This window comes from Talpa occidentalis, unplaced genomic scaffold (assembly GCF_014898055.3).
Source record: "Talpa occidentalis isolate TD23 unplaced genomic scaffold, MPIMG_talOcc4v2.1 talOcc4.5, whole genome shotgun sequence".
Taxonomy (NCBI): Eukaryota; Metazoa; Chordata; class Mammalia; order Eulipotyphla; family Talpidae; genus Talpa; species Talpa occidentalis.
The window spans coordinates 66,550,489-66,694,667 of record NW_023604861.1 but is presented as its reverse complement, the minus strand read 5'-3'; the positions used below and the strand labels follow the sequence as shown (position 1 = coordinate 66,694,667).

Below are 144,179 nucleotides of genomic sequence, written 5' to 3'. Positions count from 1 at the left end.
ATCAGAGAAGAAATTAAAAAATACTTTGAGTTGAATGACAAAGAGGACACCACTTTCCAGAATGTATGGGTTGCAGCAAAAGCAGTAATCAGAGGAATATATATAGCAATATAGGTTCACATCAAAAAACAAGAAAGAACTCAAAGAAACAACCTAATCTCACATCTCAAAGAGCTAGAAAAAGAACAACAAAAAAACCCTAAATCCAGTAGAAGAAAGGAAATAGAAATCAAAGCAGAAATAAACAAAATGGAAATTAATAAAACAATCCCAAAGATCAATGAAACCAAAAGTTGGTTCTTTGAAAAAACAACAACAACAAAAAAAACAGACTCACAAAGAAAAAACAGGAGAAAGCATATATAAATAGGATTATAAATGAAAGAGGAGAAATCAAAATAGACTCAGTAGAAATTAAAAGAATAATCAGAGATGACTATGAACACTTATATGCAAATAAATTCAACAACTTAGAAGAGATGGACAAATTCTTAGAAGGATATAATCATCCAAAACTGGACAAAGAAGAAATAGAACTGAACAGACCAATTACAAGCAGTGAAATTGAAGCAGTAATCAAAGCACTCCCCAAAAACAAAAATCTAGGTCCATATGACTTCACAAATGAATTCTACCAAACATTCAGCTGTGTATTAGTGCCTATCCAATAAAAACTTTTTCAAAAAATTGAAAAAGAAAGAATGCTAACAAAAACGTTCTACACTAATTCCAAAACCAAAGACAACACAAAAAAGAAAATTACAGGCCAATCTCCCTAATGAATACTGATGCAAAAATCCTCAACAAAATCCTTGCCAATAGAATCCAACAATGCATCAAAAGGATAATACACCACAATCAAGTGGGATTCATTCCAGGGGCACAAGGATGGTTCAACATACGAAAATTCATCAGTGTAATCCAACACATCAACAAAAAGAAAAATAAAAACCATATGTTCATATCAATAGATGCTGAGAAAGCATTCGACAAAGTCCAACATCCATTTGAAATTCTCAGGATAAAAGGAACATACCTAACATGATAAAAGCCATATATGACAAACCCACTGCCACTATTATTCTCAATGGTGAAAAGCTAAAGTCTTTCCTTTAAGATCAGGAACAAGACAAAGATGTCCTCTCTCACCACTGCTCTTCAGTACAATACTGGAAGTCCTAGCCAGGGCAATAAGACAAGAGAAAGACATACAAGGAATACAAATAGGGAAAGAAGTAAAACTATCACTATTTGCAGATGATATGATAATATACATAGAGAAACCCAAAAACTCCGCAGAAAAACTACTCAACCAGTTCAGGAAAGTAGCAGTATATAAAATCAATACAAAAAAATCAGTAGCTTTCCTATACACAATCAATAATAAGAAGAAATACAAAAAAATCCTTTTTATAATTGAAACAAAAAAAACAAATACTTGGGAATAAAAAAAGGTGAAAGACTTAGACAAAGAAAATTATAAACAAATGCTGATGAAATTCATATGGAATCACAAAAAACCACTAATAGCCAAAGCCCTACTGATGAAAACAAAGAAGAAAGGAGGTATCACATTTCCAAACTTCAAGCTATATTACAAAGCCATAATAATTAAAACAGTTTGGTATTGGAACAAAAACAGACACACACACCAATGGAACCGAATGGAGAACCAAGAAATAAAACCACACTTACATGGACAAGTGATCTTTGACAAAGGAGCAATGAACATACAATGGAACACAGACAGGTTGTTCAATAAATGGTACTGGGAAAAGTGGACCTCCATAAATAAAAGAATGAAACTAGACCACTACACAATGCACGAAAACAACTCAAAATGGATAATAGATCTGAACATAACACCTGAAACCATAAAATGTATTGAAGAAAATATAGGTAGAACATGACAAGACATACATCTCCAAAACATCTTTAAAGATTCATCCTCCAAAGCAAAGAAAAGGAAGGAAAAGACAAACTGCTGGGATTACATCAAACTAAAAAGCAAAAGAAAAATTAAACAAAACAAAGAGACACCCTACTTATTTGGAGAAAATTTTGCACTCCATATAACTAATAAGGGACTGATCACAAAGATATACAAAGAATTCAAACGACTCAACAAAAACAAAGTAAATAATCCAGTCAAAAAAATGGGCTGAAGAACTTAAGAGACACTTCTCCAAAGAGGAAATTGAAATAGCCAACAGGCATATGAAAAACATGTACAACATCCCTCATAATCAGGGAAATGCAAATTAAAACCACAATGAGATCACTTTACACCAGTAAGAATGACACATATTAAAAAAACAAAACTATCAGCAAAAGTTGAGGAGGATGTGGTGAAAAAGGAATGCTCCTACATTGATGGTGGGAATGCAAACTGGTCTAATCACTTTGAAAAGCTGAGATTCCTCAGACTACTAAAAATGGAGCTACTATATGACTCAACAATTCCACAATTCTCTAGTAGAGATATACCCAAAGGACACAAAAACACTAATTCAAAAGAATACCTGTACCCCTAGGTTTATTGCAGCACAATATATAATAGGTAAGACCCAAATGCCCAAAAATAGATGGATCAAGAAGATGTGGTATATTTACACAATGGAATACTATTCAGCAATCCAAAAAGGTGAACTAATGTCATTTGCAGCAATATGGATGGAGCTATAAGGGATTATGCTCAGCGAAATAAGTCAGAAAGAGGCAAATAAGTGAACCAAACAAAGCATTAGGGAAAATAATAATAATAATAATAATAACAAAATAAAACAAAAATAAATAGACAACTATAAATCAGAGCATTCAGGGGAGGGAGAGGGATCAAAACAAGGGGAGGAAGAGCACAGAGGACTATGGTGACGGTACACGGGTGAACTGGTGGTGGAAATTCTATGGGGCTACACTTGCAAAAAGAAAGCCAACATTGTAAAAAAATGAAAAATGATGTAATATATATATAAATAAAATTTTAAAAAGCTTTCAGAGTGATTTTTCTGAAAGTACTGTTTCTCTAGAAAACGTGTAGTAACTGAAAGTTCATTGCTTAATTGAAAGTCTTACTGGTCAGTGACTTTTCTCCAGAAAGTAACATGGTCACTTCTGTGTTCTAATATTCTAAAACACTTGTGCTTCAAAAGCTTATAAATAGTGCAATTATGAAAAAGTTCTGGTTCATTCACATTACATGTATGAACTCTGAAAGTTCAATGCTTAGTTGAAAGACTTGTCTATGACTTATATCCAGAAAGTAAGCAACAGAGCAGATATCTCACTTCTGTGTTTTACGACTCTCGTTTGTAGAAAAAAAAAGAACAAAAACTGTGCTCCAAATCTTGCAAACAATGCTTTTGTGTGAAAGTACTGTGTCTGCATGAAAACATGCACTAGGCATGAAAGTTCAATGTTTAGCTGAGAGTGTTACTTGTCAGTGACTTTTCTGCAGAAAGTAAGTAACATAGTCAGCTATCTCAGTCCTGTGTTTTAACATTCTCTTGTTTTTAGAAAAAAACACTTGTACTCCAAAAGCTAACAAAAGTGCTTTTTGCACAAGTGCGTATTCATTCCCATTATATATTCTAAAACTGAATGTTCAATGTTTATTTGAAAGACTTAATTAATTTTGATTTTTCTCCAGCAATTAAATAACATAGTCAGATATCACACCTCTGTATTTTTCCATTCTTGCGTTTTCAGAGAAATCACTCGTGCTCCAAATGCTTGAAACTAGTCCTTTTGTGCAAAATTGCTCCTTTTTTCCCTCAAACTTGTACTAACACTGGAAGTTCAACGTTTAGTTGAAAGACTTTTTTGTGACTTTTCTGCAGGAAGTAACATATTCAGATATCTCACTACAGTTGTTTAACATTGTTTTTAGAAAAAACACTTTTCTCAAATTGCTTGCAATGTGTGCTTTTGTAAGTCTAGTGTTTCTCTCTGAAAACATGTACTAACTCTGAAGTTCATCATTTAGTTGAAAGACTCGCATGATCAGTGACTTTCTCCAGAAACTAACATAGTCAGTTATCTCACTTTGAGTGTTAACATTGTCATGTTTTTATTTTTTTTTAAAGATTTATTTATTTATGCAGGAACTGGAGTACAGGCCAGACGTGCAGGAGGATTCACCAGAGACAGAGCAGGGAGCAGAACAGGCAGATGCACTGAAAGCACTGCTGAGGGGAGCAGCGGGTGAGACAGAAGAGGTCTGCCTTGCCATGTGGTTATCTCCCTGAATAGAACCCAAGCTGCAGAGGCTGCAGACAACTTCGCAGTGCCGCGCTCAACCGCCTGCAACACCAGGGAAGCCCAATATTGCCGTGTTTTTAGAAAATACACTTGTTCTCACAATGCTTGTAATGAGTACTTTTGTGTGAAATTTCTTTCTCCGAAAACATGTACTAACTCTAAACTTTCAGGTTTTTTAATTGACTTACTAGTCTGTTCCTTTTCTCCAGGACCTTGGTAACATAGTAAGATAGCTCACTTCTGTGTTTTAATATTCTCTTTTTATCAGACTAAACACTGTTCTCCATATTTTGGCTGAGCTCGCTTTTGTATGAAAGTGATGTTTCATTTCAAAACATTTACTTACTCTGAACATTCCAAGTTTATTTGAAACAGTTACTCTTCGTTGACTTTTCTCCAGAAAGTAAATAACATACTCAGATATCCCACTTCAGTGTTTTAACTTTATGTTGTTTTCAGGAAAAATCCTTCTATGATGTTTTTTCAATAGTGTTTTTGTGCAAAAGTGCTTTTTCTCTATGAAAACATTACCTACCGATGAAAATCCAATTTTTTTTAATGACTTGGTTTCATTGATATTTTGGCTTGCCTTTTGTTTACTATTTCATATAGTCTGCTCTAATGTTTATTTCTTTCCTTATATTGGTTTCCTGGATGCATTTGTTGCTCTTTTTCTAGTTTTTTTTTTCTTTAATGCAGTTATATCATCAAATTTTGATTTCTTTTAACGTGTGCCTGTATTTCCATAAACTTCATAATTAGACAATTTTTAAAACATCCCATAGTGTCTGGTGTCTTCTCTCTCCATTTTCATTAGTCTCTAGATTTTTTATCTCTTCTTTGAATTGTGTATTGACATGAGTTATTCATAAGCATTTTATTTAGAATCCCAGTCTCCAGATATTTTGGTTCACTCCCAAATTCTTTTTATTGTTAACTTCTAGCTTTATATCATTGTGGTTTTTAAAGATGCTTGATGTAATTTTTATTTTTGTATGTATTCTGAGACTTGTTTTATATCCTACCATATATTCTATGCTTGAAAATGTTCCATGTGCACTGGAGAAGTAATATATTCATTGATTTTAGAATGGAAAACGATGTAAATGTATAGTAAGTTTACCTGATCTATACTTCATTAAGGACTTTGTTTCTTTGTTAATTTTCTATCTAGATGACCTACATTTTTGTGTCAGAGTTGTGTTGAAGACTCAGACAAAGATTATATTTTTGTTGCTATGTTTTCTAAGGTCTTTTAATAGTTGCTTTATAACTAGGTGCTCTTCTATTTGGAGCATGAATGTTTATAAGAGTTGTTTCTTCTTGGTTAATTGTTCCCTTGATCATTATATAGTGTCCATATTTATCCCTGATTATCCTTTCTGGTGGAAAATCTGCCTTATCAGATATGAGAATAGCAGTTCATGATTTATTCTTTGAGTTTATTAGCATTTATAACCTCATTCCAGATTACTATTTGTGGCCCAGTATGTGGTCTGTCCTCGAGCATCATGCATGTGCACTTGAGAACAATTGGGTGTTTGAGTTTGGGGGCGGGGGAGTTCAGTATTCTATAGATGTCTGTTTGGCCCATGTGGTCTAGATCTTTATTTAGGGTTATTGTGTTTTTGTTTGTTGTGGGTCTCATTGACCTGTCCCTTAGTGAGAGTGGGGTGTTGAAGTCTCCTACTACATAAATATTTTTCCTAATGTCAACGATGACAATAATTGTCTAATGTATTTTGCTGCTCCCTCATTTGGTAAGTATATATTGTTGAGTGTTATGTCTTCCTGGTTCACTGTCCCCTTGTTCCCATTTTTAGCTTAAAGTCCAATGTGAGTATTTCTGCCCCTGCCTTCTTGGGTGTGTAGGGGGCATTTGCTTGTAGAATAGTTTTCCAGCCCTTTATTTTCAATCTATATCTTTAGCAGTTAGGTATGTTTCCTGGAGACAGCAGAAGTTTAGATTCTGTTTTCTAATCTAGCATGCTATTCATCGTTGTGTAGTTTTATTCAGTAACTTGTTCAGTTCTTCCTGTTCATTCTTCTGTTGGTTTAGATTTTAAAGCTTCTTTGGAGAAGGGGTTGAGAAGTAGCAAATTTCTGAAGATTATGTTTATCTGAGATGGATCTTATTTTTTCCTTGTAGAGAAAGGAAAACTGTGCAAGATAAAGTATCCTTGACAGGTATTTTTTATCTTGGAGTTTTTTGAATATATTACTCCATTCTCTCCTTGCCTAAGGTCCAGCCTGTTATTTATAGTTTGTTTTACCTTTTTGTATTTGTTCTAAAATTTATTTATTTTCTTACATCATTGCTCATTTTTGTACAGTAATTGGTTTCTCCCCTCAAGTGTAATCCTGTAGTGTTACCACTGCAATATCACCATGAACCATCCCCAAGGTCCCTTGTGTTCTTCCCTTCCCTGTTTTGACCCTCTACTTTCTCCCTCCCTTTCTGTATATGTAGTTTTTAGTGACTTCTTAAAATATTCATTTTTTTAATTTTTTTCCAGAAAACCTCATTTTTTTCATCTTTTTTTGTAAGCAAAACTAAGACATCTGCTTTTCTCTCTCATTTTGCACCCAAAATCTGAAAATTTTTATTGAGTACTCTTATTTTTCATGACATGTTTATTTGAATAAATTCTATAAGACTTTCTTTTCACTATAGTAGAGTTTTAGAAATATGATTGTATTACCTAAGATGGATGGAATGTTATATTTGAGGCCAGACTGCTTCCAGAAATTCACAGTCCTCAGTAACTTCAAAGAAAAGACAACCCGAATATCTTGCCTTCAGGATTCCAGGTCTATGAGGCAGAACCAGAAACTCAGGATATTTGGGAACATTGATGAAAGGAACTACACAAATATAAGGGTATCACACACAATGTTTAATGGTGAATTTGGGCATGACCCTGAGTATTGAGAGGCTGTTAAAAATTAAACCTGATATTCCTCATGAAAAGTAACAAGAGGGAAGATTTTTAAACTTATATAATTATATTTTGTTCTTATTGTGCTTATAAAAAAATTTCCATGTTCATTGAAAAAACAATTTGAAATTAGCTTTATTCTAATTATTTTTTATATTTTTAAATTAAATTTATTTTCTTAAATCTTTGTTAATTTTTGTATAGTATTTTATTTCTTCCCTCAAATGTAGTCTCCATAGTTCTCCCACCACCATAAAACACATGATCCATCACCATAGTACCTTGTGCTCATCTCCCCTTGATTTGACTCTTCTAGCTCCCCTATCCCTGCTCTAATGACTTCAATCTATGGTCAGCTTGCAAGTTTTGTCTTTTACATGACCCTTGTTTGGTTTCTCTATATTCTCTCTCTCTCTCTCTCTCTCTCTCTCTCTCGCTCTCTCTCTCTCTCTATATATATATATTCTCTCTATATATACTCTATATATATATATTCTCTTTCTCTCTCTCTCTCTCCATATATATATATATATATATATATATATATATAGGGGTTCCAGTTTTCCCTAATATGTGTATATATATAAGTGAAACCATCTGATATTTATCATATTTCTTCTGACTTATTTCACTTAGCTTAATCCTTTCCATCTTCACCTATGTTGTCCAAATAGCATTAGCTTATCTTTTTTGATGACTGAGTAGTATTCCATTGTGTTTTGGAAAGTTCTATACGTTTTGGAAAGTTATGTCCTTTTTGTCATTTTGCTTTCAATTTATGTTTATCCCTGGAATTTAGGCATGTTTCCAGAAGGTAGCAGAATTTTGGATTCTGTTTTCTAATACAATATGCTCTTCTGTGTCTTTTGATTGGTGAGTCTATTCTTGGCTGACATTTTCTGTCCTGGAGTTTTTTAAATATGTCATTCAAATCTCTTCTTGCCTGTAGTGTTTCTTCAGTAAAGTCTGATGTCCACCTTATTTATTTTCCATTATAGAATATCTGTTTCTTCCAACTCATCAGTTTCATTATTCTTTCTTTGTCTTGGATGCTTGGAAGTTTTACTACTATATATCTTGCTGTAGTTTTCCTTTCATTATGATAGTTTGTTGTCCTTTTAGTTTCTAGTATGTCTATATTTATTCTGCAAGGTTGAGATCTTTCTCTCCAATTATTTCCTTGAATAGTTTTTCAGCTCTCTTGCTCTTTTCCTTTGGGATGATGGTGTCAGATAATTCTAAAAGTGTTTCTCCTTTATATTTTTTTTTTTACCTCTTTCCTTTTCTTTCTTTGTTCTTTTCACACTTGAATCTTCAAGGGTATTGATTTATTTTCCCATATCATCATTCTATTTTCATAGATATTTAGCTTTTAGACTCAGCACCCCTCCCAGCCATCAGAACGGGCCTGTGAGAACATCTTTGTGTTTCCTTGATTTGTTTTCCTAAGTTTGGTCAAGTTCTTTGACTTTCTTAAATATGGCAATTTTGAATTCTTCATCTGACAGAAGAATTCTTTTTCTGTGGTGTATTAAAGTCTTTCTTGGCCATTTGCAGTTTTCCTTCTCCTTATTATTTATTTGTTTGCATTGCTGTAATTAGGGCTTTTGCCGTGTGTGAGTTCTTCCCCCTTACCCCCAATGTTCTGGATTTTACTTGATGTGGGGCACAATTTTGGGAGGCCTTGTAGGATCCGGGGTGGTGCTGGACCCTCCCTCAATGCTATCACAGGTCTGTTCTGGTGGCTGGGAGGGATGGGGGGTGCTGAGTCTAAAGGCTAAATTGGGATGGGGGGTGCTGAGTCAACACCCTGGTGGTGCAGGGGGTTGAGCTCAGTGCTGTGAAGCCCTCCGCAGCCTCTGCTGTGCAGGTTTGATTCCTGGCCGGCCAGGGAGACAATGACATGGCGGGCAGACCTCTCCTGTCTTGCCTGCTGCTCCAGGTCTGTCTGCCTGTTCAGCTCCCCATTCATTCTCCAGTGAATCCTCTCACCTTCCCGCACCTTTGGCCTGTACCCCAGTTCTTATATAAATAAATAAATCTTTAAAGAAAATAATAAAAGCTAAATTGTTGGGACCGCACCTCTCCCAGGAGCAGTGGTTCTGGGCCTGTTTCTGGCTGCCTGGATGACAGGGTTTGCTGAAGATTCCTGGGAGTACATGAGGCTCCACAATGTAGGGTATGAATGACACTGAGAAGCCCAGGCTGAGGCATGGTCTGCTGGGCGTCTCTGGCAAGTTGAGTAGGATGCACATTTCAATGCGTCTCACTGTCTGCAGTGAATACCTAGGTAAGTCAAGGTCACAGCTTGGGCCTCTTCTTCTGAGAACCTGGCAGCCAGTGCTGGGGTCCTGGATGCTTGCCTATGAGTAACTGAGGTACCCGATGTACAGCACAGCCTTGCTAAGCCCAGACTGGGGTATGGTCTGCTGGGAGGCATTGGCAGGCTGAGTGTTATGTTCTTCCCTGTGTGACGGGGTACAAGGTGAATAGCTAGGTCCCTCAAGTTTGCAGCTCTGGCCTCCACCTACTCACAAGGCTAGTGATGTGTTGGCTAGTGGTGTGGTTGAGGATAATAACCTGGAGGTAACTGATTTTACTGATTATTATCAGGTAACTGATAATAACCTGGAGGGTTCCTGATTTTACTATAATTATTTAGTTGAACTTGGATGAGGATGTAGAACAAAACATGTTTCAGTAATATATTCCTATGGGTATCGCATGCTAGTTTTTTTACATTATATTGAGAGTTTTTTACATTTGAATTGTACTGGGATCCAGTTTTTCCTAATATCTAGCTTTGGCTTTCCAAGCCATTCTTTCTAGTTTTTCTGCCAAACTTTTTGACTGGGATTGATTGAAAACTTAAATAGTATCTTTCTAAAATGAGTGCTGAAAACAAAGACTTTCATTGATTTCAGAGAGAACACCAAGATAGCTATAACTAAATGTGTTTGTTGCTGTTTTATGAAATACTTGATGACGTCAAAATGGAAACAGAAAGAAAACTGCCCTCACCAATCTAAATATAATTCAACCCTGACATTAGAAATCTACACTGGTTTTCACACAGGATTCCCAAATGAACTTTGTAGTTTGCTTTAATTTTTAATTTTTGTTTTTCTATTGTTTCTTCTTATCAGTGTTGCATCTACCTGTGGACTAAGTCAGGTATTGGACACAGCTGTTTCATTGGCCTGAATTATTCTCAAAACTAAAGGAGTGAAAACTGTGTCTACATCTCAGACTATTTATCAATATTTCACATTTTACAGGATATGAAGGTTCAGTTTCACTCATTCTCTCATGTCAGTTCTCTCAGACGAAAACAGATTTAGGAGGCTTCAGTGGATTTTGCAGGTCTTTAATGTTGAAATGGGCCTATTATACACAAGCAGACAGGCTTGTGTATTGGGGTGAACCAAATATTAATCATAATGGGAAAATATTAATCATATTCACTCTTATTCTTGGAATAGACATACTACTGTATTGTTGCTTCTTTTTTTTTTTGGTCACTGTAAGCTATGCAGACCTGATCTCAGCACTTAGTTTTCGGGTCTCCAATCTAAGTGGCATGACACAGCCCCCTCAAACACCACTTACATGGGAACAAAAAACAAGTTTTTCTTTAAGTGAGCATTTTGCCCCTTTCAACAGAAATTAGTTTAAGAAGATGACAACCACATCCCTTTCATCCATAGTACAAGAATAAAAATTCTTTTTAAAGAAAAGAGGGTACTTTGTGGTTGAGCTTGAGCTATTGAACATGATATGACCCCTTCCTTTGTTTTAGCCTAATAGTTTACTTTTATGCACTGTATCACATTCATCAAGGCAATGGTAATTAATTGCTTAATGCTTAATTAGATATTTTTTCCTCCTGAGTATATTTATAGCATCAATGTTTGGTGAACACTGATGGACCATTTCAAATTGATACTGCAGACAAGAGTAAGTATTCCAGATAGTTCATCAAGAATCCTGTGACAGACTGCCTCTAGAATGACCCATGTGCTCCTAGACCCGAGAATGAAGAAACCTTCCCCACACATGACACATCCTTGAATTCTTCCTTTTCTATGTAATCTTCCTTCACTCACTATTTAGAGAGACAGGTTTTTTAGATTACTGTTTTATCCTTACATGGAACCATTTGATAATAAAAAAAACTTTTGTTAATCAATCTTATGATTTAGACTTTCTGAGCTGTGAAAGAGTAGGACTCAATTAAATACCACCTCTTCACAACCACACTGATTTCCTGTATTTAGAGATAGATAATTGGACAAAATATCATTCTTGGATCTTCTGTCTCTTAGCATGCCAACTTAGACACATTCTGTGGAAGCATGGATAACAAGCAAGAATAAAGACAATCTATGGCCCTTCAGAAACCTGAGGCTCTCCATTTCCTCCTGCTTTCTTCTCCCAACTTTGAGGAAAATCTTGGTCAACTAAGGTCTTTGTGTTCCTCCAGAACACTCCTGTAGATTCCTCACATACCTCACTGTATGGAAAATGAGTTAATATCAGGCTTCTTTTTGCCCTCCACACAACAAACAGCCCATACCTTGAAATGCTGTTTCCCACCATTCAGACATCTAGCAAACAACAGCTAAGTCTTGCATTTGCAACAATGTGTTGGTTGTGTGGTAATACGCACTTAACTGTAAAGGGAGCTAGGCAGTGGAGTTGTTCTTCTGTGTCTCTCAGTGTTGCAGTCTCTTTTGCTCTGCCTGCCTGCTTGTGTATTATAGGTCCATTTCAGCATTAAAGACCTGAAAAATCCACTGAAGTCTCCTAAATTTCTTTTCATCTGAGAAAACTGACAATGAACTTACTTGGTTTGGGATGGTTGACAACACTCATTCACCTGGATTAGTTGCTGAATCTTACCTGTCAAAGCACTGGGCCTCTGTGTTAGTCTTATTAAATTTCTGCACTGAGGAAATGTCACATACCCAAATGGTATATATTTTGGAACAACTGGTGTCAACCTAAATATTTAGAAGGCAATTAAAAGACATGGTGTTTTTATTTGGAATCAAAGAATTGCAATTCAGGGTACATAGTTACAGGAAGAAAACCTAAAAAGTGACCCTCAGGGGAAGAAAGTCAAGGGTTTTCATGGGAAGAAAAGAAGAAAAATAGTTGATTTTCTAGGAAGGATGAAAAAAAAAACTTGAGTGATTTTACTCCTTCAGCTAAAAGTCCATAATCATTAGTTCTCATGATAGAAATAACTTCTCAAATATTGTTTGACGGTTTCTTAAACGATTGTTTTGGCCAGTCTGAAGGTCTTTCATCCAGTCCAATGACAGGTAATACAATTTCTATGTAGTGGGTCCCCAGCTCCATTTTTTAAATGACTTTACAAATGTAAGCTTTTAACACTGGGACGAAGAATACATGCACTCACTAAGGCCCACTGCATCCTTGCATGCTATTCTCTGAGGAGATGGTATTCAGCATGATATTGGGTACGGTCAGGGGAAACCCAGGACCCCCAAACCTGCCCACTCTAAATAGGTTCTGCCATCTACCACAAAACCTTTAATGGAAAGGTCTTGTGCAACAAAGAAAAGACAATGAAATAGTTTCCAAATCAAGCACCAAAAGTTACACATCCACTGGTGGCTAAATGGCCAGCCAAACAAGTTTGGCCCAAGCAGGGCCAGTGAGGTTCAAAAGCCTGCCACAAGTCTGGGGCACCTCATGGTGGGGACCCAAAGAAAAGGAGCAAAAGGGAACAAGCATGCATGGGACAGAATGAACAAAATCGAAATCAAAATAAAAGCTTCCATTGTTAATTTCCCTATGGATGTCTTGCCCACATCTGTTTCAACCAGTCCAAGATCAAGAAAAAAGTGTAGTTTCTTCACATGTCTCTCTGTTTCATGTGCCTCATCTAGGCCTCCTTCTTGCTCCGCATCTTTCTTCCTCCCCCAGCCTCCCCTCCAGCTTCTCTTCTAGCTTTCCTCTCTCTGCTCAGCTCCACCCTTCCTCAGGTCAGGCAGAGAATCTGGAACCTCCCCTTTCCCTGAGGACCATCCTATTATATATTCAGGAAGGACTGCCTATTTATATTTACCTTCTGCAAATGTTATAAGATCTTTCCACTCAAAAGTAAACAGATGACAGTTGGTATTGGCCAAGGAAATGCAGAGGAAAGTGTCTTTTAAGTCTATAACAGTAAACAACATCACCTAGGATTTGCCCAAGTATAGGAGTTAGGAATCATTGGCTATATGGGGATAACAGCTTCATTTACATCTTTTAAACCTTGAACAAACCAGCAGTCATCACTTGGTTGCAGCATCAGGAAAATGAGAGTGTTACAAGGCGAATTATAAGGGACAAGGAGTCCATTACTAAGTAGCCAGTTTAAGTACCAGCCTTATCTCACAGGGCTTCTATGGGTAGGGAGTACTATCTCCAACAGGGATAAATACCAGGGTTCTTTAATTTGACTGCAACAGGAGTGATGATTTAGCTCTTCCCAGAGAATCAGTGACCCAAACTTTAGGGCTTACTTAAGATATTGGCCAAGATTTTAAAATCACCTTTCCAGGCATAATTACAAATGTTCACCTGACCCAACAGTCAGTTGTTTGTGCCACCAAGTAACTCATGTCCTAAATCTAGAGGGTACATCTTCCCCTAACAAAGGAGTGGGACATTTCAGGGCACATAAAAATGAGTGAAAAAAAAATGTATCCTCATATCCCACAAGGCAAATGTTGAGTAAACCTCCTTACTGCAGATTGTCCATTTACCCCATATAGTTCACTTAGTGCAAGTCAATAGTCCAAAATGTTAAAGTTAAGTATTTTACAGAGACTACACCCAAGAGGATAAAGCATGCATTGTACCAAAAAAGGAAGAATTATGTAAAATATATAAATAAATTTTATATTTTTTAAATAAATAAATTTTAAAATAAATAAATAAATAACCTGAGTAATTGGCTCTGAATCTAAAGGAAAGTAAAAAAAAAAAAAAAAAATCCACCATTTTAAGAGTTACATGAGATTTTTAGCTAGAGGTGGTGGTTCTGGGAGTCTCTGTCAGGTGAGGGGATCCTCAACTGGTGCCACAGCTGAGGTGGGTTTGGGATTTCTTCCCATTCCCCTTGGGGCATTTCTCTTTCTAATGCCCTTCCTTCTTACACTGATTTTGTCCAAGAGGATTTTGCTCTGTTGACAGCCTTCGGTCTCCAAATGAGCCACATGGAAGTGAGTTTTAAGCCCATGTCTCTTTGTGACCAGTGGCTATGGTAGTCAGGGAAGCCTTTTTGTTAATTGCCTCTAATAATTCATCTTCACTTGGTTGTTAATACTTAAAAAGTTTCACTGACCAGAACTGAAGGCACTGTCTGGGGACCTGAGGTTTGCTGCGTATTTCTGGAGCTGCCTGAGTAATAAAATACATTGCTAGCAAGGCTTGTCCTTCATAGAGGCCAGATGTATGTTAGTAAATTTTTCAGAATGCTTTTGTCACTCTTCTAAGAAATATGGCAAGATTTTTATCCCTTAACTGAGTCACTTTCCTAACCCTACCATGGTTGACTGGATTGTGTTGGCACTTTCCCATCCTTAATATTGGGCAATTAAAGAAATTCTCAATCTTTCCATTGTGGAGCTAGTTGGTATAATTTCAGAGGAAATCTGTCTGGGGCAGCCTGAGAACCAACTTGAAAGACTGGTTCCCCTGGATTCATGTGGCCACCATCATAGGCTATTCCTTTGCCTTTGAAATAATTTGTGCTCTTTTTTTCTTTTTTCGTCAGTAGTGCAGCAGTGCATTAAGCAATATCTGGGCATCTCCCAGGTCAAACTGACAGCTATCTTTATGTAGTGGCAGGATGGCCACTGAGCAGGTTTTCTGATCCAGCAGACAGGGTAAAGGAGGAGTCTGGAGCCCTTAGTGGCTTTCTCAGGATTTTATTGAGCTTTACATGCATCGCAGCAACCAGGTACATGGCAGGCAGGAGTGCCAGGGGGCCAGGTAGCAGGCAGGCCTCCATGCCCCCAGCAAGTCTTTACTCTGGGCTCCCCTTGCTTCTTTTCTCCCCTTTTCTCTCCTGCCTCTCTGCTTCTGCTTCTCTCCTGCCTCTCTTGGTGACTATCTCAAAACTCCTCCCATGACCCACAGAATTAATAAGACAGTTTGCAACAATATAGCAACTGTGGGTGCCCCATCAGGCAGGGCAATCCTAATGGTGGAGGGCAGAAAAGACTGAAAAACCATTTACCCTACAATCTACCCCTTCAGGGTTTTCTCCCCTACAATATATATACAAGTATATACAACTTTCCCTTAAAAAACACAGGAGCCATGGCCCACAAAAGAAAATACAACTGAATAATGAAACAATACACCAGAACATAAATAATTCCAGGCAGGGCACCAACCTAGTGGCAAAGACAATTATTGGCACCAGCAGATGATCCGCCAAATCTGCTGTCAAAGGCACTGCTCATTCAAGGAAGGGGAACCACTCAGGTATCTGCCGTCACACACCAGGAACCATCAGGCTTCCTGGCCTTCTCTGGCTGTAGTCTTGGCCACAAGCCACACACCGCATCCACCCGCAGGATGCACTCACTCTTGGATTGGCGATTCTGTACTTTGGGGGTAACCGCCCAATCCTCAGGGTTTTGCGTCTACGGTCACTCTAGCACTCGGCTTTTATAGCCACCAATGCAACATGCAGACCCCTGCTCTCAGGCCAACCCAATGCACAAGCACATGGGTCGGGGATCCATGGTTACAAGCTCCACATGTGGCCTCTCTTGGGTCCCCTCTTTGGCTGTAGGCTCCACCACCAGCCACATTCCTCACTGTCTCCCAAGAACGGGTTCCTCAACAACTCACCCTCCCTCACTCAACTGTGAGCACGGCATCACCCACAGGTGATTTTAAGAGACTTGCTGGCCTTCCTTAGCATATTTAGGCTGCTTAACAGCCACTCAGGGCTTCACAATCTCAGCACCAGGTTTTTTGCCTTTCTAAGTTGGCATTTTTCCTCTGCCTAGCTGCTGGGCAGTACACAGGCTGCTTTTGGCCACTGTGACCCACTGGCCACCCCTAGATTCCCATCTCCTAGGGTTTACAAACAATACCATCCTCCCCCAGGGTCCCAAAACATTACCCTGCCAAAGTTCCTCCACCTTCTGGTGGGATTATAAGTCCAAATCCATTAGTGTTTTCCTGCATTAGCACTGGGTGAGCTCCAAATCGTGGTTCTTTCTTCCCTGACGATTCTGCTGCCTCAGAAGTCCTGGGCTGGTCCTCTCGGGCCTTCTCCTACTCCTCCAGGCAAAGTCTCGTCCCGCAGCTCCTGGACCTTGTCCACCTCTTGTGCTCCTATAGCGTCCTTAGCTCTTTACACAGCTCCTAGACTCTGGTCACCACCTCTACTGCCATGGCATGTCCAGCGCTGTCACAGGCAAACACAGTCTGCTACTCCTGTCCCTCCTGAGGTTATTGGAGGATTATCCTGCCGAATATGCCAATTGTAGTGGCAGGATGGCCATTGAGCAGGTTTTCTGATCCAGCAGACGGGTAAAAGAGGAGTCTGGAGTCCTTGGTGGCTTTCTCAGGCTTTTATTGAGCTTTACATGCATCGCAGCAACCAGGTACATGGCAGGTAGGAGTGCCCCTGGCAAGTCTTCACTCTGGGCTCCCCTTGCCTCTTTTCTACCCTTCTCTCTCCTACTTCTCTGCTTCTGCTTCTCTCCTGCTTCTCTTGGTGACTATCTCAAAACTCCGTCTATGACCCACAGAAGTAAATAATACAGTTTGCAACAATATAACAACTGCAGGTACCCCATCAGGCAGGGCAATCCTAATGGTGGGAGTGCAGAAAAGTCTGAAAAAACATTTACCCTACACCTTAGTTTGATAAATTCCCGTCTAAACCTCCCTGGACTTGTGGTAGAGTTGCTCAACCTTTCTTTATACTGAGCCAGATCACTCACAATAAAAGGGACATGGACTTGGGTAATGCTGCCCTGTCCATCTGATACCTCACACAAAGAGTAAAATCCCATTGGCTTAATTTTAACCGCAAAACAAAGAGACTGATAAGAAAAGGACAGCTTTGGGTTTGCAAAACAAAGAGACTGATAAGAAAAGGACAGCTTTGGGTTTGCTTGAAGCTGGTTCTGAGATTGCTGCAGTAACTACCACAGGCTCCGGATAAGGCAGGGTTGTGGCTGCAGGGTGCTGATGCCCAGGGAGGAACCTCGAGGCAGTGGTCTTGGTGATGACAAAAATGTTGTGGGGAGATCAGGGTAAGGCCAGAGGCACAGGTGTGAAAAAATTCACCAGAGACAGAGACATAATGGAGAACAGAACTGGTAGATTTATTGAAATGCACTGCTAAGAAAAGCAGCGGGTGAGGTAAAGAAGTCTGCGCCCTAAAGGCGATTTGAGGTTCTCTTTTATACTTTGTTTTTGTGGGCTTTCAAACAGGGCACCAGTTTAAACCAGTTAGCTGCTGAGATGTCTGGTCTCAGTATTGGCCTTTGACACAGAAACATGTTTTGGCCTCTGCTTCTGCATTGCTGGAGCTGGGCCAGTTTTATGGCCTTGTCCCTAAGGCAGCCTTATCCATTCCCTTATCGATTCCAGTTTCCCAAACCTGCCTGCCGGTCAGGAGTGAGGGTTTAATTTTTAAGCTTATTCAATTGTACCCCAACAAAAGACATGGCAGGTCTTTATAAATCTGGGTCAAGTTTCAATTTTATAAATTCCTGCATATAAGGGATCCCTAAATATTTATGATTTGGATTTTTTTTAAAGATTTATTTATTTATGCATACAAGAGGTGGGGTACAGGCCAGAGGTGGTGGGGGGTGAGAGCATTCACCAGAGACAGAGTGGAGAACAGAACAGGCGGATTGACCGAAGTACACTGCTGAGGGGAGCAGCGGGTGAGACAGAAGAGGGAAAAGAGAGAGAGAAGACAATAAGAGGACTTTAAAATCTCTGTCCCTCTCTTTCATTTGTCAAAACACTAGGTAGTACAAAAGTCAAGCATATGTCTTTTGTCTTTTGAAGAGGAGATAGGGAGGATACACCAAGAATATTCCAAAGAAGTTTAATAGGAATGATCGTATAGTAGATACCAGTAAACACAGACTCAATCTGTCTCAGGCTCATGCAGAGAGGGGAGTAAACAAGAGAGAATTGAGATGCAGTCAGCCCAGTTGATATGTGGCTCATATTTAATTGTCTCCATGAGATACCTCAAAATAAACACATGCACACATATGTGTTTGCTCCCTTTTGGACTTGGACAATCCTCCAGGAGTACTCTCCCAAAGGGCTAGTGATTGTGTGGTTATTTTACAGGAAGTTCAAACCTAATGACACACTTGTTGGTACCAATTTTATTATAACTGAAATAGATGGATTGGAGAGAGAGCGAGAGAGAAATTTCAGCAACACTTTTACTTATTCTCTTTTTGGTGATGGGATGTTCTGTTCTGGCCTTTGATACTGGGATCCTCTAGCACTTCTACCTGCCTTGAGACCCCTCTTCAGGCACCTCTCACACGTGTTGGGTGCCAGAAATGTTACTGCTCCTCACTCAAGAAAGAAATGACATCTCTAATGATGGCAGTTGATTTTTGAAGTTGATTTTGAAGTCCCAGCTCCAGGGAGACCTCAAGGGTGAGTGTCCCTGTAAGGAACAACATCTCCCTTATATAGGCTGCTACATGTAGGGGGAAAGGGAAATTGTTTTGAAGCAGTTCTACACAGCCAAAGTAGGAGAACATGCTCCTTCTCACATCACATGTTCAGAAATGGAAGGCAGATCCTATCCAGAGACAGAGATCTCAACTATTCTGTCTTGGACTTGATTATTCTGTGCCTTTTACTCAGACTATGAAGAGGGAAAGTTTGAGATACAAAACCTCTCAGGGCAAAAGTCCTAGTATGAAGATCTCAACATACTGAAAATAGCAATAGATGTTATGGTTAGAGTAACAAAAACACTGAGGCTTCCCCTGACTGTCCCTGATTTCCCAGTCTTGGTTGGGGCAGCTGGTTACACATCCCCCATAGACTTGTGCATTCCCTGTTTGCCTGCTTGCTTCTTTGATTTTTTAATTTTCTGTTTGATTCTAAATGAAAATTAGACTTCCCTGGAGCTGGACTGCACCTTTGTGGTTTAGTGCCTCTAGGCTTCTCATTGTTCTGCACACAGATTCTGAGTAATTCTTTTTCATCCCTCTGCCACATATAATTGATATAATTGTTATAACGAGACAATTATAATGAAGACAAGGTGATAATGAAGGAGGATAATGAAAACAAATTCAGGCTTCTTATCAAGAAGTGTGTGCCATCAACTAGGTCTAACTGATTTGTCTGTGAGCTAGCAAGTGCTCAACTTTGTCATCACTGGATATTGATGTAAATAATGATAAGTAATGATTTTCTGCTAATTATTAAGCAATCATTTATATGTGTTCTCGTGTTTCCAAGACCTCATGCAAAGGAAAAGAAGGAAGCACATCCAAAATGCTCAGCATCACTTATTATAAGGGAAATACAAATCAAAACCACAATGAAATATCACCTCACCTTTGTGAGAATAACCTATATCAAAAAGTCTTGGAAAAATAAATGTTGGCGAGGCTATGAAGAAAAAGGAATACTCAGGCACCATTGATAGAAATTTAATTTAGTGTATCCTCTATGAATAACAGAAAAAATACCTAAAGTTGAAATGCCATATGGTCCACCAATACCACCTCTAGGAATTTACCCATGTTATGAAAACACTAATATGAAAGCATTTTTTTCACACCTAAGTTCATAACAACATTGTTTCCCAATAGCCAAGATATGAAATCAACCCAAATTGTTAAAGACATATGACTGGAATAAGAAATTGTGGAATAGGGGCCCTTCCTGGTGCCACGGGGTTAAAGACACAGCACTGTCAAGCTATTGCCAGCCACTGCCACATGAGTTCAATCCCCAGCTAGGGAGCTAACCCACATGGCTCAGCAGACCTCTCCTGTCTCACACGCTGCTCCCCTCAGCAGTATATTTCAGAAGATCTGCGTGTTCTGCTCCCCACTCTGTCTCTGGTGCATCCTCTCACCCCCCCCAAATCTCTGGCCTACACCCAGTTATTGTATGCATAAATAAATAAATCTTTAAAAAGAAAGAAATTGTGGAATATAGACTCAGTGAACTATTATTCAACTACTTAAAAAATAATTTAGTGCCCTTGGCACCAAATGGAAAAATCTTAAAGTGATTATGCTAATTGAAGTCAGAAAGTAAAAGATAATTATGAGTTGTAACAAATGGTTTCACTCATTTGTGGAATATCAATAACCAAAAAAAAAAAAAAAAAACCCTGACAAAATACAACAAAAATCTGACTCTACGAAAATAATGGTTACTAGAGGGCATGGGGGAAGCAAAAGGGCTAAGGTGAAAAAATGTGATAGGGTATTGGCACTGGAGACTGAATAAAGCAGGTACACTTACGGCAGTGTGAAATTGTACTCTCAAAATATAATTACATAAAAAATTGGTAAATCAATACATTTTGAGAATAAAACAAAATAAAACAACAAATGCTTGCTGAAAAGAACAGTAACTCAAGTTAAAGCTATTAATAAATGGCACTGGTGTAGAACAAGTATTTCTTAATCATTAATTTTGACTGTTCAATAAATATTCAAAAATGTTTATTTTTAAATAATGAGACTGTTGTAAATAAGTTAGTAGCTTCTAGGATTGCTATGTGGTCATGATATCACAGTAAGATACTGTCCAATCCAAAATATTTACTTTTTATGTCAGTACTAGTATTTATTAAGCATCTGCACTTACTGTTTTCATATGCATACTGTTCGAGCAAACAGAAGCAGATTATTGACCTCAGGGAGTTCACATTCTAGCAAAGTACACAGAGACTGAAACATTCTTACAGATAATGTTTGACATAATTTTGGGTTTACACCTTAGTTTGAGGCACAGGGAAGGATTCCTTGAAGAAATTGAAGCACAGATCTCCCCCAAGTTATCCAGAACAGGCTTCCCAAAGATGTTCAGAACATGCCTTCCCAAGACATCTCACTTTAGCCTACTACTAATTATTAGCTTATTGCAAACTAAGGTCAATGAAGACTCATGAAAAACTTTTACCTCTCTTTTAACTATGTAGAAGAAGGATAATTGAGAGTCTTACCCAGAATTAGGGTTTTTAACCAAAAATAAACTTTCTGTTGAAGAAATCTATCTCTATCAGGGAAAACATGAAATCACTGAGCATCTAGTCTTCATCATATGAATCACATTCTCCCTTTTCTCTCCTTGAAGCCCCATACTTTGACCTCATTCCATAAGTCAGAATATAGACTCTTATTTCCCCCCAGTAACATCAGAATACTTTTTTTTTAAGATTTATTTATTTATTTATTTATATAAGCACTGGGTACAGTCAGAAGTGCGGGAGGGTGAGAGAATTCACCAGAGCCAGAGTGGGGAACAGAACAGACAGACCGACGGAACACACTGCTGAGGGAAGCAGCGGGCGCGGCAGGAGAAATCTGCGCTCCATGTGGGACCCTCCCCTGCAGCCGGGGATCGAACCGGCACTGCCAAGGCTGCCGGCAGCTTCGCAGCCCAGCGCTCAACCGCTGCACCACCAGGGGAGGCCCCAGAATACTTTCATTCTGTCAATTCTCCATATGTATATAATTAAGTTCATCTTTTTCTCCTGCTAATCTGTCATATTGCTCCATTACTTAATCTGCCCAAGCACTCAGAGGAGTAAAGATAAATTTTCCCTGTTCTACAACAGTTTGGTGATCATACTGCCTGCTCCTGGACAACTGCCACAGAGATATCATGAAACTTCTGACGACAGCTGGCAAAATGTAGTAATTCCTACACTATCCTGAATATATCTATTTTCAAAATTACTATTAGTAAGCGAAAACAGTAGTAGAACTGGTTCTTTGAGCAAAGTGACACTAGTTTTGGTCATTTTAGTTTGAATACTTTGTTATAGAATATTTTTGTTCTGTAGGTTTCGGTTTTTGTTGTCTATGTCTTTTGTGTAATTTGTATGTTTTTGAACTGAGGGTTTCATGACCTCCTTATAGTTCTTTTATTTTTAGAAGAGTGCTCTGGTCATGAACTTTCCTGGATTTTGTGATGGTTATGGAATTAGGTCACCACAAAGTATCTTGACTCACCTCAGGGAATTTCTTAATAAGATTTACAAAAGTCAGACTGAAAACAAAAATTTAAAACTACTTATAAATAACCCTTCTTTAAAAAGAAAACACCAAAGATACATTAAAATTAAAGGGGCCATGGGGCCTCCCCGGTGGCGCAGCGGTTGAGCGCTGGGTTGCGAAGCTGCCCGCGGCCTCTGCGGCTCCGGCTCGATCCCCGGCTGCTCCCCAGCCACCGAAGGAGGCCCGCTGCTCCCCTCAGCAGTGTACCTCGGTCCTTCTGCCTGCTCTGCTCCCCGCTCTGGCTCTGGTGAATTCTCTCACCCTCCCGCACTTCTGACTGTACCCAGTGCTTGTATAAATAAATAAATAAAAATTTAAAAAAAAAAGAGTTTAAAAAAAAAAATTAAAGGGGCCACAATGGTGCTTTTTTGAACTCCAAACTTGAAACCTGAGAACATGGAAAATTATGCAAATTGAAAGGGAAATTTATTACTTTTATTTTTTTAAATGAATTACCATTGTTTTATATCCTTGTTAATATTTTGAAAATACAGGCTCTCTTCCTTCGGGTGTGGTCATCACAACTTTCCCATAGAAAAGCACACAAGTCCTCCACCATAGCCCCATGTGCTCTACCTATCACTCCCTATTTCCTTCATCCTCCCACACCCTTATCAGATGTTTTGGATCTCTGTACAGCTTTCAATGGTTGGTTTTAAAGTTTATCTTTGTGTGACCCTTTGTTTTCTCTATATTCCACCTACACATGACACCAACCAACATTTATCTTTCTCCTTCTGACTGATTTCAGTTAGCATAAGCTAAGTGTCACCATGAATGGCATGAGTTTATCTTCTTTGATTATTGAGTAGTATTCCACTGTGTATATATACCATGTTTTTAATGCACACATATATTTTGGGGTATTGAGGTTGCTTCCATATCTTGGCTATTGTAAATATTGCTGCACTAAACTAAGAGTGTGGTTTTTTTCCAGTTAGTGTTTTTGTGTTCCTAGGAAAAAATTCTAGATCAAATGTATGATCCATTGTCAGTCATTTAAGGAACCTCCACACTGCTTTCCATAGGAGCTGGACTGGTCTACATCCCCCGCCACAGCCCCGTTGTGAAAGATGATTCCTCACTACACTTCATGTCTGGCTTTTTAAATATGGGCCATTTTCACTGGTATGAGGTTATATCGCATTGTTGTTTTGACTTGCATTTCCCTGATAAATTATGATGAACATTTTTTCATGTTCCTGTTTATTATCTGCCCATTTAGATATTCTGGCCATTTTTATTTTTTTATTTATTTATTTATTTTTTTTAAATTCTGCACATTTTCAATTGGGTTGTTTGTTCTTTATTTGTTGTTAAGTTGTGTGAGTTCTTTGTTTGAGCAGATATTTGATATCAGCTCCTTGTCAAATGTATGGATTGCAAATATTTTCTCCCATTTAGTGGGGTGGCTCTTCATTTTGGTTACTTTCTCTTTTGCTATAAGGAGCTTATCAGTTTGATTTATTCATTTTTGCTAGTCGGTTATTTTCTCCTTTGTTTTCGTTCCTGCTGGGTATGTATCCACAAAGATATTTCTGAAGTTTATTTTTTTAAAGATTTATTTATTTATGCATACAAGAACTGGGGTACAGGCCAGAGGTGAGGGGGTGAGAAGATTCACCAGAGACAGAGTGGGGAACGGAACAGGCAGATGTACTGAAATATACTGCTCAGGGGAGCAGTGGGCGAGTCAGGAGAGGTCTGCTCTGCCTTGTGGATATCTCCCCGGCTGGAGATCAAACTCATGCTGCGGCAGCTGTGGATAGCTTCATAGGTTGTGTCTTAACCTCTTGCACCACCAGGGAGGCCCTATTTCTGAAGCTTATTCATGAATTGTTTTGCCTATATATTCTTCTATGTATTATATGTTTCAGGTATTATATCCATATATTTTATCTATTTTGAGTTGATGTTCCTGTATGATGGGAGATGATAGTATAATTTTATTCTTTTGCATGTGGCCGTTGAATTTTCCCAACACCATTTAATAGTCTCTCCTTGTCCTAGTGTATATTCTTTGCTCCTTTGTCATAGATTATTTGTTCATATACGTGTGGTTATATTTCTGGGCTCAATTCTATTCCATTAGTCTGTGTGTCTGTTTTTGTTCTAGTACCATGCTTTTTAACTTATTTGTTTGGAAGATTTATTTTTTATTTATGCATACAAGAAGTGAGATATAGGCCTAAGGTGTGTGTGGGGGGTGGGGGGGCAGTGAGAGGATTCACCAGAGATGGAGTGGGGAGCAGAACAGGAAGATCTACTGAAATACACTGCTGAAGGGAGCAGCAGGCAAGAAAAAAGAGGTCTGCTGATCCATGTGGCTTAGCTCCCTGGCCAGGGACTGAACCCATGCAGCAGTGGCTGGTGATAGTGCTGAGACTTAACCCCCTGCACCCCAGGGAGTCCCAGCTCTTTTAATTATTATGGCTGTGTGTTCTAGTTTTAAGTCTGGGAGAGTAATATCACCACTTTTCTCCTTTTTGGTGAGGAGAACTTTGACTATTTGGGCTCAGTTGTGGCTCCATATGAATTTCAGCAGTATTTGTTCCATTTCTTTGAGTGTCATTGAGATTTTTATTGGAATTGCATTGAATCTGTAAATTGCTTTGTGAAGGATGGCCAATTTGATGATGAAATTCTGTCTTTTACAAGATCTTAATTGAAAGACTGCTTTTTTCACCATTGAGAATGTAGTTTGTATTATGTTAAGAATCATTCCATGTATCACCAAGTTTTCAAGAATTTTCATCATAATTCATTGCTGAATCTTAACAAATGCTTTCTCTGCATCTACTGAATGATCAGGGGATTTTTTTTTCCCCATCCTTTTTGTTGATGTGGTGAATTATATTGATTTTAAGATACTGAGCCATTCATGTGTTTCTGGTATAAATCCCATTTTATTATTTCTGGTATAAATCCCATGGTATATCATGGTATAATCTTTTTGGTGTATTGTTGGATTTGGCTTAAGATTTTATTGAGGGGGCCTCCCTGGTGGCGCAGGCGGTTGAGCGCAGTGCTGTGAAGCTGTCGGCAGCCTCTGCAGTGCTGGTTTGATACCTGCTAGCCTCAGAGCAACCCACAAGGTGAGCCGACCTCTCCTGTCTTGCCCGCTGCTCCCCTCAGCAGTGTATTTCGTCAGTCTGCCTGTTCTGTTCCCTGCTCTGTCTCTGGTGAATTCTCTCACCCTCCTGCACATCTGGCCTGTATTCTGGCTCTTGTATAAATAAAATAAATATTAAAAAAATAAAAAAAGATTTTATTGAGGATTTTTCTTCCATGTTTATTAAAGAGATTGGTCTGTAGTTTTCTTTCTTTGTGTTGTCTTTGTTTGGTTTTGGTTTTATAATGTTGGCCTTATCAAATTGTGTTTAGAAGATTTCCTCTTTTTTCAAGTTTTTAAAAGAATACAAGCAGGATAGACATTAGTTCAACTTTGAAAGTTTGGTAGAACTCATTTGTGAACCCATCTTGTCCTGGACTTTCATTTTTTGGGAGTTTCATTACTGTTTCAATTTCCTTGTTTGTGATTGGTTTGTTCATGTTTTCTTTTTCTTCTTTATTCAATCTTGGGCTTATTGGATAATTCTAAAAATCTTTCTATCTAGTATAGGTTGTTAATTTGTCTGCATATAAATGTTCAGAATAATCTCTTATTATGCTTTGAATTTCTGCAGTGTCTGTTGTTACTTGTCCTCTTTCATTTTTGATTTATTTGAGCTTTTCCCTCTTTTTTCTTAATGAGCCTAACCAAAGGTTTGCCTATTTTGTTTATTTTTTAAAAAAACTAGCTTTTGGCTTCATTGATCTTTTGAACAGCCTTTTTCATTTCTACTTCATTGTTCTGTGCTCTAATTTTTCTTTCCTTTTACTGTCTTTTGATTTTTTTTCTTTTTTTTTTTTCATTTCCTTGAGGTGAGAGGCAAGGTAGCTTAGGCTCTTTCGAGTTTCTTAATATGCACCTATTTTGCTATATAGAATTGATCTTGCTGCTTTACATATGCCCAGAAATATTTTTCCTTATTATCATTTGTCAAGGTATTTTTTTTTTATTTTTTCTTTGATTTCCTCATTAACCCATAGGTTGTTTGTCATGTATTGTTGTCTGCATGTATTTGAGTATTTCGTTTTTTTTATATTGTGCCTGATTTGTAGCTCAGTACCTTTATTGTCAGAGAGATACTTTGTATGATTTCAATCTTCCTGATTTTGTTGATGCTTGCCTTGTGACCCAATCACAGGGTCAAACCTGGAAAATGATGTTTGTGAGAGAAATGTTATTTGGGTTTTTGGTGAGTACAGTGCCCTGTAAATGTACGCTAGATAGAACTAATTGTCTAGTTCTTTGCTTAAGGCAATGTAGTGCCAGGATAGGCACAGGGCAGATTACCTATGATCCCGCAGACAGGTAAAGGAGAGTCTTGGAGCCCTCAGTGGCTTTCTCAGGCTTTTATTGAGTTTTGTGTGTATTGCAGCAACCAGGTACATGGCAGGCAGGGGTACCTGGGGGCCAGGGGGCCGGCAGGCCTCCAAGGCCCCAGCAAGTCTTCACTCTGGGCTTCTCTGGTTTCTTCAGCCCCTTCACTCTCCTGCCTCTCTCCTGCTGCTTCTTTTCTTGATTCTGCTTCTGCTGGTGACTTACTCAATACTCCTCCCATGGCCCACAGAAGTAAACAAGTCACTTAGCAACAATGTAACAACTGTAGGTACTGTATCAGGCAGGGCAATCCTAATGGTGGGAGGGCAGAAACGCCTGAAAAACCATTTACCCTACAGGCAAATAAATAAAAGTTCTAAAAAATCTAAAATGTCCTGGGATGATATTATTACTTACCATTCTAGTTATTATTTTAAAGAATTTCATGCCACAAAATTATAGATATTTCTTTATTGATTACATTATAATCAGGTCTTAATTATGTTCATTTGACAAGTTTTTGTCACTTAGAGAAATTATTTAGTTTGATGATTTTACAATGTATTTGATGTTCAAGAAGATTCACAGAATAGATTTTCACAAATACTCTAGACTACAGTTTTGTAATAAAACTAAATTGCATAATAAATTCCAACACTTGTGGAAAAACTGGATTTATAAATCTGCTACCAAAGATTATGAATTAATTATATAGGACTGAATGAATTATTCAGGGTAAATATAATTTTGTGAATTTTTGTTTGGAGCATTATAATTTTGTAATTTTTTTTTCTTTTCCCAGTCTTACTAATATTTTTTTTTTCTTTTTTTAAATCTAGTGTGCCCTGCAACCTCTTGGTAAATTACATCTTTGTGAACAGAATTGAAACATTTACTTTTCTGCCTACCTATTCTCTCCTGAATTAAAAACTTCCAGTAAAATTTTCATGAGAATGTATTTATTGTGTAAATTCAAGAAGATATTTTTCCTCTATCCTAGGACACTATTAGAAGCACAGTTATATTAATGATTGAGTAGAATATCATATTTGAGAATGTGCATAGACTCAGGTATGATCAGACTGCTTTATGGAACTAAGGTTAACTTTATAGAGCTAATGAATAAAAAGTTAGGTTGATTCCTTGCTTACAAGGTTATAGAGAGTCTAACCAAGTAAATAAAAAATGTTACCTGTAGCAGGCTCAATAATCCCAAGATGTTTTAGGGACCTTGAGAAGAGATGAATTAACCAATCTACAGGTATCACAAATTCTCACAGACTATGGCATGGCTTTGGAGCCTTGAGAAGCTATTGAAAGCTTGGGATACCTTATGAAAAGTTTCAAAAAGTAGGTTTAAAAGAGTCTACATGATTAATAACTATTGGTCCTATACTTATGTGAATAACAAACCAAAATTATTGAAACTAGTCTCAATTTACAAGAAAATTAATTTTGCTGTTCTTGATAGAAATGTGGGTATAGAGGGAAATAATTGTCTCAATAATATACTTTTGTGAATATTAGGCTTTTGTCCTTTTAATCATCTTTGAGGGTTTTTGTGTTTCAACCTATAAACTAGATCTGGCCCTGAATTCTTCTATTCTTCAATATCTGGCTATTATATGCCAAACTAATAATTTCAGTTTTTCTTCCATCCTTCTGAGTTGGAATCATCGAGAACAAGTACAACCCACTTGTGAAGCAATGCAAACTAGAGTTGATAAGTTGATGTAAACTTCAGAGAAATTACTAGACATGTATGAACAATCTCCATTCCTGTTGCTCTGTGGGCCAATCATAGAATCATAAGAGACATTCAAAATGCAACCTGGGAAAATGTCACATTGCCACACCCTGTCTTCAATCCATCAAAGGTGCTTCAATCTGACATCTGGACATCTCCAGTGACTTCCCTCAAAACTCAGCAACTGGGATTGTAGTTGCTACTCTTAATTAGGGGCTTTCTGGTGGTGCAAAGGTTTAAGACACAGCGCTATGAAGATATCCACAGCAACTGTAATACTAGTTTGAACCCTGGCCAGGCAGGTGACCCACATGGCTCAGCAGATCGCTCCTGTCTCGCCCGCTGCTCCCCTCAGCAGCGTATTTCAGTCAATCTGCCTGTTCTGTTCCCCACTCTGTCTCTGGTGAATCCTCTCACCCCTTCCCCCCACACCTCTAGCTTATATCCCTGCTCTTGTATACATAAATAAATAAATCTTTGGAAAAAAAATGCCTCTTATTTAAATATCTGACTGCTTGCACCATAGGCCTAAGTCCAATTAAACAGATATGTCTTGTTTAATTAAACAATCGATTCTCAGGAAAGAGACTTGTACAATGAGATGGAGCAACCCACTTACCCAAACTCTGAAATGTAAAACTTCCATGGAAGATTCAGAGGAGGATGCTAAAGTATGGGCTTCCCTCCAGATGTCAAGGACAGGTCCTTCCAAGGTGTATCATTTTGGCATCTGGACTATTTTGAGCTCAGGTCAGTTGAGATCTGCAGGCTCATCAGAAATTTTACCAGCCCCTTAACTACCAAGAATGAAAACCATCTGTCCTATCCAGCATTAAGGTTCTGCCACAAATAAGCTTTCTGTTAGAGAAACTTACCCATGTGGCAAGGTAAAAATCTAATTTCAAAGAATCTGGCATTCGCACCATGAGTTACCATGTCTTGTACTCCTCTTCTGTCCTTTCAGCCCCAGGCCCCTATCCCTTTCTATAGCCCAGAATGTTTACCCTCATTGTTGTGCTATGACCTTGGAATCCTATTTCTATGTAGATTCCCCATACATATGTTATTCAATTTGTTTTTTTCCCTTGTGCTAAACTTTCTGATGTTAATCTAATTTCTTGACCAGACCAATTAGGACCCAGGATGTAGAGGAAATTTTCCTTTCTACATAAATTTTCCTTTCTATATTTTCTCTTCTACATAAACAGATGCAATAAGTAGAATTTGTTTGTATCATGTTTCCACCAGATCAATTGTAAGCATAGTTTTTTAAAGAAAATATGTTCAACATTAAAGGATTATTGTTATTTTAATATGATAATAATATGATCATTATTGGAGGGAAGCAAAAATAATTTTCCTCATCCTTCTGGATTCTTGGCTGATATATCCCTGTTCTTAATAGGATAAAAATAAACAAATGCTTAATAACATGCATATCTCCTTTATACATAGGCAAGTTCCAGGAAAACTGAGTAACTCCTTGAAGTATCTCAGTCCATCTCCTTACTTAACATTTTCAGTTGAAGACAGAACATATGGGGAGAAAGGAGAAAACTGGTAATGGAACATTATCAGGAAAGACAGTAAACAAGGGTAAGCTTGTTTTCAGATTTAAGGTGATGCCTTCTCCCTTGATAAGAGATAAAAAAGATATAGCTATTCCCCTGTTTCTGGTGAGAGATATCTTTATTAATGGAGATTTCCCATATCAATGTAAATAAAATGCCTCTCACAAATGGGTAACTCCTGCTGTGAAATGGTGGCAATGCGAAATGTAGCAAACCATGCAAGGCCTAAGCTTGAGCCATCTTAGGAGGACAATTTAGGAGTGTGGGAAAATTCCAGTCCAAAACAAAAGAGGCCAGGTTTCCATTAGAAAAATAAAATGTATGTACCCTTTGTACCTGGAACATGAGATGTAGTAAAATGTTCCACTGCTTGTAACTGCCTGTTTCTGCTTCTGCTTCTGCTTGCTCTGGCACTTGCAAACTCCCGGGTGCGGTTTTCAGCTTTAAAAACTCTTATCATAACTTTATCATTTCAAGAATGTTATATGAATGGAATCACAGAGTGTGTAACCTTTTGAGTTTACTATTTTTTACCCAACATAATGTCCTTGAGAGCATCCAAGTGGTTATTGTGTCAATAGATCCTTCCTTTTTATTGCTGAGTAGTATTCCATGGCATGGGTAGACCACAGTTTGCTTAACCATTCTTTTATTATGGAACATTTTCATTATTTCCAGTTTGGAATTATTACCCCCGCCCAAAAGAAGCTTCTATGAACATTTATGTTCCAAGAGGACTTTTCATTTCTCTAGAAAAATATCCCAGATTGCAGTTGCTGGACCGTATGGCAAATATATGCTTAATAGTTAAGAAACTACCACTTATCCAGAGTGGTACCATTTTACATTCTTACCAACAATGTATGAATGATCCAGTTTTTCACAGCTTTTCCAGCATCTGTTGTTGTCACTATTTTTATTTTAACTATTCTGACAGTTATGAAGATGGAAAACTCTGCGGTGGCTGTCTGGGCTTAGGGATAGTGGGGGGTTGGGGAGGGGTGTAACTGTAAAGAGTTAGCAGGAAGGAAATCTTTGTGCTGGTGAAATGGTTGAGTCCTGATTACAGTGGTGGTTCTACAGATACAGCAATACATGTGTGATAAGATGACCTGAAGCTATAAATGCACATTGAACCAATGTCAAGGCCTGGTTTTGATGTTATGCTATAATGAAGTAAGATGTTGCCATTGGGGGAAGAGCAATGAAGGGTACAAGGGGTGTCTCAGCACTCTCTTTGCAATATCCTATGAATTTATAATTATTTTATAATTAAATAAAAATCTATTTAAAAAACCCTTATCACCCCCTGCTTCCTGAGGGACAGTCGCCGGCCTGCTAATAAGAGCTTTTTCTAAATCTGATTCAGACTCGCTCTGTGTCTAGGGAGTGTCTAAAACACTGCTCAGTCTGCAGAGCCTTTCTTTTGTCAGCTATTTTTTAAGATAATCAGCCTAAAATAGTCTTTATGCCAAACAGACATTTGGGGTTGGCAAATAAAAAATTTTAAGCAGAAAAACAAATAAGAAGGAGGGAAGGAAACCTTTACAATGTGGTGATAAATTTGGGGTATATTTTAGGGCACTAGCGAACTATTTTCTGGTGTTATTGGGAGAGGGAAAACTGAAAGTGTCATAGGGGATTGATGAGCAAATATATTATTGAGCAAATGAATATAATAAAGATTCCAGCAGAACTTCCAGCCCAGTTGCAATGAACATTCCAATGCAGGTGTAATCAACAAGATTGCTTACTTACAGCTCCTTCCCTTTCAAGATTCATGGCCAGGGCCGCAGCACCCTTATCTACAAGGTCGGGCAGCCAGCCAAGCTGGTCTCTCTATCCAAGGCCATGCCCGAATGCCTGCATCTTTCCACCCTTGCCTTGCCCACCCTTGTCTGGGGACTTTGCTGCAAATGGTTGTACCTGCTGAAAAATGATGTTATCAATGTAACAGATATGGGACAGTTGTGTATAAAAGGAATCCTTGGTCTTTACAGGGCTACCCAGGTCTGGAACCTCATACATGAGTAATAAACCTTCTCCTGACCTCACCATTCCTGAAGTACCGCTGTTCTTCCTCTGCCTGGGTAAAAGGCTAGAGTTTATTTCTACAGCACTGTAACAGATCAAAGCAGTGCACAGGTGGAGGAAAGGTCACTGTGGGTTTTCGGCACACACACAATTGTAAGACCCCTCAGGTTTGGGAAACAACAATGGGGTTTATTTATTTTGTTTATTTATTTATTTTAAAGATTTATTTATTTATGCATATGGGGTATAAGCCAGAGGTGCAGAGGGGTGAGAGGATTCACCAGAGAGAGTGGGGAACAGAACAGGCAGAAACACCAAAACACACTGCTGAGGGGAGCAGCAGGCGAGTCAGTAGAGGTCTGCTGCATCATGTGGGTCACCTCCCTGGCCAGGGATCAAACTTGTGTGGCAGTGGCTGGCGACAGACAGCTTGACAGCGCTTAACCCTTGGGGTTAAGGAGCCACCGGGGAGGCCCAAATGGGGTTTATTTAACAACAGGGGGAAACAGAGTTCTTAGGGGCACAAGTGGCTGGCTATTTCACCCCAGATAGCGTCCACAGTGTCCAGAAGTCCCAAACAAAATGGTGCTTATCCAAGATAATGTTATCCTCTCAATGAGGGTCTGGAACTCGAGGCAAGCCAAGCCACAATGTGACTCACCACTATTGGATATGCTCAGAAGCAAGTTGCTGAGATGATGCCACAGCAGCACAGCAACAGTCTGAAGGTCGGGATAGACAGCACTGGACGCTGGGCCAGAAAGCAACAGAGGCAGCAGCATTGGGAAGTGGTGCTGGAAGGTCAGAAATGGTTAACAGCTCTCATCAGTGACCTGGACACAGAGTGTTCCCTTGTTCCTTTGGAGGTTGGCTGCTGTATGCTCTTTTCTCCTGAGGCCAGTAACACAGAGCCCTAAGCTGGCTTCTGCCCTGGCTTACATCCTTTCTCGGAGTACCCCACCCTACTTGCCTTATTGGATCATTTTCAATTCTAAGTGATTGATTGAATCATTTCTATTACAAGTCAATCCAATTAACATTTTCCCCTTCTTCTATGATCCAGGCACAAAATATAAAAAGTAAAACTTCTTTCCCCGCAGCTCACATTGTGGCAGTGGGGGAAAACGGGGGGCATAGTTTAAAGCCAATTATGATTCCTAGCTTTTCAGCTCTGAGTGACTTGAAATATTGCCAGGAACTTATTCTTAATAAAAAAAACTAGGGAGGTATAAAACTAGGAGAGACAATGCCAGAAGTTCTGTTTTGCCCATGATGGTTTGAAATGATTATTAAAATGGCCATTAAAAATGGCCAACCCGACCAGTCCCTCTGCCCACCTGTGACTATGCAGGTGCTTCCTTTCACCAACTCTCTCTCTCTGCAGGGCAGCAGCCTCCTGCCTGCCCGTGCCCTGCACCTGCTGGGGCTTCTCCTCATTGACCCCCTCAGCGGAGGCCGCTCTCCTTAAGGCTACCCGCCTGAGGCATGCAGACCTCTCTCAGCAAACCTGCCCCTTCTGGGGCATCTCTTCCTGCTCGCTGGTGTCTATGCAAGCGTCTTTTACTCTTCCATCCCTGTCCCTAATAAACCTGCTCTTTATTTATTTTTATTTTTTATGATAAACAAAACCAATAGCATTTTTTTATATTTTTTTAAATTTAAATTTTATTTTTATATTCCCCATACAATTACAACCCCTTATTTTTACCCCAATCCCTCCTTTCCCCACCCCCACCCCCCATAGAGTGTCTCTTGTTCATAGTTGTTTGTTGATTTTGATATTTTCTTTCTTAAACCTGCTTTTTAAATATAAAAAATATATATGGCCAATCCACAGATGGCCATCAAACCCTGGAGCTCAGAGGAGATGCTAGAGCTGAAGTTATACATTTAGGAGTCAGCAGTAAGTGTATGATAATTAATACCAAGGGATCAAATTAGGTCACTAGGGGAGATCATGTGGTTAAAGAAAGGTAATTTATGTTATTTTCTAGAATTTGAATCATCTGAAAAAAATTTCAAAGGCATAACAAAACAGGCATTTTCAGAAGTGCACAACAATGTACTCTTAGAAATGAAAGGTCTCACAAGCATAAATACCAGGGGTGGGGGGTAGTGATGATTAAAATATCTTAGACTAAACCTGACTATGGAAGTTTCAAAAAAGATTATCATTTGGAGGTGTGGGGCAGACACAATCTGACCCCAAAGTCACAATTTCCACAATAATTCCATCAATGAACATTATAAAAGAACATCTTTTGCCCTGGCAAAACACAGTTCCTGTTCTTGCCTGCCCGTGTCTATGAAGGCATCTCTCTTTCCTTATTCTCCTTTGCTCAATAAGCTTGGGAACACCTGCTGAATTCTTTCTCAGAGGGACCCAAGAACTACACACTGAACCCCATCACCTGAAACCCAACATACAAGACCAGAAGGACTCCCAAATAGGCAAATTAGCACATTCTAAAAGGATCCAGCCATCCATGCACAAAAAGGCAAAGCAGACTCTTTTATGAAAGATCTTTAATAGGATTATTAACTTAAGGGAAAAAAGAAAAGTTTCCCAATAAAACACCCAAATTACCCATTATTTATAGTAATTGCCCAAATACGATCAGCTCAAAGGAGGGGAACTGAGGCCCAAAACTTTCCACAAGTCTTGGGCACTTTCTGGTAGGGCAAGAAGGGGCACAGGGGGCCAGGTAAATCTGAGACAAAAGGAGAGATGCAAAAACAGGTCAGGATAACAGCTGCCATTGCCAACCTCCCAAAATCTCTCACCCACATGTCTCTTTCAAGTGTTTTCACTATCACTCTTTTTTTTTTTTAAGGATTTATTTATTTTATTTATACAAGCACTGGGTACAGTCAGAAGTGCAGGAGGGTGAGAGAATTCACCAGAGCCAGAGTGGGGAACAGAACAGGCAGACTGACGAAATACACTGCTGAGGGGAGCAGCGGGCACAGCAGGAGAGGTCTGCGCGCCATGTGGGACCCTCGCTGGCGGCCGGGGCACTGCAGAGCCTTCAGGCAGCTTCATAACCCAGCACTCAACCGCTGCGCCACCAGGGGAGGCCTCACATATCTTTCTTCCACATGTTCCTCTCATATCTTCTTCCCAGAAGTAGCAGAGTACAAGTGAGCTGCAGAAAATGAAAGTCTGGACCTGCCTGTCTTCTAAGTTATATGATCCATTCAGTTCTGCCCCTCATTTCCAGTAGCCCCCAGTTTAGGTAGTCTGCATGGCACACTAGGATTTGTAATCCATGGTGGATACATGTAAGTATGGGCAGGGAAAATGGTGCCCATTCAGTATTCATAATGCTCCTCCTCCTTTTATGAAGCCACCTCTGTAGTATAATTTCTTTCCAATTAAAGGAGCTGTGCTTTGTCTCAGGTATCTCTTTCCACTCAAGGGTGAGAGAGAACAATGTAAATATGGAGTCACAGCAATGCTTCTTAGACAGGGATATAAGCCTATGGCCAGGATGACATTTTCCAGAGAAGTGTAATTATCATCTAAACCTGGATCTTGGAGAATGATCTGCTTCTCAGCTGGTTGTCAATATTTGACTTCCAGATCATAAGACTCCATTCATTGCCAAGTACCAAGGCTTATTATTCAAAACAAATAGAAAAGGAAATAAACAGAAACCACTCTGGTCAAACTGTTTACTTTTAGGGACTTTGCCCTCATTGGTTTGTTTTGTTTGTTCACATTCCTAGGAATAGCAATTCAGTGATGAATCTGAGGAGTTTTGCTTGCCATCCAAACTGTGTGGTCCTGAATGACATTGCTACAATTCATAAGCCATTGGGATTCTACTGCAAGGTTATTTTTCAGTCTATTTCAAAAGTCTCCCACGTACATTATTTTTTCTAATACAAGCTTTCATAGACCCATCAGACTTAATTCTTTGAATATTGTCTTTGAAACTTTATTTCCAGCAGAGTGCAGGGTTAGAGGAATTTAGAGATAGATTGAAGGAAACAGGAAGGGTGGAAGTCACATTGCAAATCTTCACAAATTTACTAAGTAATTTCAGCTATTTCTATCACATTTACATTTTACAAACACGAGTGTTTTCTTTAATCTGGAATTTTATTAAGAATTTTAAAATTGTTTGCGTTTAGGAAGACTACTGATTGTTGTATATTGATTTTTTGTCCTGCTACTTTACTAAACTGGTTTATTATTTTAATTAGCTTTTCTGTGGAGATTTTAGGGTTCTCTATGCATGTTATCATATCATCTCAAAAGAGTGATAGTTTTACTCCTTCTTTCCCTATTTGGAGTCGTTGTATGTCTTTCTCTTGTCTTATTGCTCTGACTAGGATTTCCAGTATTACATTGAAAAGCAGGTGGCAAGAGTGGACATCTTTGTCTTGTTCCTGATCTTAAAGAAAAGACTTTTACCTTTTCACCATTGAGAATAATATTAGCTGTGGGTTTGTTGTATATGGCTTTTTTTTTTCATTAAGGTATGTTCCTTCTATCCCAAGATTTTCAAGGGCCTTCATAATCAACAGATGTTGAATTACGTCAAATGCTTTCTCTGCATCTATTGATATGATCATATGGTTTTTATTAAGAAAACCATCCCATTTACAATTGAAATTAAAAAAAAAAAACAAATACCTGGGAATAAACCTAACAAACCTGTACAAAAAAAAATTATAAAACATTGTTAAAAGAAATAGAAGAAGACAAAAAGAAATAGAAAGATGCCCCTTGCTCATGGTTTGGAAGAATTAACATTAAAATGTTCATCCTACCAAAAGCAATTTACAGATTCAACACAATTCCAATAAAAAACTCAATGACATTCTTCAAAGAAATAAAACACATATTGATAAAGTTCATAAGGAGCTGTTGCAGGGCAGGGAGAGGGGTGCCATAGAAGTCTCAACCTGCCTGCTCTAAATAGGGTCTGCAATCTGCCTCATCAACAAAAAACCTGACATTGTTTTTTCTAATATTTTCTTTTATTTTATATATTTTTACATCATTTTTTCATTTTTTCACAATGTATGCATTTTCATCTTGCTTATATTCCCCATACAATTCCCTATCCACCCCATTTTACTCTAGTCCCTCCTTCCCTGGCTTCCACCAGCCCATGGTTTGTGTCTGGCTTATAGTTGATTATTGATTTTGATTTTTGCTTTCTTATAATTAGTCTTTTTCCTGGTCCCTTATTTAGATTTTCTAAATTCCTGCTATGAGTGACACCATTTTTATTTTTCTTTCTAGGTTATTTTGCTGACCATGATCCCTTTCAGCTCCATCCATGTTGCTGCAAATTGCATGAGTTTATCTTTTTGATGGCTGAGTAATATTCCATTGTGCATATTGTACCACATCTTCTTCATCCAGCCATCTGTTTTGGGGCATTGGGTTGTTTCCATAGCTTACCTATTATAAATAGTGCTGCTATAAACATAGGGGTGCAGGTGCCCTTTTGAATTAATGTTTCTGTGTCCTTTGGGTAAATACCTAGGAGTGGAATTGCTGGATCATATGGAAGATCCATCTTTAGCAGGTTGAGTAATCTCCACACAGATTTCCATAGTGGTTGGATCAGTTTGCACTCCCACCAGCAGTGCAGGAGAGTTCCTTTTTCTCCACATCATTGCCAACATTTGTAGTAGCTATTTTTTTTTTTTAATATATGCCATTCTCATTGTTGTAAGATGATATGTCTTGTAGTTTTGATTTACATTTCCCTGATTACAAGTGATGTTAAACATTTTTTCATATGTGTGTTGGCCATTTGCATTTCCTCTTTGGAGAAGTAGAAGTTCCTTTTTAGCTCTTCTGCCCATTTTTTGGCTGGATTATTTACTTTGTTTTGTTGAGTCTCATCAGCTCTTTGTAGATTTTTGTGATCAGTCCTTTATCATTAGTGTTTTGTGCAAAAATTTTCTACTAGTCGGTGGGGTGTCTCTTAGTTTTGGTTATTGTCCTTTTGCTGTACAGAAGCTCTTTAATTTGATGTACTCCAGGTGTTTATCTTTGCCTTCATTATCATTGCTTTGGGTGATGAGTCTTTAAAGATGTTGCTGAGGTGTTTGTCATGTAGTGTTTTGCCTATATTTCCTTCTATATATTTTATGGTTTCAGGTCTTAGATATAGTTCTTTAATCCATTTTGAATTGGTTTTGTGCATGGTGTGAGGTAGTAGTCAAGCTTCATTCTTTTGCATGTAGCAACCCAGTTTTTCCAGCACCATTTGTTGAGCAAACTTTCTTTGCTCCATTGCATATTCTGTGGTCCTTTGTCAAGGATTAGTTGACCATAAATCTGTGGGTTTATTTCTGGATTTTCTATTCGGTTCCATTGGCCTTTGTGTCTGTTCTTATTCCAATACTGTGCAGTTGATTATTATGGCTTTGTAGTGTAGTTTGAAATCTTGGAGTGTGACCCCTCCATTCCCTTCTTTTTTTTTTTTTTTAAGATTTCTCCATTTATTTATAAAAGCACTGGGTACAGTCAGAAGTGCAGGAGGGTGAGAGAATTCACCAGAGCCAGAGTGGAAAACAGAACAGGCAGACTGACGAAATACACTGCTGAGGGGAGCAGAGGGCACAGCAGGAGAGGTCTGCGTGCCATGTGGGACCCTCGCTGGTGGCCCAGGATGGAACCCGTGCTACAGAGGCTGCGGGCAGCTTTGCAGCCCAGAGCTTAACCACTGCACCACCAGGGGAGGCCCCCTTCTTTTTTTTTTCAAGAGAGCTTTGGATATTCAGTTTTTGGTGGCTCCATATGAATTTCATCAATATTTGTTCTATTTCTTTGAAGAATGTCATTGAAATTTTTATTGGAATAGCATTGAATCTGTAAATTGCTTTTGGTAGGATGGCCATTTAGATAATGTTAACTCTTCCAATCCATGAGCAAGGGATGTCTTTCCATTTCTTTGTGTCTTCTATTTCTTTTAAGAGTGGTTTATAGTTGTCTTTGTATAGGTCCTTTAACTCTTTTGTTAGGTTTATCACATGTATTTGATTTTTTTTTGTTTCAATTATAAAAGGGATGGTTTTCTTGATTTCTTCTTCAGATTTATTGTTTGTGTATAGGAAGGATACTGATTTTTACGTGTTGATTTTGTATCCTGCCACTTTACTAAACTGATTGATTAGTTTAATTAGTTTTTCTGTGGAGATTTTTGGGTTCTCTATGTATTTTATCATATCATCTGTGAATAGTGATAGTTTTACTTCTTCCTTGCCTATTTGGATTCCTTGTATGTCTTTTTCTTGTCTTATTGCTCTGGCTAGGTCTTCCATTATTATATTGAAAAGCAGTGGTGAGAGCAGACATCCTTGTCTTGTTCCAGATCTTAATGGAAATGCTTTCAGCTTTTCACCATTGAGAATGATATTGGCTATGGGCTTGTCATGTTTGGCCTTTATGATGTTGAGGTATGTTCCTTGTATCCCAAGAATTTCAAGGGCCTTTATCATAAATGGGTGTTGCACTTTGTCGAAAGCTTTCTCAGCATCTATTGATATTATCATATGGTTTTTATATTTCTTTTTGTTGATGTGTTGGATTACATTGACTGATTTTCACAGTTGAGCCATCCTTGTGTCCCTGGAATAAATCCTACTTGGTCATGGTGAATTATCTTATGGATACATTGTTGAATTCTGATAGCTAAAATTCTATGGAGGATTTTTGAATTTGCATTTTATCTCTCCTTGATACCAACACAGTATGAAAAATAGTGGTAGCAATTTTTTACTACTCATGTCAGAGTCTGTTTTTGCATAGCTTAGAAAATTTTTTCTGCTTAAACTAGAATATTGGAAACGTTTCATTGTGTGGCTTTGATTGAAATTCTTCCAGGAAGTTGAATTTGAGCTGAACCAAGAAGAGCAGTACTTGTTATTTTGTTTGTAGAGTTCCAGAGACTTCCAAAGGAGATGAGGAAGCTTGCCTCCATTGGCAGGACTAGACAACCCAGAAAAAATGAGTTCTGGTAACCTCCAGAAGAGGAAACCCCAGGTGGAGTCTGGTGAGACCAACTTTGTTCCTGAAGCCTATATGGACTAGATGTCAAGAGTTCACTCTGATCCTATATGGGGACCAACAAAGCCAACTAAAATTGCTGTTTGGTTATTCTGTCCTGGATTTTAAGCAAAAATAGGTGAAAACAGTTTAAAAGTAGATTTGGGTTGTAAATTTTGCTGTACTGTTGGGTAAAGTTGGGATCGAGGTGGAAAAAATTGTTTTAGATAAATTAAACCAGTTTTTAAGATTTTTTTTCTTCCTGTGATTTTGAAATACTAGCTGTTTTGTTTGGTCTAATACCTCCAGATGTTTCTTTTTTTCTTTTGGCATACACTGATGGACTATTTTCCAATTAATGGAGGACCATTATACTGGACATTCATGGACAATGCTGGTGACTGATTTTTGCTTCTTTTGCATACACTAAAAAACCTAAAACAGGCTGTCTCCTAAGACTGCTCTCTGAGATCTGTGCCACTATACATATGGTTGTATAAAAAATAAAAGGGAGGACTGTAACAGGGTGGTGTCCAGGAATAGGGGAGGTTCCAGGTTCCCTGCCCCACCCAAGGGAGGGTGGACCTGAGCAGGGAGGAGAGGAAGCAGGAGAGGAGACTGGAGGAGGAAGGAGGATGGAAAGCAATGAGACCTGAAGGGAGGCACATGGAGCAGAGACATGTGAAGAAGCTGCACTTGCTTCTGGGTCCTAAACTGGTTGAAACATGTGGGTGAGAGGCCTGTGGGAAGATTAACAATGACAGCTTTTATCTGTGAAGGGCAGGGAGAGGAGCACCCCAGAACCCCCAAACCTGCCTGCGCTAAATAGGTTCCGCCATCAGCTGCATCAAGACAAAACACACAAGACCTATAATGGAAAGGAAATTTAATACAGTTAGTGTGCAATACAGAAAAGCCAAAGAATATAGTTTGTAAATCAGGCACCCAAAGTTACCCATCCCATCCCCTTGTGGGTAAAAGCCCACAAGGGCTGGCCCAAACAAGGCCTGAATTGGCCCAAATAAGGATTGGCCCAAATAAGGCCTGAATGCCTGCCACTGGTCTAAAGCTCCCTCTGATGCAGACCCATAGAAAAGGGTCAGAAGGCCTCCCCAGTGGTGCAGCGCTTGAGTGGTGGGCTGCGAAGCTGCCCGCAGCCTCTGCAGCGCCGGTTCAATACTGGGCCTCTGGCGAGGGTCCCACATGGAGCGCAGACCTCTCCTGCCGCACACGCTGCTCCCCTCAGCAATGTACTTTTCAGTCTGCCTGTTCTGCTCCTTGCTCTGGCTCTGGTGAATTCTCTCACCCTCCTGAGTTTCTGACTGTACCCAGTGCTTGCATAAATAAATAAATGAATCTTAAAAAAAAAGAAAAAGAAAAAAAGAAAAGGGTCAGAAACAGCCAGACAAGTTTGGGAAGAAAAGAGCAAAATCAAAATCAAGATAAAAGCTGCCATTGTTAACCTACCCATGAGTCTCTCACCTATGTCTGGTCCAGGACCAAGAAGCAAGTGCAGCTTCTTCACGTGTCTCCCTGCTCCATGTGGCTCCTCCAGGTCTCCTTGCCTTCCATACTGCTTTCTTCCTTCTCCAGTCTCCTCTCCAGTTTCTTCTCCTCCAGGCTCAGCTCCCCCCTACCTTGGGTGGGGCAGGGAACCTGAATCCTCCCCTTTTCCTGGGCACCACCCTCTAACAGTCAGAGACAATCTGTGTGAGAAAACAAGAACAAGGTAAAAAAAAATCTTTATCTTAAAGGATATAATTTTCAGGAAGATACACGTATCTGGTCAAAATATCCCATTTGTAGTTGCAGTTTGGGGACTTAGAATAATGGTGCAGAGGGCCTCCCCGTTGGGGCAGCAGATTAAGCACTGTGAAGCTGTCCACAGCCTCTGCAGAGCAGGTGAAATTCCCTGTCCCACATGTCGTGGCAGACCTCTCCTGTCTTGCCCGCTGCTCCCCTTGCAGTGTATTTCGGTCCATCTGTCTGTTCTGTTCCCTTCTCTGTCTCTGGTGCCTTCTTTCCTGTACTCCAGTTCTTATATAAAAATAAAAAATATGGGCCTCCCCGGTGGCGCAGTGGTTGAGCGCTGGGTTGCGAAGCTGCCCGCGGCCTCTATGGCGCTGATTCGATCCCCGGCTGCTCCCCAGCCACCGGAGGAGGGTCCCACATGGTGTGCAGACCTCTCCTGCCGCCCGCTGCTCCCCTCAGCAGTGTACTTCGGTCCTTCTGCCTGCTCTGCTCCCCGCTCTGGCTCCGGTGAATTCTCTCGCCCTCCCGCGCTTCTGACTGTACCCAGTGCATGTATAAACCAAACAAACAAACAAATAATAAATAAATAAATAAATAAGACATGCCTCTAGAAAATTAAAAAAAAATAAAAAATAAATAAAAAATAAAAATAAAAAATAAAATAAATTAAAAAAATAATGATGGATAAAACTGTATGGCATCTTCACAACCAATATTGATTTGCTTGTTTTTACAGGCTGAAAAACCTCTATATTCTGTGCCCAAGGACAAAACAATTCTTAAGACCCAAAATTCTTTGGCAACAATTCCTATTTTCTGCCTTATTATCTACTTCTTGGCAGTATAAAATTTTTGTTCTGGTCAATTGGATTATTCTTTGTTTCACAGCATGAGAGGCAGATTCTAGACTCTGAGAGCATCCATTATTATGTCCTGCTATAGGAATCAATTATCGTGCCAAATAAGTTTTCTAATTCTGTCTCCTCCAGTGCTTCCCATTTTTTTATATTCTTTCTTCTCTGAATATCAATACCGCATTAGTTTTGTATCTCATCTCTGACAATATGAGTTACCTATCTGTGTATGTACTACTTTCCTCCCTACGTAGGTTATAAATCCCAGAAACTAAAAACCTTGTCTTGTACTTTTGGTAGCCACAGAAAAAATAGCACAATGGTCTATATTAAGTGTCACAGTATCATTACTATCAATAAATTCACAAAGTAAGCCCCACACTCCTCACCCAGCAAGTGAGTTTGGGAGGATTGAAAGAATAAATGGACTGCCATGGGAACTCATCCAAATTATGCTGATAATCTGGATCACTAGTCACGGCACCCCCAAGACTAGTAATCCTAGCCAAGCACCGATGCCTGGAAAAAGAGAGCCTCTCTCTGCACAGCAGACCTCTCCTGTCTTGCCTGCTGCTTTTCTTAGCAGTGTATGGGCTTCCGTGTCAATAAGGCCAGTAAATGATTTACCCGAAATAGACACAGTTAAAGAAGGTCAGTTATTTGTAATAGCAGTTGCCCAAAATGCTTGATTTCCAGAGCTGCCGAACCCCCGAGGGTCTCTTTGCTGAGACTGTGAGGTTGAGGCCCAGTAAGGTAGAAATAACAACTGTGCAATGCGAGTATGAGGAGAGATAACGACATATTTATGGGCCATAAGCATAACCTTAATTTCCCCTGTGTAATCTGAGTCCACCACGCCTGGGAGGACGAATATGCCGTCTATAGTGAGGTACGAACGCCCTAGGATTAGACCAAGATAACCTTGAGGGAGTGGCCCAAAAACTCCAGTGTTACCAAGGCGTACTTCACCGGAGACATTAAGAATTAATTCCTGAGTAAGAGACAAATCCAATCCTGCACTGCCTTTAAAGGCTGCCTTTAGATTGAAAATTGTTTGGTGGGGTCTCCCTCCTGAGGCTGGGGGTTTGGAATGTTGTTTTGAGGCCACCTTGTTAGTGACACCCCAGGAGCTTCCATTTGTGACATCCATACAGGAAGCTGGTTGGGGATTCGCGCTGGGGTCTGGTAACTGCCCTGATTTGTTTGAGGGGCTGTTGTTTGTAAAGCAGAAGCCAAGACCAGCGCCTTATGGTTTTCTGTCCCAATATCCTGGCAAGCCCGCAGCATATCTGCGAGAGTATGAGGCTTGCCCACTATGGAAGCCAGCACAATTTTACAGTCAGCATGAGCATTTTCATAAGCCAATTGTAATGTTAAAACCTGTCTAGCTTCTGCATTATCAACTTGGCGAGTTATTGCCCTCTGGAGACAGTCTATGAATTGTACATACAATTCACAGGCTTCTTGCCGCAGAGAGGCAAAGGAACAACCCGAAGCAGTATCATCAGGAATTCGAGCCCAGGCCCGAACAACTGCATCCCATATTTGGGTATATGCCCTCTCTTCTAAATGTAATTGCTCTTGTACAGTGGGGTACGTGCCCTCACCTATAAGCACGTCTAATGAGATAGGAATATTTTTTGTCGCATTATGGTGTGCCTGTATTTTTAAGTAATCTCTAAATTCTTGGTGCCACAAGGCATATTGTGGTGCACTGAGAACTGTTTTTACCAACAGTTTCCAGTCCCACGGTGTCATCTGATAACTGCCACCTATTCCTTCAATGATTCCTCTCATAATGGAACATGAGATTCCGTTTTCACGGATGCTAGACCTTAATTCCTTAAAAATAGAAAAGGGGATATTATCATGAGTTACACGACCCCTTTTTGCAATAACAGGAAATGCAAGAAGTCCCTCTTGTTTATAGCCTTCTTTAAGCATTTTTTCAACTATGGTTAGCTGACAAGGATCTTGAGACATTGGCAGATTAGAATGAGTGGTAAGAGACTGAAATGCTCTAAGAATTTCTTGAAATTTATTAGAGAGTTCAGGAGGATGTGGTAGCATCCTCCACTCGATTAAAAAATTCCCCAGCACTAGCCTTCGAAGAGGCCTTGTGATCAGGGTCAGACTCAAAAGAGTCCAGTAAAGTTTCTTCAACATCCTCATGTGAAGGGGGAACACTAAGTTGTTCTTTATAATCGTTCTGAGGGGAGGTAAGATTGTTACCCATGTTTTTAAGAAAGAAAAAAAAGATTTAACTGAAAAGCCCACAGAAGAAAGTTAACGTCACAGACTCAGTGTCTGTGGACCTATTATTAGGTTGATTATCATCACAGAGGCTGGATCTGTAGGCCTATCACCAGGCTGATTTGGAAGAAAAAGAAGATAGGAAAGACATGACTGAAACAGACTCTTGGTCTGTGAAGCCTTTTTGCCAGGCTTGAGAGGACGTCCAATTCCCTTCTCTAGCTTGAGAAGCGTGGTGCAGAGTCCCTGTTCGGGCACCACTTGTTGCGTTGGACAACACCACACTGACAAATGGGAGTCGTGGAGAAGGCTGCACAATGCAGGATGCTGCTGAAGAGCAAGATCCTGGCCCTTTTATTTATACAGGTAATTGATTGTAAGGAGATTAAAGAAAGGGGAAGGGTGTAGAAGATTAGGGATTGTGAGTCTGCCCTCCAGGCACTTTTAATCTACTTGATGATACACCCTAATCCGCAGCCATGGTTCTAATCTTATCAACAAGGTGCTCCACTGATCAGCTTCTGGGGTCCCTTGTCATACATCGGTCCTTGCCCCCCCCCCAGGCATTCCCGGTCATATCTCATGATGTGTAAGTTGGGAGTATGTGTTATGCATCGTTCCTCAGCCCCCTGGGTGTTCCGGACATACCTCCTGATGCACATGTTATGCATCAGTCCTCAGCCCCCCGGGCATTCTGGACATACCTTGTGATGCATAACCTTCCCAGTGTGATCCAGCTTTGTGCTCTTGTTTGATTTGAAGGGCTTAAGGGTTGGGCTCCTGTTCCTAACTGGCCAGACCACTTTGACCTTGTTTAGGTGACAAAATGGCGGCCGAATAGGCTGCCTAGGAGTAGCAGACCCACAGCGTAGTCCTCGTTGGGTGGCTATCCTGGCTGGCAATGGTGTTCAGTGTTTTCTACTGTCTAGGGCCTCTGGCCTAGCAGGGATGTCCCTGCTTCTTTGAGAACAGTTCATTGTGTGTACTTTCTTTAGTTGCTACAGAAAACATGAGGCATTCTATCTCAGCTCCACAGGACTTACCCTCAGGCTATATTCTTAAAAAGTGTAGCAAATTTAATTTCCAGACCCTAGTCTTTCTTTGGAATACTTTTTGGCCCCAGTATAAAATAGAGGACCAAGAAATTTGATTTATAAATGGTGCTGTCAATTCTGATATGGTAATTCTTTCACCACAGCCAAGGCAAAAGATGGAAATACTGGACACTAAAGTAAGGAGCACCAATGCAACCAGCTAATTTGGGGGCTTCCTTTTGTTCTCAGCAAACAGCTGCCTGGACCTTTGCGCCAGTATTGCGATCATTATGAAGGGGTAGAGGGGGTGGAGGCAGGACTGGACTCTTATTTTGTCCACCTTGAGATGATGTTATAGTCTGTTTTATGGGTAGGAAACTCTTTTTCCTCATGTCTTCCTCTGAGGTTAAAACTGTTAAATTAAATTTAATTTACTAAGTGAGCTACAGAGGAGCCAATTATAAATAATGCCTATAAAAATTCATATATGAAAACCCCACATTTTGAGATCATGAACTAGAATTTTTGTAAAGAAGGACTAGTTCTGTTGTAGAGCAACCCCAATACAAAATGGGGTGCCTGACTGTGGGTCCTCACCCGCGCGCTTAAAAGGACTTATCAATGCTCTACTGCAGGCACACGTGAAAGGTTAATAAAAGGTTTATTTACAAGGGAAGGGGAAATGAGGAAATGTACAGCTCAGGGAGAAAAGTGCGAGACAAAGTTTTAAATGAGTCCCACCTGATTCGCCGATCAGGAATCCCAAAATGGCACTCTGAGAGCTGGCCGCGAGCCAGGAGCCATGAAGCCAGGAGGGGAGCGATAGTGAGCCCCCCAAGGCCCACGTGTTTGGTTTTTATATCCAACCTGGCTGTCCAAGTTCACCCTCAGGTCCCAGCCACCCTCCCTTTGGTGATGACGGGATTTGTCTTTCCCAATGTCTTGATGGCTTTAGTCTGGAGTGGGGGTGGGGTCCACAAAGCCTGTATGGGATTAGTTCAGGACATCATTTTCCCCTAACAGTTCCAAATTTAATGGTGTAGTTTGAAGTATGCATGCATTTAAAGTTATAGCGTTGGGCCTCCCTGGTGGCATAAGTGATTAAGATGAAGCTACCTGCAGCCACTGCAGCATGAGTTTGATCCCCTGCCAGGGGTCTGACACACATGGTGCAGCAGACCTCTCCTGTCTCGCCCCCTGCTCCTCTCAGCAGTGTATTTCAGTCAACCTGCCTGGGCTGTTCCCCACTCTATCGCTGGTGAATCCTCTCACCCTCCTGCACATCTGGCCTGTACCCTGGTTCTTGTTTGTATAAATAAACAAATCTTAAAAAAATTAAAACTATAGTGTTAGCTGTTAATAATTTTATTATATGTTTAAATGTATTTAAGTAAAAATTAGCTCATGGTATCTGGCAAGAAAGAGAAATTGACCTGGTCAATGAAGATAGACTTACTTAACTTTTTGATGTTTATACCTAAACTACTCTTGATTAAATTCTTTTCCAGTAAGTCTAATCCACTTATCTCTTTTCCTTGGAGGGGATGTACTCTTGTTACCTGAGTAAAACCCTAACTCTTTATCCTATGTAAGGAATTAATTCAAGAGGGTATCTAAAACCAATTATTCATTTGTACTGGGCCTGTGACTTTTCCTATTTTTATTAGTCTGTTAAATGCTTATTCACCATCCAGAAGAATCCCAAGGGGAATGGAACAAATGCCCTTACACCTCTGTAATTAATTTGGAATTCCAAATTAAGAGAAACTAAAGCTACAATGTAAATAACAAAGTGAATAGGTTCTTTTTAGTGTCAAGAAACTGGGTATCTTTGGAATGAAATAGTATAAGAAATGGGAAAGCAAAAGAAAGTGTTGATGATCTGAGAGAAGAATCTCAGGAAAAGAAATTTTATGTGGGGCCTCCCTGGTGGCGCAAGGGGTTAAGACACAACCTATGAAGCTATCTGCAGCTACAGCAGCACAGCACGAGTTTGATCCCCAGCCACGGGGCTACCACATGGCGCAGCAGTCCTCTCCTGACTTGCCTGCTGCTCCCCTCAGCAGTGTATTTCAGTCATTCCACCTGTTCTGCTCCCCATTCTGTCTCTGGTGAATCCTCTCACCCCCACACCTCTGGCCTATACCCCAGTTCTATTAGGCCTAATTTGTTTATTTACTCATAAAAATCTTTGTCATGCTGGGTTGTTAAGTATTTCATAAAAAAAAAAAAATCTGTTAATCCTATGAGACCTTCCCTGATACCAAAACTCTAAATTATTCTAAATTAGTGAATCTTTGTCTTGGAAGGACTCCTAAGGTACCTGTTAAAATATTTTTCCTTATAGAAAATAAATTGGGCAAATTTTGGTATATTCAAAATTTTATGAGAAGCAAGCATTATGCATATGAAAACTGGGGTACAGGTCAGAGGTGTGGGGGGGTGATAGGATTCACCAGAGACAGAGTGGGGAGCAGAACAGGCAGATTGACTGAAACACACTGCTGAGGGAAGCAGCGGGCGAGTCAGGAGGTTTGCTGCGCCATGTCAGTAGCTCCCTGGCAGGGGATCGAACTCGTGCTGCAGTGGCTACGGATAGCTTCATAGGTTGCGTCTTAACCCCTCATGCCACCAGAGAGGCCTCTAAACAAATAAATCTTTAAAAAAGAATTTTATATGGCCCAATGACTTACTATCAGAGTATTTTATTTTTAAAAAAGATTTATTTATGTATACAAGAACTGGAGTGTAAGCCAGAGGTGTGTGGGGGTGGAGAGAAGATTCACCAAAGAGAGTGGGGAGCAGAACATGCAGATCTACTGAAATACACTGCTGAGGGAAGCAGCAGGTGCGACAGGAGAGTTATGCTGAGCCATGTGGGTAGCTCCCTTGCCAGCAGGGGGATTGAACTCATGCTCCAGTGGCTGGTGGTAGCTTGATAGCATTGTCTTTAATCCCTGTGCCATCAGGGAGGCCCTATCAGAGGTTTTTAATTGAACTTTAACATCCATAGTGTACTTGTGTGAAAACAAGCTTTGGTTTTTCATCTGCAGAAAGGACTGCAGCATTCTAAAAATATACTAGCTTGATAGAAAAGACTATTTAGGTAATCTGATTATCCTGGTCATCTTTTACCCTCAAGATTGGCTACCTGAGAGAAATCTAACCTTGTCGGTAATTCTAAGCCCTGTCAAAGAAGTAGATGTACTCAAAAAATCTTGGTCACACTGGGTTATTATTTCATAAAAAAAATCTATTAATCTTATGAGAACTTCCCTAATACCAAAACTCTAAATTATTCTAAATTAGTGAATCTTTGTCTTGGCAGGACTCCTAAGACACCTGATAATTTTTTTTTTCCTTATAGAAAATAAATTGAGCAAATTTTGGTATATTCAAAATTTTATGAGAAGCTAGTGTTCCAAAATACAAGACTTCTTAAAATCTAATATATTCTGATAGGCAATTCCCAATACTAACCTTCCATGGGGATATCTACTCTTGAGCTCCTCATAGACTCAGAGACCATATAATTACCTGCCTTCTTCAGAGCATGCCAAAGGCCACTTTTAAACCAATCAATTATGACAACCTAAGGAAAGTGTCTCAGGAGGAGCTCAATGAAAATCCTGCATTGTTCCAGGTTAGACTTGCTGAGGCCATGAGAAAGTACACTAATCTGGATCCAGAGACTATAGAAAACAGGCCATCCTAGCAGTTGATTTCATTAGCCCCTCTTGCCCTGACATCAGGCACAAGCTCCAAAGGCTGGATCAATAACCTGAGGTCCCTTTCTCACACTTTGGACATAGCCCTCAAAGTCTACAACAAGAGGGAAGAGACCAGTCAGGCCCAACGAGAAAAGAGGGAAAAGATAATAATTTACAGCAGCTGCCATTTCTAGCACCTTGCCACTTTAGGCTCACAGGAGGCATCATTTGCCCCCGTGGCATTTGGGACCTCAGCCTCCAAAAGGGCACTAGCCTGTTTCCTCTGTTAACACGTGGGACACCTCAGCTGTGAGTGTCTGAAGAGAGCACCCCCAGGGCAATGACCTTTGTGTTAACACGCAGGGCATTGGAGGACGAACTTGCGGGAAGGACTCTCTTGCTCTTTAGAGGGAGGGGACCAACCTGAACTACAGGTTGGGAAGACAAGATGACCATTAGCTGCTTCTGACTATGGTCATTGACTATGAAGAACCCAGAGTAGAGAGGCAACTTCTTTTTCTGAAAGGGCTCAGAGGTAAGAGACTCCCCTATTTATAATCTTTATGGATGCTCTTTGCCAGAATTCACCCCTGAGTGTCTCTGGGCTTAAGTTCCCTTGGCTTACAACAACACAATTTCCCTTGGCTTAACTGTTAAGTCTTTCCATGAGTACACAGATGCTAATAGTCTCAGATCAGATACTTCTCTCCCCATCTCTCTCCATCCTAAGATTTCTCCAAGAGACTGGGTCCTCCTTAAAACATTGCCTCAGGAGAAGAAGCCCCTCCAACTTATCTGAACGGGTCCTTGTCAGGTCCTCCTGACATCACCCACTGCTGTCAAATTATAGGGACATGGTCCATGGACACATCTCTCCCAAATCAAGCTGACTTCTATTGAAAAGTCTCCTGATGACCACCCCCAGCATGCATCTGCAAACCCTTCACTTTTGCTTCAGTAGATAACCAGTTAAGTAAAATACACATGCATCAAAATCCACCTCAGGCATCATAAAACTCCACAGCCATTATGGGACCTTATCCTGAGGCATGCCTACAACTCCCAGCTCCACTTTGCATCAGTTCTAACTTTAATCTCTCAAGACACCACTCTGTGGGCTCAGTGAGCCTCCCAAATTGTAATTTCACTCTCCACCTATCTAATTAATCAACCTTCACCACAGGAGACTCTCCAGAAGGCATCGAGTGCCTCTCTGTACTTCCCCATTTTATGGGAGCCTTACTCCCATACTTAGGGAAATTCTGCTCTGGTCACTCTACCCCATCCTGCAACCACTTTTTGATTCTAGCTGACACGAACAGGGTTTCTACAAACTGCATCCTAATATCCAACACCACTCAAGTCAATTCTTTATTGGCTTAGACCAAAGCACTGCCATTTGGGAATTCAGCTCCTCTAGCACCTGAGTCCAGGCAGTTCTAACAACATTCTTGGAAATTCCTGGACCACGCCCACCAGCTACATAATCAGACCAGTAGCAGCAGGAATTCCTGGAAGGACATTTGATCTTAGCTCTCCTGGTTGCTTCCCTTCCTGGCCTCCCTAATTTCCATTCTTCTATTTTCACCCCACCTTCAACATTCCATTGCTCATGAATTCAAACCCTACCCCTACAAATTGTGCTCACTCACAGCTATCAACCAATTTCCCCTGCAGATGATATTCCCCTCACTCCCCTTGACCAGGCAGGCCAAACTTTTTGCCCTGGTAATCTACCTAACAGTGTCATGTTAGCTTACTCTTCTTTCCTGATGCTTGGGCTTTGAAAAATTCTTGACCTACTTTTTGGTTTCTTGTTTTTAAGCCATCAACCTAAAGCTTGAGTCACAGGGTATCTTAAGCCCACAGGCACAAATAGCTACAAGACTCAAGAACCTGGTCTCTTGAACAACCCATTTTGGACAACCAGCACCACCTGTGTAGTCTCTCAGGACAACATGTAAAACCTAAAACTAACTCTGGCCTAGATGCCCAAGCACAACCGTTGCATTCCCCTTTGCACCATGTTCTGGAGATCTCAATAAACTAGGAGGGCTATGCCCCAAAACTTAGCTTGAAGCAGCTACAGAAGTTAGACCTTCACCCCATTTCCAAGGATTTGTCATTGTCCTCTCAGGAGAGGCCGAAATTACCTGTGATATCATTACTAGATTTAAAAACTAAGACCCCCTTCCTTGCCCAAGAAGCAAGTTTGGGAGGTTTGAATCAATTAAAGCAGTGGATGGGACTTCCATGGAAACTGGGCCAATAAGATGATGATCTGTTAAGCTGATCCTGATCATTAGTTAGGACACGCTCAAGACTAGTCATCCTAGCCAATTAATGATGCCTGGAGTATAAATAGAGCCTGGGGACCCTCATGATGCACAGCAGACCTCTCCTGTCTCATCCACTGCTTCCCTTAACAGTATATTTTTATAAATCCACATTTTATGTTCTCTACTCTACCTCAAGTGAATTCTTTCACCACTGTGCCTACACGCCAATTCTTTCCCACAACAATTCTGGAAACTTGGGTGGTTTTAGTGGGAATGACAACTTTGATCATGGAGGTGGTTGAGGTGGCTTTGGTGGCAGCTGTGGTGGTGGTAAATATGATGGCAGTGGGGATGGCTGTCATGGATTTGGTAATAATAGAAGCAACTTTGGAGGTGGTGAAAGCTACAATAATTTAAGCAATTTACAATAATCAGTCTTCAAATTTTGGACCCATGAAAGGAGGAAACTTTGGAGGTAGCAGCAAAGTCCCCATGGTGGTAAAGGACAATATTTTGCCAAACCATGAAACCAGTGAGCCTGTGGTGGTTCCACCAGTGCCAGTGGTTTACAGCACCAGTAATTAACTGGCAGGAAACAAAGCTCAGCAGGAGAAGGATGCCAGAGAAATGACTGGGAAGCTACAAGTTACAACAGATTTATGAACTCAGCCAAGCACAGAGGTGGCAGTAAAGAAGACATGTTTGCTGCTATAAAGAAGACATGTTTTAGACAGTACTCATTGTGTATGGAAAAAAAAAATTCTTGAAGACTGACTGTATTTGTGACTAACTGTATAACAGGTTATTTTAGTTTCTGTTCTATAGAAAGTGTAAAGCATTCCAAAAAAGTGTTCTACTGTAGATTTTTTTTTTTTTGCTAAATGTTGATTGCTAAATGTAATAGTGTGATCATGATGCTGAATAAATGTGTCTTAAAATCTCATGTGCCTGCCTCAACTGAATTCAGCTTGAAATAATTCACATGTCTAAGTGCCATGTCTTAGGAAGGCCTGTTCTGAACATCATGTGGTCATATTTGGGAGTGTAGTGGCAGGACAGGGACAGAGCAGGTTTCTATGTTCCGAGCAGACCTGGTAAAGGAGGTGTCCTGGAGCCCTCGGTGGGTTAACAGGCTTTTATTGAGCGTCACATATAGTGGCAAACAGGTACATGGCAGGCAGGGGGGCCTACCGGCCTCCAAGACCCCAGTAAGTCTTCACTCCGGGCTTCTCTGGCTTCTTTCTCCTTTTGTCTCTCCTGCCTCTCTTCTGCTTCTCTCTTGCTTCTACTTCTCTTGGTGACTATCTCAATATGCGCCCCCATGACCCACAGAAGTAAACAAGATAGTTTTCAACAATGTAACAACTGCAGATGCCCCATCAGGCAGAGCAATCCTAATAGTGGGAGGGCAGAAAAGCCTGAAAAGCCATTTACCCTATAGGGAGTAACAAGAAATATATTTTTTAATGGCTATGTAACAAGGTGGTCCCCAGGAAAAGGGGAGGTTCCAGGTTCCCTGCCCCACCCAAAGGAGGGTGGAGCTGAGCAGGGAAGAGAAGAAGCTAGACAGTAGACTGGAGAAGAAGGGAAGAAGGATGGAGAACCAGGAGATGTGGAGGAGGCATGTGGAACAGAGAGACGTGTGAAAACACTGCACTTGTTTCTTGATCTTGGACTCATTGAAACAGATATGGGTGAGAGACCCATGGGGAAATTAACAATGGCAGTCTTTATCTTGATTTTGAGTTTGCTTTTCCCTTCCCAGACTTGTCTTGCTGTTTCTGACCCTTTCCTATCGGTCCCCATCAGAAGGTGCTGTAGAAGCCTGCTGTGGCAGGCTTCCGAGCCTCAGTGGTGGCCCTGTGTAGTGCCAGGAAGGCACAGAGCTGGTTATGATCTGAGAAGACAGGTAAAGGAGAGTCCTGGAGCACCTCGGTGGCTTTTTCAGGCTTTTATTGTGCTTTCACATGTGCAGCAACCAGGTAGATAGCAGGCAGGGATGCCGGGGGGGCCAGGAGACTGGTAGGCCTCCTAGTCCCAGGTGAATCTTCACTCTTTCTAGGCTCTCCTACAAGTTTCCCTTGGCCAATATAAATACTGCAGCCATAGCCCACAAAATTAAACAAGACAACTGAATATAACAATGTAACAAAATCCAGGTGCCAGCCATCAGGCCTGCTTCAGAACCACAGGGATCCATTATCAATCCTAATGGTGGGAAGGTATAAAAGCCTGACAATAATTTAACCTACACCTTGGTTTGGGCCAACTGTGTTAGGCTGGGCATTTACCAATGAGAGGATGAGTAACTTTGGTGCTTGATTTGGAAACTTTTTTCTTCCTCTTTTCTTTGTTGCACACTAATTGTATTAAAGTTCTTCCCATAAAGGTCTTACATGTTTTGTCTTGATGCAGCAGATGGCAGAACCTATTTATAGCAGGCAGTTTTGGGGGTTCTGTGATACCCTTTTCCCTGTCTGGTAACAGATAGTGGTTATTTCTACTTGTAACAGAAATCAGGATTAAGTGATTTACTGAAGTCTCTTAGGCTTCTTGAGCATCTTTTTGGAAAGACAGGCTGTAGGCCCCTCTGGATGCCACTGCAAAGGAGGGTCTCTGGTGCTACCACCTTTGTCATTACTTGGAAGACGGAAAATGAAGATGCCACTTTCCAGATTTACCAGACTCAACATATGCAGCCTGTTGCCCAAAAATAAATAAATATGGTGGTCCCCACATATCATAAATTATTATAAATAATTATCATAAATAATTATGTTCATTAGAATGTTCACAGCAACACTGTTGACTGTAGTCCCAAATGTTTCCATCACCAACAGGAGATATGTTGTGTTATAGTCACACAACTCTACAGTAATGACAATGAACAAGCTCCCTTCACTTACAAGCAACACTATAGATAAAGCTTACAAATATTGCTGAGCAAAAAAAGCCAGATAGGAGGAGTTCAGGTACTATGTGGCTACAAAGAAAATCATCCTGTTCTCCCCTGGGTTCTTCTCATCTGGATGAATAATAAAAATATTATTAGGTGGGTTAATAAAGGGAAAAAATCAACTTAATATCATATAAGAGAGACCCAGTGAGATTAAGTAGTTCACTCATGTGGCATCAGACACCACCTTAAATAACTTTAGCTAAGACAAACTTCAGGGGCTGGAGAAAGGGCAAAGTCAGTGTAAGGAAAATGAGTTAAAACCAGGCTACATTTTTATTTCCACACCATAAAAAGCCCATTCCTTTAAATGCTATGCTTTCTACCACTTGGACATCTAGCAAACAACAGATGGACATTTACAACAGTGTATCAGCTGTGTGGCTGTGGGCACTTAACAGTGTAAAGGGGCTAGCTAGGCAGGGAAGTTGCTGTTCTCAGTGTTGCCTCTCAGTGTTGGAGTCTCTCTCCGCCGGAGTGTATGCCATCCTGTTTCAGCATGAAAGGCCTGCAAAATCCACCTAAGGCTTCAAATTCTCTTTTCATTTGTGAGAACTGACGATGAATCTGTCCGGCCTGGGATGGTTGCACAATAGTCAATTATGAGCGGTTACCAGGGAAGACACAGTAAACCAAGATATAACTGTTGTGCAGATTTAAATCAGCCTTCTCCATTGAAAAGAGATTGGTCTTGGGCTTCCCCGGTGGCGCAGCGGTTGAGCGCTGGGTTGCGAGGCTGCCCGCGGCCTCTGCTGCGACGGTTCGATCCCCGGCTGCTCCCCGGCCACCGGAGGAGGGTCCCACATGGCGTGCAGACCTCTCCTGCGGCCCCCCTGCTCCCCTCAGCAGTGTACTTCGGTCCTTCTGCCTGCTCTGCTCCCTGCTCTGGCTCTGGTGAATTCTCTCACCCTCCCGTGCTTCTGACTGTACCCAGTGCTTGTATAAACGAACAAACAAACAAACAAACAAATAAATAAATAAAAAACATGCCTCTATTTAAAAAAAAAAAAAAAGAGATTGGTCTTCCTGTACAATGAGGGAGGGAGACTCCCTGACAGAATATTTTCTTAATTTTTTTAAAGATTTATTTTTATTTATTTATGCATGAAAGAGCTGGGTTGCAGGCCAGAGTGCAGGGGGTGAGTGGATTCACCAGAGAAAGAGTGGGGAGCAGAACAGGCGGATCCACTGAAATACACCGTTGAGGGGATCACCAGGCAAGACAGAAGAGGTCTGCTGCGCCATGTGGGTTAGCTCCCTCCCTGGCCGGGGATTGAACTCATGCTGCAGTGGCTGGTGATAACTTGATAGTGCTGACACTTAACCCCTTGCACTACCAGGGAGGCCCCCCCGAATATTTTCACATGTAAATGTCTCTTTCAAAAGGGTCAAATGAAATCTTAGTAACACATAGTTCTGCCCTTCTATACAAGGTCAGAACAGCCTGGTCAATTCATTATCTCACCTAAAATAATGTAGCATACCAGACCCTACAAGGCACCTTTCAAATAAAACAAAAGCAGGATGCTTGATTGTCCTGGGCCAAAGGGTATGCATCACAAGGTATGACTGGGTACTCCCAGGGGGCTGTTGACTGATGTATGTATGACCTTACATACCAGAGACTGGTCAGTGGAATGCCTTGTTGATAAGACTGGAACCATGGGTGGGGGGGTCTAGGCAATGGTTTCCAATACAATACAGACTCACGGCCCCCTGAAGCCCTAGAGGAGATAAGCACCTTTTCAGTTTTCACCCACCCTTTTATTTGATCTACCCCATGTTATTGATGGTGTATGGTTATTCTATCAATAAAAAGGCAGGATCTTGCTCTTTCGGCAGCATCCTGCATTGTACAGCCTGCTCCATGACTCCAGTTTGTCAGTGTGGTATTGTTAATGCAACAATGAACCTACCAATAGTTTGTACTGGGGGTAGCTGTGTAAATTTTGAGGTGGCAGAAAGTAGACCTGGGAGATCATGAAAGATGTTCATTGCAGGTGCTCATTTGAAATTCTCGGGAAAGGGTCAGGTAGACTGGCAGTGGATATGGGGAAATGGCTCCTGAGGGAAACTTTCCAGGGAACCCAAATTGTAACAAGGCCGACTCTCTGAAGTCCTACACTGAAGGTGTCTTTTAGAATTAGAATCTAACTCTAGTCCCCACCCCCCCTTTCTTTGTTACCTCAATTAGGTATAATTTAGTAAAAACTGAATAAATTATTTTAAATTAAGGATTGAGGTCAGTCTGAATGAAAGAAAAGTCAAATGTCCAAGCATATAGAAGAAACCATTACTTGTAGTTATGCTGGGGAATAAGTAGGGAGGGAAATTAGTGTTAGCGGGCAGACTGAGGAGCACCGGGGACCTCACAAACCTTGCATGTTCTGCCATCTGCTGCATAAAGACAAAACATACTCTTGGTGTGTAAGACATCCATAGAAAAGAACTTTAATAGCATTAGTGTGCAATAGAGAGAAGAAAGGATAATAGTTTCCAGTAAGACACCCAAAGTGGGCCTCCTTGGTGGTGCTAGGGGTTAAGTCTCAGCACTATGAAGCTATCAGCAGCCACTGCAGCACCAGTTTGATCCCTAGCCAGACAGCTACCCACATGGCACAGAAGAGCTCTCCTGACTCACCCTCTTCTCTCCTCAGCAGTGTATTTGAGTCAATCCGCCTGCTTTTTTCCCCACTCTGTCTCTGGTGAATCCTCTCACACTCCAGCACCTCTGGCCTGTACCCCAGTTCTTGTATGCATAAATAAATCTTTAAAAGATTAAAAAACAAACAAACAAAAAACCCATTTACACAGCTACCCCCAGTACAAACTATTGGCAGGTTCATTGTTGCAAACTAAAAATTAAAAAAAAAAAAAACAACACCCAAAGTTACCCATCCCCTCGTGGGTAAATGCCCAGCCAAACAAGGTTGATCCAAAGTAGGGCCACTGAAGCCCAAAAGCCTGCCATAAGCCTAAGGCACCTTCTGGTGGAGACCCATAGGAAAAGGCCAGAAGAAGCCAGGCCAGTCTGGAAGGAGAGATGCAAAATCAAAATACAAGTCCAGATAAAGGCTGCCATTTTCAGCCTCCCCATACGTCTTTAACCCATATCTCCTCGTGTTTCCTTCCATGTCCCCCAAGTCCCTGGTGCAAGTCCAAGGATGAGAAGCAAATGCACCATCCTCTTCACATGTCTCATTGATCCACGTGCCTCTTCCACGCCTTCTCTCCAAGTCTTTTCTAGCTTCCCCTCATTGCCTATTTCCACCCTTTTCAGATGGGGCCAGGAAAATGGAACACAGTATTTTTAGATTACAATTGATACCAAATGCTGGCCTCAGTTTCCTTCAGCCAATAAAAGAAAACAGAGTTTGAGAAGAAGGAAAGCAGTTTAATTTATCGACAAACTGAGAAGGGCCACAGACTCGAGTCAGAAAGACCACTTTCCTGCCCTTTGGCAGAGTGCAGGGTTATTTATACAAATAAATAAACAAAAGGGAGATGGGCAAGGGTGGCCATGTCCTTTTGATGCAGGCATAGGGAGATTTCAAGTGGGCACCATCTTGCTTTGTTAATACCTGGTGTGTAACTTCCTTAGAAGTTTGACTTCCTCATTATCCTCTTAGGAATATCCTTTCTTTTCCTTACAATGCAAGAAGACAAACTTGTTAAATGCAGCAGATAGGAATGCTTATCTGACCGGGCAGAAAGAAAGACCTGTTCTGTTTCAGTATCACTTTTACGTTACTAGATTTTACTTTTTACCCCATGTGCATCTATACTGTCATTTGTTTAAGTCCATAAGCATACATTACATTTTTAATATGAAAAAAGTTAATAAGGCAAGGCATTTTTATTCATTTGAAATACATTTGTAGTTTCCTAGGTATCAAAGTTTTAACTCATTCTAAGAGCAATTTGCAAACAATGAGCAAATATCAAAGGACATTCTGTCCTTAAATACAATCAAATAGAAACAGTAGCAAAGCAACAGTCAGCGCCTGCCTTTTCCAAATGAGTTATCAAAATTCCGTTTTAATAGATCACACATTTATGATAAGGAAAATGGATGCTGTGCTGCTTTTCTTTCAAGTTGACCTTTATTTAATCTTATAATTATGTGAAAGCCTCTTTAGGCTTTCCAGGGAAGCTTAAGTACTCAGAGTAGGTAGGTACAGGTGGGGGAGTGGGAAAATGAAACTAAAAGGAAATACACATTTTAACCACTCCACCATTCTAAGCTAAGAAAATATTCTTTTCCAACCCAAATGAATTTTATCCTAGGTGGGGCCAAAAAAGAAACAAGGGAGTTCTAACCTAAAAATCCAGTTTTTTCCTGTGCAGCAATGATATTGGGATGTTGACGTGAGTATCTGTTTTAGTCATTAATGCTTGTCTGTCTCAGAAAGGGAATTATGAATTTTCTACATCACTAGGTTATAGCTCAGTAAAATGGCACTTACTACCATGGTGCTTACTACAAATCCTAAAGCCAAACTGAGCCAAAGACTAGAGTTTTCTGTCAGCTATCTCTGCGAATGTGGGAAAATAGCCAGTCTGCTCAATTTCCCTTGAATAAAATGGAGATCCCAGAATTGCATGGGAAAGAGGATGAAAGATTAAAGAACTAGGCACTGGGCAATAAAGTATAGTAAAACTGGCCAAGGACAGTGTTCAAATAGTTTACTGGTTACTATCTGAGTTCCTTGCGCACAGTTGCAAGACCACTCAGGTTCAGAAAACAATGGGATTTATTTATTTATTTATTTTTAAAGATTTATTTATATTATACAAGCACTGGGTACAGTCAGAAGCGCGGGAGGGTGAGAGAATTCACCAGAGCCAGAGCAGGGAGCAGAACAGGCAGACTGACGAAACACACTGCTGAGGGGAGCAGCAGGTGGCAGGAGAGGTCTGCGCACCATGTGGGACCCTCGCCCGGCAGCTGGGGATCGAATGGGTGCTGCCTAGGCTGTGGGCAGCTTCACAACCCAGCGCTCAACCGCTGTGCCACTGGGGAGGCCCTACAATGGGATTATTCTAACAAACAAGGAAAAACAGAGACACTGAGGCCACAAATGGCTGTTTACCTCACCCGAAGCAGTGACCAGTGCTAAACAAAAGGTGTCTAGGTGGTGTCTTCCCACCACAGAATGCCTAAAGCTCGTGGTGGCCAGATTACAGGCAAGGTTCCAATCACAAAGACATAAAACACAACACACACTCATTGGAGCTGTCGGATGCCCTAGCGTAGCACCAGACAAACAACACTGAAAACAGCAGCTGCAAGAGCAGAACTACCAGATAAATGACCACAGTCATGCAGCTCAGAGAGGCATCCAGCTCAGGGTCTTCACCTTCCTTCCAGGCAATAACAGCAGCAAAGCTGGGTACAGTTTCAAGCACTCAGCTACCTGCAAAGCCTCTGAACTTTTCTTCTGAGGTTGGCTGCTGGAACCCTCTCCACATCCTTCAGAGGCCGCAAGAGCCTTCTGGAAGATCAGTGTGGTACGGTCGGAAATGGTTGACCCCAGGATTGCTGAAAATTGGAAAACACTGCTGAATCCTGGGACAGCTTCTGCAGTCCCTTATATTTCCTATCAGTCTCCACTCCCACAGATACTTTGTTCCTATTTTGCCTGGGCTATTTATCCTCACCTGCATCCATCCCTACTTCCAGAGGATCACCTCTAACAGTCTTTGGTTTCAGCCCCTTGTTACAAACTTACTATTTAAAACCTTGCCTGGCATACAGAGATTCCAGGAACATTAATTGTTAGGGGGAGTGGGGGGGGTGGGGGTGGGTAACAGAATGGAGAACAGAAAAGGGGAATTTATTGAAATACTCTGCTGAGTGGAACAGCAAGGGAGATGGGAGAGGTCCTCTGCCCTGAGAGACAGAGCACCATTTATTCTCCAGGCATCAGGGATTGGCTAGGATATCTGGCCTTAGGATATCTGGCCTTAGGTGTGTCCTGACTCATGATGGGATCATCAGCTTTATGGCTAGGTTCCCGAAACTACCCTATCCTCTCCCTTACCCATTCAAGACTCCCAAACTTGCCTGCTGGGAAAGGAGTGGGGGCTGTTTGCAACCTTGGTAATGATACCCCCATGTCAACTATTAAAAAATCCCACAGTCAGGTTTAGAATTTGTTAAGTGCTGACTTAACAACCCATTGTCATTGAATATAAACTTATTATGGACAGGTTTAGATCACCCCTAAAATTGTTAAACTTAACCCCCATGTGATGGTACTAGTTGGGGTTGGGAGGGAGGTCAGGTCATGAGGGTAGAATTCTTTACAATGGGATTTAGTGCCCAGAGAGGCCCCTTGCTCCCTCTCCCATGTGAGGACACCATCAATTGGCAACTATCTATGAACTGCTGAACAGGCCCTCATCAAACTGCAGGTAGTGCCTTGAGTTAGGAACTTTCCAATTTCCTTAACTGAGAAAAAAATCCTGTTACTTGTAAACCATCCAGTCTATGGTATTGTTATAGCAGTACAAGTGGATTAAGACAAAATTTAAAGATCACATCTAGCAATACAAAACTCTTATATCCAAATCTCAAGGATTCTTGACTTTATTTCTATACTATTAGACTTAGTTTCTTTAGAGAGAGACCCAGAAGAGTATTCTAGCAAAGGCTTCCAGGCTCTCTGATGAAAACAGTGCAAAGTTAGGTATATAGTTACCAGAGGACTTGGAGGAGAGGGAAAAGGGACAGGGGAGGAAAGTTGGAGATAGGGTTGTGGCAGGGAGAGGTGGTGGGGTAGTGAGGCAAAATATACTTATGCAGTTGTACACCCCGAATTACATGGTTATGTAAGCTGTGGCAAATTAATAAAATTCGAAGGAAAAAAATTGGGTCTAAACAAAAACTTCTAAGTCATTTATTCTAAGTCAGACTAATTTAGGCTAAACCTTTCCTTAGAATGAAGATGGCTTAGAGCAGTGTTTCTCAAGACAGAATTAGTCATACTGGTAGGGTGCTTTAAAATTATCTATTTTAAACTTTTCAGGTGCTCCCGTAAACTCTGAGCAATTGTTTCCAAAGGTTAAATGTTCTTCTCATAAGTCCACCGGACTGCTTAAAATGCTTATTAAAAAATTCTAAGGTAAATTAATAAACTTCATCTTATTTATTTATTTTTTTGGCTCTTTGGGGCTTCACAAAGTCATTTGCATACATAATTAGATTAAGCCAGCTGCAGCTGGTATCTCCTAGGGATTATATACTTTGAGTCAACCTTTATGGTATGACTTTTTACTATGAAATTTGTCGTGACAATCTCTTAAATTGTTCATAAAGTAAAATCCTAATAAAGCTTATTTTACTTTCAGGACTGGACTAGATCTTTTTCTTTTTTTTTTCCTGGCTGGCTGGGTACAGATAAAGTGGTTGGCTGCTACTTAAGAGATGTCATTTGAAGAATACTTACTGTTACACCTTTTATAATTTTTATATATATCTATATATATAGATATATATATTTAAAGAGCAGGTTTATTAGGGAAAGAGGCAGAAGAGTAAAAGACACTTGCATAGACACAAGCAGCAGGAAGAGCTGCCCCGAAAGGGTCAGGTTTGCTGAGACAGGCCTGCATGGTTGCAGGTGGGCAGCCTTGAGAGTGGCCTCCACTGAGGGAGGTCAGTGAGGAGAAGCCCCGGCATAGTACAGGTCACAGGCAGGCAGGAAGCTGCTGCCCTGCAGAGGGAGAGTTGGTGAAAAGAAGCACCTGTATACTCACAGGTGGGCAGAAAGACTGCTGCCTGTTAATACATTTGCTGTGAATACATTTTGCTGAAAATACCTATAGGATGTAACATTACATAGTATTTCCTTGGTGTTTTCCATGAATGGAAAATAACCACTTATTGAGTACCTCCAATAGGTACTGATGCAGATTTGGGGCACTTGCCACATAGCCATCACCAATAAATATGGAAATACTTTATTAACCAAATGGGGAAGCCATTTCCTGAGATGAAACTGACAGAAAAGATTAAGGAGAAAAAAGCATGATAATGTGGAGGTAGGTCCTTCATAGGAAAAAGATTGGATAGCAATGAAATAAGTCTATAGCTCTCTCTTAATCTTTAAATACTAATCTTTAATTAGTATTTCTTGGAAACAAGTTCACATAAGTATCATCTTCTAGCCCTTCAATAATAAATGTCATAAAAATATGATTCATCATTGATGGAAAAGTAGTTTGCAGTAAATTCCCTGAGTATTTACTTTTAGGATTAACTTATAAGAAATGCCAAGTAATGCCATTTGTTTCAGAAATAAATATTTTTCACAAAGAAAAAATACAAAGACATCTTCAAGTAGACTGCTCAATGAATTCTTTTAAGATTCTCTCAAGAATTCATTCTAAACTCATACTATTGCAAATGTTTTAAAAATTGTCATATATGAATAGCAGCAATTTAAAAAGCATGTAATCTTAAGGGGAATCTTCCTAAAAAAAAGAGCAATTACATCAGGACCTTCACTTCCCTTTGCCACCTGACAGAACTAAAACTTTTTAAGATAAAGAACAAAGGAAGCCTTGAATAGGAAATGAATTTATTAATGCACAATGTTTAATGGAGGTTAAAGAAGAGAGAAAAAAGCAATTTCAGACACTTCTTTATATCCAGTCTGGGTAGGAAAGGTTTGTGGTAGACAGTGTGTACAGGATCATTTTGTTATGTTTTTAAGGTAGTGATGGAAGTACTCCCTACTTGTTTCCTCCTAATTAGTCCAAACTGCAGCAGTTTTGCCAAAATTTGGCAATTTCAATTGTGGAAAACATAATGTGAATAGCGCTGAACCTGGAGTTAATACCAACTGCCATCCACTACAGTCAGCAACTTTCATGTTCTTATTTGTAAATTAAGGGTAGAAGACAAGGGATAATACAAAACAGGTAAAAAATATAAAGGATTATTGAAATTTAGACAATTCAGAGGAAAAAAAATTAGTGTAAAACTTTTATTTTGACAAAACTTGACAAATTTTACATTCTAAACTCCCAAAGTTTTCCTTAAAAAATAAGAGACATGGCCTGCCAGACTCTAAGATTTCAGGCATGAATAAAATAGTATGAGATTTCCAAGGTATATAATCTAACAGCATTTCATATTCCATATAAGAGAATTGTTACAAACATTAGCTAGTTTCAGTGTACTTATAAGAAACACAAGGACATAGCTGGATTTTCAAACAAAACTTCTTTCCAACAAACTTCTAACTAAATGACATTCATATTCTCATTTTAGTAAACACAATTCCACAAATATCAAATTGCACAAATAGTTGCTTTATGTATTTTTTTTTCTTTTAAGATTCATTTTTATACAAGAGCTGGGGCACAGGCCAGAGGCACAGGAGGGTGAAGGGATTCACCAGAGACAGAGTGGGGAGCAGAACAGGCAGATGGACCGAAATACACTGCTGAGGGGAGCAGCAGGCATGACAGGAGAGGTCTGCCACAACTTGTGGGAATTTCCCTGGCCGGCAGGGAATCGAACTGGCGCTGCAAAGGCTGCGACACAGGGGAGGCCCAATAGTTGCTTAATATAATCTCAATTTGGAAACTGAAAAATAAGAGGAATGTACACAGCTAAGTAGTTAAGAATGCCACACTTCTTACACAGAAGCACATCATGATAAAGAATGTTAGAAGTAGTTCTGGCAGAAATGAGTTTTGAAAATTTAATATAAGAAATAAGCTTTATCAAGAAAGTGAAAATCTTTAGTGAATATTAAGTATTGACTCAATTCTAAATAAGTAGCAAATTATTGATTTCATGTGATTAGTTACTAACATACATATTTAAGACATTAATACTATTCAATAGAACATTTCAATGGTGCTAGAGGATATATTCTTACGCTTTACTTTTACTTAATATTTATGACAAAATTCCTCGATAGAACGTTATAGATTATTCTGCACTAAGTGTACATGATACATAGCAAGTGATTGCTTTTTACCTTCAATGAATCTAATTTTAATTTGTACAAAATTATAAACTTTTTCACATACATGTATGGCCAAAAAGTGCTTCTCAAATGTTCATGGTCCATTTCCATAATGTAAAAACAAAAAATAAAGGCACACAACAGTTAACAGTTTGTATATATGTGAATTAATGCTATCTGAAGAAGTGACAAACTTTTTACAAATTTCTATTATTTGGGAAATTAAAGATCTGAGAACTAAACAGTGCAGTTCTGTGCAATTAATATACTGGTTCATTCACTGCAAACTGCTAACTTACTGCTTAATCTCTACAGGCTGCAGGTACCAATCAGGAGATCCAAAAGACTGAGAAGGACTTGTTGAAATTAGTCTTCCACATAAGTTGTTTTGAATCTTGTTACAATAGATTTAATTTTGTGAGTTAAATTTTATAATTACAAAGGCATTTACCCTAACATACTTGAGTAAAACATAAAGAAATACACATAACCTTTTAATGACTGATGTTTCTCATTTAGGTACAAAGGAATTCATTAGCCAGCAGCATTTAAAAATAAGAGTCCCATTTCTTTTCTTTTCCCGTTTACAAAGCGCTGATTTTAACTGGGTAGACATACTAAGTTTTTCAATAATGTCATTGTGTCACTAATGGATTCAAGAAAGTATTGAAAACTGAAATTATTTAGTACTTTAAAATTACACTGCTACAGAGCATAGACTATGAATGATTTTCATCAGTAAAAAAGCATACCTTACATGAGAATCAGAGTTGATTTAATAATTACTTCACAGAAGCATAGGTTTGCTAATGTTTATGTCAACTTTTGTTAATCACCAAAACCAGAAATGGTTTCTATAGTCAACTGAACTCTAAGCACCACCAAAGAGGAGGGTCTTGCAAAACAGAGCCAATACTCCTAAGACCCTAAGATAAAAACCTCAGCATATTTACTTTTAAAATAGTAAAACAAGTTAAGAATTAGAACCAGAGGCAGCATTTTAAAGTACCATGGGTTGTTAAAAGTATTTTCTTGACATAAAACTTCGTGTAGTTTTTAACAACATACCGAATTCTCAAAACAGTGCTACTGTGTCCAGATCTCCTCCATTTTGCAAAAATAAATTAAAAAAAAAAAAAATCTCTACCCTAAAAACTAGTATAAGTGGAATTAAACTCTTTCCCTCATCCTCTTTTCGGGATTAACTGGCTCTATTTGCATTCCTGGGAACTTGGAAAACTGTGTTACATCTCTAAAAATTCTGTGTCCCTTTGGGGTTTACAGTGGCATCAGAAACATACATCTTCTGAGAAAATACCCTCCAGGGAAAGTCAAATGCCTTCACTCATGTTGCCCAGACTGCCCAGAACCTTTTCCTACCTGGAAATGTGAAACCCTGCACTTCCCTCACATTCCTTCCCCAATTCTGTAATTCCAACACTGCCTACCATTCCTAGAGCTGTTTTTTTGGGGGAAAAGGGGACTCCCTTGAGGCCACCATGAATAAACTCCTCTGTTTGAAGACATTTCTTGGGGTTCAGTTTGGCTTTCTGGGTGTGAGAATAAGACCTGGTTTGGTTATTTACACTATTAGAAACTCAGGAGGAAAATGTACTAGAGTAATTTAAAAAAATGAATGTTGCCTAAATTTTAGCTCAGTGATTACAGCCAAAATTGATTTTTTCTTAAATCGACTACTTAACAATACAAATAGGATAGTAACAGGATTTCCATACTCATTATTCTTTAATTAGTATTTCTGCATTTCAACTCTGACTTGTCCTTCCATAGTCACTTAAAATGCAACTAGCAAAAAAAAACCACCAACCATCCAATCAACGAGGGCTGCGTGCAGTTTTTGTTCACCCTTAAAGATACTGTCGGTTTCATTGCAATTTGTATTTGGGAGCTGGGAGCGTAACCACCTTTAAACAAGAGATACTTCCAAGTGCTGTATTTCTTACTTTGTATGGTATCCAAGAATGGTTAAAGCAAAGGAACTCTTAATCATCAATTCTGTATCCCCAGATAAAGAGGGAAGGCAGGGAAGAGGGTGGCATGTGCAAAGGTACCAGGTCAAGGTTTGATGAAGTGCTCCCCATTCCAACTTCCCCAACTCAGAACACAGAATTTAGCCTAAGTGACTTCTGACCTTACTTACATCCTTACCTATATCTAATAGTCTATCCGTGAAGACAAACTTCGTAATTTTCTGAAAGACAGTTTTACCCAAATACGTTGGACTTCGGTCTCAACTTGAATGAAGAGTGGCCTTTAAGAGAGTGGTCATCTTCCTCCTCCTCCTCCTCCTCTCCCTCCTCCAGAGGCTGATCTAGGTCTCTGAATGATGGTGTGGTATGGACGATTTGCGTTCGAAAGCGCATTTTGTTGAGTCTGGGTTTGATCCTTCCACTAGAATTGCCAGAGGCTTTACGACCTGGCTCCTTTACTTTGCCTCCAGCCAATCCCTCAGCCAAGTGGTGGTGGGGATCTCCTCCATCCTCTGGCATGTGCGAGAGTCTGTAGGTGATGAGGTGCGAAGGGAGCACCTTTGAAAACCTCCAGCGCCCACCGCCACCGCCCGCGGCGCTCTCTCTGTGGTCCAGGTCCAGGGCTCCCACCAGGTTCTTTATCTCCTCAGCGGTGCTCTGACTCAAGTACTGCGCGGCCTTTCTCCCACTGTAATCCCGCGCGTCCACATCTGCGTCGTAGGCCCCCACCAGCAGCTTCACCACCTCCGCGTGCCCATGCATGGCGGCCAAGTGCAGGGCAGTGTAGCCTCCGCTCGTCCTGGCGTTGATGTTCACGGGCATTTGGTGCTTGTTGGCGAAGTTGACCAGCAAGGCCAGGACTTCCTGCCTGCCGTGTTTGGCGGCCCAGTGCAGGCAAGTGAAGCCAGTGATGAAGTCCCGCTTGGCCAGGAGGCCTGGATCGCTGCTCAGCAGCCCCTCCAGGCTGTCCCACTGGCCTTCCGCGGCCGAGAGCATCCAGGCGTGCTCCAGCGGGTCCAGCGCCACAGAGGCCCCGCCGCCGCTCTCCTCCTCCGCCGACGACGAAGCGACCGAGACGTCATCCGAGTCGCCCCCGCCTCTGCCGCGTCCTCCCCCGGAGGCGGCCGCGGGGCCGCCGCCCGGACCGGCGCTCCTCTTCAGCTGCGGGGAGCTGCCCGGCGCCAGGTCGCGAGCGTTCTGGCGGGGATTCTTCAGGGTGGCGACCTCCCCGGGGAAGCCGCCTGCGTGCGTCTCCCTGCAGCTGGGGGCGCCGGGTCTCCACCAAGTTCTGGGGCCAGGCCCCGCGGCAGAGGCTGCAGGTTGCACCCGAAATTCTCGCTCCAGGTCTCGCCACTCGCCCCCGGCCGTCGGTTCCGCCCGTCGTCGGTCGGGTCTGGTAAACCGAGCGCGGCGGCGGGGGTCTCCCATCGCCGGGCTCGACACCCCGACCCAGAGGCTCCTCGGGGCCCAGGCCACTCTCCCCCGGCTCCTCCGGTGGGTCCGGTGTCCCCGCGGGGGGCGCGTGCTCCGCGGTGCCCGAGACGCAGGGCGGGACCTGGAGGGGCGCGGCCCCGGCCGGCTGGGAGCCTTCGCAAAACTTCCTTTTGAGGTGTACGTACTTGGCGCCGTCGGCCGGGTCGGTGCGCACCGTGGCCACGGCGTTCACCAGCTCCTTGAAGCGGGCGCGGGCGCGGGCGCGCTGCTCCGGCTCGCCGCCCAGGGCGCCCCTGAAGTGCCCCACCAGCTCCGCGTGCCGGGCCCGGCCTCCGCGCTCCGCGAGGAAGCGCAACACCGCCTGGGGCTCCAACTCCGCGGGCCCCTCCATCCGCGGCCGGCAGGTTGCCTCAGTGCCGTCGAGGCCGCGAGGACGCCGGCTTCCGACCACCCTTAGGTCCCGGGAGGCCGTCGACACTCCCCACCCGCGGAGCCTCAGCCACTGCCTCACCGTGCCGCGCCCCGGCGGCCCCGCCCACAGGCCCCGCCCACTTCCGGTCCCCACCCCACCCCCAGCCGCTCTCAACCTCAGCGGCCGCGGCCGGCGAGCCCCGCCACGCCCACTTCCGGCCCCCGCCGGCTGGTCCCCTGGGCCTGGTTCCTTCGTGTTCTCCTCAAGCACCCACCCTCCCCGCGCCGCCCCGGCTGGGGCTCTGAAACCACAAGCTGCGCTTCGTCTCGCCGGCGGCGCGACGACCTGGCGCTCCCCCGACGGGGGCCCCGCCCCTGCGCGGTGCCGGCGTCACTAAGGACTCGAGGCCGAGCCCGCCCCTTCCCGGGCCCCGCCCCCGAGGGGGCCGCCCCGCCCGTTGCTCCGCCCGCCCCGCCCGCCCCGCCTCCGCTCGCTCCAGCCGTGGCTGGCTTGCGCCGTTCGAGGCCGTGGGCCAGACCGTCGCTCCGCTGGCCCTCAGCCCGCCATCTCTGGATTCCCGCTCGGGACCATGACCTCCTCCGACGTGGCGCGACACTTGGTGAGTTTCGGCCGCCCCGACGCCCCCTCCGCCTCTCGGCACCCCACTCCCACGCCCTTCCCCCGCCGACTCCCGGAGCCGCGCCCCGCCTCCCCTGGAATTCCAGCGTAGCCTCCTCGGCCCGCGGGGGCGGCGGGCGGGAGTGCGGCTCGCCGGTCCTAACCCTCGTCCCGCCGGCCCCTCGCGCCCCGCGGCCCGCCGGCCCGACCCGGCGCGAGGAGGGATTCTGGTGCGCGCCGCGTTCACGGCGGGTGCGGGCGCAGCCCGCCCGGGACGCGAGAGAGACCCCTTCCCTCTCCCCCCCCCGCCCCGCCCCGCCGGGAGCTGGGGCGCTGCCGCGATCACAAGTTTTTGCACGGCTGCCTGGTCTGTGCCAAAAGTTGAATATGCAGCAGTGATTGTAGTTCCGTCTTTTTGATAACGGTTTTGAACACGCCAAGCAGATTGCTCTAATGGCAGTGATTTTCTTTCCACAGTTGTGCATACTTCTCCGACCCTTTAATGGAGCCCAACTTCCTTGGCCTTTTAGAAGCTCCTTTTTTACCCAACATGAGACTTGACCGAGTTACTCTCTGTTAGGACTTGAGCCATTTTTTTTGCCATGGCACTCATACTTTATAAGAATACTTGTGACTGGTTTGTCCTGTGTTTTATGCTTTTCAAATCACTTTGTATATTTATCTCATGCAATAGTGGCCCTCACAGTGAGGGTACAGTTATTAAATATATGTATTACTAAGCTCTTAATTGCCTTTTCCACTCTCTTAGGAGAGTGGAATCGATCTTTCCAAACACTACTTGATGTGGAATGATCTCACGGTTTTATAGGAGTGCTAATGGAACATGTCCCTGTGTGTACTTAAAAAAAAAAAATCTGTTTTAATTTCTAGTACTATAATGGTTGTAATGCAGACAAAAATTCCTTGGGGATGGAGACCAAAAAGTTTGAGAACTACTGGTCTAAGGAATCTTCTAAATTAGACCTTTAGATTATAGGAACAGTTCCGATTATAGTGGGAGAGGATAGGTGATGTGGCCAAATTATGCAGCCAAAATTTTGATAGCGCCTGGATAAGGATTTTTCTGCCTGCTTCATCTTGGGTCTCTTTCCGCTTCATCATGTCTTTAGAGGTGACTCAGTTGTTTGCTCTGAACTGTTTCCTTACAATTGCTGTTTTTGTGTGCATGTGCGTGTGTGAGGAAAATGTGTTTTTTTAATCTCTGATTCAGATTAATATTCAAAATTAAATTGGGCATAAGAGAGCACTTTTTTTGATGTTGATTTCTTGTCAGCTGCTGTACAGTAAAGTTATCTTTTTTAAATTTTCTTACATGTTTGTTTATTTTTGTACAATAAATGGTTTCTCCCTTCAGGGGTAGTCCCCATAGTTCTGTGAATCATCAAGATATTCCTTTGTGTGCTTCCCTCCCTGGCCTCACACCCCAGCTTCCTCCCCCTTCCCTGTTGTATGCCTTAGATCTATGGTCAGCTTGCTACTTTTTTGTCTTTTTCTTGATCTTTTGTTTGGTGTCTCTGATGGAGGACAAGAATAGAAATCAGGACCCTTAGGCATCAATGCCCAGATCAGGAGGCGCAACACCCCAAACTAGCCAATGATGGGGTTTTCGGAGATAGGAGTGCGGGTGGGGGGGGGTGGGGGGGGAGAGGGCTTGGGTTCACTCTGGGAAAGGTTTCACCTGAGCTCCCCTTTCAGCAGCACACAGCAAGTTTCCCAGGCAAGTTTCTCCACGAGACACAGACTGTAGTTATATTTAAAGAGCAGGTTTATTAGAAAAGGGATAGCACAGTAAAAGACACTTGCGTAGACACAGGCGGGCAGGATGAGCTGCCCCAAAAGAGACAGGTTTGCTAAGAGAGGCCTGCATGGCTGCAGGCGGGCAACCCTGAAAAAGAGCTGCCTCTGCTGAGGGAGGTCGGTGAAGAGAAGCCCTGGCAGGTACAGGTCACAGTACAGGTCACAGGCAGGCAGGAAGCTGCTGCCTTGTGGAGGGAGAGAGTTGGTGAAAGGAAGCACCTGTATAGTCACAGGTGGGCAGAAAGACTGCTGCCCTGTTGTGGGAGCAGCATTAGGTTTTATCATTTTCAATGAGGGGCTCATCTTTGTGGGTAGATGGTTTGTGCTCCTGACACTCCCTGTAGCAGTTTGATGGTTTTTGGGCGTTGCGCCTCCTGGTCTGGCCATTCATGTCTAAGGGTCTTGATTTCTATTCTTGTCCTCCATTGTCTCTATATTCTGCACATAAGTAAAACTATGCAATATTTATCTTTTTCCTTCTACTTATTTTGGTTAGCATACTCCGGTTCAGCTCTACCTGTGTTGCCACAAACGGCATGAGTTTGTCTGTTTTGATAGTTGAGTAATTGTATAAATACACCACAACTTTTTGATCCGTTTGCCTGTTTCGGGACATTAGGGTTCGGGACACTATTGTAAACAGTGCTCAATGAACATAGAAGTGAAGGTTTCCTTTTGAATTAGTGTTTTTGTGTTCTTTGGGTAGATTCCTAGGAGTGTGGTATTGCTGGATCATATGGCAGATCCATTTTTAATGTTCAGAGGAACCTCCACACAGCTTTCCATAGTGGCTGGACCAGTTTGCTTTCCCACCATACAATGGATAAGGGACTGATATCAAAGATCGACAGAAAGTTTACACAACTCAAGCCTTCTTTCTTTCTTTTCTTTTTTTTAATTTAAAGATTTATTTATTTATGCATATAAGAGCTGGGGTACTGGCCATAAGTGTGGGGGGGAGGGTGAGAGCATTCACCAGAATCCTCTGCATAGTGTTCTTTATAGTATTCCCTCATCCTTTTGATGTCTGCTGGGCCTGTGGTGATAGTCCATGATACATTCCCGATAATTATAATTTGTCTGTTTTGCCTTTCTTTGTCAGTCTTGGTAAAAGTTTTTTAATTTCATGCATCATGTCAAAGAACCAGTTCTTCCTTGTGTTGATTTTACTCTATTGTTTTTCTATTTTCAATACAACTGATTTCTGGTTATTTTCTTTCTTTTTCTTGTTTTTGGTTTATTTTGTTTTTCTTTTTCAAAGTATGTTTGTTTATTTTTGGAGACGCTTACTTAGTGCATTGATTTTAGACTTTTCCTCCTAAATGTATGTATTTGGTAGTTATTGTTTCCACCCTCAGCATTTCTTCAGTTATGTCCATGATTTTGGGTGTGTCCTATTTTCATGTTCATTCTACTTTATTTTTTAAAGAGTTTTGTGCTAAATCTCATTTGATGCCCATAACAGATTCTTAGATTTTTCATTTTTAGTTTTAAAATTTATTTTTTAAATAGAGATTTATTTATTTAGGCATACAAGAACTGGGGTACAGGCCAGAAGTGGGGGGTTGTAGTGGTGACAGGATTCACCAGAGACAGAGTGGGGAACAGAACAGGCGGATTGACCAAAATACACTGCTGAGAGGGGCGAGCCAGGAGAGGTCTGCTGCACCCTGTGGGTCACCTCCCTGGCATGGGATCGAACTTGTGCTGCAGTGGCTGCCAGTAGCTTCATAGTGCTGCATCTTAACCCCTTGTGCCACCAGGGAGGCCCCGACTTTTTATTTTTAATAGAAGAGTACATGAAGTATCAGGAATGTTTAGTGTCTCGCTCAAGGACTAACACCTAGTGTGATGAGATTTGCTGTTGGTCAGGTTGTTTCATTCATTACCTATGTCATATTCCTTATTAGTGCATCATTCTTATGAATCAAGAGATCTCTATTCTACAGTTATATATTGCTGACTGCAGTAATGAATCCTGAAGTAATGTTGACTACTTTTCTAGTTCCTGAGAACCATGCTCATAATTTTCCATTTCTTCCTGCTGTTCTTATTAAAACTTTTAAATGTGGTCTAAATCTTGTCAATTCCTGTCTGCACTTGGCATTTTCTGTTTCAGCTGCAGTGTTTTTGAACTCTGTAATATTTCTTTTTAGTTATCCTTTAGTGAGGGTAGTTTTTGTATCTTAAGAGAATTATATATATATGTTTTTAATTTTTTTACATTGTTCATTTTCGTACAATAATTAATTTCTCTGATCAGGTGTAGTTACTGTGTAGTTCTCCCACCACCATGGCACCCATGATCCATCACCAAATTCCCTTGTGCTGTGCTATGCCCTCCCCTATACTGACACCCCTTCTATCCCTCTTGCTGTGTCCCTCAAATATTTGGTCAGCTTGTAAGTTTTTTCTTTGGTATCTCTATATTCCACCTATACGTAAACCATCTGATGTTTATCTTTTTGCTTTTAACTTATCCATATTGCTGCATATGCCATGAGTTTGTCTTTTTTGATCGTTGAGTAAAATTCCATTGTGTATATATACCACAACTTTTTTTTTTTTTGATTTTTTTTTTTTTGATTTTTTTTTTTTTTTTTTTATAGAGGCATGCTTATTATTTGTTTGCTGGTTTTGTTTGTTTGTTTTGTTTATACATGCACTGGGTACAGTCAGAAGCGGGAGTGGCGAGAGAATTCACCAGAGCCAGAGCGGGGAGCAGAGCAGGCAGAAGGACCGAAGTACACTGCTGAGGGGAGCAGCGGGCGGCAGGAGAGGTCTGCGCGCCATGTGGGACCCTCCTCTGGTGGCCGGGGAGCAGCCGGGGATCGAACCGGCGCCGCAGAGGCCGCGCGCAGCTTCGCAACCCAGCGCTCAACCGCTTATACCACAACTTTTTGATCCATTCATCTGTTTTGGGGCATTCGGATTATTTCCATATCTTGGCTGTTGTAAATAGTGATGCAGTAAGCATAGAACAGATTTCCTTTTGAATTAGTGTTTTTGTGTTCTTTGGGCAGATTCCTACGAGTTGATCATATGGTAGTTAATTTTTAGTGTTTTGAGGAATCTCCAAACGGCTTTCTGTAGTAGCTGGACCATTTTTACATTCCACCGACAATGTCAGAGGGATCTCCACATCTTCACCAGCATTTGTTTCCAGGTTTTTTTGCTTTTTGTTTTTTAAATGGGCCATTCTCACTCATGTGAGGTGGTATTTCATTGTGGTTTTGATTTGCATTTCCCTGAAAATTAGTGATGTTGAACATTTTTTCATATGCCTGTTGGCCATTTGCCTTTCGTCTTTGGAGAAGTGACTTTTTAGCCCTTCTGCACATTTTTCGATGGGGTTGTTCACTTTGTTTTTGTTGAGTTGTGTAAGCTCATTGTAGATCATTCTTTTTTCTGTTGTATAGTGTGCAGATATTTCCTTCCATTCAGTAGGATGTCTCTTCATTTTGGTACTGTCTCTTGCTGTACAGAAGCTTTTTAGTTTGATACGGCCCTAGATGGTTTTCTCCTTTATTTTCCTTGAGATGAATCCTCAAAGTTTTTTCTGAGTTTATGTCAATCAGTGTTTTACTTATGTTTTCTTTTGTGTATACTTTGGTTTCAGGACTTATATTTGAGTTGTTATTTGTGTATGGTTTCTAGTTTCTTTCTTTTGCATATGGCAGTCCAGTTTTCCCAGCACTATTTATTGAAGAGATTATCCTTGTTTTTTTTTTTTTTTTTTAAAGATTTATTTATTTATTTATACAAGCACTGGGTACAGTCAGAAGCGCGGGAGGGTGAGAGAATTCACCAGAGCCAGAGCAGAGAGCAGAGCAGGTAGACTGATGAAACACACTGCTGAGGGGGGCAGTGGGCAGCAGGAGAGGTCTGCGCGCCATATGGGACCCTCACCTGGCGGCCGGGGATCGAACAGGCCCTGCAAAAGCTGCAGGCAGCTTCACAACCCAGTGCTCAACCGCTGCGCCACCGGGGAGGCCCAAAGAGATTATCCTTATTCCAGGGAATATTCTTTGCACCTTTATCAGAGATTAGTTGACCATATATGTGTTTTTATTTCTAGATTTTCAATTTGATTCCATTGGAATCTGTGTCTGTTTTGTTCCAGCACTGTGATGTTTTTATTATTATGGCTTTATGGTGTTATTTGCCTCCATACTTTCCCCTTTTAGTCAGGAGAAATTTTATTATTTGGAGTTTTTTATGATACCATATGAATTCCAGCAGTATTTGTTCCATTTCTTTGGAGAATGCCATTGATATTTTTATTGGAATTTCATTGAATCTGTAAATTGCTTTTGGTAGTTTGGCTATTTTTAGGATGATAATTCTTTGATTCATGAATAGGGATGTCTTTCCATTTCTTTGTGTCATCTTCTGTTTCTTTTAACAGTGTTTTGTAGTTTTTCCTTGTATAGGTCTTTCTCATCCTTTGTTAGGTTATTCCCAGGTATCTATGTATTTTTTGGTACAGTAGTAAATGCCATTTTTTTAAAACTACTTGCTCTTGAGAATGATTGCATACCGGAAGGCTACTGATTATTGTGTATTGATTTTTGTAACCTATGATTTTACTAAACTGGTTTATTATTTCAATTAGGTTTTCTGTGTTTTTTAGATTCTCTGTATATATTATCATTATCTACAAATAATGATAATTTTACTTCTTTCTGTATTTGGATTGCTTTATATCTTTCTCTTGTTTAGAGGACTTCCACTATTATATTGAAAAGCAGTGGTGAGAATGGACATCCTTGTCTTTTTCTACATCTTCATGGGAAGGCTTTCAGTCTTTCACAATTAAAAATGATGTTAGGGCCTCCCCTGGTGGCGCCGCGGTTGAGCACTGGGTTGCGAGGCTGCCTGCAGCCTCTGCAGTGCCAGTTCGATCCCCGGGCACCGGTGAGGGTCCCACCAAAAAAAAAAAAAAAAAAAAAAAATGATGTTAGCTATCTTTGTCATATATGCTTTCTATTATGTTAAGGTATATGCCTTTTATCCCAACTTTTTTAAGGACCCTTCTTTTATACATTGATGTTGAACTTTATCAGATACTGTCTCAGCATCTGCTGATATGAGCACATGGTTTTCGTTTTTCTTTTTGTTGATGTGGTGAATTATGTTGATTGATTTTCAGATGTTGAACCATCCTTGTGTCCCTAGGATAAATCCCACTTGGTCACGATGTATTCTTTTTTTTTTTTGAAGATTTATTTATGCCACAAAGGCTGGGGTACAGGCCAGAGGTGCGGGGTGTGAGAGGATTCACCAGAGACAGAGTGGGAAACAGAACAGATGGACTGACTGAAATACACTGCTGAGGAGAGCAGCAGGCAGACAGGAGAGGTCTGCTGCCATGTGGGTTAGCTCCCTCGCTGCCTGGGGATCAAACTCTTATGTGCCATGCTGCGATGGGTGCAAAATAGCTTTATAGTGTTGCGACTTAACCCTTTGCGCCACCAGGGAGGCCCACAATATATTATTCTTTTGATGCATTGTTGGGTTTAGTTAACTAGGATTTTGTTGAGTATTTTTGTATCTGTAGTCTTTAGGGAGATTGGTCTGTAGTTTTCTTTTTTAAGTGCTGTCTTCATTTGGTTTTGGTATTAGTGTAAAGTTGGCTTCATAAAATGTACTTGTGGTATACCTTGTTTATCAACTTTTTAGAGGAATTTTTGTAGGATAGGCACCAGTTCATCTTTGAACATTTGGTAGACTCAGTTGTGAAACCATGTGGACCTGGGCTTTTGTGTTTTGGGAGGGTTTTGAACTGATTCAACTTCGCTACTAGTAATTGGTTTGTTTAGTTTTTTCTTTTTTTCCCCTCTTCTTTATTTGGCGTTGGATGGTATATAGTTATAAGAATTTGTCCATCTCAGATTTTTGAACTTGTTTGCATATAACTGTTCATAGTAATCGCTGATTATTCTCTGGATTTCTGCTGTATGTGTTGTAATTTTTCCTTTTTTGTTTATGATCCTATTTGAGTATTTTGTCTGTTTTTCTTTGTGAGCCTGGCTAGAGGCTTGTCTATTTAATGCTTTGAAGGGACAGTTTTTGGTTTCATTTGTCTTTCATTTATCTTTTGGATTGTCTTTTACATTTCTATTTTACTTATTTCTGCTTTAATTTTAATTATTTCTTTTGTTTTATTTGCTTTTGGATTTTTTTGTTCTTCTTTTTCTAGTTCCTCCAGATGGGAGATTAAGTTACTTTTTGCCCCCTTTCTTTTTCTTGATGTGGGCCTGTATTGCTATATACTTTCCTCTTAATACTGCTTTTGCTGTTTTTCATATGTTGTTTCTCTTTGGCACTCATCTCAAGGTACTTTTTAATTTCTTCTTTGATTTCCTCATTAACCCAGTGGTGTTTCAGTTGCATTGTTCAATATCCTTGTAATTTGGGAAGGTCCTTGCTTTCTTTTCATAGCTGATATCTAGTTTGATACCTTTATGTCCAGAGAAGATACTTGGTATAATTTTAGTCTTCATATGCTTGTTGATATATGTCTTGGACCCATTATTTGGTCAATCCTGGAGAATGTTCCCTGTGCATTTGAGAAATCTGTGTATATGGTTTTTGGTGGGTATAGTGTCCTTTAAATATCTGTTAGGTCCATGTTATCCATATCTTCATTTAGGGCTATTGTGTCCTTGTTTATTTTCTGTCTTGTTGATCTGTCCTTTGGTGGGAATAGACATTGAAGTGTCCTACTACATAAGTAGTTTCTCCAGTGCCTCCCTGGTGGTGCAAGGGTTAAGACACAACACTATGAAGTTGTCACCAGCCACTGTAGCGTGAGTTCGATCCCTGGGCCAGGGAGCTGCCCCACATGGCGCAGCAGACCTCTCCTGTCTTGCCCACTGCTCTCCTCAGCAGTGTATTTCAGTAGATCTGCTTGTTCTGCTCCCCACTCTTCCTCTGGTGAATCACCCCCTTCCCACCCCCCATCTCTGGCCTAAACCCCAGCCCTTGTATGCATAAATAAGTATATCTTTTAAAAAAAAAAGAGGTATTTTCTCCAATGTGTGTTTTTAGAGCTGATGGTAATTCTTGAATGTATTTTGGTGTTTCCTCATTTTGTGAGTGTATATTGATGAGTGTTATTTTTCCTGGTGTATTATTACCTTGATTGTTATATACTGTCCATTTGGTGTCTTGTCACCTTTTTTAGCTTGAAGTTTATTTTATCTGATGTAAGTATGACTGCCCCTGTCTTCTTTTGGGGGCCATTTGCATGTAGAATTGTTTTCCAACTCTTTACTTTCAATCTGTGATTATCTTTATTTTTTTTTTAAAGATTTATTTATGCATACAAGAACTGGGGTACAGGTCAGAGGTGTGGGGGTGAGAGGATTCACCAGAGACAGTGGGGAACAGAACAGGCAGATGTACTGAAATACACTGCTGAGGGGAGCAGCGGGTGAGTCAGGAGAGGTCTGCTGCACCATGTGGGTAGCTCCCTGGCCGGCAATCAAACTTGTGCTGCAGTGGCTGCGAATAGCTTCATAGGTTATGTTTTAACCCCTTGCGCCACCAGGGAGGCCCTCAATCTGTGATTATCTTTGGAGCTTAAGTGTTTTTCCTAGAGCAGCAGAAGGTTGGATTCTGTTTTTTAGTAAGTATGCTACTCTTTTGTCTTTTTATTGGTAAGTTTAGTCCATTAACATTTAGGGTGATAATTGACACATTTTATGTATCAATATTGCCATTTCATGATAATTTTTGGTTCTATTCACTATCTTGTTTTGTTCTTGCTGATCATTCCTCAATTGGTTTAGATTTTAAGACTTCCTGTAATATTTTTGGAGTTGAGGATTTAGCAGTAATGAATTTCTGAGAATTTTGTTTGTCTGAGAAGGACCTTATTTTTTCCCTCGTAGAGAAAGGAGAGCTTTGAAAGATAAAGTATTCTTGGCTGACATTTTCAGTCTTGGTATTTTTTTAAATGTCACTTCATTCAGTTTTAGCGTGTGTTTCTTCAGAGAAGTTAGTCTGGTTGGTTTTCATTTATAGGTATTCTGTTTTTTTTCCATATCATCAGCTTCATTATTTTTCTTTGTTTTGGAAACTTGGAAGCTTAACTATTATGTGCTTTTCTGTAGTTTACCTTTCATTATGATAGTATGGTGTCCTTCTGGCTTTCTCATTGTCTATTTTCATTTCTTGTTTCAAGTTTGGGAATTCATTGATTTCCTTGGATAGTTTCAAATTTCCCTTCTTTCTCTCTTCTCCTTTTGAGATTCAGATTACTTTTACATTTCCTTTCCTCATGGAGTCAGATTATTCTTGAAGTGTTTCTTTATTCTTTTCCCTTTGCATCTCCTCTTCCTTCTTAGTTCTTTTTATATTTGCATCTTCAAGAGTACTGATTTGTTTTTCCATATCATCTATTTTCATGACTTTTTCCAGAAATTTTTAGCTACTTCATTGATCTTTTTAATATTCTGCAGCTCCTGTTTTCTTTTTTAAAGGTTCAGTCTTGTCATTTTGTTCATTGTTATGTTTCTCATAGCATTCTTTTTCTTTTTTGTCTTTTTGTTTGTTTCTGATTTGTTTTTCTGAGTGTTGTTTCATTTCTTTTACTCTTAATTATAGCTATTTTGAATTGCTCATCTGATGTGAGAATTCTTCTGTGTTGATGTTGTTGGGTTCTGGAGTTTGATTTTTTTCTCTTTGGTATGTTGTTCCCTTAAGGGCTTTCTTCGCCATTTGTGTTTTTCTTCCCATTGTTTGCTTTTGGTTTGTTCTGTTGTTGGTGGTGTTTTCATTATATATGAGTCCTTTCCCCCACCACAGTTCTAGATGTTTACTTGGTGTTGAGTACAACTGCTAGTGTCTTTGGGACCTGGGGTGGTGTTGAAAATCCCCCAATTCCTTCCTAGTCCTTGTTTTATTGACTAAGTTGAGATGTTGGCTTTGTTGAGATCTTACCACTCCTGGGAACAGTGGCCCAGAGTCTTCCTGTGGTGGCCAGGAGGGCAGGGGGTTGCCAAAGATCCTGGAGATGTCATGACTGAGGATCCCTGATACAGGTCATGGCACCACGATGCCCAGGCTGGTCCTAGTCTGCTAGGAGACACCAGCAAGTTGAGTATGATGTACTTCCCGGTATGACCAGGGACTGCAGTGATTATCTAGGTCCTGCAAGTTGTAGCTTGGGCTTCGTTTCATTCCCAAGGATCTGGGTGCAGGTTCTGGGGTCAGAGGTGCTTACCTGGTAGTAGCTGAGGGTCTCTGATGCAGAGCATGGCATCACACAACTCCATCTGTGGCCCTGTCCTCTAGGTGGTGCTGGCATAGTGAGTGGGTTGTGTGCTTCCTGGTGTAGCTTGGTGCACAGGATGAACTGCTAGATCCTTCAGGGTTGTAGCTCAGGGTTTTGTAGGAACTGGCAATCAGTGCTGGGGTCAGAGTTTCTTACCTGGGTTACCCAAGAGTCCCTGATGTGGCAAAACCCTACAAGGCTCATTCTGGGGCCCAGTCTGCTGAGAGGTGCTTCCAGCCTGAATGGCTGCACTTCTCTATTGAACTGCGAGGTCCCTGTAAGTTGCAGCTCAGGAAAGAAAAGAGCAAGGGAAAAAAAGAAGAAGAAGAAAAAAAAAGAGAGAAGAAAGCAAGTGAGAAGAAGGAAAAAAGAAAAAGGAAGAGGAAAAAAGTTGTTTTGGGCTCGGTACTGGGGCGAGAGTGGGGGGGTTACTAGAAGCCTGAGTGGTATGCTCCTCCCAGTGTCCATGTTGAACTGCAGCTCCTTCATAGTTGCCACTTAGGAAAACAAAAGCAAAAGTTTTGCCTCAGGCTTCTGTCATTCCCAAGTTGCTGACAGTGGGTGTTGTGGCCTACCTCTTATAGCTGTGAAGGCTGAGTGGAATGCACTTCTACGTTGAACTGCTTTGTCCCTCCAGGTGTGGCTCAGGAAAAGAATTAGGAAATGGTTTGTGTCAGGACTCTGTCAACTCCTGAGTTGTTGACTGTTGGTGCTAGAGTCAGGACTGCTTACCTGGGGCTCTGTAAGGGTCTCGGATGCTGATCAACACCACCTTCAAGCAGGCCAGGCCCCTGCCCAGGTCTGCCAGTGTCCTTTCCTGTATCTGAGACCCTTGGAGAGGTGCCCACGGAAAATGGGATCTTTCTGGCTCTTGAACACGCTGAAGAAGTCCTGGTGTTACAGAGCAGGTTTGAAGAGCCTGGGTTTTGCCAGGCGTTCCTATCAGTTCTTTTTTATTGTTATATTTAGGAGAAAGGTTGATTCTCACCTCTCTCTTCTGCCATGCTGTCGGTAGAATCTCTTTTAAAGACTTTTATTTGTTTTATTTATTCTTTACTCTACATCCTGGAGTTAATTACAACCAAAGTACCTTTATGTATTCCCATTTATTACTCCATCTGAAAAGACATTCTTCTTTTCCACTGATCCAGATCCTATCATCATTAGAAGATAATGAAAAACCAAGTTCTCATCCCATTTCTTAGATTTCTCAGATAATTCTAATCCTTGATAGTGTATCATACTGCTTATTTACCACTTAGTCTTATGCTGCCTTGCAACACCTTTTCATATATGTTTTGTAGTGTTGCTTAACTTGTATCAATTAAATTTTAATAAGACATATTTCCAAAGAGGAAATGCAAATGGCCAATAGGCACATGAAAAATGTTCAACATCCCTTATAATCAGGGAAATGCAAATTAAAACCACATTGAAATACCACCTTGTACCAGTAAGAATGGCACATATCAAAAAAACCAGCAGCAACAAATGTTGGCGAGGATGCGGTGAAAAGGAACTCTCCTACATTGCTGGTAGGAGTGCAGACTGGTCCAACCACTATGGAAACTGTCTGGAGGTTCCTCAGTCTACTAAAAATGGAGCTACCATATCACCCGGCAATTCCACTACTAGGGATCTACCCAAAGGACACAAAAACAGTGATTCAAAAGAACACCTGTGCCCCTATGTTTATTGCAGCATTATTTACAATAGGTAAAACCTGGAAACAACTCACATGGCCCAAAATAGATGACTGGATCAAGAAGAATTGGTATACATACACACAAAGGAATATTATTCAGCAATCAAAAAAGATAAACTCATGCCATTCGCAGCAACATGGATGGAGCTAGAAAGAATTATGCTCCATGAAATAAATCAGAAGGAAAAAGAAAAATATCGTATGGTTTCACTTATAGCAGAAATATAGAAGAGCCAAATAAGACTTCACTGTAAAATAAAAAAAAAAAACAATACAAGACACAACAAAGCAAAAACAGACAATTATAAATCAGAGACATAATGCAGGGGGAGAAGAGGGAGAGGGATCAAAGGGAGGGGGGAAGAGCATAGGGGACTGAGGTGATGGCACACAGGTGCGTTGGTGAAGGAAGTTCTATGGGGACTGCATCTGAGGGGGTGGAGGGAAGCAAATATTGCTTCAAAATGAACGATGTAAAAAAATAAAAAAAATTAAAAATAATAAAATAAATAAATTTTAATAAGCCTTGCATTTCTTCCCCCTCAATTAAATGATCTATCTTTAGGGAAAACAACCTATAAATAGTTTTTGTGTCTTTAAATCCATGACTATATATCTTTGAGGTCAGGTGTTGACTATTTTCTGTATGGAAAAGATGTTCACTTTTCATGGTTTTATTATTGAATATTGAATGCATAAATTATAAATTCTCACAGGTTGCCAGGAGCTATTTGTTAATTTTTATTTATGTTCTAATGAAGTTCCACCTTCCCCCAGGCTACATACTGTGGGCCTTGTAAGGTATTCTCAAACTGATTTTGATCCTAACATAGTCCCAGACTGTAACTATATCCACTTTTTTGTATGTATGTGGGAGAGAGGATACCTAAATTTTTAGTGATAATAAACCTAGTTTTCTCTGCTTGATATTAAGTATTCCTTATATAAAGTCCTGATTCTCAAACTTTTTCACTGAGATCTTTTTTACACTTCTGATTATATGTTGGGAGACATTTGAGTCAGATGATGTTTATTTTAAAGTTTTATTTTACACATTGATTTGAAGTATCATGGAAATAGGATTTATGCTCTCTCAGTCTCATTAATCTAACCGAAAGATGAAAAACAATGATTTTAAATACCTTTAAAACTTTTTTTAAAATTTAAAATTCATAATTTAATACATGGGGATGTTGCACTTATACACTTGTAGTACACTATTTAGTATTACTTTTAGCAAATATTAGTATTTTCCCTCCATATTCTCAACAGTACTATACATTTCTTGAGATTAATCACAAGTTCAGAGGTTTTTTTCATTGAGGACTTAGCTGAAATACTTCAGATTTAATAAAATTCAAAGTTTATTATATCGTATGATTCACTGAAGGACTTGTTACCGTAAAGGTGAATTTTTGCTTGCCAGTCTTTAAGTTGTTCAGAATTATGTTTTGGCAGCATGTTTTTCCCTGTTACTTGTTTTAGTTAATTTTAAAATGTCTTATCAGATGCATCGGTTTCCCTTTTGGCTACCTATGTTAACCTTCCTACCATACACAAATGAAGGTGTAAGATTAGAGTTTTACCTAATTTTTCTGGAGAACTGCAAATTCCTGGATTTACTGAAACAGCGCTGGTGTCTTTCTAAGAACAGCAGTACTCTTTAGACCATGATTTTGGAGCTTCTATACATTCTGAGAAGTATGATTATCATGTTCTCTCAGTAACCTTGAATTAGAATTTTACATAATGGAAATTTTAGAATTTCTACATTTCTTTCAGTCTGTTTTTTTCAGATACTAGAAGATTTTAAATTATGGAGTAAAAAGGTTGTTGACACAGACTTTAAAAAGTGAATTATATTGAGACTAGAAAACAAAAATGAAGTCAAGCAAGACATGTGAAAGTTTTGAAATGCAACCTTGGGGAGAAATGAAATTGAAGAAAGTGAACCTAGGCTTTATAATTTGACTTCTGTTTCTTTCTGTTACAAGCGAAAATGCTGGAGACACAAATAAGAGGAGGTGATAGTTTCTGCTTTATGTGACATCAAAATGGGAAAGCTAAAACTATGGAAGCTTTCTTCTAGAAAGGGATAAAGTTACACCCTCTCAGCCATTGAAGGCATCCTAAATCTTCTTTTATGTGTGGAATCCTAAATACTCTGATGTCTAGACCTGGTAATTGTGAAAGTATGTAGCAGTTTGGCAGAGACTGTATAGTAATCATTTAGTTAACAAAGGGTGTGTTCTAGAAATTTCATGATAAAAAGTAGAAATTACACAGAAGGCATAAGGTTATTTTCTGAATGTCAGGGTGGTGTAATTGAAATAAGAATTAAAATAATGCCATAAGTTAATATGCGTACACACACAAAGATTGAGAAATACAAATAAGTAGGGGCTAAGTTTAGGGGAAAGGAGAAGAGGTAATTTCTGTTTGACATGTGGGAGGCAACATGAAGCATGTCCTTGCCAAGTGATGGTTTCCCCCTCTCTCCAGACTGATTTCAGATTTTCTGGTGTCACTTGCACAAGGCACTTTACCAAATGTAAGATGGGAGAACTGTGAGACGTTGTCTCTGGTCTTCCCCTCTCCTCTTAAGAACTAGAGCCTATCCTATGTGTGGACCATGTTTATGGAGACAGACAGCAGTGCTGTTGTTCTAGAAAGAGATCGTACGTAGTGAAATGTTATCTTGATGGATACCATTATGTTTTGTGAGTGGCCTGTACTCTTTTTCTTTTTTAAAAGATTTTATTTATTTATACAAGAACTGGGGTACAGGTCAGAGGTGCAGGAGGGCGAGAGAAGTCACCAGAGAGAGCAGGAAGCAGAACAGGCAGATGGACTGAAGACACTGCTGAGGAGAGCAACGGGCGCGGCAGGAGAGGTCTGCCACACCATGTGGGTTTCTCCCAGGCCAGCCGGGAATTGAACCTACACTGCAGAGGCTGCGCTGAGCCTCACAGCACAGCACTCAACCTCCTGCATCACCAGGGCGGCCCTACTCCAGTTTTTTCATGAGCAAATGAAAGTTGTGCACAGAGATATTTTTGCTTAGTATGCTCTTTAACTAGAGTACTATTTTGAGATAAGAATTAAGTCAGAGTTGCTTGAATGATTTTTGAAAATGAAAATAAAAGATGTCTTGTTATAGCAGAGCTTTGTTTTAAGCTGTTAAGTTGGTTGGTCCTATATATGTAGATGAGAAATTGTTGTCCTCTGAGGACAAATTGGTAACTCGTACTGTTAGTGTGGAGCCAAGGAATACCTGGGAACCCCCAAACATGCATGCTCTAAAGGGATTCTGGCATCCACTGCACAAAGGTAAGGCTTCGTTTGATAGATTTTTAAAAAATATTTATTTATGCATACAAGAGCTGGGGCACAGGCCAGAGATGTAGGGGATGAGAGGATTCACCAGGGACAGAGTGGGGAACAGAACAGGCAGATTGAAATACACGGCTGAGGGGAGCAGTGGGCAAGCCAGGAGAGGTCTGCTGCACCATGTGGGTTGCTCCCTGACTGGCCGGGGATTGAACTCATGCTGCAGAGGCTGCGGATTGCTTCATAGTATGGTACTTAACCCCTTGTGCCACCTGGGAGGCCCCTCGTTTGATGGAGCTTTGATAAAGTTATTGTACATAGAAATTGAGAAGAGAGTTCCCCAATAAAACACTCAAAATTACTATTCCCTTTTGAGTAACCCAATAGGGTTTGCCCAGAGCTGGATTGCCTGCAGCCTCAAAACTTGCTATAAATCTAAGGCACTTTCTGATGCAGAAACACAAGAAAGGGGCAAAAGGGGCCAGGCAAGCCAAGAACAAAGGAAACAAAATCAAAGTGCAAATCAAGACAATGTTGCTATTGTCAGCCTCTCCCTTGCCTCTCACCCACTTGTCTCAAGTGTTTTCTGCATGTCTTTCTTCCACATGCCTTCTTCTTAGCAGTATTAAGGTTCAGGTCAGGCTATAGGAACAAGAGCCCCCTTTTAGACTACCTGCCTTCCCTCTTATATAGCTTCATCTGGCCACTCAGATCTGTCCTTATCCAAGTTGACTGCATGTAGGTCTCCATTCACGCCACTGGGCTGCTCCTCACCCTTTTATGAAGATAATTCTTTAACAGTACTGCTCAGTTTTCAGGGCTTCAGAAACAGACATTGATTTGCCCCCACCTTCAGTGTAATCTTCAGCATTTCTCCGTTTATATTACATGAAATCCGCTTATTAGGAAGTCTTTTTTTTTCCTCTGGGTGAAAATATAGTTTTGCTGGGGAAAAGTTAGTCGATTATTTTCCTAATACCTAATAAGATTTAGGGAATCAAGAAAGTGGGACTTTCATTACAGGTGAACATAGATGGACAGTTTTGATCAGGACAAGATTGGTTGAAGAGACTGAAGAGGCAGGACTACTAAAAAGGAAGGTGGTAAAATATTAAATACAAATAATTCTGCTTCATAGTCTGCCTAGAGTAGTATTTCTCAGTCTTTTTTTTTTTTTTTTTACATTATTTCCCTTTGAGGAGAGAAGTTAAATTTAGATACAAGTTTATTAATAATAGGTTTAATTAAAGTCAATCCATCAATTAACTTTACATTCTTCCTGCTGAGAGGAATTTAATACTAAGGAATAAGTTTGTCATATAGAGTTGAGCTTTGGAAGTCCATAAAACATTGATTTTTCTCTTTTTGTCTCCCAAGAATTCATTACCACCACATGTTGGGGTTGGTAATATCATTACCGAGAATACATGGTGTACAGTTAATCTTTCTGAAGCCATGCAACAGTTGGGGATGTCACAGATTGTAAGTCCTCACATGGGTACTCAAAATTGTAAGCCACCTTTCAGGCTCAGAGTGCAATAAACAACAGGGTTTATTAATAAAGGGAAAATTGGGAGAAAGAAAAGAGTTTCTAAGGCCACAAATGGCCACCTGTCCTACCCCAGATAGTGTTTGCAGTGTCCAGTAGTTCAAACCAAAAGTTTTTTGTGCAAGATAGTGGTGTCCCTTTGACAAGAGCCTGCAGCTGGTAGCACACTGATAAGTGGTGCACCAGGATCCAACTTAGTGGCAGCTGGAGCTAGCCTAGCACATACAGTTTCTGGGATAGCACCATAAATTGTAGCCACAGCACCAGGAGTCCGTGAAAGCAGCAGTTAGGTGGTGGTGCCAGGAGGTCTGTATCCATAAAGTGAAGGTCTTCCTAGGAGATAGTCCAAAGGAGTGTGTCTGGTGCCATCTGAAGCCCCAGCTTATAGTCCCTTCAGGGTGCCTGCCTTTTAAACCCGATTGGCCAATTTCAAAACCAGTACCATATCTGGGACTTGATTGTTGCTGGCACAAGCTCAAACTTGATTGTTCCATTTTCAAAACCATAAGGGATCTCAAAACCAAAACCCATCAGCATGTGAAACCCAACCTGCACTCAGATTGGTTGGTCTCATATCTGCAGTGGGCCCTGCAGTGAAACTAGGTAGGCAGGCTATGCTGTATCTTTGAACCAGGAGGCAAGGGTATGGGGTGGGGAGCTCCTCTTACACTATGTTGGCTTCTTTGTTGTTCCTCAAACTCAATAGCACACATTTGCTGCAGGATCTTTGCAGTTGTTAATTTCCACCATCTGAAATAGTCTTCCTCCAGATAACCCGGTCTCTTGCTCTGCTCCTTTCGTGCCTTCTAGTTAGGCCTTCCCTTGCTACCCTTTTCAAAATTACACCTCTTCACCCATGCCTCCTCCATACTTCTGTCTCACTTTCCTGCCTTATTTTTCTTCATTGCATAAGCTAGAATCAAGAATTAACCCAGAAGGAAAACAAATGGGTTGGAAAGGGTTCCAGCTGGGTACATTTCTTTGTTCCCCCACAGGTATAGCTATATAATGTTGATACAGGTGGAGTTTCTCAGGAAAAAAGTTGTTGTTACATGTAAGGCATGCACTTACAGAAACAATTCATTTGTAAAAAAACAAAGGTGAGCAGCTAGTCCCAGAAAGTCACGGGCCTGCCCACAAGACTATTGGAGGCTGGTTACCTCATACCCCCCTTTCAGGATCTGAGTAAAGGCAGAGGGAGGACTCTGCAAGCAAAGGTGAGCAGCCTGTTCCAGGGAAGCACCTGCCATCTCACAGGCCTGCTGGAGGCCAGTGGCCCCTGAGCTCTGAGTAAAGGCAGAAGGAGGACCCATCAAACAAAGGTGAGCAGCGAGATCCAGGACAGTGCCATCTGGCCCACACATGTCTATGGGAGGGTGGTGACCCGCCGTGCACCCCATTCAGAACAGTGAGTAAAGCCAGGATGGCAGAGGGAGAGCCTAGCCTCCGTGAGAGCAGCAGCCACTTGTGAGAGTGTCTTTTGGCCTTCACACAGTGTTAGAGTCTGCGTGACCCCTGCATGCATGCGCAGACCTCACCTGGCTTTATAGGTTAAGACGTGCCTGTAGGGGAAGAGATCAAAAGTATACAGACTTGGTGATCCTCAGGGATAGCGCCCATCAACCTATCCACAGCATCACAGTCCTTGGAAATTATGGTGTGACAGTGCCAGGCTCAACCTGGCCACTCATCCCTAGTATCCCAGTAGGAGCACTCCCAAGGGATGCCTGCCATTACCAGTGGCACAGTGGCCCAGCTCATAGAACAAATTAGAAAACAAACAACAGGGAGAAGGAAAAATACAAATAACCAAACAAGCCCCCTGGGTTATGACACACTACAAAAAGAAAATAAGCTCCCAGAACTCAGCACTGAGGACATGAAATAACTTCTCTGCCTGACAGAGAATTTAGAATCACCATGATTAAAAAACAAAGGCAATGAAAAGGAAAAAAATTATTTGAGATATATAATTAATGAACCTGAAGAATGAAATTGAGTCTTTAAAGAAGGAAATGAAGGAAACAAAAGATATTAAAAGATTAATGGAGGAGCTAAAGAACTCCGGGAAAAGTAACACAAAACAGAATTGATGAAATGGAACAGTGAATCAGTACTCTTGAAGATACAGACATAAAAAGAATCAAAAAGAAAAGGAATGTGATGGACAAAGGAAAAAGAATGAAGAAACACTTGTGAAGTACCCGACGCCATGAGGAAAGGACATATAAATGTCATAGGAATCCAAGAAGGTGAAGAGAGAGACAAAGGAAACGAGGGTATTCAAGGAAGTAATTGAAGATAACTTCCCAAATGGGAAGAAGGAAATAAAAATAGAAATACAGGAAGCTAGAACACCACCAAATTACCACAATGAATGGAGAACTACAGCAAAACACATAATGGTGGAGCTTCCAAAAGTCCAAGATAAAAAATAATGAATGAGGGGGAAGAAACAGATAACTTATAAAGAAAAGCGAATTAAGCTGACAACAGACTCCTCTGAAGAAACAATATGGTCATGAAAAGAATGGAGCAATATATTAAAAAACCCCAAGATAAAAAAATACCAGCCAAGAATACTTTATTCTTCAAAACTCTCCTTCCTATATGAAGGGAAAATAAGGATCTTCTCAGGCAAACAAAACCTTCAGAAATTTGCTACTATTAAACCCCCACTATTAGAAACATTACAAGAAGTCTTAAAAACTAAACCAACAGGAGGAGGAACTGGAAGAACTGAACAAGGTAAGGAATAGAAACATAAAATGTTAAACAAAATGGCACCTTTAGACTTTCATGTATCATAAATCACCCTAAATGTAAATATACTAAATTCATCAGTTAAAAGACACAGGGTAGCCTGTTGGATAAGAAAACAGAATCCAGCCTTTCGCTGTTTCCAGGAAACATACCTAAGAGCCAAATATAAATGTAGATTTAAAATAAAGGGCTGGAATTCTACAAATGATGTCCAGAAGAAGGCAGGGACAGCCATACTTATATCAGATAAAATAGACTTCAAACTAAAAAGAAAGTAACAAGAGATACTGATGGTCACTACATAATGATCAAGGGGAAGTATACCAGTAAATTATGACTCTAATCAGTACCTATGCACCCAGTGACGGAGCGCCAAATTATGCCAGACAGTTACTTCCAAATCTGAAAAAAGACACTGGAGAAAATGCATATGTGGTTAAGACTTCAAAACCCCACTGACCAAATGGACAGGTCAACAAGACAAAAAATAAAGACACAGTAACCCTAAACAAAGACCTAGAACACATGGCCAAATAGATATATATAGGACATTGCACCCCCAAAACATTGAATACACATTCTTCTTAAGCACACGTGGATCATTGTCCCAGATAGATCATGTACTGGGGCACAGACAAAATTCACCAAATACACAAAGATCGAAATCATACCAATCATCTTCTCTGACCATAAAGACATCAAACTAGAAATCATCTATGGAAAGAAAGCAAGGAGGCTTCCGAACACCCATCACATGGAGAATGAAGAACATGCTAATAAAAGACCACTGGATCAATGAGAAAATGAAAGAAGAATTTAAGAAATACATTGAGACAAATGACAAAGAGGACACAACTTTACAGAATATATGAGACATAGCAAAAGCAGTAGTAAGAGGTAAGTATATAACAGTGCAGGCCCACATCAAGAAACAAGAAAGAATCAAAACAAAACAAAACAAAAAACCAGCCTGAACTTTCATCTCAAAGAACTAGAAAAAGGACCACAAAAAACCCTAAAAACCAGTGGAAGAAAAGAAATAATAAATGTTCAAGCAAAATAAATAGATATAAAAAAAGGCAATTCAAAAGATCAGTGAAACCAAAAGCTAGTTAGGCTCACAAAGGAAAAAAGGGAAAAAACTCAAAGATTATCACAAGTGAAAGAGGAGAAATGAAAACAGACACAGCAGAAATCCAGAGGAGAAGTTTAACAATCTAGGTGAGATGGACAAATTCTTATAACACTGTATCATCCAAAGCTGAATAAAGAAGAGTTAGAAAACCTAAACAAACCAATTACAAACAGTTAAGTTGAAACAGTATTCAAAACCCTCCCAAAAACAAAAGCCCAGGTCCAGATGGTTTCACAAATGAGTTCTATCAAATGTTCAAAGACGAGCTGGTACCTGTCCTGCAAAAACTCTTCAAAACATTGATAAAGAAGGAATACTACCAAGTACAGTTTATGAAGTCAACATTACACTAATACCAAAACCAAACAAAGAGCATACACACAAACACCAAAAAAAAAAACAAACAAACAAAAAAAAAAACACGCAGAACTACAGGCCAATCTCTTTAATGAACATAGATGCAGAAATACTCAACAAAAATCCTAGCTAACCAAATCCAACAATGCATCATGACCAAATCCAGTGCATCCTGGCCAAATGAGATTTATCCCAGGGACACGAGAATGGTTCAACATCCAAAAATCAATCAACATAATTCACCATGTCAACAAAAAGAAAAAAAACATGTGATTGATCATATCAGTAGATGCTGAGACAGTGTTTGATGAAGTTCAACATCAATTTATAATAAAGGCCCTTGAAAAAGTTGAGATAAAAGGCACATACCTTAATATAATAAAAAACATACATGACAAAGACAGCTAACGTAATTTTTTAAAAAAGATTTATACAAGAACTGGGGTATATTCAGAGGCGCGGGAGGGTGAGAGAATTCACGAGACAGAGCGGGGAGCAGAACAGGCAGACAGACCGAAGGCACTGCTGAAGGGAGCAGCGGGTGAGGCAGGAGAGGTCTGTTGTGCCATGTGGGTTTCTACCTGGCTGGGTGCCAGGAATTGAACCCACACTGCAGAGGCTATGGACAGCTTCACAGCGTGGCGCTCAACCCACTGTGCTACCACGGAGGCCCAGCTAACATCATTTTTTTTTTTTTTAAGTTTGTAAAAGTCTTTTATTGTATCCATGCCACACATGGTAGTGAAAAATAACACTCCTAAAAAATAGAATGCTACCTTTTCCACAACATTTTATTTTTAATAAAACTTAAAGTACTCTTATACTGCTAACATCATTTTTAATGGTGAAAGACTGAATACCTTCCCATTAAGATCTGGAAAAAGGCAAGGATGTCCAATCTCACCACTGCTTTTCGGTATAATACTGGAAGTCCTTTAAACAAGAGAAAGACATAAAAGCAATCCAAATATGGAAAGAAGTAAAATTGTCATTATCTATTATTGTAGATAATGATAATATATACAGAAAATCCTAAAAATGCATAGAAAAACTAGTTAAAACAATTTTTATATAGCAGGTTATGAAATCAACACACAAAAGTCAAGTAGTCTTACTATATGCAAGTAAGTAGTCTTACTGTATGCAAACATTATATCTGAAGAAGAAAATCAAGAAAACCATCCCATTCACAATTGTGCCAAAAAATAAAATCAAATACTTGCAACTAAACCTCACAAAGGAGGTGAAAGACTCATGCAAAGAAAACTACAAAACATTGGTAAAAGAATTAGAAGATACAAAGAAATGGAAAGATATTCCCTGCCCATGCATTGGCAGAATTAACATTATCAAAATGGCCACTCTAGCAAAAGAAATTTACTGATTCAGTGCAATTCCAATAAAAGTCTCAATGGCATTCTCGAAGAAATAGAGCAAATATTGATGAAATTCATACGGAACCACAAAAAATCCTTGAATAGCCAAAGCATTCCTGACTAGAAAAAGGAAGAATGGAGGAATTATACCCCTGAACTTCAAACTATACTACAAAACCATTATAATTAAAACAGCATGGTACTGGAACAGAACATGAGAGCACAGACCAATGGAATCGAATTGAAAACCCAGACATAAAGCCACAAATACATGGACAACTAATCTAAGACAAAGGAACAAAGAATAAGCACTTGAACAGGGACAGTCTCTTCAATAAATGGTGCTGGGAAACTGGACTGCTACATGTAAAAGAATGAAACTAAATCAGTAAGTACCTCACACCATATATGAAGATAATGCAGATGGCCAATGGGCATGTGAGGAAAAAAATGCTCAACATCACATGTAATTAGGGAAATACAAATGAAAACTACAATGAGATATCACCTCATACCAGCAAGAATGGTACGTATTCTAACAACAACAAATGTTGGCAATGATGTGTAGAAAAAGGAACCCTCCTACATTTCTGGTGGGAATGCAAAGTGGTCCAAACACTATGGAAAGCTGTGTGGACGATCCTCAGATTACTGAAAATGGATCTACCATATGACCCAGAGATTTCACTACTAGGAATCTACACAAAGGACACAAAAACATTAATTCAAAAAGACACTTGCACGCCTGTGTTTACACAGCACTATTTATAATAGCTAAAATATGGAAACAACCTATATGCCCAAAAACAGATGACTGCATCAAGAAGATGTGGTATAGTACACAGTGGAATACTACTCAACAACAATCAAAAAAGATAAACTCATGCCATTCATAGCAAAATGGATGGAGCTGGAAGGGATTATGTTCAGTGAAATAAGCCGGAAGGAAAAAGAAAAATATTGGATGGTTTCACTTATAGGAGAAACACAGGGAAACCATGCAAGGGATCAGGAAAAAAAGGCAAACCTAGCAGCCAAACTTTAAATTGGAGACTTTTATGGGGGGGGGGAGCGAGTGGTCGGGTTGAGGTGGGGGCAGGGGGAGGGAAAAGTATCAAAATGGGAAGAAAGCGCACAGGAGTCTTAAGTTGATGGTTCATAGATGTCTCGGTGATGGTAATTTTATGGGGACAACACCTGAGAGGAGAAATCAAACTGAACAAAAATGAACAGCAATGTAAAAATATATAAATGAAACATTTATAAGGGCCTAGGTTTCACAGACGTGTATTTTCAGACAGCATGACATGCTGTACACTTTAAACTTGGGATGTGATCTGTGCTTGAAGAAGGCAAGGACTTTAGGAGATAAAAATCTATTTAGACTATTCAGTCTGACCTTTCCAGGTTGCTCCAGAGGTGAGGCTGATAGATAATGGCAGGACTTACTGTAAAGTTCTCTATAGCAGGTGTCTTTGTCCTATTAACTCTGACTTTACATATCTTTTTTTTTTTCTTTACTCAAACTCATTGATTTTATTTTATGTTCTCTACCATTACATCATAGCATATGTTTGTTTTCCTTTTATTTTTACGTGTCTTTTCCTGACTTGAATGGAAGCTCCATAAAGTCAAGGATTTTTTTTTTTTCTGTCTTGTTAAACCGTGCATTCATCCTGTTTTTCTGGAACATGGTAGGCACTCAAAACATGATTGTAAGGAAAATGTATACTCAGACTCTTTTTTCCCTTACCGCTGCCATTCTCTACAGCTGCCACTTGCAGCTTTGCTTTCCTTTCAGGTTTTTTTGCCCACACGTGATGTCATGTTATTGCAAAAAGTGCGTAGGAGCACAGGGTATGCATACCTATGATTATAGACACCTGGGCCAAGAATCCGGCGAACATAGGGTGTGCATATATAAAAATGGACACCTGAGCTGAGAAGCCAGACAGATTGAGAAAGATGGAGAGGGGAAAGAGAGAAGAGAAGCCAGAGAGGGTGGAGATTGCTGGGGCTGGGAGGCTTGGTTGCTGCCTACCTCCCAGCCGCCCAGCCTTTCAGCCTCCCTGCCTGCTGTCTGCCTGTGTACCTGGTCTCCTGCTTTAGCATTAAAGACCTATTAAACTGTAGAGGGCTCCAAGATTCTTTTCTGTCTGCCTGAATCAGCTGTGAACCTGCCCAGCCTGTGATGGTTACACAATAATGATCTATTGAGGGCCTCCCTGGTGGCGCAGCGGTTGAGCGCTAGGTTGCGAAGCTGCCCGCAGCCTCTGCAGCTCCGGTTCCATCCCCGGCCCCCAGGTGACGGTCCCTCTCCTGCCGCCCGCTGCTCCCCTCAGCAGTGTACCTCATCATACTGCCTGCTCTGCTCTCTCCTCTGGCTCTGGTGAAATCTCTCACCCGCGCTTCTGACTACCCAGTGCTTGTATAAATAAATAAAATAAATCTTAAAAAAAAAATCTAGTGAATGAATGCATTTTTATAAGTATTTAAGAAAAAAATATATTTTTTCTACTTCCACCTTTTAAAATTCATGTGCTAATGAATATCAAAAAGAGGAATTATTTTCCTCCCCTAATAATCAGACTCTGTATATGCTTTCTCGTATGCATAATTTCTTCTTGTAACAGTGTTGTCAAGTCTTATATTTCGTTTGCACTTAATATCATATCGTATTTCTTAATTTTCATAATTACTGCTTTTCATCTTTGTAATATTGCCCATAGTCAGTGTTTCTATATAGACTCATTGTATGTAACTTTTTATTTCCGTTTCAAGATTTATCTTTTTTGATTTATAAAAAAATGGGATAATACCTTCTTTTTTTTTTAAGATTTATTTTATTTATACAAGAACCGGGGTACAAGCCAGATGCATGGGAGGGTAAGAGGATTCACCAAAAACAGAGTGGAACAAGCAGACTGACAAAATACACTGCTGAGGGGAGCAGCGGGCGAGACAGGAAAGGTCTGTCCCGCCAGTGGGACCCTCGCCAGTCAGGGGGATCAAACTGGCACTGCAGAGTCTGCAGACAGCTCCACAACGCTGCACTCAACTGCCTGCGCCACCGGGGAGGCCCCTGGGATAATACCTTCTTAACTGAAATCTATTACTAGTAAAATGGCATGAGCTATATTTTGTCTTGAAAGGTAAACCTAATTTGTTTAGTGAATCGGGCTGATTTTTAGTGTTGTCTTTAGTGTGAAAGAATTGAAATCTTACAGAATTATTGGAAACTTTAAGAGAAATGAGAATTAACCACCATTTGTTTCTAATAGTTGTGGAGAATTTATACATTTGAATAAAGAGTTGGATGATCAGGTAGAAACCCCTTGGGGTACTCAGGATGCCCATAAAAACCTAAAACTCAGTATTTTCAAATTTACATCAAACCTGTGCTGATTCATCTCATATGTCCTTTCTTGCCTCACATTAACAGCTATCCAGTAACATCTATCAAATTTCCTTTTTTTTTTTTTAAGATTTATTTATTTATTTTTACAAGAACCAGAGTACAGGCCAGATGCGTGGGAGGTTGAAAGGATTCACCAGAGAGAAAGCGGGGAACAAAACAGACAGACAGACAAAATACACTGCTGAGGGGAGCAGCGGGCGAGACAGGAGAGGTCTGCCGCACCATGTGGGACCTTTACCGGTCAGCCGGGATCAAATAGGCACTGCAGAGGCTGCGGACAGCTTCACAGCGCGTCACTCAACCGCCTGCACCACCAGGGGAGGCCCAAATTTCCTTTTTTGAAGACACTTGAAGGTACTAGTGACTTCATCTGTGGCAGAGCGGATGCTGTCAGCTTTGCCTTATGCGACCTCATCTCATCGGTGCTGTCCTTAAAATCACACTTAAGTCTCCTTAGGCTTAAATGTTAATGAGTTTACTGCAGTTTTCCAACCAGACCAAGTGTATTTGCATGGTTTTTTGTTTTGCACACATTGATTCTTCTTTCTTTTTTCATTTGCTAGGAAAATTCTTATTTTCCATCAGGTCTCAACTTAAACCATGAAGGAAAAGATTAATAGAATGTACTCTGAAAATTGAAAATGTCTGTGAGAAAGATCAGGAGAAGATATTTGTAGTATCCCTGGCCAGTATAGACTTATATCCAACATTCTTGTTAATAACAGAAACAAAAAAGGAATACCATGATAGGCAAATGGGGGAAAAACATGAACTGGTGATATATGAAAATGTGTACTTTTCAGGCAAGTAATCTGAAAAACAAATACCAGAAGTCAAGTTAAAATGTCAGTTTTTTGCTGTCAAATTGACACTTAAACATTGTTAATATTCTGTTTTGATTTTATAATGAAATTGATACTTTTATATACTATTTTTTAGAATTGTAAGCAGCTTGGCAATGTGCTTGTACCTTTGACTGGTAATTATATTCTATCAGAAAAATTCTAACAGGAATGAGAAAATGGTCAGATGTGTAAAATGGTTGGCACATTTAGAGTTGTCTATTTGGATCCTTTGGGAAGCAGATGTTGAAGTGTTATGAGTGTTAGCAATTGATTGGAGGTGGGGGGGTTGGGAAAGAGAGGTAATGCTTGTGTGAGAGAAAGGAAGGAAGCGGGGCTGGAGAAAAAAAGCTTTCAGATCCTGATGCAGATCTGTGAAAGGAAAGAGGTTGGGAAGCAGAATTGTGCAGAATGTTTTGAGGCCATGCAAATCTGACAAAGTCTGGCCAACCATTGGAGAGAGAGTGTTCTAATTACCTGTTACGGTGGTGTGTGTAAGGTAGAAAGGGTTGGGCTCTGACATGCCTGTTGTGCTCAGTCCCTTGGCTAGGGCCTGCCTGGGGAAAGAGTGATTTTGGAACTAATACTTTGTTGATTCTGAGGGCCCTTTGCCTGTAGTCTGTCAAGCTATGTGCAGTCTTTGGAGGAGTTCTGAGTGGCAAGTGGTTGACTGACCTTTGCTGCTGCTGGAGGGATGGCCACCATATCCATGTTATTAACATGACATAGTTAGGAATGGTATTTTTTTTCTGTAATAAACAGAAAATACTCCTTTTCGTATTAAGGGGGGGGGATAATTTCCAGGTTAGATTGTATGTATATTTTAATTTTAAGTAACATGTTATACTTGAAACCCCTCACTCTTTTTTACACGAGCTACTATCAGGAACTTCCCTGTCTTGATGATCTTTTGAGGCTGAATGTTGGACTTTGTAGTTATCCTTTAACTTTTATATTTGTTGAAGGTTATGGTAAGATTGGGGTGATATTTTTATGGGACTTTGGACTACCTTAAGCTGCCCAATACCCACATTGTTCTCAGAGAAATTCCGGAAAATTGGTGGTCAGCATTAATTTTATTTGAAGGTTTCCTTAACCTGCAGATTTAATAAATTTATTTTAAATAATGAGTCTGTGGAATCTTTCAAAGTGTTGTTTTAAGCCTAGGAGCTCTGTCCTCTTGAAACTCACATAATAAACCCAGATGCCAGGTCATAATTTTTGCCGCTCTCCTTCTCCATGTTTTTCCTCCTTCTCTTACTCTGTACCTTCCTCCTCCTCTTCCTCTTCCTCTTATTTTCCCCTAAAGAACTCCAAGAAACACCTCATAGAAGCCTAGGACACAATTTGAAAACATGGGTTTCATTTCTTGGATTTACTTTGTAAGCGGAAAACTGAAACTTTTATTCCTCCAAGGCTTATTGTTATATATAGAGAGAGACTGTAAGGCAATTATAACAGGAATATTTGCAAGTGGGGTAAAAGATTATTATGTAGGATCCTATTAAAGAATCACCAAATGTTTTTCCATAATAGGTTGATAGGAAAAGGTTATGTACTATATGTCTCCAAAGGAAACTAAGGACAAAAATGTGTGCCACCTTTGTTGTATTGCCCATACTTCCTAAACTAAAATTTTAAGAAGAACCAGATCTACCTTGAACTACCCTAAAGTGTCTGACACTTTTTCTTTGAGTCTTGGTATACACATCATTGTACATATATATGTTTTTTATACATGGGTATCATATAGATATACATGCATGATGCCCCCCCCACACACACACACGCACAATGCCTTTGCCAGGAATTAAAGGTACTGTTTTATTTTTCTTCTAGCTAGTAGGTATATAGATTGATGTGTGTGTGTGCGTGTGTGTGTGTATGTATGTATTTAAAATACAACCTAAAGAGAAAACAAGCTATATAGTCAAGTTTGGATAGTGATTTTGGTAGTCTTCCTTGTTTCTTACAAGGATATTGTGATTACATATTATGAGTTTGTGTTTCTCTGAGATATAGTTCTTAAGGCTAAGGGCCATGTGTCACTCCTCCTAAGACCCCCTCCAGGATCCAGTATAAAGATTTGTACATATTAAATAGGTAGTCAGTGACAAATTGGAAGTGGAATTCCACTTCTAGATTTTTTTAATTTAGGGTTCACTGTTGGAAGGACTGGGTCAGCAATTGTTCACTTATTATTTTGTCTTCAGTAATGTTCTGTTTATGAAAAACTGTCTTTTTTCAAACCTTATTTTGAAAATTTGACTAGTCAAGTAGGAAAATTCAGGAAAGTAGAAAATAAAAGCAGGTTTTGGAATAGTTTTATGTGACATATATTGCCTGATCAAAACATGGGGGATGAATAAACTAAAGTTTTTTTGATAGGAACTTACACAATTGACAGAAATGTAACCTAGGTATTATCAGCCAAAGTTTCATGATACATGAGTATAAAACCTATCTTAGATTTTGTAAGAAATTTTTAAAGCGAATTTTATCAACCAAACTGCCCACTAAAGCAGCATTTCATTAAAATCTAACCATTTTATATGTGTGTGTGTGTATAATGTTATCCATTATATTAAAAACTGAAAATTACTCTCACTAAATAATTTTCACTAAAGTTTTATAATTGGTAGCACAAAATAATCCAGTTGATTTAGATGTGTGGGGCATCACTTCATCACTGATTTTGCTGATAGCATGTTATATCAGGAAGTAACACTGAGCATGGATGTTCACCTTCGGTTTATCTAACAAAAGACTCTGAACAGAGAGGAAATCTTTCCCTGGCATTTACTTGACTTTACCAAGTTAGAGGCTCTAGATGGACATTGAAGGCTGTTTCCTCAGTCAGCCACTCATGCATTGTCCCTAATCTGTTTCTCAACCTCATTCCTAACTTTGCATTTGGAGACCAATGAACCCTTTTCCCCACCAAATTCCTATATTTACTGTTTTCTTTCTCTTAATATGAAATTCTTATTCCCTTCTGGGACAGGGATTTTTTTCTAACTTAAATGCCACCTCATCAGATGCTACGCCACTTTCTTGACTCAGTTCAGTATCAGTGTCGTCTCTGGAAACTTTAATGATCTCTTCTTTTCTCCACATCTTCATAATCATCACTGCTCTTTTTTAGTCTTCTCACTTTTCTAACCTGGCATAGGAGAGGGATATGGTCTACACAGTGGCTCAGGGTTAACAGGTAGGGACTACAGGGAGGAGGGTGAGGTATATGTAAGTTAAACACCAAAATCTTAGTCAATTCTGTGTGCTTTATATATATGTGTTTTTTTCATTTTTTAAATTGTGAAAATATGGTCAGTATCTATATGTTCATCACCAGTCTTTTTTGTTGTGTGCTTTTTATATATGAGTTCTAACTAAGAGAGCAATTTAATTTTGGAACAGTGTGTTCAATTAGCTACTCAGATTTAGAAACACTGTGTAAGTAGTGGTTCAGTCAGAGGCCAGCTTTGGTAGCTTATATAACCAGGAATGTACCAGGAGAGAATTGTTGTGAGCATTCTGTAAAATCAAGTCATAATGTCTACTAGTGTATGTGTGTGTGTGGGGGGGGGGGGTTGTAATGATGAGGTTCTCCATTTTGTCATGTGTATGGACAAAGTTGTTCATTGTCATTAAAGACTAGGGAACTGGGCCTCCCTTGGCAGCGCAGGTAAGTGCAGTGCTGTGAAGCTGTCCACAGCCTCTGCAGTGTGGGTTTGATCCTGGCTGGTGGTGGAGATACCCACATGGCACAGCAGACCTCTCCTGTCTTGCCCACTGCTTTTCTCAGCAGTGTACTTCAGTCAGTCTGCCTGTTCTGTTCCCCACTCTGTCTCTGGTGAATTGTCTCACCCTCCCACACATCTGGCCTGTACCCTGGTTCTTATATGCATAAATAAATAAATCTTTTTTAAAAAAATAAAGACTAGGGAACTGCTTAAAGATAGACCATCTTATGCTGTAGTATACAGGGCAGAATGATACACTGTAGAAAAAAATGAGATATTTCTGCATACTGTGTTTTTAAAGCTTATTTAAGCACAATAGTTTATTTTCCTTTTTTAATGCAATAATGACATTTAAATGAAATTAATGATATTTGTCTCCTAAATGTAAATGGGGGCACTCCCTGGTGGCACACCGGGTTGAGCACAGTGCTGTGAAGCTGTCTGTGGCCTTTGTGGTGCGAGTTCGATCCCTGGCTTGCCGGGAGCAACCCACATGGCATGGTCGACCTCTCCTGTCTCACCCACTGCTCCCCTGAGCAGTGTATTTCAGTGTATCTGCCTGTTCTGCTCCCTGCTCTCCCTGGTGAATCTTCTCACCCCCGGCAACTCTGGCCTATACCCCACTTCTAAAAAAAGAAACTAAAAAAAATGGGAATTTACTTGTTTTTTATTACAGTTTATTGGGGTTGTAGGTAACTGCATTAATGTTTATGTTAAATTTTATATATTAATTACACTCATCTGTATGCAGCAAGAAAATAAATTTTAAACACGATTCACTTCTATAGTTTACACGTTAAACTTTATGATAATAGTAGAATTCTTCTTTAATGTTAATGTTATTTAGAATAGGGTTTTTAAGAGTTAATCTGTGTTTTAATCTATTTTTTTCTTTTTCAGCTCTTTCAGTCTCATATGGCAACAAAAACAACTTGCATATCTTCACAAGTATCTGATGATGAACAGAGAGTGAGTTATTCTTTAATATAGATCTATATTGTACTGCATATAATTCTATGATTTCAGAAAAATTGCTCAGAGATCTGACGGACTTTGGCTTGTAGTTACAAAAAAAAATCAGCAAGGAATTTAATAATAATGAGGGTGCAGTGTATCTGCTTGCACATAATTTGTTAGGAAGACTGCTAGCTTTTGCTGGACTTGAATGATTTGGTGGATGTAGAGAATTTAATGACAGAGTAGGAAGTTTGCTAGACGACCTATCAGATGCCTTTCTGAGTGCATGCTCAGACATTAGTGCTTCCAAGGCCTTTTAAGTATGTTGTATAGGTGGGATTTGGTAATTCATATTAAAACATATTTAAAAAGAGGTAGTAAATTTTACTCGGTGAAAGAGGTGAGCTGTCTGTCGTTTTTAAAATGAAAATTGCAAATACAAACATGAGTCATTCAATTAAATTTCCTTTGGTTCTCTACTCCAATAAAGTCTCTTGCTTTTCTCTCTGTTATATATGCTAAGGTCCAAATGCTTTGATAAATTGTAATTTGACCACCAAACTACTATCCCTTTACTCTTTCTCCATTAGCAGTAGTCTATTCCATCTTTATGTCATTGCCTCATAGACTTTTTGAATTCCTCTTAGTCTGCCTTCTATCTCTACTTTGCTTAAACTACTGTCATAGTCACTAAGCAATCTTTTGATCACTTTTGGCCATTAAATGGTCATTGCCTAGTCTTCATTTTCTGCTCCCCACTTCGTTTCTGGTGAATCTTCTCACCCTCCACCTCTGGGCTGTGCAAAAATAAATAAATAAAATCTTTAAAAAAAAATGGGTTGGGCCTCCCTGGTGGCGCAGCATTTGTGCGCTGGGCTGCGAAGCTGCCCACAGCCTCTGCAGCGCCGGTTTGATCCCCGGCCATCAGCGAGGGTCCCACATGGCGTGCAGACCTCTCCTGCTGCACCCACTGCTCCCCTCAGCATTGTACTTCGGTCCTTCTGCCTGTTCTGCTCCCCACTCTGGCTCTGGTGAATTCTCTCACCCTCCCACGCTTCTGACTGTACCCAGTACTTGTATAAATAAATAAATAAATCTTTAAAAAATAATAAAATTAAAAAATGGGTTGTCATCTTACTAAATTGCACAAAATTATTATATGTTCTGAGTGTTCTCTGTGACTTACATATTCCTTGTAATGACACTTTCATTTTCATGAAATAAACAAATAGGTCAGTTATTGACTGGCATAATTCCACACTTGTTGGGGATTGTAGCTTTACATTAGGTGGTATAAGTCCTTTAACTTTGTTCTTTGGCAAATTGTTTTATATATTTTAAATCTTTTACACTTACATGTATAAGTTTAGAATAACTTGTCAGTTGCTATATTGATGGCATGTTGCTGGGTCTTTTATCCAAACTGACAATTTTATTCTTTCAATTGGAATGAATAGGCCTAAAATTCCTTTAATTTTGCCTTCAAGTTCTAGGCCTAGTCACATTTTAAGTGTTCATTATCTGCCTGTGACTCATGACTGCCTGTTGCAGAGCTCATGTATAGAACATTTTTACAATTGCATTTTATCTCCACTGTTGGCTTAATACCCATATGTACCATCTTTGGTCTTTAATTTTTTAAACAGTAATTGATGTAGGATTTAACTAATCACATAACTACCTTCAAATCTTAAAACAACCTATTTCCATTTTGAGTCCTGTTTTTTCGCCCTGTCGTTATCTACTTCTATTTGAGTAAATCCTGTAATACAGTATTGTTGCTTTAAACAAGGACATTTTATTGAAAATGAAAATAAGCAAAAATTTCTACTCTTTAATCCACATTTTTTACCTTTCTGCCACTCTTCATTCCTTTTTGTAGATTAGTGTTTTCATCTGTTGTTATTTTCCTTTCTTTTAAAGAACTTCTAACATTTCTTGTAGAATAGGTCTCCTTGCAATGAACTTTCTCAAAATTTGAAGATAATCTTTGTTTCTAAACCATTTGCACTGATGTGCCTAGTTGTAGGTTCTTTTGCATTTTTTTGTTTTCTGTTTGAAATTTGCTGCGGTTCTTGGATCTCTGAGCTCATGTTTAAAAATTGGAAAAATCTCACTCATTAATTAGATATTTCCTTTCACTCTTCTATCATCTCCCTCTCCCCCCTCTATCTGCTGTCCAATTGTAAGTATATTAGATTAGTGGCTATTTATTAATTCACAGCTTTTTGAGCCTCTCTTACAGTTCTATCCTTCTTATGACAAATTTTTAGCTTGAATAGTTAATGATATTTAGCTTGGATAGTAACTACTGGACAAAATTATTTTCATTGTGTGATTTGATGTTCATATACTGTTCAGTAACTTTTTAAATTTCAGATATTGTGCTTTTCCTTTCTAGGGTTTCCTTTGTTGCCTTGTTGTCAAGAGCTTTTGCTATATCTTTTATTATTCCCTGTCATATCGTTCATTACCTCCATCTCTTTCCAATAGAGAAAGCATATTTTTCTTCTTTAGCATATTTATTCAACAGCATATTTAAAGTTCTTATAGGCAATTCAATATCTGGATAATTTGGATCTCTTTCCATTGACTCTTTTTTTCTTGATTATCACATTTTTCTGCTTCATATGTAATACATTTTGATGGTTTAATAGATTTTGTGGCTACTACATTTTAGAGGTAACGTATTCTGTTTACTTCTTTTGAAGAGTTTTTACTGTTGTAGCAGGCAGGTAAATTAATGTGATTATGTTGAGCCTTGATTATATAGGCTTTGATAGTACAAATCTGTTTCAGTTGTGCCTTCCACACTTAAAAGCATTTCTGATTCCTGGGATGTGAACCTTACTCCTAAAATTTACACATATAGGTTTTCAGAGGAAATCCTAAAGTTTTTTCCAAGTCCTTTTAACTTACGTACTTAAAATTCTATTCCCTAGGATGGAACTCTTAAAAACTCTGCCTACCTCCTTCCAAGTCCCATTTCCCCTTACAAGGCTATTTGTATTGCTTCTACATATGTGTATTTCAGCAGTCAGCTGCACAGTTGAGGATGTTTATAGATATTTTACTCTCTCCTTTCTGGAATTTTCTCCTTTAATTCCTTTAATTTTCATTCATTCATCATCTGCCTTGTCTCCAGCTGACTTCTCGCCTGCTTCCCTCCTGATCTTCCTCTTTGTGTAGCGAGCACCATTATGGGCAAAGCCCATAAATGTGCCTCTTATCCCCGCCTATGTTTGCCTGCCTTTGGTTGCACTCCAGTGACTTGAAAGAATTGATTATAATTGTTATTAATGGGGAGGTAAGTTTGACATGTTAACTCTTCCATTACTGGGAGCTGTAACTATATAATTTTACTTTGTACTTTTTTCACTTGAAATATTAATGTAAGAATTAAAAAATTGTCATAAACATCTTTAATAACTTAACATTTTGTTTTTTGAATGAATATACTGTATTTTACTTGGATATTTCCTACTTTAGGGAATCAAATACTTTACTGTTATAAATAGTACAGGACTTTTATCATATGAAAAATGTAAGAAATTTGAGCATCTGGGTACAGATTTCTCAAAAATTCACTTCATTTGTCATAAAGATGCACCAAAGGAGGATGTGTAATGATCAAGTCTATAGTTTCTTTGATAAACTGTATTTATTTTTCAGATGTATATATATCCTATTGTAGTAAAAGTTTTTCTTCTGTTTCTGCTGTTTTTATTTTCCTTCAGCAAAAAAGAGAAAATACTCGTTCTTTAACTATGTCTGGTCATGTTGGTTTTGAGAGTTTGCCTGATCAGCTGGTCAATAGATCCATTCAGCAAGGTTTCTGTTTTAATATTCTTTGTGTGGGTAAGTGCCGTCACTCTCCCTTTAAATAGTTTCTTCATATATCTTGTACTCACGCCATTCTTATATTAAGCAATATGATGTACAGATTATCAATTTCAGATTACAATCATAAGGTTTTATTTGTTTATTTAAATTCTGCAGTATTTAGTTATAGTGCTTTAACTTACTTTTTTTTTTTTTTTTTTGGTGGGACCCTTGCCAGCGGCTGGGGAATAAACCAGCGCTGCATAGGCTGCGGGCAGCCGGGGAGCCTCGCAGCCCAGTGCTCAACTGCTGCGCCACCAGGGGAGGCCCTAAACTTTTTGTTTTTTTAAACATTTCAGTGCTGTTTTCAGAGTTCTGAGTAACTTACCATATATAACTATTTGTGTGCTCTGCTTTTATCTTAGTGGACCAGACTTGGCATGTTATTTCTTTCATGGACAACTCACCTTTGAAATTTTGAAATATTTGAGATCCTTGAAACCACTCTAGTTTATAGCTCTATTTTTTTTTCTCCTTTGTTTTTTGCACTTCTGAAGATGTGTTTTGTTTCTTTTAGGGGAGACTGGTATTGGAAAATCAACGCTGATTGATACATTATTTAACACTAATTTTGAAGACCGTGAAACCTCACATTTTTGCCCACATGTTAAACTTAAAGCTCAGACATATGAACTCCAGGAAAGTAACGTTCGATTGAAATTGACCATTGTGAATACAGTGGGATTTGGTGATCAAATAAACAAAGAAGAGAGGTACATGTTTTCTTCTTATAATAAAACACGTTTTTCTTATTTCAAGACATTTGCTTTCTTATCCCACGAACTCTTTGACTTGATTTTCTAAAAGTGAAATCCATACCTTTCTTTCAAGACTGTAGTTTTCATAATAATTAAGCAGTATTTTGTTCTTGTTAACAAATTGACTTTTTAAATCTAGTCGATTTCTTTAGGATAATCTGAATCAGATATTAAAGTCTGTTGCAGGAAAAATAGTTCTAATTATTTTCTTGATATGCCAGTTAGTGTATACTAATTGATATATCTCATTAAGGATAAGGACTTACTTCATTAAGGAAAAAAAAAAAAGACAAAGCAAGATACATAATGAAAAATATAAATAATGACCAAATCTGTGGTGTATGAATGTTTTGGTTTGTGAAATTCTAACCAAATGAGGTGTATTATTAAACATTAATGCAAAAAGTTTTATAATGCATGTTTTATATTTTATATTGTGTCATTTCCTGCCATTTCTGCTTTGGATTATAAGAATTGATTATAGATTCTTTATGAAATTTAAACTAAAAGGGGGAAATAGATTGTGATAAAACAAGAGTTTGTTCTTTTTCCTTTCTAAAGTATATATATCATTATTACATGTAATTTCCTAGTTTCTTAAGTTTGATTTAGAGGGAAGGTATTTGCTCAGTTGACTCTCTTTATGTTAGTGTTTTTCAGCAAATTCATGTGCTTTGTATTAACTTTTTTTTTTTTTTTTTAAGATTTTTCTATTTATACAAGCACTGAGGTACAAGCCAGAGGTGTGGGAGGGCGAGAGACACCAGAGACAGAGCAGGGAGCAGAACAGGCAGAAGGACTGAAATACACTACTGAGGGGAGCAGCGGGCAAGACAGGAGAGGACCGCTGCGCCATGTGGGAATGTCCCTGGCTTGCCGGGAATCAAACCGGTGCTGCAGAGGCTGCGGGCAGCCTCACAGTGCTGCGCTCTACCCGCTGTGCCACTGGGGAGACCCTGCATTAACTTTTTTTTTTTTAATTTAAATTTTATTTTTATATTCCCCATACAATTACAACCCCCTTATTTTGACCCCAATCCCTCCTTTCCCCACCCCCCACCACCCATAGAGTGTCTCTGGGTCATAGTTGTTTGTTGATTTTGATATTTTCTTTCTTACAGTTATTCTTTTTCCTGGTCCCTTATTTAAGTTTTCTAGATTCCTGATATGAGTGAGACCATCCGGTATTTTTCTTTTTCTTTCTGGCTTATTTTGCTGAGCATGATCCCTTCCAGCTCCATCCATATTGCTGCAAATTGCATGTGTTTATCTTTTTTGAATGCTGAATAATATTCCATGGTGTATATGTACCACATCTTTTTGATCCAAAGCTTAGCTATTGTAAATAGTGCTGCTATAAACATAGGGGTGCAGGTGCTCTTTGGAATTGATGTGTCTGTGTCCTTTGGGTAAATACCTAGGAGTGGAATTGCTGGATCATATGGAAGCTCTATGTTTAGTAGGTCCAGAAATCTCCACACAGCTCTCCATAGTGGTTGGACCAGTTTGCACTCCCACCAACAGTGCAGGAGAGTTCCTTTTTCTCCACACCCTCGCCAGCATTTGTTGTTGCTAGTTTTTTTAATATGTGCCATTCTCACTGGTGTAAGATGGTATCTCATGGTAGTTTTGATTTGCATTTCCCTGATTACAAGTGATGTTGAACATTTTTTCATATGCCTGTTGGCCATTTGCATTTCTTCTTCAGAGAAGTTTCTTTTTAGCTCTTCTGCCCATTTTTTGACTGGATTATTTTCTTTGTTTTTGTTAAGTCTCATCAGCTCTTTGTAGATTTTTGTGATCAGTCCTTTATCATTCGTGTTGAGTGCAAAAATGTTTTCCCAGTAGGTGGGGTTTCTCTTTGTTTTTGTTATTGTCTCTTTTGCTGTGCAGAAGCTCTTTAATTTGATGTAGTCCCAGTTGTTTATCTTTGCCTTCACTATCACTGCTTTGGGTGATATGTCTGTAAAGATGTCTTTGATGTGCATTTCATGTAGTGTTTCGCCTATATTTCCTTCTATGTATTTTATGGTTTCAGGTCTTATGTCTAGTTCTTTAATCCATTTTGAGTTGGTTTTTGTGCATGGTGTTAGGTAGTAGTCAAGCTTCATTCTTTTGCATGTAGCGACCCAGTTTTCCCAGCACCATTTATTGAACAAACTTTAACTTTTAAGAAATGATTCGTGCGGATTTTCTGAAGGAAGCAGATTAGTGGCAGAGCGGCAAAGACTTATGACATATTACTTTACATCTTACTAACTTTTAAATTTTCTATAAAGAAATTAATATAGCTTTACTTAAACTTATTCTTAGATATTTTTTGTTTGTGGTACTCTCATAAATGTTATCCCTTAAAAATGCTTCGTTTTCTATTGTGTATAGAAAGTAATTAATTTGACATATAGCAACTTTTGTAAATTCTCTGATTAATTCTAGTAGTTCACCTCTGAATTTGTTTTAGATCTCCTTTGTACTTAATAAAATCTAAAATGTTGGCATTTTTATTTTTCCTTTCTAGTTCTTTTTTTAAAGTAAGTTTTATTGATGTATAATTGAGAGAATGAAATATACTATTTTTGAATTGTACAATTCTGTTAATTTTGACACATGTATAATTTTGTAACTGCCACCACAGCTATAGTATAGGAAATGTCTGTACATTGGCACATTTTCCATGTGCAGATCAGTGCTTTGTCAAAAACTTCCAGGGACATCTCTCCAGATTTCTAGCTCTTACTGTGTGTGTAGCTTCCTTCTGTCTTAAAATTCTTGTTGCTTTGACCTCATTGAACTCTTGTCTCTGTCTCCTCAACTCAGTAAATGTCAGGATCTGTGGTTTATCTTTGTTCTGTGCTCTGGAAACTTGTCCCCAACAGTAAACTGAAGGAATCATAGTGCTTCCCACATTTATTCCCTTCTCAGTGATCATAGTTAAGTCTGGTGACCTTTTAACAATATTTTTGTCCAGTCTTCTAGTTGTTTAAGATGGTAGGGTGAATCCAGTTGCAGCTATTCCACCTTAGCTGGAAATAGTAGTTCTTATTTTTCTTTCATTTTTAACAGCTGGCTGCACTGGGTAGAATTTACAGGATCTTGATGGCTAGTCAGTATTGATGGTGGGCATCCTTGCTTATCCTGACTCCAAAGTAAAGCTTTTATTTTTACTGTATATTATGCATATTTGCTTGCTGCTGCTTTGCTTGCTTGCTTCCTTTTTGTTTTTCTTTTTTTTTTTTTTAAAGGAAGTTAATTTATATTACCAGTAAGAATCTCCTTTATTAAAATCATGGATAAATATTTTTGTCAGCTTTTTGGGCATTCTTTAGAATGATTGTAATTTCTTTAATCCTATAATCAGGTGAATTACAGTACCCAATTTTCTGTTGTAAGATTAACCTTGCTATCTTGAATACCATTTGCTATTTTTTTAATATTGTGTTACTTTTTTTTCTTTTATTAGTTTTACATCTTGTATATATGAGATTTCAGCCAATATTTTCTTCTTATACTGCCTTTTTACAAAAAATCAAGGGCCTCCCTTGGTGGTGCAGGCGGTTGAGCACAGCGCTGTGGGGCTGTCCTTGGCTTCTGCAGTGCTGATTCGATCCCTGCCAGCCGGCAGAGATCCCACATGGCGCGGACCTCTCCTGTCGCGCCCGCTGCTCCCCTCAGCAGTATATTAAAAAAATAATAAAATAATAAAAAATTACATCAGTCTTCTAAAATGAGTTTGGGTTTCCCTCTATTTTCTGGAAAAATAGTTAAGATTGGAGTTTCCTTTCTCTGGAATGATTAGTGAAAGCTACAAATAAAACCATCTGGACCTGGAGTTTTCTGAGATTTCTAGTTTTTAATAGGATAATTAATTTTCTTTAATAATTATAAGACAATTAAAAGGTGCTTTTTGTGATGGTTATAAGTTATAATTTTCCAGGAATCTGTCCTTTTCATTCAAATTTTCAAATATATTTACCTGAAAATATTGCTATGTTCCTAATATCTTTTTTTAATTGTCTACTGCATTTGTAATAGTATCTGCCTTTCCTTTTCTGATACTAGTTATTTCTATTTAATTTTCTCCTTGATAAGTTTCAGCAAAGCATTATCACTTTAATCAGTTTATTTTCACATTTTGGCCAGGAATCGAACTGGTGCTGCAGGACTGTGGACAGCCTCACAGCGCTGTGCTGTTCCCACTGTGCCACTGGGGAGACCCTGCATTAACTTTTAAGAAATGATTTGTGTGGATTAATTTCTCGTTGATTCTCGGTCTTATGCATTTAGAGATTATGAATTCCCTTCTAAGCTTTAGCTACATCCTACAAGTTTATATTTATATATGTAATGTATGTCATGTTTTCAGTTTCAGTTAAGGTCTAACTGCATTTTGAAGAATCAAAACTTCTATGTTATGACCTTTCTTTCTCTTGTAATACTTTTGTGTAAAACCTGTGGTCTCAGATTCTTCATATATGGAATATCTTTTCTATATCTTTAACTTTCAGTCTTTATGCTTATGCTTAGATGTATTTTCTTATTAAGCATATGATTTTCTTTTTTAAAATCCTGACAATTCTTACTTTTAATTGCACATTTAATACATGCGTCATTAATGTTGTTACTGATACATTTAGGTTTAAATATACCATCTTATTTTGTGTTTTCTGGTTGTCTTGGTAGTTTCATATTTTTTTTAAAGATTTATTTATTTATGCATACAAGAAATGGGTGTAGGACAGAGATGCGGGAGGAGAGAGGATTCACCAGAGACAGAGTGGGTAACAGAACAGGCAGACTGACTGAAATACACTGCTGAGGGGAGCAGTGGGCACGATGGGAGAGGTCTGCTGTGCCATGTGGATTAGCTACCTGGCCGGGGATTGAACTCTTGCTGCAGAGGCTGTGGATAGTTTCCCAGTGTTGTGCTTAACCTTTGAGACACCAAGGAGGCCCAGTTCATATCTTTTCTACTTGTTTGATTTCTATTCTTGTAATTGTTACCCTAGAAATGATGTAATCTCTAACCTAATTAGATTTTTAATTTGTACATTGTTTTATTTCTCCCCTCAGGGGTAGTCCCCATAATTCTCCCACCATCACATCAACTGTGAACTGTCACCACAGTTCTTGTGCTCCTCCTTCCCCTCCATTCCCTTCCCCTGATGTATCTCTCAGATCTATGGTCAGCCTGCAAGTTTTACCATTTTCTGACCCTTTGTTTGGTTTCACTATAGTCTACCTATAAGTGAAACCATCTGATATTTTTCTTTTTCCACTGACTTATTTCACTGAGCATAATCTCTCCCAGCGCCATCCATGTTGCTGCAAAGGGCATAAGTTTTATCTTTTTTGGTCACTGGGTTATATTCCATTGTGTATTTATACCACATTTTCTTGATCCATTCATCTTCTGTTTTGAGGCATTTAGATTGTTTCTAGAACTTGGCTATTGTAAATAGAGATGCTGTAAACAAAGAAGAGCAGGTTTCCTTTCAAATTAATGTTCTTATGTCCTTTGGGTAGATTAAGAATTGCTGGATCATATGGGAGATCCATTTTTAGTGTTTTGAGGGTCCTCCACACAGCCTTTAATAATGGTTGGACAAGTTTGCATTTTGTGAACTGTGTAAGATGGTTCCTTTTTCTACACATCCTTGCCAGCATTTGTTGTTTGCAGTTTTGTTTTGTTTTTGTTTTTTTTTTTTTTAATATATGGGCCATTCTTAGTGGTCTAAGGTATCTCATTGTGGTTTTGGTTTGCATTTCCCTGACTATAAGTGATGTTGAGCATTTCTTCATATACCTATTGGCATTCCTCTTTGGAGAAGTATCTTTTTAGCTCTTCAGCCCATTTTTTTGATTGGGGTTGTTTGCTTTGTTTGTGTTGGTAGTAAGTTGTGTTGTAGATATTTGATATCAGTCTTTGATGTCATTTGTATGGAGTGCAAACATTTTCTCCCAGTCAATAGGGTGTCTCTTCATTTTGGTTACTGTCTCTTGCTGTATAGAAACTTTTTAGTTTCATGTAGACCCAGCTGTTTATCTGGATGTAGTCCCACCTTTTTTCTTTGCTTCTGTGTCCTCAAAGGTGTTTCTGAAGTGTATGTTATGGAGTGTTTTGCCTATGTTTTCTGCTGTCATTTTTATGGTGACAGGTCTAACATTCAAGTCTTTTATCCATTTTGAGTTGGTTTCTGTGTATGGTGTGAGGAAGTAGTCTAGTTTCATTCTTTTGCATGTAGCAGTCCAGTTATCTAAACACCATTTATTAAAGAAACTATCCTTATTTTAATGTCTATTCTTTGCTCCTTTGTCTTGGATGATGTTTATTTTTTGAAGAAATATTTTGAGGCATATGATGAAGATGTCTTCCTTCAAACAAATTTGGATTTACTTGGCCCCTCTGGGCATTAACACTAAGAATTCCTAAGCCTGTTTTATTACTTTTGAGGTCCCTAGAATCAAAGGTGCATTGTGGACCATGGCTGCAGGTATGTGCCAGGTCTCTTACCCTGTGTCTACAATTTTGCAAGAATTTTTGTTTTCTTCTTTTCTTTTACCTACTTCATATGGTGCCATGGTCACCTTCTTACAAATACTTAAATAGAGGAAAGAAATTGTAGATTTATTTGTACTTCATTCTTACCCTGGTGGTATAGGCTTTTAGGATCTCAGTTCAGTATAAAGAGACTTTATACACTTTCAGTTATTCTCACCTAGTGTGGGCCCTGGACTTTGATTTCTTCTTATATATTCTGTGAGTCCCTCAGAAGCAAAGATCAAGAACTGTATTGACAAGTGGCCTCAGGACAAAACTAGCATTGATTAATGGGTTAGTGAGGTTTTTCTATAAAAGGCCAGATAGTAAATATTTCAATCTATTTGGGACATGCAGTCTCTGTGTGAACTACTTAACTCTTTCATTGTCATATAAAGGCAGTCATAAACAACACAAAAAATTAAATTAACTATTTTTCAATAATCTTTTACTTACAAAAACTAGCATCAGGCTGGATTTGGCCTGTTATTCTCCAGTACTCTGCTTACCTCTTGGTTTCATTGTTCAGTTTTTTTCCCTAAATATTTATTTGTTTATGCATACAAGAACTGGGGTACAGGACAGAGGTGTGGGGGGTGAGAGGATTCACCAGAGACAGAGTGGGGAACAGAATAGGCAGACTGACTGAGGGGAGCAGTGGGTGAGACAGGAGAGGTCTGCTGCACCCTGTGGGTAGTAGCTCCCTGGCCTGCCAGGGATTGAACTCATGCCACAGAGGCTGTGGACAGCTCCACAGTGCTGTGCTTATTAACCCCTTGCACCACCAGGGAGGCCCTTCACTGTTCAATTTTGACCTGGTTATTTCTTTACCACTTCATGAGAACTTTGATGTTTTTAAGGAGGTGATTTTGCATTTTAAATCAGTGTCTTTCATTTTATTAGAAGAGTGAGTCTGCACTTTACTGAAAATGGAAAGCTAGTGTAAATTACTATGAATGAATTCCTAGTGGTATTTATTTAGCAGAAAATGTGTATGGTTTTCATTTGAGACACATAATACTACAAAATATTCAGAAAGAGGAACATTTATGGCTATTTATTTAGATCATATAATAGATAATATTACTGATCTACTCTAAATCATTAATGAAAGCTTCCTAGAAATTTTTATCTTAAATTCAGATTGATTTTGATGATTTTATTATTTGGAGGAGGTAATTATGTTGGGCCACATTTAAACCAGCTTCCCAAAAATGGTGTTCCTAATTGTGAATACTGACAGATGTTCCTAATAGTTCCTCTGATAATGTTCTAGTTTTTTGTGGAAAACAGACGTATAAGATACTCTCTCTTTCCTCACATTGCTTACCATCTGCATGGGGGTGAACAAGATATTCTGTGAGAGAGTTGATGATCTCCAAGGATTAAATAGGTGAGGCAACTTTATGGTAAATTTCACTTCTGTGCATATTTATTGAGTACTTCAGTCACACAAGGTACTGCTCTTTTTTGGGGTTACAAAGATAATTATAAAGGTTTCCAGAGAGTTTAACAGAGGAACTGTTGGCTTATTGTCACACAGAAACACAGTTTGCTTAATGTGAGTAATTATGAAGTCGAGTTGCACAGGCAGTGGTTTAGCATATCAAAATGAATTGGAACATTGCAGCAAGATTAACACAGTGCTCTGCACACACTCAGTGATATGACTTACATCTCAAGGATGAATAGAATCAAATAGCTAGAAGGAAAAGGCCTACAAAGGGAAAAGGATCTGAGCAAAGACTTAGAGCATAGCAGGTGATATGCCTTTCCTTTATAATTAAAAAAAATAAAGCATGTCTCCATTACTAGTTAATTTCATCTGATATGTGTCCTTCCTCTTTATTATGTTAATGTTTTTCATCCCTTAATCTGATACAAGAACTGAGAAATTTTGAATTCGATTTAACTATCTGTTAAGTCATGCCTTTTCTTCTTTAAATACTATACCATCTTTCAGTTTGGTTACAATTAGATACTAAGCCTCATTCAGCTTTCTGTCAAGTACAGGAACCTTTGTCAGAAAAGGATCTTGGGGCCTCCTTGGTGGCGCAGCGGGTTGAGCCCAGTGCTATGAAGCTGTCCACAGTGTCTGTAGTGCAGGTTCAATCCCGGCTGGCCAGGGAGAATCCCACATGGCACAGCAGACCTTTCCTGTTGCACCCGCTGCTCCCCTCAGCAGTATATTTCGGTCCTTCTGCCTGTTCTGCTCCCCGCTCTGTCTCTGGTGAATCCTTTCACCCTTCTACGCCTTTGGCGTATACCCCAGCTCTTGTAAAAAAATAAATAAATCTTAAAAAAAAAGGGGGGGGGGATCCACTGTATAAATGAATGTGAGAATGAATCACTGTAAATTCATTGTAAAATCTTTGTTTTTAAAGATTCATTTTTATTTATTTATGCATACAAGAACTGGGTTGTAGCCCAGAGGTGTGGGGAGTGAGAGAATTCACCAGAGACAGAGTGGGGAGCAGAACAGGTAGATCTACTGAAATACATTGCTAAGGAGAGCAGCGGGCCAAACAGGAGAGGTCTCCTGTGCCATGTGGGTTAACTATCTTGCCAGGGATCATACTTAGGCCACAATTTAGCACTGAGACTTAACTCCTATGCCACCAGGGAGGCCCCTAAAATCTTTGTGTAAAACAATTTAAAGTCTAAGTTGTCCTGATGGTTTTAAAGTATTACCTTTGTACATGCATGTTCTCACACTATGTTTATTATTCAAGTAATCTATTTGGCATAGGTATAACTATTAACAGGTGAAAATACAGATTTCAAACTTCATAGTTGTACAAACATCTTAAGGTAGCTTGACTATGTTGTAATAAATTATTTATTTTTTTTTTAGCTACCAACCAATAGTTGACTACATAGATGCTCAGTTTGAGGCCTATCTCCAGGAAGAACTGAAGATTAAGCGATCTCTCTTTAACTACCATGATTCTCGTATCCATGTGTGCCTCTACTTCATCTCACCAACAGGTCACTCTTTGAAGACACTTGATCTCTTAACCATGAAGAGCCTTGACAGTAAGGTAGGTTTGGTAATACAATCAACTTATCATGGTTGGATATTTATTTGGAGCTATTAAAATATGGTATTTGTCATATACTTATCATAACTTTTATTCTGTGAAGTTTTTAATATATTCAGTTAAGTTTCCATCTTAGGCTTTTTTCCACAGAAATTCAATTTAGAATATGAGATGCAAAGAAAAACTATTAACATAAAATTTTAGTCCTTTTTTAGTGATTGAATTTAGTGATAGAATATGGGTTTCATTTATATTTTTTTATTTTTTATTTTTAACTGAGGTAATATTGGTTTACAATGTTTATGTATGATTTAGAGGTATAGGATCTCCCTCTTCAGGTGTTACCACTTATCTCACTGACCACCAGAACTTGCCTAGTCTTCAACCAGAATCCATTTTGCTCCCAACACATTTGTAAGTTCTCCTCTCATTCCTCCTCTGGTAGCCTCAGTTCTACATTCAGATATCTAGGATTTGTTATTAATTTGAGTTTATTTGACTCCTTTGTTTTCTTTCTCTATACTCCACATTTTAAGTGCCACCATCCAATAATTATCTTTCTCTTTTGACTTAACTTTACTTAGCATAATCCCCTCTAGCTCTATCCATGTTGTCAAAAATAGCAAGTGGTTATCTTTTTTTATACTATGTAGTATTCCATCATGTACATATAACATATTATCTGTCTTAGGGCACTTAGGTTGTTTCCATAGCTTAGCTGTTGAACATAGCACTGCTGTGAACATAGGAGTTCATATATCTCTTTGAATTAGTGTTCCTGCATTTCAGGAATAGATACTTAGGAGTAAAATTGCTGAGCATACGTTAGATCCAGTTTTAATATTTTGAGAATGTTCCATACTGTTTTTCATAGGGACTTGGACCTGTGTATATTCCTATCAGCTATGTACAAGGCTTCCTTTTTCTTCACATCTTTGCCAATACTTGTTTCTGGTCTTTTTGATAGGGGTCATTCTCACAGTTGTTAAGTGGTATCCCCTGGTGGTTTTGATTTGCATTTCTTTGATTATAAGTGATGATGAACATTTTTTTCATGTGCTTCTTGGCCGTATGTATGTCTTCCTAGGAGAAATATTTATTTAGCTCTTCTGCCCATTTTTGATGGGACACTTATTTTCTTTTTATTGAGTTGTATAAATTCATTGTGGATCTTGGATATCTGCCCTTTGTGTGATATAAGGTGTGCAAATATTTTCTCCCATTTAATAGGTTGTGTTATTGTTTCAGTGATAGTTTCTTTCACAGTGCATAAGCTTTTTAGCTTGGCATGGACCCAGTTGTTTATATTCTCTTTTATTTTCTTTGCTGTTGGCGACAAATACACAAAGACCATCTACATATACTTTCAGTATAAATATTTTTGGTTTTTAAAAATTTATTTATATATATTTTTCATCATTCATTTTTGTGCAGTATTTGATTTCTTCTCTCAGATGTAGTCCCTCTAAAATTCCCACAATCAACTCACCCATGCACCATCACCATAGTCCCTTGTGCTCTTCCCTCCCCTGTTTTGATCCCTTTCCCTCCCCTGTAGATTTTCTCTGATTTATAGTTGCCTGCTAATTTTTTAAAATTTACTATTTTTTTCCTGATCCCTTATTTGCTCCCCTTATGTTCCTCCCGTAAGTGAAACCATCTGATATTTTTCCATTTCCTTTCCTTCTGGTTTATTTCACTGAGCATAATCCCTTCTAGCTTCATCCATGTTGCTGCAAATGGAATGAATTTATCTTTTTTGATTCCTTGCTGAGTAATACTCCGTTGTGTATATATACCACATCTTGATGCAGTCATCTATTTTGGAGCATTTGTGTTGTTTCTATCTCTTACCTATTGTAAATAGTGCTGCAGTAAACATAGGAGTGCAGGTATCATTTTGCATTAATGTTTTTGTATTCTTTGTGATTTCTGGGAGTGGAATTGCTAGGTCAAATGGGTCATTTTTAGTAGTTTGAGGGACCTCCAGACAGCTTCCCACAGAGGTTGGACCAGTTTGCACTCCCATCAGCAGTGTAGGAGAGTTCCTTTTTCTCTACATCCTCACGTTGCTGGTTTTTTTATTTTTATTTTTTTAAAATATCTGAACCCTTTTACAACTGGATGTTATGTTTCTGACAAACTTCTAAATTTTTTTATTTATTTATTTATTATTTATTTATACACGCACTGGGTACAGTCAGAAGTGAGGGAGGGTGAGAGAATCCACCAGAGCCAGAGCGGAGAGCAGAAGAGGCAGACGGACGAAATACACTGCTGAGGGGAGCAGCGGGCGGCAGGAGAGGTCTGCGTGCCACGTGGGACCCTCTCCCGGCGTTTGGGGATCGAACCGGCGCTGCAGAGGCAGCGGGCAGCTTCGCAACCCAGCACCCAACTGCTGCGCCACCGGGAGGCCCCTGTTGCTGGTTTTTTTAATATGCGCCATTCTCTCTGGTGTAAGATGATGGTATCTCATTGAGGTGTTGATTTGCATTTCCCTGATTATCAGGGATGTTGTACATTTGTTCATGTGCCTGTTGGCCATTTGCATTTCCTCTTTGGAGAAGTGTCTATTTAGTTATTCTGCCCATTTTTTGATGGATTATTTACTTTGTTTTTGTTGAGTTCTGTGAGCTCTTTGTAGATCTTTGTGATCAGTCCCTTATCAGTTGCATGGAGTGCAAAATTTTTCTCCCTATCAGTAGGGTGTCTCTTTGTTTTGGTTAATGTCTCTTTTGCTTTACTGAAGCTTTTTAGTTTGATGTATTCCCAGCTAGTCATCTTTTCCTTCACATTCTTTTCTTTGGGGGTTATGTCTTTAAAGATGTTACTGAGATGTATGTCATACAGTGTTTTGTGTATATTTTCTTCTATATATATATTATGGTTTCAGTTTTTTTTTTTAAAGATTTATTTTTTTAAAGATTTATTTATTTTTATGCAAGAGCTGGGGTACAGGCCAGAGGTGTGGGAGGGTGAGAGGATTCACCAGAGACAGAACAGGGAGAGAACAGGCAGACGGAGCAGTGGGCAAGACAGGAGAGGTCTGCTGCGCCATGTGGGAATCTCCCTGGCCGGCCGCGAATTGAACACGCGCTTCAGAGGCTGTGGACGGCTTAACAGCGCTGCGCTCAACTTGCTGCGCCAACAGGGAGGCCCTATGGTTTCAGTTCTTACATTCAGGTCTTTTATCCATTTTGAGATGGTTTTTGTGCATGGTGGAAGGTAGTAGTCTAGCTCCATTCTTTTGCATGTAGCAGTCCAGTTTTCCCAATGCCATTTATTGAACAGACTGTCCTAGTTCCATTGCATATTCTTTGCTCCTTTGTCAAAGATTAGTTGCTGATAAATCTGTGGGTTTATTTCTGGGTTTTGTATTCAATTCCATTGGTCTATGTGTCTGTTTTTGTTCCAGTATCAGTTTTAATTATTATGGCTTTGTAGTATAGCTTGAGGTCTGATAGAGTATTATCTCCACTCTCCTCCTTTTTAGTCAGGAAAGCTTTGGCTATTCGAGGCTTTTTGTGGTTCCATACGAATTTCATCAATATTTGTTCTATTTCTTTGAAGAATGTCATTGAGATTTTATTGGGATACTGTTGAATCTGTAAATTGCTTTCAGTAGGATGACCATTTTAATAATGCAATCCATGAGCAGGGGGTGTCTTTCCATTTCTTTGTGTCGTCGTCTTTTAACACTGTTTTATAATTTTCTTTATATCAATCACTTAACACCTCTGTTTGGTTTATTCCAAGGCATTTGATTTTTTTTTTTTCAATTGTAAATGGGATAGTTTTCTTAATTTCTTCTTTTTCAGATTAATTTTTTGCATATAGGAAGGCTACTGATTTTTACATGTTGATTTTGTATCCTGCTACTTTACTAAAGTGGTTTATTACTTTAGTTTTTCTGGGGAGTATTTAGAGTTCTTCATGTATTATCATATCATCTTCAAACAGTGATAGTTTGATGACCTCTTTCCTTATTTGGATTCTTTGCATGTCTTCTCTTGTCTTACTGCTCTGGCTACAGCTTCCAGTATTACAAAAGCAGTGCAAGAGTGGACATCCATGCCTTGTTCCTGATCTTACAGGAAAGGCTTTTAGCTTTTTGTCATTGAGAATAATATTGACTGTGGGTTTGTCATATATGGCTTTTACTATTTAAGGTATGTTCCTTCTATCCCGAGTATTCTGAGCGCCTTCATTATAAATGGACATGAACCTTGTCAAATCCTTTCTCAGCATCTACTGATATGATCATATGGTTTTTATTTTTCTTTTTGTTGATGTGTTGTATTACATTAATTGATTTATGGATGTTGAACCATCCTTGTGCCCTGGAATAAATCCCACTTGTTTGTGGTGTATTTCCCTTTTGGTTCATTGTTTGTTCTGTTGGCAAGGATTTTGTTGAGTACTTCTGCATCAGTGTTCATTAGGGAGATTGACTTGTAGTTTTCTATTTTTGTGTTGTCTTTGGTTTGGTATTAGTGTAATGTTGGCTTTATAAAACATATTTGGTAACATTCCTTCTTTCTCAATTTTTTGAAAGAGTTGGGTAGAATAGGCACTTCATTTCTGAACATTTGGTAGAATTCATTTGTGACGCCATCTAATCCTGGGCTTTTGTTTTTGGGGAGGGTTTTGATGACTGCCTCAATTTCAGTGCTTGTAATTGGTCTGTTTAGGTGTTCTTTTTCTGCTTTATCTAGCTTTGGATAATTATATTGTTCTAGGAATTTATCCATCTCTTCTGGATTGTTGGATTTGTTTGCTTATAAATGTTAATAGTAATCGCTGATTATTCTTTTGATTTCTGCTGAGTTTGTTGTATTTTCTCCTCTTTTGTTTATGATCCTATTTGTGTTTTCTCCTGCCTTTTTTTTTTTTGTTTTGTTTTGTTTTGTTTGTTTGTTTTGTGAGCCTGGCTAATGGTTTGTGTGTTTTGTTCATTTTTTTGAAGAACCAACTTTTGGTTTTATGACCCTTTGGATTGTTTTTTAAATTTCTATTTTGTTTCTTTATGCTTTGATTTTTATTATTTCCTTTCTTCTACTGGCTTTTGGGATTTTTAAAAAAATTCTTTTTCTAATTTTTTGAGATGGGAAATTAGGTTGTTTCTTTGATTTCTTTTTTGTTTCTTGATGTGGGCCTTTCTTCTTATTACTACTTTTGCTTGACCCATACATTTTGGAAAGTTGTGTCCTCATTGTCTTTCGTCTCAAAGTATTTTTTAATTTTCTTTGATCTTCTCATTAATCCAATAGTCTTCCTGTAGTATGGGTTCCAATCTCCATGAAGTGGGATGGGGCCTTGCATTCTTTTCATGGTTTATTCCTAGTGTGTTCCCTTATTGATCAGAGAAGGTAGTTGGTGTGATTTTGATGATAATATATTTGTTGATGTTTGTCTTGTGACTTAATATGTGATGAGGTGTGGAGAATGACCCATGTGTACTTGAGAAAAATGTGTACTTGGATTTTTTTGGGTGCAGTGTCCTATAGATATAAGTTAAGCCCATGAAGTCTGGGTCCTTACTTAGGGATCTAATGCCCTTCTTTATTTTTGTCTCGTTGCTCTTTCCATTGGCGAGAGTGGTGTGTTGAAGTCTCTTATTACGTATATATTTTCTCTGATATCTGTTTTCAGAAATGGTGATAATTCTCTGATATATTTTGGTGCTCCTTTGTTTGATGACTGTGTATAGGAAGGCTACTGATTTTTGTGTGTTGATTTTGTATCCTGCTACTTTACTGAACTGGTTGATTATTTCGAGGAGTTTTTCTGCAGTTTTTGGGGTTTTCTACGTATATTATCATATTGTCTGCAAATAGTGATAATTTTACCTTTTCTTTAGTGTAAGAGGCCAATTTTAAATATTGACTCTTTCACTTAAAAGCCATGTATTCTTGTGCAAGTTTTTGTAGCCCTCTGAACTCCAGTTTCTTTCTTTCTTTTTTTTTAAGATTTATTTATTCATGCATACAAGAAGGGTACAGGCCAGATGTGCAGGAGGGTGAGAGGATTCACCAGAGACAGAGCAGGGAACAGAATAGGCAGATCTACTGAAATACACTGCTGAGAGGAGCAGCAGGCGAGACAGGAGAGTTCTGCCACGCCATGTGGGATTCTTGCCGGCGGCCAGGATTGAACCCATGCTGCAGAGGCTGTGGACAGCTTCACAGTGCTGAGCTCAACCGCCTGCACCACCAGGGAAGGCTCTGAACTTCAGTTTCTTTACTTCTGAATTAAAACTAGCGACAATAGGCAGATGTGAGGGTAATTGTTAGTTGTATTTTGTTCCTAAAAGCAGAACACTCCATTGCCTTGACATGAGAAGTTTTATTACCTATGCAGATAAATGACAGTTATTACCATCAATGGGAAATCCATTACTTCCTCTCTGCTCTCCCTATGTGTAAACAAACATGTTTAGCCTTTAGTCTATGTTGTATTTTCCCAGCTTAGTAATAGTGATTCTGTCTTGAAATTTCTGATCACACACCTGGTTGGTATTTGCTTATAGTGACCCCACAGCCATTCCACTACCACCATTGCCACTATCACAAAAGGCAGTGTCCTAGCTGGGCTGGCCTTGTGCTTCCATTATGAGCGCAGGATGTCCTTTAGCAGGAAACTATCTGGGAATAGATAGGTTATTACTCAAAGATCCCAGAGGGTATAGAGCATTCCCTAGGGCCACATGGATTGTAGAACAAGAACGAGGTTGCACAGACCTGGCCTCTGTCTTTATTGGGGTTCAAGAGTAGGGTTTCACGGATTTGGTGGCTTCCCTCTTTACTATGGAATTTAAAGCAAAGAGTGGGGATTAAGTTGTGGGAAGAGAGAAGTGGGCTTATTAAAACAGTCGTTGATCTAGGTGACCCAGGTTTATACAAGGGGAACTTCAAGTTGGGACTGGGGTTCACATGGTTCCATATTTTGTCATCTTTCTCATAGCTGTGTCATGCAGTTGCAAAATGTTTCAAGGTGGATATTTTGGAAATCAAAAGCTAATATAAGGCATTTCATTACAATCAAAAAGTTAACTGTCAGGGCACTTATACAACATCCTGCTTCTGTTCATTGTGGAAGAAATTCTGAAATACTAACTTTGCATAGTTTATTAAATGTGTAAGTACATAATATTGAAATCAAGAACATGGAATCAACTTTTTATGTTCGTTGATTAATTTAACATGAACTTTGTTTACCTACATTTGTTGGGAACTTTAATGCCATTTATTTCATGGGTACTGTAGTTCTTCATTAACCAAGTTGGTTTCAGTTACCTGAAATCAATGCAAGATATTTTGAGATACTACATTCATACCCTGTATCATTGTTATACTTTTTAATTGTTACTCTCTTGTTATGCCTAATATATAAAGTAAACTCTATCCTAGGTATATATGTAAATAATCACTGTCACTTGTGGGAAGAGAGAAGATCTATTAACAAGACAGTAATAACCTATCTATTAACAATCATTTCTACAGTTACTGGCCTTTCAGTAACTACTTTTAAAAAACAAGGTTCTGTCTTGTTTTAAAAAACAGGTAATCTATCACCTCAATTTAGGTTGAGAAAAGTCCCATTTCTTCTCTCAAAGACTAACAATTTTATAACATACAAAACAAGAAAAATTTAAGCAGTAAACTGAAATTACCAGGAAAATAGCATATATAGGATTTAGTGACCTCTGTAATGTCAGACATCCATGGGGGTCTTGGAATATATATCCCCCATGGATAAGGGGAGACTACTATAGTTGGAAAAGTATTCCACCTAGGCCTCCCTGGTGGCACAGAAGTTAAGTCTCATTGTTATCATGCTGTCACTGCTGTGGCCTGTGGTAGATCTCCAACCAGGGGACTAACCCACATATGGCTCAGCAGAGCTCTCCTGTCTCACCTGCTGCTCCCCTCAGCAGTGTACTTCAGTAGTCACCTGTTCTGCTCCCCGCTTTGCCCCTGGTGAATCCTCTTACCCCCTGCACCTTTGGCCTACACCTCAGTTTGATGCATAAATAAATAAATAAAATTTAAAAAATATTCCAACTACTTTGCAGCATATTTAAGACTAATAAATACAAATAGTAAATCAGTGTGCAATTGGAGAAGAAAGAAATTGGAGATTAGATATAGGAATTGTGATTTTGGCTTTTTACTTCAGTTGTGAAAATTATGTGGATATCTTACTTTTGACTCAGATGACTTACTTAGTCGGAACTTATCCACTGAAAACTAAACTGAAAAGCTAAAAACCTACAAGTCCCTAAATTTGTGGAGGCATCAATTTTTTGTAAAACCATTAATCTTTTTCTTTCTAATTTTTTTGAAGTAACATAGGGTTATAACATTAAATAGGTTTCAGATCTAAAACATTTTAAATCAGTCTCTGTATATGCTATATTATGGTTACTATCAAGAATCTAGTTTCTGTCCTTCACCATTCAGTTGACCCCTTTTTATCCATCCCCCTAACATTAACTTTGCTGAACTAGCTTTACAAGTTAGTTGCTGAACTAGCTTTACAAGTTGATCTTCATGACTCCAAATCTCTTCTTCTCTGGCCAGTGATAGGACTTTAAATATTGCTGAGAAAGTGACTCCTTTGAGTCATGAACACTTTAGTGTTTGAAAAATTTCCCTGCTTTGACTTCTAGGTAAGAGTTTCTGACAATGGGGTGCGGATTGAATGGATTCACCTGGAATAAAGGCATCTGCTGAAATGAGAGGCAAAAGGAAAAATTCCACCTGTTTCATAGTTTTGCTGAGGGATCAGTCACCCTAATTATTGTTTAGATTATAAAGAAAAAAATTCTTAGTGAATTAAGCAGGCAGTTTCATTTATTGCTTACATCTATTTTGCATGTGAAAGAGACTCAGAGAAAATGTGAGATTTCTTAACCTAAATTCAGATGAAAGATTTTTCTTACAGGAGCTTTGCTTTTTCTTTTTTTTAATTAATATTTTATTTTATATAATTCTTAAATAATTTTTCATTTTTGCACAATGTATGCATTATCATTTTGGTTACATTGCACCATGCAATTGCACCCCCCTCTTATTTTGACCCTAGTCCTTCCTCTCCCCTCCCACCCCCCCATAGTGTGTCTCTGGTTTATAGTTGTTTGTTGATTTTGATTTTTACAAATTAAAGAGCTTCTGCACAGCAAAAGAGACAATAATCAAAACAAAGAGAAACCCCACCAACTGGGAGAAAATTTTTGACACAGCACTAATGATAAAGATCACAAAAATCTACAAAGAGCTGATGAGACTCAACAAAAACAAAGAAAATAATCCAGTCAAAAAATGGGCAGAAGAGCTAAAAGGAAACTTCTCCAACGAGGAAATGCAAATGGCCAACAGACATATGAAAAAATGTTCAACATCACTTGTGATCATGGAAATGCAAATCAGAACTACAATAAGATACCATCTTACACGAGTGAGAATGGCACATATTAACAAAACTAGCAACAACAAATGTTGGTGAGATTGTGGAGAAAAGGAACTCTCCTGCATTGCTGGTGGGAGTTCAAACAGATCCAGCCACTATGAAGAGCTGTGTGGAGATTTCTGGATCTACTAAACATACAGCTTCCATATGATCCAGCAATTCCACTCCTAGGTATTTACCCAAAGGACACAGACACATCAATTCCAAAGGGCACTGCATCCCTATGTTTATAGCAGCACTATTTACAATAGCTAAGCTATGGAAACAACCCAAATGCCCAAAAATAGATAACTGGATCAAGAAGATGTGGTACATATACAAAGTGGAATATTACTCAGCAATCAAAAAAGATAAACACATGCAGTTTGCAGCAACATGGATGGAGCTGGAAGGGATCATGCTCAGCGAAATAAGTCAGAAAGAAAAAGAAAAATACCAATGGTCTCACTCAAAGCAGGAATTTAGAAAACCTAAATAAGGGACCAGGAAAGAGCTTTGCTTTTTAAAAGCAGTTACTCAAAGACTGGGAACTGTAGGAATGATTTTTTAGGGAGTATGGTAACAGTGACAGTCAATGAGTATCTAGGTCAGGTATTGTCAACCTTTTTCTGTAAAGGAGCAGGTACTAAATATTTTATGCTTTGCAGACCATTCAGTCTCTGATACAACTACTCACTTCTGCTACTGTAGCATTTAAATGAACCTAGACAATATATAAATGAATGGGCATAGTTGGGTTCCAATATATCTTTATATAAGTGGGCAGTTGATCTGGACCTGTAGATTCACTATCTCCTGACCTATGTTTTGAGAATTTTCAGAGACTGAGTTGTTTTGAATGCAAGAAATAATTGGATTTAAAAAATAAGTCCTCAATTACAAGACTTTGTTTTTCTTTGTTCTTAATAGGTGAACATTATACCAGTGATTGCCAAAGCAGATGCAATTTCTAAAACTGAACTACAGAAGTTTAAGATCAAGCTCATGAGTGAATTGGTCAGCAATGGCGTCCAGATATATCAGTTCCCAACAGATGATGAAACTATTGCTAAAATTAATGCTTCAATGAATGTAAGTTCCTAGTTGATTATTAATTTTGTTCTATATGTGAAAAAATTGTAAGTAATGTTACTACTAATATATTTTCACCCATGTCTTCCAAAAAGACTTCAAACAGATGAACTATCCAAAATCTCGGTATAGGAAGATGTTTGGTTGGAAAAGTATGATCAGAAAATGTTTTGTAAAATGATGACATTTGTGAGACTGGTACTATACCTTTTGTGGAAGCATATTTACTTGCTCTAGAAAAATGCCTTTCTATCCCATCTTTAAAAACATGAAAAGGCTTTGTATCCTCTTTTGGAATGCTTTCGAATTTTAAAATCTATTTGAAGATGTCTAATTTCTCTTAATTTCTTCAACTATCCGATTTCTTAAATATCTGTTTATATTTTCAAGGGTCATGGGTCTTGGTGTCAGACAGACTTATGATCTGTGGAGCATTATAATCTCCTTGAGACTTTTATCTGAAAAAAAAGTGATAATAGTATTTGAAGGTTGTTGTGAGGATACAACCTTTGTTCACTGCCTCACACAGCAACAGTTCATATCATTGCTGCTTTTTTCCTTTTCTGATTTTTCATTTCCAATTTATATTAAAATACCTAAGCTAAATATATAGAAAATTGATTAATATAAATGGAGTATCTTAATTCCTGTGTTGAATTGTCTTTAGATCTAATATTTCTTGTTCCCACCTGAGGTCTAATTTTTCAAAAGGTACAATAATGATGTATTTATTATTTATGTTATTTATGTTAAACTATATTAACCCTCAGCATCAGACATACTAATCTCCTCACTGCCTCTAAATTCTAGCTTTTTAAAAAATCTCCTCTTTAACTCTCTTGAACGGTCTCCTTTTTGGATTGTATTTTCCTGTCCACAGAGATCTTTCACTTTTCTAAAATCCTCTAAAATTTACTGTATTTAGTATTTATTTGGGACTCAAATATTTGTTTTAATAGCATTTATCTATACCACAGTAAATACAGATACACACTTTAGTTACATTTTATGTGTGTGAGTGTGTGTATAATTTTTTCAGTGTTATCTTTCTCTTTCAGAATGAATATACTATTGAGGGAAATAATAATTATTCATTCTTTTTTAATTCCTGTATCATAATACCTTGTATATGGGGAATGCACAGTAAATAATTTTCTCCGTAGGGGTGAAAATGACTCTTGTAAACCTACTCTTGTACATATTCACTGCCAAGCTTCGAACATATGACACGCAGCAGATCATTTGATTTTTTGACAAATTTTGGTAGTTCATAAATATTAAGTAAATAATAGTCTCTTCTCCATTTTCCTAAAAGTCTTGTTCATCATTAATCACACAGATGTGAAAAGTGATTGATATCCTGGTTTCTTTTCAGGGACATTTGCCATTTGCTGTAGTAGGAAGTATGGATGAGGTAAAAGTTGGAAATAAAATGGTCAAAGCTCGCCAGTACCCCTGGGGTATTGTACAAGGTAAATGAGATAAATGATATCTAGAAATATGTTTGTTGTCTAGTAGTCTGAAAGTTGCATTTAATACTTTCTTTGAAGTGATGCTTACTTTGGACTATGATTGGCTATGATTGGTTGTGTTCTGTTTTGGCCAAGTTTATAAAGACCCACTTTTTACATTTCTAATGTAGCACATTGGCTACCCAGGTACACCAAGAAATTCAAATGGTGGGAAGCACTGGTCAGGTACTTATTTTTTTTTTAATTTATTTATGCATACAAGAACTGGGGTACAGGCCAGAGGTGTGGGGGGTTGAGAGGATTCACCAGAGACAGAGTGGGGAACAGAACAAGCAGATTGACTGAAATACACTGTTGAGGGTAGCAACAGGTGAGACAGGAGAGGTCTGCTGTGCCATGTGGGTTGCTCCCTGGTCAGGGATTGAACTCTTGCTATAGAGGCTGCAGATAGTTTCATAGGCAGCGTCTTAACCCCTTGCACCACCAAGGAGGCCTCTGGTCAGGTACTTCAAATATGATTTGACTGTAAATAGTAGTGCCTAAACATGATGCATAAATTAATTACTAGCCAATTCTGGAACACCATAAACCTTCTTGTAAGATAGTTTTTCCCTCATCAGTGTATTGCCAGCTGTTCCAAAACAGAGCAGTCAACCAACTAAAAAATTTTAGGATTGTTTATCTAGAATTATAATAAGTACAATTGACCCTCCAGATCTGTGGATCTGCATCTGTAGGCTTAACCAACTACAGCTGAAAAATATACACTATATTTTAGGCCTATAATGGTTATATCTGTACTGAATGTGTACAGACTTTTTGTCATTCTCCTAAACAGATGTAACAGCTCTTTTCATAACATTTACATTATATTAGGTATTATAAGAAATCTAGAGATGATGTAGAGTATGCCAGAGGATACTCTACCATTTTATATAAGGGATTTGTGCATCCATGGAATTTTGGTCCTGGAACCAATCCTAAGGACCAGCTGTAATTAGTATTATCTGGTTCTCTTACTTGGGATGCTAATTAGTGGGGATGAGATTAGCTCTATTAATACTGGTTTCCAAATGATCTTTGTTTTTAATTGACAAATTTTGTAATTAGTGAAAAATAATGGCAAGAATTAAACATTTCTAATATATAAAATATATAGGAATAATAAGTACATGCAAAAATTGTTGGTCACAATAACATGTTAGTAGACCTCTCACCATAAATATAGGAGAACCATCTAAATTTGGGCCTCCCTGGTGGTGCAAGAGGTTAAGCATAGCACTGTGGAGCTGTCCACAGCCTCTGCAGCACAAGTTTGAGTCCCAGCCGGCCAGGGAGCTACCCACATGGCGCAACAGACCTCTCCTGTCTCGCCTGCTTCTCTCCTCAACTGTATATTTCAGTCAGTCTGCCTGTTTTGTTCCCCACTCTGCTCTGGTGAATCCTCTCACCCCCTGCACCTCTGACCTGTGCCCCAGTTCTTATATGCATAAATAAATAAATCTTTAAAAAAAAAACCAGACATCTAAATTTACTAACTTTATGTACTGTCTAACACAGAATCATAGTTGTAGCACAGTATAAAAAGAGTTTGATAAATCTAGCATGCACAGATGGTGTTTTTGAGTATGCAGAATTTACTAATTTAAGTTTAGTGAAGTAATTTCACATACTCTTTAAATACTATACAAAATGTCTTGAGTATAGTTTGTAAGTTCCTAAACAAAAGATTCTTGAAACTGGGGCACATAGTAATGTAATATATTTCTTCCAGTTTCTTATTTATTTATTGTCTAGTAAATAAATGTAAAGCAAATTTCTCAATCTATTAATTAACATTGCCTATAATTCAATGTGTATAATGCAAGATTTCCTTATTTGCTTGTATAAAATAATCATAGCTGTTTAATCAGACTTGTCATTTCATTGTTTCGTTATTTCAAATGTGTATTCATTCAAATTCTCAATTGTCAGTCAGGAATTAAAAACTGGTGTTGCTGTTTTCTTGTTTTTCTGAATAGTGGAAAATGAAAGCCACTGTGATTTTGTTAAGCTCCGGGAAATGCTCATTTGTACAAACATGGAGGATCTGCGAGAGCAGACCCACGCTCGACACTATGAACTCTACAGGCGCTGTAAGCTCGAGGAAATGGGGTTTATGGATGTGGGCCCAGAGAATAAGCCAGTCAGGTAAGTGGGATTTCTTTGGGAAGTCAACCAAAGAGGAAGGTGAAGAGGATTATACCTCTATTGATCCAGAATAATGGAGAAATTGTTTTTCAGAACTCTCCCAAACTGTGAAATGAAATCTTTTAGTAATGATTAATAACTGTGCTCATCAAATCATTTGAAGAATTTTTGCTTTTAAAGAGTGCCTAAGTCCTCATCTGACTTAAGGAGATAAGTAGAAGGAAGAACATAGGGCAAAACCCAGTATTTCATTCCGAAATATAACTAAAGGAAAAAACTTTCATTACTTGGTTTTATTTTTTTATATTTATCTGAAAGTACATTAATCATGAAAGAAAATTAGAATGTGAATCATATTTGAATAAGCTAAAAAACCATTAGTTTTTATCCTCATGAAAGTTTGGTATAACTTAAAGTTAGTAAAATACCTTGCAAAGGAAGAATGACAGTAGTTTTAGGGAGTCAGAGATTAGATAGTTTCTTAAAATAATGCAGTATAGTGGCAAAAATTTTAGAACCTGATGACCTGGCTATTAGTATTTGCCCCAGAGTAATAAGCACAAAAGGAAGGAGGAGAACATTAAATTCTTGCTGATGCTACATATGACATTTGGGAAGATGTAATACTAGATGAAGTTAATATTTTTTTTAATTTTCAATCTGTGGATTGAAATTTACGTATGAAATTGTAATATGAGCAACACAAAGCCCAGGAAAGAGTATCCAGTAGGCCCAGTGGAATACATATCCTGACCAGGAGTGAACATGAACCTGATTAATTGCCCCACCAGACATCATCTCATGATGGAGAAGAGGTAACAGTCCAAAAGATCACCAGGGTAATAGTACCTAAAGGAAGTAGATGGTAGGCAGTGAGAATCAAAGATTACTCAAAACATCTTTGTTTTAGTGTTTCTTCAGTCTGGGAACCATCTGCTCACTGCAGGTGAAGATTGGAAAAAGAAAAGGAAGTTTTTCTCTCTCTTTTTTTTAAAGATTTATTTATTTATGCATGCAAAAACGGGGGTACAGGCCAGAGGTGTTGGGGGGTGAGAGGATTCACCAGAGACAGTGGGGAGCCCAACAGGCGGACTGACTGAAATACACTGCTGAGGGGAGCAGCGGGTGAGACAGGAGAGGTCTGCTGCATCATGTGAGTCACCTCCCTGGCCGGGGATCAAATTCCTGCTGCTGTAGCTGCGGATTGCTTCATAGTGCTGATGCTTAAGCCTTTGCGCCTCCAGGAAGGCCCCAGTTTTTCCTCTCTTAAACCAGGTTACAGATTAGATAGGAGCAGGTACATTGCTCCTATTGCTTGCAGAAGAATTGGGAGACTGTATCTCAGTGTGAGGAAGGCTTCTGCCTTTGTACCCAGGAACCAATGAGTCTCTGCCATTTCCAGGCCCTCTCTGTCTAAGAGAGGGGACATTTCCTACTGAATTTCTTGAGTCAGGTGCAGCAAAATGTCTTTTCTCTTTAGACTTTCTCGTTTTGGAACAAATTATTTGATAGTTCATTATATCCTAGTATATTAGGAAGGTTTTACTTGTATAGTTTTAAGTAGTTAGGTTTTATTTTCTGGGTAATCGTTCCCATTTAATTTGGGGTTTACATAATAATAACATGTACTTTGGTTTGTATGTCCCTCAGTATTATACTTACCTATCAGTGAAGTTCCTTGAGCCTGCTAGGGTGACTTTTATTTCTCTTTAGTATCCAGCCCTCTTCATTGCCATACCTTTAGTTTGTTTTTCCATTTGCATTTTACTGAATGGTTACACTAAGTTATACTACCTGAATCCATCAACACTGATAGTTATTTTAGATTAACATAAGCAGTCTTTTTTCCCCATAATTAATCACCATTAACATTTGAGTACAAAACCACTGTCATTGAAGTGTTGTGAGATCTATAGTTTTGAAAGAAAGATTTGAGCTATTTTAGAGTTTTTGACATGCTTTTTTATGTCATGACTTTTATGTATTTGGAACTTATAAGAAATAGTTAGCTTTTTGCATTTAGTCTACAGTTAAACTGGACAAAGCTTACCAGGTAGTAGGCGATAGGTCTTACTGCACTCCTAAGCAATTCAAATGCGTGTGTAGAGTGAAGCGTTTTGTTAAGAGTTGTATTTGACATGAATTCAGGATAATATTTAAACTGAATTTATCCTTTTAGTCCACATGTGAGGCCATTGAAATGTGGTAAAGATTCTGAAAATGGAGAAAGATATACTGATAAGTTTAGAGACATCTATAATATAAGACCAAAACTAACACAGATTAAAAAACCTGGTAAAGAATAAAATATTTCCTTGAGATTTGAGGCATTTATATGTTATCTTGGGCATTTTATACATTTATAAGTTTTGCTCTTAAACTGTTCTTCCTCAGGAAATCTGTTCTGCATGCCACACACTGTCTGCTATAGTAACTATTGTACAACATTTCTTCCTTTATTTTGCCTGAATTTATAGAATTCTATACCTAAGAGACTTGTTTCTCCATTACAATACTTAAAATTAGTAAAATTGCTTGTTAACACATTTTAAATGTTTAGTTATGAATTAGTAAAGATTTCTAACTGTGACATGATTGGAAAGTGATTGTGTTCCCTGTTAAACTTTTGTGATATACTCCTGACAAGCTGAAGTGGAAGACTCAGCACTTCTGACTTAAGATCTGTTATCATTCTAAAATGCTACAAATAAGAAAATGTGGCTGGCCATATTTTGCTTGGTTAAATCTAGCTATACCTCCCAGCAATTTATATCTTTAAATAACTATTTATGAAGAAACTGAAATGTCTCAAGAGCTCCTTTAGATAGTTGGCTTACAAGGATGATAATCTGTTAGGCAGACAGATATAAATGCCAAGAAGAGATATAAACAAAGTGCCATGGAAGTTCTTGGGAAGAACAATTAGTTTCAACTGTGGAAAACAGAAGGCTTTAGAGAAGAAGTTTGAATTTGATCTTGAGGAATAAAGGATTAGTTTGCAAAATAGGGGGTTGGGAAGTAAGCAGTGACATTGGAAGCAGAGATGTTAACAACAGATTAAGGCATGAAGTAAGTGTTGTGTTTTAGGAACAAGGAATAGGTTGGTATGGCTGGAACCTTAGGCTGAGTGGATTTCATTGGTAAGAAATGAATTTGAAAAGATAAAATCAGACCAGATTGTAAATTTTCTTAAGTGCTATTTAAAGGAGGTGGGATTCAGTAGATAACATAACTTTAATGAAGAGAAAAGAAATTACATCTGTTTTTTGTGGAAAGTCTTAAGAAGCAGCAAGAAAAAGTAAAAAAGAGGAACTGAAAACCCAGAGATCAATTAGAAGATTATTGTAAGAGTTCGGATAGAACTTTATAGAAATCAGGTGAGTTATATCATAGTATGTCTATAGAAATCAAAAGAAGATTGGATTAAATGTTAGGGTTACAGGCTAAACTCACAGACTGTGGTGATCAGATGGGGAGAATAAGGGTAAGGAAAGAGCCAAAGGTGACTAAAAAGATTTCCAGACAATGACGCCAGTTATCAAAATGATAACTTTGAAAGGAATTTGTTTCCTTTGAAAGGAATTTGTTTGGGGTGAAGTGAAAGTATTTTTTGCTAAGGATTTGGTAAAATGGATATTTCAAAATTTATAGTCTATTAGCTGTAGCAGTGTTGCCTTTTTGTGTCTTCTGCTCTAGGAAATTTCATGTTTCAGGTTTCTCTATGTAAGAGGATGTTGGTACCTATAGTAGGGCTTGTGTTTGTTTTACAAGTTTGTTACATTGCCTTTTTAACATGAAAGTATATTACAAATAACTTTATAGTCTTCAAGAGACCTATGAAGCCAAAAGACATGAATTTTATGGTGAACGTCAGAGGAAGGAAGAGGAAATGAAGCAGATGTTTGTGCAGCGAGTGAAAGAGAAAGAAGCCATCTTAAAAGAAGCTGAAAGAGAGGTAAATATACCGGTTTGAGGTGCTTGGTATTTATTTTAGCTGTTCTATTAATTGGGGGGGATTTATCTAAAGAATTTGAGAAGCTTTTGGACACTTCTTGTTCATTAAAAAGTAGCTGTTTTTATGTAGACATAGTTACACTATATCCCTACTCTGTTCCTAGTTACTTTATTCACTGTGCATCTCTGATAAGCTTGCGTGCTTTTTTCCCATAAAAATTATACCTAAAAAAATTAATAGGAATGCCATAATTTCACCTAATGTCTAGTCTGTACTCAGTTTTCTCCATTTTTCCAAGATTGTCTTTACTGTTCCTTTTTTGTTGTTGATTTTTTGCTTGTTTTTGAACCAGAATTCAGTCATAGATATTATTGTATGTGGGTGCTCTGTTGAGTCTTTTTATTCAAGAACAGTCCTGAGTTTGAGATTATTTCTAAGCATCAGTGTGGAGATAGGAGCTGTAATGAATAGAAAACAAGGATGCTGGTTTTTCTTTTAACTAGTAAATTAATGGTAGTAGGGTGAAAACTCTTCTTTCATATTGGAGTTTATGTACTGTTGGGCTTGTTTATTACAGCAACATGTGTTAACAACATTAATACAATGCATTCTGCTGAACATAAAGGGAATGAGGTGGGTAGTATTTCAGCTTTAGGATGTTTTTCTAACAGAGTGAGTGTTAAAAGAAATAACTCAGCACCTTCATTTGCTTTGAGATTCAAATTTTTTATCAGAATTGGGAAAACAAGGAGTACACTGGGAGGTTGAGAGGTGATGATGGTGTGTTAGGACTTTTTGTGTGTCTGCCTGCTTTGATGTGGAAAGTCAAAGTTTATCAACTTGCCCTGGCTGATGTGGAAGGCTTAAGTTATGACAGGAGGTTTGACTGCTTAGATTCAAATATTTTTATGATAGCAGGAACCATTAGCAAAGCAGATCAGGAAATGATGCTTCTCTGAAATGATATCTTCAGGGCTTTACTTAATCATCTACTTCAAACCTATTCTGTCTCCATTGTAATACTTTATTGGATCATTAGACAACCTATTCCATATTTGGAACATTTAATTTGTATTAAATTGGAGTTTAACTCTTCCCAGTTTCTACTTTTACCTCTGACTTTTAGTGAAATATTTCCTTAAACATTATATGTCATCTTTTCTAGAAAACAAGTCCTACTTTTTTAATAAATGGCCAGTTGCTTCCCAGACTAAAAATAATAATTTAAAGCTTATCAACCAGACTAGAGGATAAATTGAAGTTATTTTTTTATCTAGATTCTAAAGACTGTGCTTAGGTTCTTGACAGGCGTGACCATGACTGACTCGGAATTTACTGTATTCCCTAGATCTTTTTTTCTCATGTAAATAACAGTTAGACCAGGGAAATATCATGGTATAATGTAAACTTTTTCAACACCTACTTTAATTGCAGCATTATATGTATTTAAGTATCTTTTTTACTTTATCTATTAGACACAGGCTATTTTTCCCTTTATGATGCACATTTTTTGCAGTGAGCATTTATGTCTAAAACTCTAAGTTTAACAAATTTTGATTAGACTTCAAGGTGAATGACGAGGGGAAAATTTAATAGATTTTTTTTTTTTAAACAAGCAATCTTTATTATTTTTTTTTTTAAAGAGGCATGTATTTTTATTTATTTATTTGTTTGTTTGTTTGTACATGCACTGGGTAGAGTCAGAAGCGCGGGAGGGTGAGAGAATTCACCAGAGCAAGAGAGGGGAGCAGAGCAGGCAGAAGGGCCAAAGTACACTGCTGAAGGGAGCAGCGGGCGGCAGGAGAGGTCTGCGCGCCATGTGGGACCCTCCTCCAGTGGCCGGGGAGCAGCCGGGGATCGAACCAGCGCAGCAGAGGCCGCGGGCAGCTTCGCAACCCAGCGCTCAACCGCTGCGCCACCGGGGAGGCCCCGATTTTTTAGGTTTTTGATTTAAATTGACATTTGACAAATGCTTACTTAGCAAATAGGTTTACCAGTATTGCTTTTACCAATTGTTTTCCTACACTTGGTGACTTTATTTGGGAAATAAGACTTTTTTTCCCTTTTTATAGCTTCTGTAACTTGTTTACCTCATGAATTTTAGAAATTATTTAAACAGACTGTGAGAAAATGTAGAGCATGAAAATAAAACTCTAAGGAAAGGTGAGGTGTTTTAAAAACAGGTTTGTTCATGAGATTGGTGTTTTGTTTATTAAGTTTTGCATGGGAACCCATTTTAAGATTAAAGTCAACAAAGGAATTTCATATAGAATTTTTACTTAAAGCATGAATCAGGAAGAGTGTGTAGATTTACTGTGTAGGTGAGTTTTCTGCAGTTGTATTTTGAGCCAGAGTACATGTTGTCTATGTGCTGCCACACTGTGTCATTAGTGGGAACTACACATTTGTTTCAGCTACAGGCCAAATTTGAGCATCTTAAGAGACTTCATCAAGAAGAGAGAATGAAACTTGAAGAAAAGAAAAAACTTTTGGAAGAGGAAATAATCGCTTTCTCTAAAAAGAAAGCTACCTCTGAGATTTACCAGAGCCATACCTTTATGCCAGCAGGCAGCAACCTGAGGAAAGATAAGGACCGTAAGAAGTAAGCCATCCCCAACTTCCCAAACTCTGCAGCCCCCATAAATTTCTCTCTCATTGCCTTATTTGATCTTTTTTCATTTATTGTGTTATTTTTATTGAGGTGACATTTATAAGACTGTATATGAGTTAGGGATATAGATTTACACCTCTTCAAATGCATGTTAGCACACCATGCCCATCTCCAGAGCACTTTTTCAAAACTTATTTTAATTGCAGCATTGTATGTATTAAGCATAATTTTTTTTAATTTATTAGAAATAGGCTAGTTTTCTCTTTATGATGCAGATTCTATTGCAGTGTTTATGTATAAAAACTCTAAATTTAGTTTTCAACTAGACTTCTCACCATTGTTTCCTTACTCGCAGTCTGTCTACTTCAATGCCAGCTCCTTGAGAGCATAGACCTTGCCTGTCTTGTTCTCTGCTGTTTCCCCAGCATTTAGAACAGCAGCTGGGCACGTATTAGCTACTCAGTAGAGTTTTGCCTGAATGAATGAACAAAATAAAAATGGATCATAATGTAAAGAGGGCCATTGGGGTGGGGAGATATGCCTCCTCCTATTTCCATTTAATGACTACTGACCTACCATAAGTTATGTTACTTCCTATCTTGCTTTGTTGGGTAATCATAGACATAAAATAATACTTGATAAAAAACTTAATTCTTAGTTTCACTATTTTTAAAACAATTTCTACTGATAATGATTTTGTGAGAATTTTTATCTTAATAAGGGAACCAGGCTTTCGATTCGAACTCCTGTGCTTTGATGTCAGAACTTGTGAAACCAATGGTGGACGTAAAGATGCAGAGGAAGGTAGAGAGGGCCCCAGTACAATGGGGCGGCCATGAGTAGCATTTGGATGATAATCCCAAGGATTTTAGGTTTGGGGTATGTGTTAAAATCACAGTTACCAAAGTTTTAGAAAATAAGTTTCTTCCCCCCTCTTTTTCTCACTTAAGCTTTTTGCCATTTTGATTATTTAACTGTTCATGAAATTCATTATTGAATTGTTATTTTGGAAATGTTTCTTTGTGGGTCTTGTCTCCGTTCATTCCAATTATCTCTGCTTTAGCAGCATAACTCCTATGTTCCTCACAGAGCAACACATCTTCTGTAATACTACCACCACATCTTCAAAACCCAGCATTTTCAGAATACTATAATTCACCCTCAAAATAGTTAGGGAAACATAACCTTGGTATATGGTGGCTTTCTGTATTTTATACTGTGAGGAAGTAAATCCACAAGATTTTTGTGGATATAATTGGTCTTTGGACTCTAAAGTTTCAGGGGCAAAGAGAGAAGGAATTTCTCATTTGTGAATTTTTAATATAAGCTCTACAGGGGCATGGATCTTTATTATTTTCATTGATATGTTCATACCTGGAGCCTTAGAGTAGTGCTAGTACTGAGTGGATAATGCAGTTTGTCAATAAAGTGAATATGATTTATCATAGCTGTGTTTTATTTCAACATTGAATGTCAAAAGATTAACTGAATATAATCTATTGCTGTTTTTCACTATGCTTTGAACTATAAAGTTTAAGTGACTTTTTGCCTCCTTAACCTCCTCATCTTAACCCAGTGCTACTAAGATTGGATTCCCCAATTTCATTTAGTTAGTATAAGAAAAGCACTGTAAAAATTGTCAGCCCTCTCCACCAAGAGAGGCTGTTTAAAATCAGAACCAACCCCATAGTTTTTGAGAACTCAGAAGAATTCATCCTCAAGAAAATAAGGGTTGATAGGTTTTTGTTTTTCTTTTCCAAAATTCCATAGGTACTCTGTAGTATGTTAGATGTGTATGTGCTCTTTCTATAAAAAAATTGAAAAACTAATGACTAGCAATTCTTATTTCCTATATATACATTTTTATTGTACCAATCAAAAGGTTTTTTTCTCTTTCCAGCTCCAATTTTATGTAAAACAAAGGTTCCAGATCACAGAACGTCATCAAGCAAAAGTTATTAAAATATTAGATGTATTATTTGATTTTCTTGCTGTTTTTATTTGCTATATCACTTATTCTATACTAGAAAATGGTCACAGTTACTGCCTTTTATGGAAGATACTTAGTATAAAGTTAGTATGTAACTCAAATTGGAGATATAAGTTATATTAGTTTTTGTTATAAGTTTTTACATTGCTGGCTTGCAGTGAATCTGGATCGTTTCTCCTGTCTAGTCACTGTCACTTTGTAGTGCTGTACTATGGTACAAAGTGTCAGTGCTGTTGAACATGTGTAACTCAGTCATATTATGGATATCTAATTGCATTTATATTCCAAAATCAACCTCCTCTTTGTATAAAGGTAAAATTTGGAAATATATTTTAAGATTTATTATGTAACCTGAAACTCTTAATTTCTCTATAGTTTTGCAGAACTTTAAAATTATTGAAGTGATAACATGAACTTAAGCTTTTGTATCAAATATGTAACATGGTGACCTTTTATACCTTATTGCTAATAATCTGTTGTTTTGATGAAAAAATGTTTAAAAGTAAAAATACCTCCTCCCACAACGTGGCAGAGTAGAGAGTTATAGATGATTTTCTCCCCTAAACACAACTAAAAGGAAAATAATGCCAGAATAAAATTAGTTCAAAGGGAAGATTCAAAGGTCCACTGATGGATAGAGGACTTCTCTGGAGGTTTTGTGCTGAGTTAGGTGGCATGCTTTGGGGATGGTGAGTAAAGAGGTAAAGGAGATCTGCAGTCATGCCAGTGGAACAGTTTGGGAACTGGCTACAAGTCCTACCAGGCACAGTGAATGTAACCAGTGGAACTTTTCACAGAGGGATCATGCATATGAACTTATACATATTCAGCACCATGGGAGTGGTCACTGGTGTTTGGCAGCCCTAAGTTCAGTTGCCAGGAGTTCTGTAGTTGGCAGTATGAGCAAGAAGTTCCCTATCCTCCCATCAGAAAGACCAGACAAAGGGAAACTTATAGGCAGCATCATATGGAAGCTGCTCCAGGCTCAGTCACTGAAATTTGGGTAGCAGGCTGAGCAGATTGGAGAGACTTCTGTCCACTCCTTGCAGAAAGATTCAAGTGAGCAGTTCTGGCACTGAACTGGCACAGTTCTGGCACTGATAGTGCAGGTTCTTCATGGCAGCCATACTAACAATACCAGAACACAGAGCTTGCGCCAGGCACCTGCCTGCCAGCAGTATAAACAGCCTGTGTCTGGGTGCACATGCTCTGCATACCACACCAAGTGAATGAAACTTGATGGAACATGCCCTTTACCATGAAGTGGAGTGGCAAGGAAGTGGGTTGAGAATTTAGAATCTATTAAGTGTTGAACTAAGTTTATTTTGGAGCAAGAAGAGAGAAGGCAGAGGAGGTCTATCTGGAACTACCCTTACTCTTCACGACTGAGGTCAAGTATTTGTGCCCCATCTTTTTCTTACTCCCAGTCCTGCCTACCACCCAGGTAACCCCTCCAAAAGGAAACAAAGCAGCACAAATAGCTAAACATGATAGAAAAGCAGAAGACTAGAATCCAGGCATATAGAAAGAGGAAACAGATAGAGGATATAACAGACAAAGATTTTAGGATAGCAGTTTTAAAAATGATAAGTGAAGTGTTGGAAGGAGAATCAAACACAGAACACAAAAAAGACATACTGAATAAAATGAGGAGATGCGTGGAAAGTGTTTTAAATAGAACTAGTCTGGTAGAAGAGTGCTTCAGAACTAGAAGACACAAATGTACAAATAACTCAAATACAAGAAGAAAGAAGATTCAGGAAAAATGAAAAAACTACAAGAAAGGTTAGGCTCAATTAAAAGAGGTGTCAAGGATAATGGGGACTCCAGAAGGTGGAGAGAGAGTGAAGGGAACAGAGATGCTATTCAAAGAAATAATGGATGTCCCGGAATCAGAAAGAACACCCAGGTTTTAAAACACAAAATGACCTTCACCAAGGCACATCATTAAATTATAAAAAGTTACATGATAAAAAATAGTACAAGCTGCTAGATTAAAAAAAAAAAAAGTAATATACAAGGGTACCTCAGGCTCTCAGATTTCTCGGCCATTGCCCTTCAGACCAGAAAAGTGAAATGACGTGTTCACAATCTTAAAAGACAAGAAGCCACCAAGAATGCTCTATCCTGCAAAATTATTCAAATATGAAATAAAGGCTTTCCAGACAAAAGCTTATGGAGTTTACACTACAAGTCCTGCCCTATAAGAAATGTTGAAAGAAGTTCTCCAAGAAAGGAAAAATCTTTTGAGTAGAATTTAAACAAAAATTTTAAGAGACAACAACAAAACACTAAAAGAGGAAGAAAGGTTAGAATCTGTAGAGTTAAATGATGATTAGTCGATCCAGATCGTAAAAGATGTGTTTAGTAGACATGGAAAGTTCACTGTAACCACAAAGCAAAAATCTAGAATAGAGACACAGAAAAAATTAAGAAACTGAGAGAACCACCAGGGAAAGCCATCTAAGTGAAAAAGCAGAGAGAAACAAATGAAAAAAGAAACAACAGAAAGAGAAAACAATGTTAAAAAAAAACAGATTGACAGGAAATAAACCTCATATTAATAATCACCCTAAATGTAAGTGATCTGAACTCAACAATTAAAGGCACAGATTGACAAATTGGGTAAAGTATCAGCTATCTATACTTTGCTTACAAGAAATTTATTTAAAACCTAAAGACAGACAAGCTTAAAGAGAAAGGCTAGAGCAAGGTACTTCAAGCAATAACTTGAGAGGAAAGCAGGAATGCTATTCTCTTATCTGACAATTAGATTTTCAGCCAAAAGTAGTAATCAGGGACAAAGAGAAGCACTCTATAATGATCAAGGGAATAATTCACCTAGAAGATATAACTGTCATTAATATTTATCCACCTACAATACAAGCAACCACTAACAGACCTAAAGCAAAGCATTTACCAAAACACTTCAATAATGGGGAACTTCAACACACCTTACACAAAGCACCAGATCATGCAGATAGAAAGTTAGCATGGAAATAAAGGTCTTAACTGTATAATGGACATTTACAGAGCCTTCCATCCCAAATAACTGAACATACATTCTCCAGTGCACATGAAACTTTCAAGTATATGCTGGGACAGAAAACATGTTTCAAAAATTATATGAAAATAGAAAATAAGCATCTACCTGATCACACTAGAAATTAACCACAAAAAGAATCCCAGAATAAACTAAAGTGCATGGAGACCAAACATTGTTTTTCAACTCCTAGTTCAAGAAATCAAAAAAGAAATTAAAAAGTGCCTTGTGATTAATGAAAATTGAGAGACAAGCATCCTATTGGATGCTCTAAAAGCAATATTACAAGTACATAGTAATATAGGCCCACATTATGCAGCAGGAGAGATATCCAATTATGTAACTTCAGAAGTAAAGGAAGAACTAGAGAAAAAAAAAACAAAACAAAAGTCAATAGAAAGAGGTAAATAATAAAGATTAGAGCAGAAATAAATGAAAATAGGAAACAAAAAGATAGTTTGAGAAAGATCAGTGAAACAAGAGCTTAGTCTTCAAATGGATAAACAAAATTGACAAACCCTTAGCTCGAGTTACTAAGAAAAGAGAACAAATCCAAATAAAAATAGTTGATAAGATTCAAAACCCATTTATGATAAAAGCTCAATAAAGTGTGAGTAAATGGAGTTATTTTAACATAGTAAAGGCCAAATACAACCTTTGAATATAAAGGCAACATACTCAACAGTGAAAAACAGGAAGTGTTTCCTCTAAGATCAGGAACTAGACAAGGATGTTGACTTTCACCACTAGTGTTAAATAGTATTGGAAAGCCTAGCAAAATAATCAGATAAGAAAAAGACATAAAATGAATCCAAATTAGAAAGGAAATGAAATAAAACTACTACTTTTCACATATGAATATATACATTGAAAACCCAAGCATCTACAAAAACTGCAAGAAATTTTGAAGTTGCCAAACAAAATGAATAAACAAAAATCAGTTGCATTTCTATAAGCAAACAATGAATGCAAAGAAGTATTTAAACAATCCCTTTTACAGTGGCACCAGAAAAAATGAAATACCTGGGAGTGGATTTAATGAAGGAATGAAGGACTTAACACATTGAAAACTATTAGACTATTTAGAGAAGTAAAAGATGGTACAAAGAAATGGAAAAATATCACACATTCGTGGATTGGAAGAATATAAACAACATCAAAATGGTCATGTTACCTAAAGCAATTTATGGATTTAATGAAATACCTATCAAAATCCCAATGACTTTTTTTCAAGGAAATAGAACAAACAACTATAAAATTTGTATGCACCACAAAAGATCCTGAATAACCACAGCATTCTTGAAAAAGAAGAAAAATGGTAGACTCATATTGCCTGACTTCAAACTACACTACACAGGAAGAATAATCAATACTATGCTGTGGAACAAAAGCCGAGAAATAAGCCCAAACAAATATGGACAATTAATCTTTGACAGAGGAGCCATGGGATGGAATGGAGAAAGAAAAACCTTTTTGAAAAATGCTGCTGGAAACATGAACAGTCATATTCAAAAAAGAAAAAGGAGGGAGGAGAGAGAGAGAGGATAAGGGAAAACCAGATCTTTAACTCCATACACAAAAAAGGAGTTCAATATGGATTAAAGAATGTATATAAGATCTGGAATTTTAAAATATTTAAAATAGGGGAAACACTAGTCATCAATTACAGAGGTGTATTTGGGGATGCAACCCCAATAGCAAGAGAAACAAAAGCAAAAATAAACTAGATCAAACTATTGTAACAGCTTTGGTACCTCAAAAGAAACCATCACTGAAACAAAAAGTCAACCTCTAGACTGGGAGAATATATTTGCACATTTACCAAGGGGTTAATATCAAAAAAACTATAAAGTGTTTAAACAACTCAACCACCAAATTGAAAAAAAAAAAAATGCAATACAAAAAGTAGGCAGAAGATCTAAATGGAGACTTTTCCAAAGAAAACTGTCAGGTGTGGCTTCCCTGGTGGCACAGGGGTTAAAGTCTCAATGTTGTCAAGCTGTAGCCAGCCACTGGGGCATGAGTTCAATCCCCGGGCAGGGAGCTAACCCACACAATGCAGCAAACCTCTCCTGTCTTGCCGTCTTGTCCTTTGCTTCCCTCAGCAGTATATTTCAGTAGATCTGCCTGTTGTGCTCCCCACTCTGTCTATGGTGAATCCTCTCACCCCCTGCACCCTAGTTCTTGTATGCATAAATAAATAAAAATCTTTAGAAAAAAAGGAATAACTGTCAGGTGACCTTACAGCACATGAAGGAAATGTTCAACATCACTTACTGTGAGGGAAATGCGAGTCAAAACCACAATGAGATAGCACC

The 144,179-nt window shown here is 39.1% G+C and overlaps 2 protein-coding genes across 5 annotated transcripts; one reads left to right on the top strand and one right to left on the bottom strand.

Annotated features, from left to right (window-relative positions):
* Positions 1 to 63,638: 63,638 nt before the first annotated feature.
* On the bottom strand, positions 63,639 to 69,052 carry SOWAHC (sosondowah ankyrin repeat domain family member C). The gene is made up of 2 exons (XM_037528796.2): positions 68,502 to 69,052; positions 63,639 to 68,452 (listed from the first exon to the last, which is right to left on the bottom strand). The coding sequence occupies exons 1-2, from the start codon at positions 68,922 to 68,924 to the stop codon at positions 67,334 to 67,336; spliced, it is 1,542 nt and encodes a 513-aa protein (XP_037384693.1). The 5' UTR covers positions 68,925 to 69,052; the 3' UTR covers positions 63,639 to 67,333.
* Positions 69,053 to 69,425: 373 nt separating this feature from the next.
* On the top strand, positions 69,426 to 138,776 carry SEPTIN10 (septin 10). 4 transcript variants are annotated; one of them, XM_037527388.2, is made up of 12 exons: positions 69,426 to 69,564; positions 101,783 to 101,851; positions 105,577 to 105,697; positions 106,239 to 106,434; positions 115,872 to 116,058; positions 126,439 to 126,600; positions 127,976 to 128,072; positions 130,094 to 130,262; positions 134,085 to 134,217; positions 136,632 to 136,819; positions 137,550 to 137,707; positions 138,729 to 138,768. In XM_037527388.2, exons 1-11 carry the CDS (start codon positions 69,535 to 69,537, stop codon positions 137,665 to 137,667), a joined length of 1,470 nt encoding a protein of 489 aa, XP_037383285.1. In that variant the 5' UTR covers positions 69,426 to 69,534; the 3' UTR covers positions 137,668 to 137,707; positions 138,729 to 138,768. The 4 variants fall into 4 exon arrangements, with proteins under 4 accessions (XP_037383285.1, XP_037383282.1, XP_054557160.1 ...); XM_037527385.2 differs by lacking the exon at positions 137,550 to 137,707 and having other exon boundaries at positions 138,729 to 138,776; XM_054701185.1 differs by lacking the exons at positions 69,426 to 69,564; positions 105,577 to 105,697; positions 106,239 to 106,434.
* The last annotated feature ends 5,403 nt before the right edge of the window (positions 138,777 to 144,179 follow it).

Coding starts and splice junctions, on each gene's coding strand:
- SOWAHC (XM_037528796.2), bottom strand. CDS start 68,924: ATGGAGGGGCCCGCGGAGTTGGAGCCCCAGGCGGTGTTGCGCTTCCTC. Junction 68,453..68,501: donor GACCCCCGCCGCCGCGCTCG/GTTTACCAGACC, acceptor GCCGGGGGCGAG/TGGCGAGACCTGGAGCGAGA.
- SEPTIN10 (XM_037527388.2), top strand. CDS start 69,535: ATGACCTCCTCCGACGTGGCGCGACACTTG. Junction 101,852..105,576: donor TATCTGATGATGAACAGAGA/GTGAGTTATTCT, acceptor ATTTTCCTTCAG/CAAAAAAGAGAAAATACTCG. Junction 106,435..115,871: donor CAAATAAACAAAGAAGAGAG/GTACATGTTTTC, acceptor TTTTTTTTTTAG/CTACCAACCAATAGTTGACT.